Source organism: Eucalyptus grandis, chromosome 2, assembly GCF_016545825.1.
Source record: "Eucalyptus grandis isolate ANBG69807.140 chromosome 2, ASM1654582v1, whole genome shotgun sequence".
Lineage (NCBI taxonomy): Eukaryota > Viridiplantae > Streptophyta > Magnoliopsida > Myrtales > Myrtaceae > Eucalyptus > Eucalyptus grandis.
Window position 1 is genome coordinate 14152595 of NC_052613.1, and position 143138 is coordinate 14295732.

A 143138-nucleotide genomic window follows, 5' to 3' on the forward strand; every position below is an offset into this window, starting at 1 on the left:
AGAGAGCTCTCTCCTGCAAGCGCTAGACAGAGAAACACCCAATTAACCAAACTTTGCCGGATCAAAACCTTAAGCTTCAATGATCTTCACCGCCTCGAAATCGAGGCTTCGTCGGGTCAATTTCCGAGCCTCAGCAAATCCTCATCCACTCATGCGGACAGCTCCATTGATCTCCATCGACTCAAGTCTCGCAACCCTGATGAGGTTCGATCATTGAGACCGGGATTCGCCCGGATCAACTCATTAAGACCACGAGCATCTTAATTAGTCAAGTTGACGGCATCGAAAGAATACAGAATTCCGTCGGAATACAGTCGTCAAGACCTCAAAAAGCGTCGAACTTAAGCTGGATCCATGTCGCGAGATGAACTTCAAGAGCAACAAGATTTTGTCATCAAGCCCCCCCAGATGACGAGTTTTTCCTCTATCAGAGATTTTCACTTAAGGTATAATTGTTGAATTTAATGTTTGTAAATTCACATGCTTTGATATATATATATATATAAGATTGGCCACGAATAATGCCCTTTAAACTCAAAGTCAATTCGTTACCGGGGTGAGCCGAGAGACATGAAATAATAAAAAGATGGAGGAACGCAAACTCAAATACTTTAGGACCAAGCGCACCTAAACTTTTTAACCCCGACGGAACTGGACTTTTCTTTTTTACCGCAAAGAATACTCAAGTAGTACTTGTATTCATTTTCTTCACTTAAAATTTGGGTTTGAATCATAAGACTTGCGCGTTCTCTTTGGGCCATCTCAAGGAGCGCATGTGTGTTCCTCCCTTAATTAAAGATATTTTGCCATGTCTTATTATTGGATACCCAATTCGCAATACGTATCTCAATTTAACAATTACGACATTTGTTATAATTTCATCAAACTTCAAGAGGTTAGGTACGGCGAGGGTCCTTGCCAGCAGCACCCTGTTGGGTCCTTCAATGTAGTTGCCTTTTGCCGCCTCACTGTTAAAATAAATCTTATGAATCCATCCTAGCACTCTTATCCTCACCTAAAAAATAGGGATTTAACCTGATACGTCATCATTGTAATTTTAATTTATTCAATATAATCCTTGAACTATTGATAAATGTTATATATAATCCTTATGTTTGCTCCAACAACAAATCAGATGTTATTTGAGGACGTAATTTTTTATTTGTTAAGTTAGATTTTTAAAATGGTGAGTTAACATGTCAATCTTTTTATCCATCTAATTTTGAAAGATAAAAAATTAGGGCGTTAACATGTCCATCAATAATTATTTAATGACAAATATTATTATATTGTAATTTGAGAAAAATGTCATTTGGATAATTCATACGTAACTCTTTTTTTTCCACCATTCAAACTTAACGGACCATGAGTCATATTAGTAAACACTGTCAATTTGAATTAATAGAAGGACAACATTTAATGTTTTAATTTAATCTCATGACTAGCTTGAATATTTACTAATAGAATCATAATAAATAAATTAAAAATTCATAAATAACATTATATATTGAATTAAAATTAATGAATCATGTGTGTCATTTTTCTTTAAAAAAAAAGAAAAGGTATACTTTGGAAAAAATGAATTCTACGTGGAAGGAGTAACTGTTTTGAGATAGCATTGATGGCCCATCACATTATGTATTTTTGTTTATATACATATCATTGGTAAAGTTTGGGCTACATATAAGGTCTTAAAATGCACATTCATTTTCAATTCACAACACTCACTTTCTCTTCAAAGGTGGGCAAGTTAAAGAATACGCAAGAAGCACCCTCAAAACTATATTCATAAACCAAATCTCATTCAATTTGGTTATGGTCAATATTCACAAATTGAGTGATAAAGTTTGCTCTAAAGGGCTCTCCGGCGAACTCGAGTTTCGCATTTCACGCCACTCCTTCAAAATTGCGAGCGCTTGGGGGTCGACACAAGCCCGACTCGCATCGACCCAATCGAACGGTGTATGTGAATTAAGCTCTTGTGCACTTTAAACACTCGGGACTTGCAATGGGACTAACCCTACCTATCAATGTTGTTCTTTATGTTCGAAATCAATTTTTCTCGATGAGAATTTTGACCAGGTACAAGATGAGACAGATCTTGATGCATGAGCTAAAGATAAAGGCTAAATTTACGGTGTTCATAGATTTTTTGCTTTTAATGATGCCAATAGGGAAAAAAAATGGAAAGACCCCACCCTATGAGCCAAGCTCAAGTCTACTCAAAATACATCATTTACGCTCATTCTACGAGTCTTAACAGACAAAACATCTCATTTCAATAGATTAAATTAGTCAAATAATTAAAAATTAAAAATCACACGATCTCTAAATAGCCAATCAAGAAAATAACATAATTCCCTGTATGCATTTGGCAATGCAATGGGTCCTATTTATGCTTTTGTTTTCTTTTCCATTTTCTCATTTGCGCAACTTTTAAATTGTTGCAGAACCAAAAACATTAGGGTCCTTCTCCAATCTTGTAAGAGAAAAATTGGACCGGATCCTGCTTAATCGATGATAAATTTCTTTTGACATTTGTAACTTTCCTCGTTGATAGTGATTTACCTGTTCATACCATTTCCTAACTTCTCTTTAAAAGGACGTAATTTCCTTTTTGTTGTCGTGAGTTTTGTGAGTCCTATGATTCATAATATTACATAAAGAAATAATAATATGCCTAAGCTAACTTTGTTTCATGGAAAAAATTGATTTGAAAAATATTTTTCTAAAAATGATTACTTAGATCGATCACCAATATAAATGAAAGAAAAATATTTTTTTCTTCCGCAAAAATGTTTATACATAAATTGTTGTTGATAATAAGAATATTTTTCATTGACTAATTGTTTTAAGCGATTATTTTTTGGAAAACATGTTTCCAAATCATTCTTTTTCATGGTACAAACGTCCATGAATTGATAATAAGTTTGTTTTTTCTATTGTTAGTAAGTCACCATATGGATCATAACTTTCCTTTGCACAGGCACTTATCATTGCTAATAGAAGGGGTGAGTATGGTCTAAATGGGCGGTTCCCGGCTTGGAATTGGGAATTGCCCTCTGAAAATCGGTCTCGAAAAATTGGAATCGATTCTCAATCCCTACAAAATTGCATGTCAATCAATACCATGTGACCCTAGTTTTCATGTGGGTACTTCTTCGCAATATATATACTGATTCGTATCTAAAATTGGTGTAAACTGATATGTTTAGTTTTTAATTGATCATGGAAAAACAAAATTACCTATTGATGGCTATACCTTGGAACTGCTAATGCCATAATATCTTTCAATTGGTATATGTAGATCAAATCAATCACAAATCTCACACAAGCATAAACAACATATGCTCACAAAAATGGAGTTCATTTGTCTTTCAATTGAAATCCGGACGGACTAAGAAATGAAACAATACTCACTCGATAGACACATGAATGCATATTTCAATTGACATTTGATACTCTTCTAGTTTTTATCAATCCATAAATCTTGAAAGATATACCAAAGAAGGCCTTTGTATTTTAATATATATACCAATCCGATTCAAGTGTACAGTTCCATGCTTAGAATCAAATCAAAACCGATATTCACTGGTTCGATTCCAAGCGATTCCAAGCCAATCTAAGCCAATCTAGGAATCAGATCAATTCTGATGAGAACCACCAACTCTAAACCAATCTAGTTCGATTCCAAGCGATTTAGGCGGATCTTGATTCTTTCATACACCCCTAGCTAATAGTAATAAATCAATAGATTATTCTTTAGTAACTTTTCCTTAAAGGACGTAATTTACTTTTGAAGATCCTAAGACCCGTTGCAATCTTCTTGAGTTGGTGCTCACAAAATATCTAATCAATTGTAATTTTCCCTTACCCTTTAGTAGAAGTTCCCCCAGTCTATGCGCCAGTACTTCTCGTCCGTGTAACTTTCCTTCAACGCTATCGATTTACGACGCAAAATGGATTTCGCAAAATAGATTCGATAGACCAACGTTTGTCTATCCTTATCATATCCGTCGATCCATGTTGAACGCCGATATCGGTCCGCCAAAAACACTCGTTGGACTTTAGAAATTCCCATTAAATGCAAGCATTGACTGGTGTGGGTATGCGCGCGCGCGAGAGAGAGAGAGAGGGAGAGGGAGAGGGAGAGAAGACGTAGATCACGGTCATACAGTGTACCAGAAAAACCCAACGACTGCCTTCAAAAGTCAGGAAAGACGACCAGGCGAAGCCCTTTGCATATTCACAGGTCAGTTTCGCAATCACGAGGAGGTGTTAAAAGACAAGTCTTTTCGGGCTTTCGGCTTTTGGGTTCTTTCCCACCTATTCTTGTGTCCTACCAGATCCTCATAACAGCACCACCCCTCAGATTTTGATCAAATCAAACCCCCTCTCCCCGTGTCACCCCTCAGTTCTCAGTTCCCCCTAATCTTTTTCAGTCTCTCATTTAATGCTCTCGTTCAAGCCCCTCCCCTCTCTCTCTCTCTCTTCTTGTCTCTCTCTCTCTCTCTCTTTTTTTCTTTTTCTGTTTATGGAAATACTAACTCTGTACACAAAAGAAACTGGGAAGATGGCCCCTTTTTGCAGCAGCAGCATGTTGTCTCTTCACATGCTGTTCAAGATTCAACCCAAATAAGGGTCGTTCATCAGTTACTAAATGAAGAAACCCAGCCGGACCATCTCATCTCACTGGCCCTTCCTTTCTCCCTCCTCTGGTTTGATGTTTCTTAGCTTCTTTTTTTCTTCCCAGCTTTCTTTTAGTCTCTCCAGTTCAGTCGCTCTCTACCCAATGGAATACCGAGAGAGCGAGAGAGAAAGAGAGAGAGTCGCCCACCAGACTTTCAAGTAGATCCCACTCCCAGAAAATCTATGAAGCTCGGGGGGCTCATCTTGTTGCTATTGGTGGTGGGGGCGGCAACTGATTCAGGGGCTGAGACTTCTGAGTTTGAATCAGATGAACTGCCAGAGTTGTGATGTTGATGATGATAGTCCAGGCCCCCTGGGTTGATCACTCCCGGTCCAGGAAAATGGAAGCCGTTTCGAGTTAAAGAGGACTTGTCAGAGGTCACATTGTCGACCGCGGCCGTCTTGCCAGATGAACCTGAAAACCAAAATGCATTCGTTGTTAAAAAGGAAAAGATTCGGCTAGATACTACTAACTGGGAACTTTATGACCAGAGAAGAACACCACGACATTCAAAATAGTATCCAAACAAAAAATAAAAACAAGAAGGAGATGCAAAAAATGGCAAATCGTTTTGCTTCCTAATCTCACCGGAGAAGAAGGGAGGAGAAGACATGGCCGAAGAGGGAGTGAGGGAGAGATCAGTGCAGGTGGAGTCAGATTCATCCACATTGCTCGAGAGAGTCGTCGAAGAAGAAGGATCAAGTCCCTTGGGCAGGGCTTGAGCGTGCTGATCATGTTGATCAGGGCGATGACGGAGATGAGACGGTGGCTTTCTCTTCCGGTACACATTGGACTGTTCTCTCTGCCTCCTGGCCATGATCACATGCCAGTGGTTCTTTACTGCATTATCAGTGCGTCCGGGAAATAACCGGGCAATCATGGCCCATTTGTTCCCGTACGCCTTGTGAGCGGCCAGGAGCCTGTCCTCTTCTTCCTCATTGAAAGCTTTCCTGTTGATTCGCGGATCGAGCTGGTTGAACCACCTGAGCCTGCAACTTTTCCCTGTAAAACATAAAATATAAAACATAAAAAATAAAAAATAAAGCTTAATCACTGCTCGAAAAATCTTGCTCATGAAGACGAGAAAAGATGGCCTCTCAAAAGTATAAGAAAACGTGGTGAAAAGAGATTTCTTGCAAAGTAACTATACTGTTTATAGGATGTACCTGATCTTCCTTGAAGGTGTTCGGCGATCAAGTTCCAATTTTGAGGTCCGAATCTCGAAACAAGATCTTTGAGCTTGGCATCCTCAGCTGGTCTCCAGTGGCCTCTTGCGCAAAGCTTGGTGTGCCCTCCTCCACTTTTAGCGCAAAGGGACTGCGTTTTCTGTTCCTCTGCTTCCCCTGAAAAAACCAAGACCGAACCTCTTGTCTCGAGTCCTAAAATGCAGCCGTTTCTCGCATTTGGCTTTTGGATTGCTACGAGTTTTCAGCTCTCTCCCACGAAGGGCTCAGGATCTGAAGACCCATGTCTGGATTTTCAGGCTCTCGGTGGTCCAAACGGCCAAATTTGTAAGAGAGGGAAAGGCCACCCGCACTGCTCTTCAAGTGTTGAGTGCTCATTGTCGAGTGAACCCGGCAAAGGCTCAGAAGGACCACAAAGTAAAAAAATAAGAGGAAAAGGCGACTTCTTTAAGACGTTCACAGGAAAGCAACAGAGAGAAGGGTTCCCGAACAAACCACCTCTGTTTTCTCTCAAATACAAAGCAGAGGACAGAAGGGCCAAGTCAAAAAGGGAAAACGAGGGCAAAATGCAGAAACAGAGTTGCCCTTTGAGGATCAAGCATGGCAGATGAAAGGAAGGAGAGCGAGAGTGGGTTCAATTTGAACCGAAATAAGAAGGCAACGGAAGATCAGAAGAAGAGGAAGAGCACCGAGTGGGTTTGATAAGCGTGCGCAGGCGTCGTGTAAGAGAGAGGAAGGAGGAACAGAAACTGAAATGGGAGTAACAGTAAGAATGCGTGAAGAGAGAGAGAGAGGGAGAGAAGGAGTCACACGATTCTCTCGCACCCTCCCCCTCCACTTTATTTTATGGGGGGAGAAATGAGGTCAGTCATCAGTTTCTGCATTAGAGAGAGAGAGAGAGAGAGGTGGTTTCGTTTAAAAAAATGACAACTTTTCCTCTTTTTCAGAAATGCTTTTTTTTTAGCAAGAAGAAAAAGAGGAGCTCGAGCCGTTCCATGCAAAGTAGGGAAGCCGCTCGTGTGGATGGGTCAGGTTCGTGGGTGGGTGGGTGAGGTCCTCGGTCTTCGTGCTCTCTCTCTCTCTCTCTCCCTCTCCCTCTCTTTCTCTCTCTGGTTCTGAGGAAGACCAGAATCTGTTTGTCCGTTTGCGAAGATGGCGTCTTTGCCCTTTTGCTTTCCACGGAGGTTTTGCAGTAAAAGCCACAATTTACTAGTTACTTCATCCTACCTAATGTCTAATTTACCATCCAGACCCATCAAATGAGTTGTCATAATCTGGCTTTTGGGTCAGTTAATGGCTTATGGAAAAAGTTACCTGGTTGAGTTTGTATAGGCCATCATATGTATTACATGAACTCGACGCATCTGTATTTTACTTGACATAAATAAATCGATTTTGGTAGATCCCGTGTTAAATCCAGTGACGCCTATCGGTTTCATTAGCCCATATACTTGTTTATTGGATCTTCAGCTGCTATCATCGAAGTTGTTTATGTAGAAAAGCTACGTCGACATGAGAAATATGTCAGTCGCGTAAAAGAAAAGTGGAGTTTAAGCATTTTTTAGTGATGTTTAAAATGAATCCTATTATTTCTCGGAATCAAAGTATATTATGTTTGTTGTTTGTATGGCTTTATGTGGTTTGATGTTTCTCTCCACCTATTAATTGGAACTATTGTGTATATAATTCATAGTTTACCGAGAGAATATTGCTTCTCACAAAGCCGATACACTTCTCCTCATTTCTTAGAATATTGTCAAAACATCACATGATTTTGTTTGATTGTATGAATTTATAATTGATTTTCTAATTTCGGTTATATCCTAAGTTATCTAGTTTCATTGTTGAATTGCTTCCTTTCCTTAATATATTGCTCAAGTATAAATACTCCTTAAATGTGACAATTGTTTGTCCAAGTAATGTATAATTCCTTCTTCATATTCTTTCGCCATCATCATCATACCTAAATTTCGAGGTGTTGATAGGAGATTTGATAACTCTTACATGGTGTAATGCAAGGAAATACTAGCTTAAAACAACTTCAAGAACTAACATTTTAATGCCTTATCAAAACTTAACACCTAATTTTCAAGCTTTGGGCACTGTCATTGAACCAAGGGTACGAGTTCTGGCATGTTGGTTTAGTGACAGTGCCATAAGGCATGCCAGCCTCACAGTAGGGCTTTTACCTATTTTCACTCATCCCAAGCGTGAGAGATTATTATACTTGCTTACTCAATAATAGCTAAGACCGAAGCCTTGACGTGATGTCTGCCTTGACATGATGTCTACCTTCACAATTACGAGGTATTATAATTTCCTATCTATCTTTATCTTCTCGATAAAAAGAAAATACGAGAGTGACATCTTAAGATTTTCACTCCCGGTCTCTTGCCTATTTCTTCCTCTTAAATCTTTTAAGACCTGCTCAAGTCCAAGAGCTCTCATTTTGAAGCCTCATCAAAACCTAACACCTAATTTTCAGGCTCTGGTCTTGTCAATTGTTCTTCCTCTTTTTTTGGGCAAGAGCACACTTTTTAGTTGATAGGTCATGCAAGATTCCAGGTTTCTTTTTCCATGTCCTTCCAATGGCGCTGATATCAAAAGCTTCAACAGCTGAAAAATGAACAGAGATATTCTACACTTGCTCTTTGATCATGAATGCTTCTCAATGATTGCCTTCGCTTTTGTTCTGCACCTCCTTGCAAAAAAAAAAAAATTATATGTACTTAGACGGTGAATTGCATCTTATTCTCACCCGTCAATGTCAACCACACTAATCCACAAGCATATGCTTATGCGCTCGCGTCCTTCAATTATAAAGAAAGAAAAAGAAAATCTCATTGTTGAGATTTTTGTTAAAAAAAATAATTAATATTATGCAAAATTTCAAATTAATACAACAGCTTTATTGTCTATTAATTTATGTTAAATTTTATTGTTAAATTATTGAGTTAAATGACACATGATAATTAATTACATACCAGTTTAGGATTTACCTCAGTTTTGTGATTTTTCATGATACTAATTAAATTTAACAGAAATTAACACAAGGCGAATTTATAAAAGATGTACCAATTTTGAGTTTTTTTTACAGATATACCGGGATTTATTATGATATTAATCTATTAAAAAATGAACAGTACCTATAGAACTATGCTGACAAATTTATGTAAGGCACGGAGGGGATATCTACAAAAATAGGAAAAAACTGGGCGCGCAAGTTAAAATGAAAGAAAGCATGGGCCTGGAAAATATACAGGAGAATTTCGAAAAATGTGGGGAATGGGCAAAAGGCAGGACATTGACTGAGGTACTACGAGGACGAGAGGATGGAGAGCACAGAGGCCATTCAAAGGGGGTGGTGCTGTTCGGTCTTCACGCAGGAGATGAGGGTGTGATGAAATGATGGTTGCTTGTTTGACTGATGAACATTGGTTTCTGTTTTGCAGTTGCAGGTATTCTGGGAAGCAGCAAATGCATCATTTATATATAATATATATATATATATATCTATATATATATATCTATATATAAATTTGCTTTTGGTTTCTCTTCTTTGCACGCCAATGCTGTGCATTTCCCATTTTTGGCAAAAATCGTTAGTAAAGTTTACCAACTCCCATGTTCATATTTTCAGTGCCCACATGAAGGGTCGGTTGGTGCAAGCAGCTCTTATTAATCCTTTTTTCTTTTGTTCTGTCTTCTTTTTTTGCTATTATTTTTAGGTGGGCGTTTAATGAGGCTAAATATAATATATTTCAATCTACTAGACAAAGGAGCTTATATCTATTTGTTTTCAAACCAAAATTCGTAAAGGCACATGTTAAGTAAGCACAATACATTAAATTGCTAGTATGTTCTTTCCTAATGACGTAAGCAAGAGATTTTCGTGAATTTTTAGAAAGGAAAATGGTCACCATGGAGTTAAAAATAAAATTGAGTTTGATCTTTTATCTTATTGGGGGGGAAATTTGAGAGAGAGAGAGAGAGAGAGAGAGAGAGAGCTGTTTAGATATTTAAAATTGAGTTAAAGATAAAAGTTGAGGTAACTAGTTACAAGATAGGAGGTCAATCTTGTATTCCCAAGGACTCTTAAAAGTCAACATACAACTAAATTGAGCTCAAAAGCTTCATGGAAAAAAAAAAAACTTAACAACAATATTCATGGTCCCCCACCATGTTCAATTCCTCTTAATCAATGATAATAGAGATAGAAATGAGAAAACATGGCCTAGCTAGTGAGCAGCCTCTTCGCTTCATAATCTCACGCTACCTTGGGATTTTCTTGATCAAACCTAAAGTTAGGCAGGCTCAACATAAAGAACAAAAAAATGGTCAAAAACAAATCATGAAAGGCTATAAATACCATAAAAATTAAGAGAACTTCCAGTGGTGTGGTATGACATATGTAAACACTTAGCAAGAATTTGTCACAAGTAAGATTTTTTTACTTATATTTTCGGAATACATTGATATCACGGCAATGTCTCGTCAACAGATGCCTTAAAGAAAACATTCCCTTTGGAGGAGTAACCCCATATCAATTCACCTCAAGAACAATGCGAGTAGCATTAACACCTGTCTACTAAGTTAGGTAATATTTAATGTGGCAATCCATCAGCTATTTTTTAAGTTGGTAACCACCTTTGCCACCGGACGTGATTCTACCGAATCACTTATTAGTAACGCAAACTTACTAGAGAGGTCTTAACGCCCCTAGCATTATTCTTCACCTTAAGTACCAAAAATAAGTTATGTACAAGGATTCATGCATTTTGATAAATAAATAAAAAAATCAGGTGTGTAAAGTGTACATCTTTAAAAATAGTTGTTTCTCAAATTTTCGAAAAAAAAAAAGTTTTTTACCGAACAGTCACACTCTGATTATTATCCGATAAATTGCCCTAGCACCGGTTATTGTAACCATCATCCTTATCTTGGTCCCAAGAAAACGTGCAGTCCTTGACTCTTCGAAATTTGTATCCGATGCGTCCGTGAAAACCAATTTTTCTGCCTCCTCCGGTAAGACAGAGAGACGGGGAAAGAAGTGGGGATGAAAATAGGATCAAGATCAACTCTTCACGCATCCAACCAAAGCATAAAAAGCTCCATTCATGTGGGGAAGGAGTAGTAGAAAGTACAGAGAGGAAAAATAATGCTGGGGCCTCCAGAGTAAAACGAAACACCAAAGAGAGGCCGCAGACCGCAGAGGTGTCATCATCATAACCCCGAAGATACATCAAATCACCACCGATGGTGACTGCAAAGAAATCTCTCGTTTTCATTGCCTGCCCCCGAATCCCCACCGCCCCAGCATTGCTGCACAGTTAGATCTCATCTCACCCTCATAAACAAGAAACAGAAACCCTCTCTCCCTCTCCCTCTCCCTCATAAAAAACGCACCGTTTGCATGAAGCTTGCACGAAATCCACGCACACGTACGTCCACACGAACAGAAACAGGCCCTTCAATGTCTCAGAAGTACGTTACTGTACGTTACATTGTCGTCACCCACACGCGTGTGAGCCTGCCTGACCTACAGAGAGAGAGAGAGAGAGAGAGAGCTTTTCTGGGTTCGGTTTCAACAACTCACCCGATTTTGGGTGGTAACGTAACTCGGCCCCGGCGATTTGCTTCTCGCGATTCCCCTTTTTGTCAGCATTATATCGACCCCCTCTTTTTCTGCTTATTTATTATTCATCTCTGTGGAACTTCACCTACTTTTTCTTTCTGTGGAAGGGTGGGGTCGTGCGTGCGTGCCTGGGGTTTCATGCAGTGCATGGGGATGGGAGCAGAGGGGCTCCTCCTCCCTTCTGTTAAACCAAAACCCTCCCTTTTTCGATTCTCTCTCTCTCTCTCTCTCTCTCTCTACACGTGCGGGTGTGCTTTCACACGTGCGGGGATCGCAGGTGGTGGTGGTGTTGGGGGAAAAAGCAACGGTAGTAAAGACGTTCGCGCAAAAGAGGGAAGAGAAGCGCAACGATGTGTTTCCTTCCTTCTAAAAATAACCAGAGAGAGAGAGAGAGAGAAGGGGGGTTGTTCGAGGAAGGAGTTGTTTGGGATGAGGTGTTTTTTGAAACATATTGGATGCGGATGTGACAGGTGATTTCTTGGATAACGAGTCCGTAGCATAATGTATATATCATGTAGACAGTACAATTGATCGATTATATGACTTTCATCATGCAACCGACACATGAGTTGTTCTCTTGTTATCGAGGCACGAGTTAGATGGGCTCTCCATTTCTGTCAATCATTAAGTACCCACCATGGAGGTTTGGCCCATTGAAACATGTAGGATGCGCGACGTGACAGGTGACATTTTTTATAACGAGTCGGTAGCCTGATGTATATATCATATAGACAGTACAATTAGTCGATTATATGACTTTCATCATGAAACCGACACATAAGTTGCTCTCTCATTATCGAGGCACGAGTCAGATGGACTCTCCATCCCTGTCAATCATTAAGTACCCACCAAGGGTTTGGCCCATTGATAAAGAGGTTAACTATCTTTTATGAGATCATTAGTTTAGTTTATGTAAACAAATAAATTTCTAAACGATTTGTGTTGCATGACCTTGACTATGACATGCCTCGCGTGAAAAGATTTTTTTTTTTGGGTTGCTACCATTTTAGTGAGATTACGGGAATGAGTCTGTCAATCTCAAACCTCTGGATCGCATGTAGTGTAGAGTAGCTATGGCCCAATTGAAATATTTCATAGCAGGTGCTATCTTATGATAACAATTAAATTGAGTTACGCAGGTTTGTTGCCCCTCCTCGTCCTTGTATCAATTGAATAAATCGGATGCTTCTTCAACATTCCCATCATGCTCAAAGCATTTGTGCAGAACTTGTTTTGTTCTTTTCCATCATTGTCTAATGGAGGGGTGGGCATCGAGGTCACGAAAAGCTTTCACTTCACACAATTAGTCACACCTCTCTTCCGGCTCCATATAAACCACACGACACGCTAGTTTGGTCAAAGACATTGACACATTTTTGAAACTGGACACTTGATCTTTTCCGTCAAAGATTCATATTACCTTTCTCCTTTTGGTCCTACACCTTTTTGACAAATCTACATGTCTTGCTAATCACTTAGGATGTGTGTACTATATTTGTTTGCCAATAGTACTCTCGAACATCGTTATCCCGTTAAATGGCAATTTCAACAACCTTGTGATTAGATGTTGACGAGGAAAGCCATTGCATAATTTCTCTGCGGATATAAAGTTGGTAAAGTCCAATTTTGATTCCCAGACTTGCACATTTTTTTTTTTTTAAAGTAAGCTCTTAAATTTTTCATTTGTTCAATTAAGTGGTTTAACTTGCATTACTTTTATAATCGAGTTTTTTTAACACCAAACCTGATTTACTGAAACTGACATGTCCGTTGGTATCGGTGATAGTCTAACGTGGAAAGCCCGCGTTTAGCACTCCTGCTGCGAAATCATATTGCTTAAAAGGTCTTATGGTTTGAAATTTTCAGTGTCACGCATTAGATGATATCCTCCGACAACACAAAACTTTTTTATCTCAGACAAGGGCATCCCCCACCCTCACTGTCCCTTCCTGGTTTCTCCTCATTCCTTCTATTTATTTATTTATTCATATTTAGCTTATTTTTAAAGAAATTCAATTTAAAGAAATTTTGTATTGTAAATCAAATTTGCACCAAAACAATGTTGTTTTAATCACGTCATCATCACGTAGGATAAATAAAATTATTAAAAAGTTATGTCAGCATTTTTTATTAGCCAAAGTGGACGAAATTAATGAAAAAGCTTGATTGAACCAACTTAACAAATTTTAAAACTTGATTACACTTTTTGCAAATTTCAAATATCAATTGTACTTTTATGAAAAGTTTTAGGATTTTCAGAGCACTTATCATTTGAAAGTTTAAAGACTTGATACAGAGAAGGTATAAATATAAGGATGAAAAAATGAACCCTTACTAGTAAAATTTGTATAATGTTTTTGTGATATTCATAATCCAAACTCTCCGCAAGCATGCGACTTTATTCTTGCCACCAACCTAGTTAATAACATCAAATAGCGCCTTCGACCTAAAAAATGAAAAAAAATATTGAATAGTGCCAAAATTTTTGTCATGTTGTTTAAACAATATTCACTATACTTTTTTATTATTATTACCCCCCTTAAATTTGGATCCATTAAATACCTCATTAACCTCGTCCATCATTTTATTATGGAGTCTAGAAACAAGATTTGTGTTGTGCGTGGAAATTGAATATGGGCGGTGTGACATAATCACACTCATACTATGTCGAATCAGTTAAATGTTAGATCAATCCTTATGGTCAAATCAACGAAAAAAAGTTAAACAATAGGTGCCTGTACTATTCTACTATTGTACAATAGATTAACGCTAAGAGCATAGTAGATACAATAACGCATGCTTAAGTTAGGCAATTTGACCAAAACAAAAAAAGTTTGGCAATTTACCATGCATTAAAAGCTAAAATATAATATGCCCTTTATTACATAAGGACATATAGATCTGTATATATATGTCCATGTGCTGTTTGTTAATGTTCCAGCCCTCCATCAAGAAAAGGGTCGGCGCTAATTAGTCGTTGAGTCAATGCACGGATATGACTCGAAACTCTGGACCCATGCATAACCAATAATAATAATCAATCAATCTGCCTCCATAAAAGCAAGAAAAAAAAAAAACTCCCATTTTTCTAATGCTCTACAAACCCTAGAAAGAAAGAGGAGAATCTGAGGGATGTCAGGCCTGTTCTTTTTTTCTCTTTCCGTAGAATCAAAAGGGCCGAGGAAAGGACATGAAAAGCAGCCATTGTTGAAAGGGCGATGGCACGAGTGGAGCACCCCCCCGTTGCGGTGCCCGATTAACAAAAACTTTATCATTTTTTTGACCGATCGATCAATCAAGCCCCCTCCCCCTTTAGAAAAAGGGCAAATTGACGGAAAGAAAGAAAGAAAGAAACCCAACGGGTCGCTCTCGAACCCCCCCTCCCCCCTCCATAAATATGCTCCACAAAGAAAAACAAAGATCACCTCCGACATGTCAACATCAATATCCATCGTAAGTGTAGAACACAGCCTTGTCCTTTGCCTAGCAGTGAACATAGATTCAAATGGATGGGCCAGGTGAGCAATAATTCGCGACCTTTGATAGAAACCGCACGTACACGAATAAGTAGAGATCCGTGCGCTGATTAAGTGGCGTGTACAAAGACATCCGATCCTCACTCATAGTCATCACGAAACAGCCTATGGCCATAATAGCGGACTGAAAAACCTCATAGGAACCGTACCAAGTATAAATCAGGAGCGGAGACGTGGTAATTAGAACTGGGTTCCCTTCAATGATACATGTGCGTGCGCAAAATTCCATCCGATCCATTAAGCTAGTGAGACATTTCATGGGGTTGTGATTATATGTTTCCGTCTTCAAAAAATATATAAATTATGTAAGCAGTCGTGTCAAACGGTTCAAACAGGAGTTTACACCCACTGACTCGTCTAATTAATTAACTCAAAGCTGGTGTTCGGTTGTACAATATCATGCTATTCTTTTTTAAGTTTTGTCATCCGTAACGACTTCTTTTTGATAATTAATTCCCCGTGGTCATTCTAATTACTTAAAGTATTCACAAAGTGGCAGAACTGGAATCCGTGACCCAAGCGCCAGATCCATTGAATGAACCTTTGAAAGCGAAGTCTTAATCAAAGGGAAACTACAGCTTCTCCTTGTTAAATAACAAAGAAACTTTTCGCCCACTTTTTCCACTTAAAAGATGATGGGCGAAATGTTTGGGGAGGACGTCGCCATCTTTTTCAGGTCCCGACCAGTGATCCCCGCCTTGTGCCAAACGGCCCATCATCGATCACCAATGTTTGGCACTTTTGCTGACTACTATTTTGTAGCATGCGAGCTGGGGCGGGAGTTGATATTTCAACGTTCGAGAGACCACCGGAACCGCATGAAATATCAAATCTCGAATTGAGCATCATGGATCACATTTCAAATGAGACAAAGCTGGAACTGGTGGGATTGGTACGGTGATTATTAACAAACCCACCACCAGTTTGATCGAGATACTTTCACTCCATTCGCTAGGCACAAATGAAAGGTCTCTCTCTCTCTCTCTCTCTCTCTCTCTCTCTCTCTCTCTCTCTCAGGGCTGCCGACCATTGCGGTCAGCTTAGTGAAAATCCACGCACTGCTGATAAAAAGCAGTTGGAGGATTAGGAAGTAATGACATGTTGTTAGTTGAGAGTTCATGGAATACTTTGAACGGAATCACTGTCTTTTCCGTCACGAGAAGCTTCTTCTAGGAATCCTCTGGTTACCCTCAATTTGGCACTCGAGTATAATGGCGGTTGCCGATTTTTTTTTTTTTTTTGAGCAAAATAATGGTGGTTGCCGATTTATTTGACGAGTAAAGTGTAAGTTATTGTTCTTCTCCAATGGGCAGCAAGTAATTATAATGGATTGACGGTATGTATGCTTCGGCCTCCCCGTGTGTAATAATTTGAAATGGAAATCAACGAGACAACATGGCAATGTTATAGAATGAAATTCTACTTAATAGGATTCTGCCGGCAGGTATTTATTATGATTAGATCTATCACATAGAGAGGAGTGAATAGGTGATTATGCTAAGATTAAAGAGGTTAAACAAATATTACAGCTAGACCACTTCTAATAAAGTTATTAGTGCAATTCTATCATAAATAAAAAGAAAGCAATAAATGATAGAGAATTACACACAAAGGTTTAAAGTGATTTAGCTTTTACAAGTCTATGTCCACTTTCCTACACTACAGCTTATTCGCTGGAATCCATTAGGAAAATCGATCATAGATTACAAGTCCTGAACTTTGAGCACTTAAGTTTGTGTGAACAACTCCTCACTCTCCCAACCTCTAAAATGTTCACACAATATAGCTCAATGAAAGCAAATGTATATAATCACAAAACACTCTTCAACTTTGAAACGATAAGCTTCGGTTCTTATGAATGCAAATTCTTTCCCTTCAGTTTTGAGACCTCATCTTATATTTCTTTTAGTCCAAGTTGATCGTTGGACATATTCTATAAGGATCATCCAACCAATCTACATGTTGATCCTAGATCTGGTTGAGAATATCTAGGGTCGTCAAGCTTGATGCTTCCCATAACTTATGTCGCCCATATAGTAGTTCGAGTTCCCAAAAGTTGAGCGTCTACAAATAGAAATAATGTTTCGCCTCTAATAATAAATTCTGGGAAGGTTGAATCTCCAATAGATATAGGCAAATTTTCCTTTTAAAACTTCTTATGAAAATGGCAATGAATCCAACTAATTGTTACTAGTTGTTGCACGAGGATATTTGACTAGTTCTTAGCCATTTGATAGAATATATAAGGAAAGAAGAATAAACCGTGACTTTGATTCGATTGATATCGTCTATTCCTATTTCTTTGAAATTTTCACCTGAAAATATTTTTTATAAAAAACAAAGTTTCTAAGTTTTGTCAATCATCGAAAACACTTAGGGAATTTTTTCTCAACAGTATTTAGTATTCATTTATAGTACTCGTGAGCACTAAAGCTCTATTTATTTTGTAGGAAATGTATCATTTTTGGAAAATATTTTTTAAAAATTTATTTTTAAGAAAATGATAATATTTTTCGATATTTAGCCAAAATCTGTAAATGAACTACAAAATATTTTCTACTGTTTGATATGGAAAATCAAATCCTAGGAAAAATTAACAAAAACTTCAATTATTTTATTATTTTATTTTATTTTATTATTATTTTGCTTCTTCCTTAATCGCTTGCCTACCACAGGTGAGCTCGAGCTCACCATAGGCCGGCAAGCCTCGAGTTTGCTTGTGGCTGGCTACAATGGTTGGCAACCGATCAAGGAAAAGGAAAAAAGAAAAAGAAAAAAAAAGAAAAAAAAAATAATTCAAATGAGTGCATGAGAGGAGAACATGCTTATATATCGGTGAAAGAAAGAGAAGGGAGAGTGGTTTCATCTTTTTAGCAGAGGAATTCATTTTTCCTGCTTTTACAGGAATTTTTTTTTTCAGTTGATAGAAAATGTTTTCCTAAGATTAATTTATTTTCTATAGACCGAATGTCGGAAAATTTGAATTTTTTTCCTAAAAATTACTTTTTGTGAAATAAATAGATCTTAATTTATTCGATGGAGCCTCTAGAGAGGAGGCAAGTCCAGAGCAAGTTTATTTCATCCGGGCTACATCGGCAACTATCCCGTTGAAGATAGGAAGGAATGATGTGGGGATCAATTCACCTTTCATAAGACGTTTTTTTTTTTTTTTTTTTTTTGAGCAACACCTTTCATAAGACGTTGATTGAATGGAAAATGGCTCGAAACTATTCAACTTCGTAGTAGTACGCGCACGACCCCCCACCTATTTTTACACCCGTTAGCCCCAGATCTACTTTCTTCTTAACATGGGCGATGCAGCTTAGATTTGGATTAAAAACTGCAAAAATTGAATCAAGTCGAGCCTGAATTTGAAAAGGAAGAAAATAAAAAAATATCAAGCTCAATCGAGCTGCATGGTGTATGGAGCATAATTCAATCGGGTCAAGTTGCGACATCGAATGGTCATATTGTGCCAGCTCAATTCGACTAGATTACGTCCTCAATCACGCATGCAGACCATTGCGATCGGTGGATTTTTGTCTTGTTTTCCTTTTTTTCAACGAATGTCAATGTTAAATACGTAAGTTGTTAAGAAAAAAACAAGTATCGTCGGGCACGATAAGTTAGTAAAACCTCAAGCCCCCGCGTCATGTGTCTTGAATTGTCACTTTCTTGGCTTATTTATATAGTAGCAGGTGCAAAGTAGACGCCGACGCGGAAAACTGACAAAACAAATTGAAAGTTTTAAGGGAGTTTTAACTTGGAAAAGCACATGAAATGTTGGTGCATCGTTAGGACAGAGGCGTTGGAAATGGCCCTGTCTTTCCTTAAAAACAACGCCGTTGTTCTCTGTTAATTCTTCACCCCCTCAACCCCCCAAATCTCTCTTTTGTTAAAGGCAAACTTGCACGACCCACATGGCCTAGGAAAATATTAGATTAAGGTCCCTAGCATGGAAAAAGAATCTGCTGACGTGTCGGCTTTATTGACTCTAACGACCGTAGTTAGGTTTTCTAGTTTATAATATGTGACTGCATGCATTGTAACAAGATATTAGTATATCAAGTTCATTTGTTTAAGACTAAGGTAATGATCCCAGGTGTCGATTCTTGAATATGATCTCGCTGCTCTCATCAAATCCGCCCTGGCGCTTTCAGGAAACTCCAAAAAACCCTAATCGCTCGAAATCGTTGTTAAGCTGCAAGACATTCAAAATTTGGTGGGAAATCTCGACTAGCGAATGAGCATTTTTCGATGTGCCAAAATGTATGCTTTGACTCTCATTACGAGGACCATGCTTTTATATATAGCTAATTAACTACGTTGTGGTACTAAATAAAAACCTTCCCGAAATTCAAAATTACAATATTCTCTTATTCTCTCATCGAATATACAAAAACCCTTTCACGAATCCATCAGTCTCAGCAGTGTCGGCAAAATTGATTCCATCTGATGTCTTCGGACTCATCATGCGACATATCCTTTTTGTCCCACTCACAACGCGATGACTTACTATTACAAATTGAGTGGAGGCCCAAAAGGTCGCTCTCGCGGTGGTTATGTTGATTGTCAAGGCTGATCTATATTAGAAAAATCACCAACAGAGGTGGGGTGTTTAGGGGTCCCTACAAATTGGACATGTATGGAAGGATCAAGATCATTTCGAATTGGCATTTCTGACAGGAATCTGAGAAAGTTTACTAACGAACGTGGATCGATAGGTTCGGGTGGACCCTCTCGAGAAGATGTCCACAGCATTTGATGAAGACCTAGAAGAAAAAATTCGGTCGAAGTATACGAAAGTAAAGGCCACTCGATATCACGGTGGGACTTGGAAAACGTGGTTTCGCTAGGAGACATGGAAAGTCAAAGGTTCTTTGTCCTTGGAAACTTAATTACCTGCGGTTAAAGTAGACTAATGATCAACGAGATCTTCGCTAGATTCATGAACCGGGAACTTTTCCGGCTGTGTTCGTTTAACTTACTCATGGGTGCCGATTTTTCTACTCGGATGACTAAGAAGTGATTCGTTGAGAGAGAAAGAGATGGAGATAGAGAGATATATGTCGAGTAGCGACGAGGCTAGTTACGCGATGATAGCGGTTAAACACGGCGATGGTGTGCTCCAATACAGTGATGGGTCGATAGAAGTGTGTGTGAGAGAGGGAGAGAGCACATGTTGGTGCAGTGCTGCCTCATCAAGACAACTCCCTAGTGTTGATGGAAGTGACAATGAAGGCGATAATTACAATGATCAGCGATTGATCTCTCCCCCCGGGAGTTTGTTTATTTTCCTTTTAAAGTTTTCATATTTAATTTATTAATCCACACTCTAAGAAAACTTCTATCTTTTTCAATTATTAATATTAAAGTTGGCAGCTATTCCGGTCTGTTCATAATAAAAGAACTTGATCGTGCCACCATCAAGACAACTCCCTAGTGTAGTGATTGATCTCCCCCCGTGGGAGTTTGTTTATTTTTCTTTTAAAGTTTTCATATTTAATTTATTAATCTACGCTCTAAGAAAACTTATATCTTTTTCGATTATTAATATTAAAGTCGGCAGCTATACCAATCTGTTCATAATAAAAGAACTTGATTGCACTACCATCAAGACAACTCCCTAGTGTTGATGGAAGTGACAATGAAGGCGATAATTACAATGATCAACGATTGATCTCCTTCCCGAAGTTTGTTTATTTTTCTTTTAAAGTTTTCATATTTAATTAATTAATCCACACTCTAAGAAAACTTTTATCATTTTCGATTATTAATATTAAAGTCGGCAGCTATACCGGTCTATTCATAATAAAAGAACTTGATTGCACCATTGATCATACAAAATGAAGGACCCACTTAGACAAAGTGAAAATCTAAGAACTCAATTTCACAATCTAACAAGTTAAACGACAAAACGAGAATGTTTAGAATAAAATGATAACCATCGAATCATGATGGCATGGTTTAATATTTTGTTCAAGTAAAATCATCAAAATAAAATAAAATAAAATAAGGACTACATCAATCAAGTCTGGAGAAACCTTATCATCTCTAGGACAGGCTTCCCAATATTTTCCACGACATAATCAAGGATCTTGCCTCTGAAAAATTTCATTATCTAGGTGAAAACAACACTAGTTGTTGAGCTCGAGCACGTTTTCCTTTTCAACTTCCTTTCAGAAAGTCCTTGTAAAGAACTAGCGACGTTGCGGCGCTTTCTATTCCGGGCCCAGGTCGAAGCATGTCAACATAACTTGGGCCAGATCTAGAAAGAGCTTAGACCTATATTTGCACTGGACTCCCCCAAAACTTCTTGAAAATTCGACTTTCAGCCCCCACGGTTCCCAAGAGATCTTTCACTTACACCCTTGACTTTTGAGGCGCTTGAAAAAGTAGCACTCACATAGCAATCAATCCAGCACGTGACTTTAAAGTCGTAAATCATTAATGTGTTGACGAGATAGCATTAGAAAATTGCAACATCACTATATATTGACGTCGATCGGATCGTAATTAACATAAACTGCGATTTGTTTTCTTGTGAATGTTTCAAAAGTGACCTACAGCTCAGGCTTCTTTATAGCTTCGAGTTCCAAGAAATTCTTCCATTTCTTACGTCTTTCCTTTTATTCCATAGAAAAAAAAAAGTAGCAAGACTTTTTTAATATCTTTACAAAATCATGCGTACTTACGGATCGACTTTTTACCATGCCTAACTATAGAAAGCCCTCCTGGCCAGCCATACCCGACCTACATCCTAAGTAAGACTTTTTCACTATCTACACAAGATTGCCCGTGCCGATGGACTTGACTTTTTACCGTGTAAAACATTAGAGATGGGTTCCACTTAGAATTTGAAATCTAAAACCTACTTATGAGAATATGTTCATAATTTTTTGAAACTTGGAATCTATTATGCATATTTTCAAACTCAAAATTTACTTTGCCAAAGGTTTTAGAGTCTATCCAAGTTCCACATATATTATTAATTAAACGATTGTAGTGAATTGTAATCCTCAATAATTACCACTTATTATTATAATTCACCGATCATAATTTATATTCAAATGCATGAAAAATATGAAACATTAATCAAAATAAAAGTCTCGATCATAAAATGAAAGTTTAAATTACTAACGGTTCGAGATTATACTCATCATCGAACGCTATGAAATATCGTAAGATCGCACGAAAACATATATCAAGAAAAATACAATATCTTATTCTAAGTTGTAGGTTTCACTAACCTATAATTTAAAATATATCCGTCGAAACAAGTTTCCAAATTTTTGAAAACTAAAACCAGACAAATTTTCGCCGGTCCGGTTCTATCTTAAAATCATGTTGCCCCAAGTCCCTAACGATAAAAGCCCGGTCCAGCTTGCCATGTTCGACCTGCTCAGGAACGCCATTCGTGACCGAAGGGCCCGCCCCAGAGACCGTACGTGAAGAAATTCTACTTCGCCGTCGCGTCATTACGGCATACGGGTCTTTGCTAAAGAGATAAGAACGACCATTTTTAGCATCCTAGTGAACATTGAAACACCTGCTCTCAGAGTAGAATTTACCAATAATAGTAACGATCAGTCTCCACGCATTCAACACCTAATCAACCTCAGGGAAGAAAGTGGGAAGACGACGATGGCGGCGGCGACAAGAACAGCGTCGGTATGGGTACAAGTTTTTTTAGGTATTGTCTGTCCGTCGGTCGTGGCAAGGACGACATCAGGCGCAGCCTTTGTTGAAAATAATGATCGCGGGGGCAAAACTCTTTCTCATCGACACGTGATTCTATAGAATTCCTTTGCTGTTTCTCTTTCGACGTGTGCGATGAGCGGCGTGCCTTGGGGGACATACTTTTCCTTGTCTTTTGTTTTTTCTCTTTTTTCTTGCCCTTTCTTTTTAATATCAACTGGCATTGTCGAAAATCAAGAGAAATAAAATAAAGGGTGTCGGAAATGGCGGTGAAAGATTCGCGATGATTTTCATTCATCGAATAATTCGAACTGATTTAATTTTTCTGGCACGCTAACGTCGGTGCTGTAATGACTAGTAGGGCAATTTCATACCAATTTTGTGAATAAATTTTAATATTTGAGATGCAAAAGCCAATTAGAAAAATCTCATTTATAGAACGGTCGGGTTGGGTTTCATTTGATTTTGTGCGTTAAAAAGAACAAGGCATAATTAATACAATGCTTCTTCTGAAGAATAGGAGTAGAAATTTGGGCCCATAACGCTGTCATGGCTCGGACCGCTTTCGGCTCATGATGCCATCATATGGACTCGGGTCGTCTTCGGCCCATTACTATATTCTTTTAGGGGGAATAGCGCCATTGGTTCATGAAATTTGGGCCATCCAAGTTCAAAGACCCGAACTCGGAGTAACCAATCACGTCCGCTCATTGCGTGAAATTTCTACCTGAGGTCCACATGATCAATGATTCTCGCAGACCCGGTCCATGTGAATTCTGAGTCCATTCAGATCTGAATCCCCGAACTCATTGGTTTCTAATGAAACCGGGCCTAGGCCCATTCCAGCAGCGGGACCTGCCTCGCCCGATCTTGGAATGTTTGGTTTATATCTGGATATCTAAAGATTATCACATGATGCTTCCGCTCACGAGTAATTCGATGTTGAGTGGAACCACAAGTTAATATTCAATAGTGTGCAAGAATATAAACCTGAATGAGAAATTAATATTGAAGCGACGGGCATTCCCAGAGCCTTCTTTTAGAGGGATTTCTTGTCATTGCTATGCATTGAATTTGATTATTCATTGGTACTGGACCTTGTCGAGGGGTAAGCGGCCCGTGGGCCTGCCATTATTTCTTAGGCCCTTTGGGAAGGCCTCGAGAAATTTCTTGGCCTGCTCCTGGGTCGACCCGGGCCAGCAAGGGTCTTGAGGCCCAGCCTGTGCCTTATTCTTACTTTAAAATATGTGAAATTATGTTTTATTAATAATTCCTCCTCGATGCTTAGAAATTTATAACTACTGCCACGGTACAGTAAGGCTAATTTTCTAATATAGGATACAGAAATAGTATAAAAATCATAGGAGAAAGAGTAAAATAATAATTTTTTTTCATTTAGTTTTTTTTTTTCCTTTTTTGAGCTAAAATTCCAAAATAAAAAAAATTGATAGATAAAAAAGTGGGACCAGGGTCGGCCATGTTGTTCCCTTGGCCAAGTTTGGACACTTGCCAATGCCTCAATCAGGGCTGGTGCCGCCAATGAGCAGGCCTAGTTAGTGCCAAGATTTGGATGTGTCATTTATCTCATCAATACAATCATAATTAGTAAAGTAACACATCATCGAGCAATTTCTTTCATTCTCTGGACGAGGAAATTGTACTACACATGAATATCTCATCTTAAAGTATGGAAAAATCATTCTCAAATCTTCTTTGAATCATCAATGGTCGTATTAGTCAATTCTAACTCGTTGCATGCTTTTTACTCTAGTCAAAGTACACTCTTAACACTTGCGCTACGTAGAGGAGTTGATGCGGTCGGAGGAAGGGAACAAGCAACTTAAAACATTATCGATTCCTGGGGCTAAATCAAACATCACCATTCTTGGATGCTAGATGAAGAACTCTTTTGTGATCCATTGATCCACAAACACACCATGCATCATTTCTAGGTTGCTAGGTAAAACACTTTGTACATGACCAAAAAGCATACTCTACAACGAGCACGTTTGTGTTGGAATTCTCGAACGGTAGAGTTAAATAAACAAAGAGCAATCCCAGAACTAGCGAGCAACTCATATCTATTCTTGTCTATTTTTTTTATTCTAGTTGACATTGATGATACCCGTTAGTGTACTTGAAGCTAACCGGAAGCGGAAGATTGTGTGACATCCTATCTTCCACTAGGAATTTCCTAGGAAGCTTTGGATGATGGCCGTCCCAGCTTGTTGAGCCGAACCCTGGCTGATTCCCCGTACCAAATTACCCAGCAGACTACTCTGACCTCCATCATTCCTCTTTTTTGGTCTGTGTGGGACGTCATGTAGCGGATTGACGGAAATTGGTGACGGAGTAATAGCGCAGACAAGGTGAAGATCGAGCTTGCACTATTTACAGTGGTAAGAAAAGCCCGTGCCTAACCTCCCGCAGGTGTTGCACACGAAAGCGCCTCCCCGGTAGACTCGGGTTGGAGTCAAAGTAAGCATATGTTTAGGGTTGATCTAGTGTCTCAGCTTATGCGGCATCTCCAAACACCTCCGGTGGAGGCAGAAGTTGCAGGGGAGGCAACAATAAGCTCACTTGGAGATCGCCAGCTTGCAGCCTGAGCATAAGACCGTGCTCATGGTGGGGTGCTGTTGGATGTTGAGAAGCCTCAAAAGATGTTTGTGGCTGAAGTGTTGAATGCTTTGGTTAGCTCCCATTTTGCCCGTCCTAAAGTCTTTGCTCTTGCAAACGGTTACCGATGCACATGAGGAAATATTGCACCGCATATATAAGCCGATGGTCAATGATCAAACATCATATAAACACATATTCTTTTTTTCTAATCCTTCTTTGTCCTGGGGGACATGTTTTTGGGTGATTGCATGGTAGTTCGACACAGGCTTCTGTTTACAGTAAGTCAAATGCATCGATAAAAACCAATCCGCCAACATCAATTCTCGAGGACCTCAATGCGTCAACAGTCCATAAAAAAAGTATCTGTTAATGGTGAATTGTGTTTTAAATAATACAAAGAAGGTAGAGATCTTCTACTTATTTGGTTGACTTAAGGGTCAATTTTTGTCTATTGTAGTTAGCATCTACCTCAACCAAGTTTTGATAAGAGTAATTTAAGGTTGCTATCTGTCATATGCTATTGGCATGTCATTACTAGGAAAGCGACATAGATAGGAACATAATATTTGTTGAAGTTGCTGTTGTGAATGTGAGCAGAATGAAAGGAAGAGAAAGATGAAGAGTTTTGGATTCTCTCTTCTCTGTATTCAACGAGTGAAAGAAGAAAACATTCATCTGAGAGCTCACCTCTCAATTTCTCTGTTTCTCTTATGTATATTACATGATCTAAAACGAAGAAGAAAACAGAACTAATAGAAAAGAAGGTCAAACGAATTAAAGTTCTTAATATGTTACTTATTCTGTTAAATATGCAAAACAAAATAAACGGTTCCTCAGTAAGACAGCACCATTCATAATTGGACACGTGGATATGGAAGTTGTGCCACCGACTCCATTTTTCCTAGTCGAACCAGTGACATCATGTACATGTGTGCCTAAAATAACTTCTTCTGATCTTCGTTGTAGCAGCAGCATCTTCATTCCTTTTCTTTGATAAAATAACAACATCAACAGAGTGTGCTTGCGCAAACTCTGCTTCCACATGATTCTTAACAGCTGTCCCCCATAGCCTCAATTTTTTATGGAATTGCATTGTTGTGAGCATATTAATATACCAAACGATAGCACTTATGATGATCATGTACTGCCAAAAGAGGGAAACAATGGAGCAAATAGAAATTCTTTTCTGATTATTCTCAAATGTTAGACAAAATTGAGAGGATGGTTGCAAACGAAGATGCATAAAGATAGCTCTGCAATTGTTAAACATATATATTTGTTTCCCTGAAAAGTTAAGCAGAGTATTTCCATAATTTAATGTCCACCGTAGCATAGGCTTTTTCCAATTAGACTTCAAACATGCATCCTCAACCTTTAGTAGAAGTTTGAACTAGGAAATGCAGGATATATGAAGATATATAACTTTTGAACACACATGGATTGCGGAAATGTTAGTGCTGTTCATTCAGGTCCATAATGCAGCTTATTCTTGCAAAGATAAGGCAAATCTTCAACCAAGAATAGTTCAACCTGTTATCTTTTTTAGGTAACTTCCTGTCAAGTTGATTTGTCAAACTGTGTTTGGTATTGGAGAATCAAGATTATCTATAATGAGAGTGACACTAGAGGTTAATGATTATTGAAATCGCCATCCCATCATCCTCATTCTCTAACTGAATCGACTTGTCTGAGCAACTGAATATGTCAAATTATTATCATAGAAAGTCTTCATCTGTATGCGAGTAAAGAGAGAGCATGAGAAGAATACTTCCTTTTGGAGCTGCTCATCAAGTTCTCAAAAATGCAGAAAAATCTTAAGAATGCTTCAAAATCAAGATCGTACGAGACAATTTTTGAGAACACAGCAAAGGGGCGCCCGCTCGGCTTTCTCTGGAGAAGATCGGGAATTTGTCTCACTATTCAACCCCATAAACACGTGATACATCCCCAACTTTAGTTAGATTGCATGAGGACAACCCGATGCCTTAAAGATGCAAAGCAGAAAAGTTCCTTAACATTTTGTTTTGATCCTGTTGATCACTCGAGTGACGTTTACGGGGAGATTATGACTGTTCATAACATAATCATGAGTAGGACAAGAGATCTTCGTATGTAGGAGTTATGACCAATAAAAGTCCAAATGGGAAGAGCAAAGAAGTCCATAAGATAGGGTGAAGAGGTGAGCGGTTTCAAGTTCCATGCAAGTTAGGTTCATCTAAAATCTAGAACTTACCCACCAGAATAAGTTTTTATTTTTTGGAACCTGTAATCTACTATACATACCTTAAAACCCAAAATCTACCTTGTTAGAGGTCCGTTCCATGTTCTACTTAGGTTTCATCTGTATTACTAATTTAATAATTGCTATGAATCATTATCTTCAATGATCACCACTTGTTGCTATAATTCATTGACTAAAATTTATATTTAGATACACAACAAATATGAGACATTAACAAAATAAAAGTTTCAGCTATAAAATGGAAGCTCAACTAATGGTTTTAAATTATATACTCATCATTAAATGCTATGAAATATCACAGGATCGCGCAAAGACTAGATCAAGAAAAATACAAAAACTTTCTTCAAGTTCCAGGTAATTGCAACCTTCTCGTCAAACCAAGTTCCTGGATTTTTTAAACTTATGATGTACTCTACATACCTTAGAACCAGACAAGTTCCCACTGATTCGGTTCTTTGACTCTAGATTCTACCCTAAAGTCGCCAGTCTCTATCATTATATTCAAGAAAAATACCAAATCGTGTTCCTAGCTTTGCGATGCTTATCAGTTGTGAAGCATGAGCATGCTCGGATACATTGCAATGCCCTCCCTCAAGAATTGACATGATTCATACACTTTCCTCAAGAGGTGCAACGAGCACTTGCACCTGCTGCAAATCTCCTCCACAACTAGCTTTTCTTCTCATCCAATGCTTCTTTAATCTCTCTATTTGGAAATTTCCTCTTCACTTCATTCGCAAAGTCTTGTTCGCTAGCTTAAGCAACCAAATGCTACAATCAAGGAAAAAGGGTACTGTAAAATCTTGTTCTCTTGAACATATCTTGAACAGCATTCAAGGCTCAACCCTTTGTACATTACATTATAGTTTTCAAGTGATAATTGTCCAAAATGCTCTATAGGCATATGAAACAAATCAATGGAACTTCAGAGCAGGAGTTGAACTTCCTATTGTTTGCCATTCAATCTACGAACGGATATTGGATCTTATGTTAGATAAGGTGCATTTGGTTTCGCATTCCCAAAGGGCTTTTAACCCCCAAAGCCCCTTGGAGAAATGCTGGACCGTTTGAAAATAGTTTTAAATAAGCTTTTAGCCAAATGTTGACTTTGAAAATGCTAAAAGTCCAATGCTAATGATGCGTTTGGAAAATGCTTTGGGAAGGGACTTTGGGCCTCCAAGGATCTTTAGGCCAAATATCGGGTGTTTGGTTTCATTTTTGAAACCCATCTTGAGGCAAAGATTGCCGTTCAAAAGCTGAAAGCCCAAGGCAGGTCCTAGGTTGCCTTGGGATTTCAACCTTTTCGGAAGGTAGGACAAGTAAAAAATTTCTTCCGATTTTATCCTCACTTATTTTTTGGTTTTTTTATTTTCCCCTTGTTTGCAACTATTCATCTTCTTCTCCTTGCATTGGTCGGCATGGTTGATGTGATTGTGAGGGTTCGGCCATGGGAGATAAAGAGAGGCCGACTTAAGCGAACGTCATTGGCACGCCGCGTGACCATCGTTGGGAGGTCACGCAACCCTCATGAGGCCGGTTGAGGTCACCGATCTAGATGGGGAACGGCCCTTGGCTATTGCGCAACCCCAGTGAGGGGCTACCTGGTGTCGAGCGACCCAACTGGCCCTCGTCTAGGTCAATCGACCTTCATGAGGGTCATGTCGGCGAAGGCCTATTTGCGTGACCCAGCTAGCCCTTTGTCGCGACCTAACGTCGGGTGAACTACTTAGGGTTTGGTTAATGGATTATTAAGCCTAGATTTAGTTCAGGCTCTCCCAAACCCATATCAATTCGCAACTTAGGTTTAGGTTTTTAGCATGCAAATAAATTTTAATTAGGAGCCGCCACTAATCGGTTTATGATAGATCGATTAAATACCTAAGTAAAATAATGGGAGAATTATTTTACTCCTACGAACTAGAGACTTTGAGTACGGGGACTTGATTACACTAAGCCCTTTCGATACCATTTTTTTTTTCATTTTCAATAATATCTTTGCAGACAGTTTGGATTGGTTTTAACCTAAATCACTATCATGCAATGGGGTGATCACACGAATGCCCATCCATTATCAAACAATTAATGATTCAAATAAATTGCCTAAAAAGAATTAAACGCAAAAAGTAAGCAACTATTTTTTTTTGGTTTGCTCTTATCTTGAAATTAAAAATTACCTATATACATGCACCTTAACTACATGACTTAACTCTATTGACAAGCAATTTCTAATTAAATGAGCCTAATATGCAAACTATTTGACATGCACCTAATATTTTTGTATTTTTTTATTAAAATTCGGAAATAATAAAAACCCTAATTAAACTATCTAAAATGAATAGTTATGTAATCTAGTTTAGGGATTAATTTGACTTAAACCCTATCCTATCTTAGAAAAACTATTTTAAAGATGCAATATTATCTAAACATGCAAGCATTATTTATGACCCTATCTATGAAAGAAAATGCTATCTAGAATCTATTCTAGAAATGATCTAAAGATGCAATCCTATTCAAACTAGGCAATGCTATCATGAAATCCTATATATCTTAACGTGCAATCTAAAAAGATGCGATCCTAATTTAGGAAACCATCCTACACAAGTTGACTTTTTTTTTTGGTATTTTCCAAGACAAGTGATCTCCACTTTTGCCCCTACACAAGCAAACGCGCATAAATAGGAAACTATGAAACATCAAAGTAAATTCAAATTGCACATCCATTTGGTTTAGATCCAAATTTTGTCTTAGTCATCTCATTACTAGAATCTATAGTGCCCCCAATTCGTCATCTCTTTCACCAAAGATGGATTGTCCTCTTTCTTTCACCAAAGATGGATGATCCTCTTTTATTTGCCCCTCATTTTATTAACTCTTTAGAAGTGTGTTCTCAAACTTGTTGAGTAACGGTTGAGCCAATTGATCTATCATTGCAACATGATGTGTTTTTTTCAGATGCTTTCTCATTAGGCCAGGAAAGTAATGCTTTGAAACATGAAGTAAATGAGTCAGAAAATTAAACAGAGATAACATAATGCATGCTTTTGGGAATGGCTTCAAAAATGATATTTTTATTCTTTTTTTTATTTTATAGAATTTCTGGATGAGAAATCATAAATAAGCAAAATCCCGAGAATTCTCCTTGAATGATATTTTATTTTCATTATTGGATATCATCACTGGACTAGTTTGGTGTACCCCATCATGTTCTAAAAAAAAACTTGTAATTTTATTGATATTCATCAATCGATTTACATTTATTTGATGGAAAATGCAATTCACAAGCCCTAAAAAGAAATCCTTAAAAAGAGATAAAAATTCCCATGCAAGAGAATATGCAAGAACAATAAATGAGTTACTCTTGTGGGCAAGTGCCCATTTCTTCTGATGGTCCTTTGTCAATGGCACCTATAAGGAGGTCATTGAACAGACTCGTGATTCCTTCTAGTGCATTAGGGTTCTCTGTCTTTGGAGGTGTCGAATCGTCCATGCCACCCCATCCATCTGGGACAATATCCTGAGGGTCAATGTAAAAGCTGGGAGGAGCCAAATACTTTACATAGTAGTCGAATTTGCCGCTTGGCTGTCCGAGGGTGTCCATCACTTCTACTCCATCGTGCATCATTTTAGGAGGGCTAGGAAACGTCTCGCGACTGTAGGGAGGTAACGAGTTTTGCCTCCCTTGCCCTTGCTCAAGTGGCAAGTTTTGCATTTCTTGTCTCCGCCCTCTAGAATTTTCTCCACCTCTTTTATGGTGTCTTAATCCAGCAGAACGAGACCTCCGAGGGGCTTCAATAGGGTTTCGAATGCCTTGACCCCTTCTTCCAAGACCATATGGTAGCATTTGAAATCTTAGGAGTGGAAATGAACTGTATGGTGGTTTTCCCCATCGCATATAAAACGAGACTTGAATACAAAACCTTTTGTGATGGATTGACAAAATCGCAACAAAATATGTAAATTGCAAAGTGAGAGTTCAAACAACTTACTTTCACCGGGAAGGGATGACAATCACATAAACACACACATAAAGTGTGAGGCTCGATTTCTATTTAGAAGGCTTAACTAAGTGGAGCTAAGAGGATGATCTGACCGTCGCAGTCTCGTGTTCAACGTGTCAGGTCTTCTTAACTCCGATTCAGTCGAATGAAATGCCCTATAGTCACGCAGTCTTGTAGATATGGACAAACACAATCGACACCATGAAAAACTTTCAGGGAAGAGAAGGTCAATCTCTACATAGTAGTCTCGCTTTCGAGGAAGTGTCATTCTCAACACTATCCTAAAATCCTATCGCGACCTAGGTACAACAGCAGGATGTGTGTGCAATAGTGTAGTGTAAATGCATAGGCATGCACAACAGTTTATATCAAACAACACTTCGTTTATGAAAATAAACCATACATTCCTACACCTCTCTGCAAAACAAAGGTTAGCAAGCAATTTCCCTTATACCTTCCATCCTACAAAAAAATTTAACACCTTAAATGTAAGGATGTATATCCTCGTTACCAAACAAAAATATTTTTTCAAAAGAAGAGAAAATTGGCCTAAGTTCACTAAGAGTTTTAACTCAAGTCCCCAGTGAAGTCGCCAAACTGATATGACTTAATCTCGGGTGAACCACCTAGGGTTTGGCTAATGGACTATTAAGCTTAGACTTAGCTCGAGCTTTTCCAAGCCCATATCAATTCGTGAGTTAGATTCAAGTTTTTAGCATGCAAATGAATTTTAACTAGGAGTCGCCACTAATCAGTTTATGGTAGGTCGATTAGATACCTAAGTAAAATAATATGATAATTATTTCACTCTTACGAACCAGAGACTTTGAGTACGAGGACTTGATTACACTAAATTTCTTTAATGTTCTTTCGGTACCATTATTTTTCATTTTCAATAATATCTTTGTAGGCAGTTTGGATTGGTTTTAACCTAAATCACTATCATGCAATGAGGTGATCACACGGATACTCATCCATTGTCGAACAATTAATGAATCAAATAAATTGCATAAAAAGAATTAAACACAAATAGTAAGCAACTAATTTTTTGGGTTTGCTCTTATCTTGAAATTAAAACTTACCTATATAACATGCACTTTAACTACACGATTAACTCTATTGACAAGAAAAATCTAATTAAATGAGCCTAACATACAAATTATTTGACATGCACCTAATATTTTTGTATTTTTTTAATTAAAATTCGGAATTAATGAAAACCCTAATTAAACTATCTAAAATGAATAGTTATCTAATCTAGTTTAGGGATTAATTAGAAAACTATTTTAAAGATGGAATATTATCTAAACATGCAAACATTATTTAGGACCTTATATATGAAAGAAAATGCTATCTAGAATCTATTCTAATCTATTCTAGAATGATCTAAAGATGCAATCCTATTCAAACTAGGCAATGCTATCATGAAATCCTATATATCCTAACGCACAATCTAAAAAGATGCAATCCTAATTTAGGGAACTATCCTACACAAGTTGACTTTTTTTTTTTTTTTTTGTATTTTCCAAGACAAGCAATCTCCAAATAAGCATTATATCTAAGCCACTCAGAATATTCATCAAATAAAGGGCTAAAATAATTAAAAAAATAATCCATTTTCACAGATTAAATTAACAATTATTCTAATCATAAACATCACAACATGTAAGAAAGTTCAAAATAATTAAAAAAATTGATCCGAAGTCTTATGGATCAAATTAATAAGTATAATATTTGAAAATTTAAAATATCATCAATGTGCAAAAAAAAATCAATATAATTAAAAAAATGATTCAACGTCTTACCGATCAAATTAGTAATTATAGTGATTTTTGGACAATAATATCCTATCGAATAATGCCTAAGTATCCATGTAATCAACATTGGCATCAAATATTCCGATTTAGGAAATAATATCGAAACGAAATTTGATTTAAGAAAATTACCTTGATTGGATTTTTTTATTTCCAAAACGGGACCGGCGCCAAGGATTCGCGAACGGTGATTTGCATCGGGGTTGGCTCAGTGGCAACGGGCTCACAACCAATGAACCTGCGAGAATAGAAACTTCAAGGATCGGCTCGACTTAAGGACAGGCTCGGCAGCAGCTCGAGTCGGGGCTCCGCAGCACAGTTAGCTTGATGGGATAGGACACGTCGGGAACAGTAGTGGGTGACGATAAGATAAACTCGGTAGGACAACGGGCGGTGCAATGGCAGCGGGTCGTCGCGGGTGGTTGGGACACGGCGGAAGCAACATGTGAGTCTCAAGCGGAAGGCATCACTTCAGGGGGTGCGACTTCGGTTCACGACAACTGCTACTTTGCTGCTACGTAGGTTTGGCAAGGCTGGGCTCGTCAGAACAAGTGTGTAACAGCAAGGTAGCTTGCTAGTTTGCTACTGGGTTGAGTGTTCCTTCAATGGACAGCTAACACCAATGACACCAAGGCCTTGGAGGCGTGAACACGAGGGAAGTCACGGGCTGCTCTCCAAATGGTGGACTTTTCCCTTCAAGGCCTCACCTCCATTAATACCTCCAAGAAATTTGGGTACGTGTGGATCTCAAGAGAGAATGAATTCGTAAAAGTCCGCGAGCGGTGCTCCGAAGCGGGAGCTTGCCGATGTTGCGGGTGCGGCAAACTTCACGACCAGGGACGTAACGGGTTCATCAACACAGGCTAGAAATCAGCAAAACCGATCGTCACTGGAACAAGGAATGACAGCAGTGGCGTGCGGCATGTGACGAGGGATGGCAGATTGGGCTACCGCAGCGAGACCAAAGCGGCAGCATCCTTGGGAGAATGACCCACGTCGAAACTTGAGCAGTATGCGGCGTGGTCTAAGCAAAGGTTACGCCGAGATCTCCTCTTTCTCTCTATTCCTCAATTCTCACGTGTATCTCTCTATGCTTCCCCCCACGATTTCTCCTTTCAATTCTTTCTGGCAGTGTGTTTCTCTATGCTCTCCTAGAATTATGGCCGTCTTCATCTGTGCGGGTCAACCCCTTTTATATGCAACGAAATAGAGCTCCCTATATGGAAGAAGCAAAATTTCCTTCTTCTTTTCGATCGCATCTCGCATGGCCAAGGCGCAATCTCCATGATTTCATTTTATTTTCTTTCCTCTGTTCATGCCCATCGACGATTGCAAGATCTAGCGTTTCTTTTATTATGTCAAAATGCATATTGCCCAAAGATCAACACCAAACATATATCCCATCTGAAATATTCCCTTGAAATCTGCAGAAATATTCCCTTGAAATCTTCCAATTTTCTGTGAAATATATTACTCGGTGTGTATATCGCTTGAATATATGAAAGATTTATTGAATTTTTTTTTTGTGCGACCCAGGTGGCCCTCGTTGAGGTCGAGCGACCTCTGTTAGGGGTTGCGCGGGTCGCACCACTCTTGCCGGGAGTCGCCCAACCCAAGGCGACCTTCACTGGTGGTCCTAGGGGCAGATGACAGCCACTAGCGATCCACCAACGACGATCCACCGACAATAGATCTAGATCACCGGTGGCCACCTAGTTTGTTAGGGCCAACTTTTTGTTTTTTTTATAATTGAAATGCTTTGTATGAGTATAATTTTTCCAAACACAATTTTCCTCAAAGGTATTTCATAATGAACTTTTAGATTACGATTTACCAAACACAACTTACATTTTAGAAAACTCCTTTAACTTAAAGTCCATTGCATTTTTTTTAAAGATTTTCCCCAAAAGTTTTTCCAAATGCACCCTAATAGAGGGACTAGCATTGGGCTTTTCTTTCCAAAACAATCCTCATCAATTTTTCAATTTTTTGGTCTTGTCTTTAGTTAAATTTTTTTTTTAAAAGGAGACAACCCTTTGTTGGACTGGCGAAGGCCTATAGCTGTGGCTTGCGGCGAGTCAAATTTGGCATCGGCGGTTATTGGTTGAGGTCCGGTGAGGGTCTGGGTCAAGCGACCCTTGCCGAAGGTCTTGCAGCCTCAGGCGGTCCTCACTTACCGCCCTTGCTGTCACGCCACAAGATTGAGGTGGCGATTGCCTGGATCACACGCCACTTGGGTCGAGCGACCCCTGCTGAGGGCTATTGGAAGTCGCCCGAGTCGAGTGACCCTTGCTGAGGGTTGCTGGAAGTCGCTCGACCTCAGTTAACAGCCGTCGGCGAGCTAGATCTGGTTTGTCGGTGGCCGTAGCCCTTTGCCAGTCCGGCAAAGTGTTTGGTTTATTATTCAAAATAAATATACGCACGCACACACACATATACCCAAAGCTCATTGCAAAAGTTTTTTTTTGCCAAACACACATTCAATTCAAAATTTATTTGCAAAGAGGTTTTAACCAAATAAAATTTGCATTTTTTCCCAAATAGCGTTGACTTTCAGTATTTGCATTACATTCAAAGCTCATTTGTAAAGCTGAACCAAACATAGCTATAGTCAGATTAGGGGTGTTCATAACATTGAGAAACACCAAATTCTATATTGACCTGACCAATTGAAATTCATGTTAGAGCATTTGGAACTATTTGGTAGTGCAAAGCAGGTTGGTGTAGGGTACATTTGGTTTAGCATTTTGAAAACTCATTAGGAAAATGCAAAACAATTTAGCCTAAAGGGCTTTGGGCAAATGCAAAGGTTATTTGTTTTTTTTTTTTTTTTTTTTGGGTAAAAATTCAAAGGTTATTTGTTAAATTACACTTTGATAAACAATTTTGAGAAAAATATCATTTGGTAGAAAATACATTTGAAAAGTCATTTTGGTGATTAATATTAGTTTTTTTTAATATTTATTTGTTTAAAATCGAAAAATAAAAAATATATAATTAAATAAAAGAAGAAGAAGACCAAACCCTTCACCGGATTGGCAAAGAGCTACAGTAGTCGGTGAGCTAGATCTAGTATCGGCTATCGGCAATCGTCGATCGTGGTCGCCTAAGGGCAACTTCCTGGCGGGGGGGTGGCCCGAGGTTGGGCGACCCAAGCGCACAACCCAAGCAGGCAACCTTGACTGACGGTCATCGATGTTAGATTTGGCTCGCCAAGGATTGTAGCCCTTGGTTAGATCAACAAAAGGTTTGGTCGTTTTTTTAGCTAAAAAAATAATGAGGGACAAAATCAGGAATTTGAAAAATTGGTGGGGATAATTTTGGAAGGAAACAAAGAGTTTCAGCATTTAGCCAAATCCCGAATGCCCAATGTGGATTAGTATTAGATTTTTAGACTTCCCAATGTTGGCTTTCATTTGAAAATTCATTCAAAATAATTATTAGATAGTATAATATTTTTTTAAGAGGATTTAAAAATTGAAAACCCTTTAGAAATGCTGAAATAAATTCATCCATAATGATGCAAGCAAAATCCGCCCACTGATTCTCTCCCTTGTCCCCTAGTTTTCCTCGATTTCCCCGTCTCCTGTGATTGGTAGAGAGGACGAAGACTTTAAAGTATGTAATTTATGTGACTCACGAATTCTATGACAAAAAACAGTTTCTTTTTCTTAATTCTCGTGCAAATTTCTAGTTGCCAAGGAAAGGGAGGAATTTAGGTCGTTTCGTGCGGTGAATATTTTGCATTTATCCAAATAATACTATTTGGATTAAAATTGGGCCTTTGCGATAAGGAGTTGCGAACATACCATCAAATAATTCTTTGAAGCCTCTTTAATATCATGATGAACTCTGTCGTAAAAAATGATGCAAAGGAAATATGATCATTATGGTCATAAATAATTCTCGCGCTTACAAGATTTATGAATTTTATATTATTGCGTGGAGTTCACGAGGTTTTCTCGAAAGGTAATTTCCTCCATAAATCGTTTGCCGGCCACACATCCCTATGTAGAATACGATGGTTGATATTAGTCAACTTAATTGGCTCTCATGCATATTGAGATTCAAGAATTATTAGGCAGTGAAAACTATAGCATAATAATGCCAAAACGCAGGATCTCCACCAACCCATATTCCAGCATCGTGAGATTTACTAATAATCGAGCATAAGACAGGATTTGGAAAATAGTCATGCTAGCGATAGGCACTAATTCAATGGACTTAATTAAACAAACGTTGAATAAAAAACCTTATCTTTTTCGTGGCATTTACAGGAAGAAAAAAAAAAAACTGAAGATAGAGCAGATTCGAGTAGTAGTTGAGAAGTGACGCAGCAGCGTTCTACCCAGTGAAGATTTCCGCAGTAGGTGCAACCATTGCCCTTCCACTTTCACGTTCTCTGTCAGTCAAGAAAGTACAAGGACACCCCCAGCTTTAGCTTCCGCCGAAAAACGTCTCAACCTAACCTCCTCTGCCCAAAATCACGAACACCCAACAACCTTCGATCGAAAGATTCTCCAAAACAAACGTAAAAATCCCATCTTTATCTCTCGCCCACCCGTTTCTTGACTCGCCCATCTCGCCGTCGAGTTCAGCTTTTGGGACGACGGGGTCTGGTTGCCATGGAGTTCTTGCAATCCCAAGATTTCCAGATTCTCGTGGGCGTCGCCGTGGCGCTTGTCGCCGTTGCAGTCGCTGTTGCCTACCTCAAGTCCACCAAGAAACCAAAAGGTTTGATCTTTTTCCCGTTTCTCCGGGCCGGAATTTATCTTCAACAGATTTGAGCATTCGTTGAACCGTGAGTCTAATCGTTATTGCAATTCGTGGATCTGATTCGAATGCCAGTTAGTACGGATCAGGAGAGTGAGAGGTGGTGGTGTTGTTGTGGCATTTGTCAATTTCGTATGGCATGATGGCCTGATAGCTCCTCAAGTTTGACTACGAATGTCGATCTGATGCTTTCTTTCATTTGGGTTTGTGCCTCCGGTCAGAGCTGGTCATGTCGATCCAGGAAGCAATATCTTGTTGTTGGTTTTTCTGTATTTAACTTGGTCATTTAGTGGCACTCCTTGCATTTAGCTTTTCGGGTGCTTCACTCGTTTTATTCTCGCGAATTCTACTGGGAAGAAGGAATGAGAGACTACACATGGAAAGAAAATTGTATCCTGCTCGGTGAAAACATGAGACTCCTACGTGATTTCAATTTGGAGGGGCTAACCCCAACTACTAAATCCAGCAAATATTCTATCGAATGTGGTGTGTGTAATTTGTAATGTGAAAGTATTGCAGTTGTCAAGTTCCTTTACTTATCGAAACTGTACTCTAGATTTGTCTACGAAGCTGAATCTGAGTAGCCTGTGCTTAGGTTCCTGCTCTCCTTATTAATTTACTGTGCCGAGATCTAGCATTATAATGTAATGTTTCATCTCCTGGGCTGTTGTGTTTCAATTTTGTTCGTACATGCTTGCTCTGGATGAACTTGAATTACTTGCGTGTGTGTTCGTAGGATGTTTGGATCCTGAAAATTTCAAGCAATTTAAACTCGTCAAACGGACACAGCTGAGCCACAATGTGGCAAAGTTCACATTTGAACTTCCAATGCCTTCTTCTGTTTTGGGGCTCCCCATTGGACAACATATAAGTTGCAGGTTAGTTGGCTTTTGTCTTTTGTCCTCTGTTGCTTGTACAAATTTCTTTGCACTGTGTCTTGTCGGTCTTTCATGTAACTTGCTTTTGTTTCAACTCCAAATATGATGCTAGCACAATTGAATCGGCAGTTAATGACTACATAGAGGAATGATGGACGTCTGCTAGTAGTGTAGAATATCCAATATGACAAATTAGCACCATTTTAAATCTAATCAACATGATAAAAAATATATATTTGATGAATCTATTGTGGCCTTTTTAAGAAACTATTGTAGAAATTTTTAGTAGAGAATTAGTTTGCTTGAACACAATTGTATGGTGTATATGAATCATACGAACACAACCAGCTCTATCTTTCATTAGTTACCATTCTCGCTCTCTAATTAGCAATGCTATTTGCAGGGGCAAGGATAGCCAAGGTGAGGAGGTTATCAAACCCTACACCCCAACTACCTTGGACTCTGATGTTGGATACTTTGAGCTGGTCATTAAGGTAGTTATCAGTGTCAAATTGATTACATCCGCAGTTGGTTGTTCCATTCTGAATAGCATTCTTCTTTGGCTGATTCCTGTATCAGATGTACCCACAAGGAAGGATGTCACATCATTTCCGCGAGATGCGTGTGGGTGATTATCTGTCTGTAAAGGGACCAAAGGTAGTCTTTTTCTTTGCTTGTCAACATAACAAAATGCCTGTAGCACTGTTCTTGTTACTGAAGTCAAGACTTGTAAGAGGCAGCATATTCTGATTCTTCTACCACATCTTATTTAGACTTGATTATCGATCTATACTGCTGGACCTATTATGCAAAATTAGATTCTGTATCTTTAGTGATAAGAGAAACATAAATTCACAGCCTTTGTGTTTTTAATTATTGCCTCTCTCTTATTTCCGATACATATGTTGTCGTGTAGTTTCTTTTGGATGTGGGAAGCTACTTATTTGGTGCTTTACATTGTATTTTCTTATAGGTAGTCTCTTTGTACTAAAATAGGTTTGAACCTTTAAAAGATTGACATGTACTGCGGCCATATTAAATTGGTGATAGATATGTCCCTTGCCAGAACTCCTAGCTTGGATGTTTTTCTTCTGTTTTTCTTAATTAAGTTGTCATCTTACTATGTTACAGTTTAAATTAGGTAATACTGATTATTGATGTTAGAGAGTGTGTGTTCTTGAGTTTTCCTAGGCTATGGAACAATCTAGCAAGTATATAAAACATGGACTTTACATTATTCATAAAAATATGCATCTTCCAAATCAGCCTTCATTTGTCATCTTGATCCCTTGTATAATATGTTAGGCACTCTCTTGTGTGTCATCACTTTCATGCTATGCACTTGAATACGGGAAATCGCTCCATCTGATTACAAGCTGTGCAATTGCTGCAAAATCTCCTTTCTTCTTCTCTGTGGACTAAAGCCCTGGCTGAAGCTTCGGCTTTCAAGATTGTAGCTTTGTCCTTTTGTGCTTCTGCAACTTTGCAAACTCCCCACTGGTCTGGCTACAACGCTGTGATTAACTGCTTGCTTTGCTAACTTACTGTACTAAAAGCTGAACTGCTTGCCGCTTGCTCTTGCCCAATGAGCTGATATCAAATTTAGCTGCTCCTGCTAATACTTCTCATGATCAGTGGATTAATACATCCGTCACGCACTGAATACTCATTAATTCTGATGGTTTGATGTTGTCATCTGGAGAGAGTGTTATAATTGATCTTTGCTATTATTCAACGTTAACGTCTAGTTACCTCTGTAGCAGTATTCTCCTCATAAATACTGTTCGTTGTAAAATGTTGAAATTGAACTCCTATTTGTATGAGATTCTTATTTTTTAGACCATAGATGCTTCCTCCCATTCATGTCTTTAAGACTCTCAGAACAACACATGATCTCTTATATTAGCCTTTCTTGGTTTTTCCCCCCTCAATCAGGGACGTTTCAGGTACCAACCTGGCCAAGTTAGAGCTTTTGGGATGATTGCGGGAGGCTCTGGCATCACTCCAATGTTCCAGGTCATTTCTCTTGGTCACAATGTGAACTGCATCAGTAGTTTTGCGGCATTGACATATAATCTTCCTCAAGTATCAAATATTACCTTCTTATGAGGTTTCATTTCACTCTGTTCCTCATTACAGGTTGCTCGGGCAATACTAGAAAACCCAAAAGACAAGACGAAGGTGCACCTTATCTATGCCAATGTGACTTCTGAGGACATTCTTTTGAGGGTATTGACTATCCTTTCCCATAAAACTCTTTCTACTTCACTGATGTGGAAATCCCTGAGCTCTTATAAGCATGGCTATTCTGTTTCATGTCCATCTCGCTGTCTCTCAAGGGTACTTGCACAATTAAAATTATCTGTTCGAAAAAGCGAACTGGACTAAAAGCATCAGTGTAAATGTTTGTTCTGTGGAAATTTCAGAATTGATGCCAATGGAAGCAACTGAAGTACAATGTCTTGGTGGAGATGTGCCATAATTTACTTCCAATTATATCTGCCCCTAATAATGGGGGTTTTTCAATATAGGATTGTGTGCATAACTTTGAACATTCATATGTGGAATCTTTTCTGATGTCTCAATTACTCAATTACTATTTAATTGCCGATGTTATGATATGCATATCCAATTTAGCCAATGTGTAAAATTGTACCCTGGTGTCTTTAATCACTAAAAGCAGTTACTAGGATCAGTAAATTGTGTTTTAGGTGGCTGAATGAGGATAAAATAGAGACATAAGCTGTTCATATTGGTATTGAACAAGAATTGAGAATGTCTCCAAAATTAAATTCTTCGCTTGATGCAATTATCACTTTATTGCAGGAGGAGTTGGATGGCCTTGCTTCTAGCTACCCAGATGGCTTTAAAATTTACTACGTTCTGAACCAGGTAAATGTTATTTCTCCTTATATGCAATAGCAAACTTCTCAAAGCATATGTCTGTAATTACCGTTCATGCTGTTTATTAATTAGAATTCATTGACTTAAATCTTACTAAGTTCTATTCCTTCGTCCTCAGCCTCCTGAGGGTTGGGACGGCGGTGTTGGATTTGTGTCGAAGGAAATGATTCAAACCTACTGCCCTGCACCAGGGCCAGGAATTCAGGTTACCATCCGAAGCCTTTTCTCATGCTTTTGGTCTCTAATCTCATGTCTTATATTATTGAAACCTGCTTAAGATGTCGAGGCAAATAAAGGGCACTGATCTTTGTGTGTCCTTAATTACTATGTCTGTAGATCTTGAGATGCGGTCCACCACCGATGAATAAAGCCATGGGTGGGCACCTTGAGGCACTTGGTTATGCACCGGAAATGCAGTTCCAGTTCTGATCCTCATCGAGCAATAAACCTTCGATCGGCCCAGAATTTTCCTTCTCTTTTCTTTGCAGGGTCAGGAAATGTGCTTTGTGCAATTGTTCTGTGGTCTAAATATGGACTTAATCGTACGAGACTTTTTTAACGGAAACATGGGTTGCGGGCATGTACGTTGTAACTCCGGAATCTGACTTCCCTACCATTTCATAAAGCTAACTCTGCAATCTGTATCTTGCAGCAAGTGAATTCCCCCAATCTTGCTAGTCATAGTACGTTCATTACCTAGGGACATTAAGGTTGATTTAGCTACCAAGAATCACCTAGAGGGTGAATAGGTGATAGTATAAAATCTTGACAAATTAATGTGAAATAAAATCAGTCAAGATAGGTCTGCACAAGATTTAGATTCTGGAACAAGGTTTAGAATTTGTTATGCGGTAGAATAGACTTTAAGAGCAACCCGTGAGTGTGCAATGAACTTTAGCAATAAATGATAAGAGAATACATCTTAGAGAAATTGCACACGAGGTTTATAATGATTCAGCTTTGATTGAGTCTATATTCACTCTTACGTTGATAGTCTACTAATTGGATTTTACTATATGATTAATAAAAAATTACAACGTTGAATGCAAACACTCAGTGTTAAATCATATTATTTCAAAGTGTCTTTCAACTGGGGGTACAAGGTGACTTAGGAGACATTGTGCGAAGCATAGGTCGACCTTGTAGTGAGTGTTTCACCCACCCATCCACCTTCACGAGCGTGAACGACTACTATACTGGTCTATCAGTTCCTAAAATATTTCTTACGAGGTGCAGTGAAGTCTACCCTCCCCATTTAAAGGGCCCCCTAATTCCCAAGTGTAAATTTGTCTTCCCCACACACGAGGGAATACCTCAATGTTTTATGTCCTAGAGTTTAGATGATGTGATTTTAGGACATATTCGGGTCCACTCTTTCGATATTTCTTTCACGATCACAAATGTTAAAGCTCATTAAAGACAAGTGTATGATTGAAATAGGCTCGGATTTTACAATTATGTATTATAGGACTTATCTCTTATTTGCTCATCGATATCCTAGTATTCTTATATACTTCTCTACTTCCAAACTAGCTATTGGACAGTTTATAGAGAATCGTCTTCCATTTTGATCGATAGACAGAACTATATTGAGAAAATTTTGTTGTTGTCGAGTGACAAATAGTACCATTTGATACCACCGGCCGCGGTGGCTCCACTGGCTAAGACTCTACTGATCCTCAACGAAGATGTGAAGGGTTCAAAACCCAGGGGAGTCGCTAGGTGTATTTAGTGTGACTCAGGGGTGGTGGGTCCTCCTGCTTAAGTGTCATTTGGGGGTTTACGGCGCGACTGTCGGCGCAGTTTCTCTCCAACACAAAAAAAAAAAAAAAAAAAAAAGTACCATTTGATTATGATCGCTCATATAATTAGAGTCTTTGTTTATAAAAGAAGAGTTTCTTTGTTTAAAATAAAATTATTGTCAGGGTTGATTTCTCAATCAATTTGATTGAGTTAATCTTCCATAATGATGTAGACGCCAAGCTAGATTACTAGCCGTTGTAGGATCTGTAGTATTCTCGTCCTAGACTATTTCCTTCTGGGTAAGTGCTAGGATTGGAGCTTATTTTGTTCACATATTGAATCGATTTCGATCTGAGCATGTCAAGATGGGAATAAAAGATGATCTTCTTCTACTTCTGAGTGTGGATTGACAACTTGAGAATAAGTCTAAATGAGTTTAAGTTCGGCCTGAAAGCTGTACGAGGCTTTTTCAAATCTTGAACATATACCTAAAACAACATTCTTAAAGGCAAATACAGTTTATTGGAAGGTTTGTCAACTTCAAATTCTACTTGGAATTTTCTCCAAGTGTAATCATCTAGTGTTGGAGATGGAGGTGATGTATGTACGACTTCTTCACACGATTTCAAACTGTCACCTCTTGATTTTAATGGACTAAGGGAGGTGCTGTTCGTTCGTGGACAAAACCGAATGACTATGTTTCGACCTTCTTTTCTTTTATATGATGCAGACTGATATGTCATGGTTGGTGTTGCACAAACTCCGATTCGATGAACAATGAATTAAAGGTGTCCAACTGGTAGACGGCTTCGCTCGCTTGTCCGCCCACGCCCAAGAGATCCAAAAGGCAGATGGATGGGCTTGGGCAATGTCCTAACACTAGTAAGCGGGCTCGTATAACTCTGGTGCGGGCCCGACCTAAACACTTACTATATAAATTCATGGGAGAATTCCAAAAAAAGGGCATGAAATGCACTTATTTGAAAAAATAAATGCATGAGATAAACCTTGTGTCAAATAAGAGCATGAAATGCTATGGTAGTTTTGAATAAGAGTCCGACCTCGTCGGTTGCTGGCCGGCTAAACATTCTAGCCGGTCAAGCACCTTTTCATCTAAACACAATTTTAATTTTAAATTATTTTTTATTCCTTTTTTCTTCTTTTTCCCTTTTTGACCCTTGCCTAGCCCTCTTTGGGCATGCAGCCACTGGCGAAGAAGAAAGAAAAACTAGAAAAAGAAAAAAAAAAAGAACAAGTAAACAAATAAATAAATAAAGGTAAGTAATGAAAAACCTTCTTTTCTTTTTTTTTTTGAAATGAAAATACCTTTGATTAGTCAAAATGTTAAGCTTTTTTGTTTGAAACTGATAGAACTATTTCAGGCCCTTATTTAAAACAAAATTTATCCCAGATTTTATTTAAGAAAATGATGATATTTTTTTCTTTATTTGAGAAATGATGACAGTTCAAGCTGAATTTTTATAAATTTTTTGTTTTGGGTTGGGGCAGCCAAAGAACAACGGGAATGATGCGAACTACGACCGCAGAGACAAACACAAAAATGGCATTGGGATTCGCTCTCTCAAGCGAAAGCGGGCCTCGCTTCTAGCGAGGGGGTCACGGGCCGGGCTGACCTGCGGGCCCACGGAGCCCACATCGCGGCCCGAATGCTGAAGAATGCGAACGAAGAGAAACATTAAAAAAAAAAAAAAAAAAGAACAAGAAGAAAAACCCATCCATATCCATCGCCTTCTTCGGACTCTCGTGGAGCTCTGAAAATGGCGGCATCAGCATCCGCGCTTCGCCTCCTCCTCCTCCTCTCTCTCCGTTCGGCGCTTCCCCTGCGCGGCCTCAACGGCATCGTCTCGTGTCGTGCGGGGGTCCGCGCGTCTCGCCGGCGAATGCATTTTCCTGCTCCGCCTCCTCCGCTTCCTTCTACTCCTCGGGCGGAAGCAGGGTCGGCCCCGTCGCCCTTGCTAGAGCTGCTACTCCGCTTTGCACGAGGCACCGACAGGAAGAAGACGAGGAGGAGGTCGGAATCGACGGGGACGAGGAAGTGGAAGAAATCGAACGCGACGACTATGGAGGAGAAGAGGACGACGGACGGGACGCGCAGGGGGTCAACATAGCCGAAGATGTTACGCAGGTTTTAGTGTTCTCCTTCGTGGCGATGATTTTACTCCTCTCTCGTTGATTTTTCGGGATGGTCTCTATCTTGAGAATAAACCGTTGTGGGCAATGCTTGTTTCTCTTGTTTGGCCCCTGTTAGATTCCGTGGAAAGTAGAAAATGGTGCTCAAGCCACTGGAAAAATGGGCGGAACTTAGTTGGAATCATGAAAGTTTGGGTCTTTCTTTCTGGGTTCTGTTCTCAAATGTGAAAATGCTCCTAGACCAATCACCTTGACACGAATTAGGTTCTTTAGGTGGTAGTCACATAATACTAATATCAACCAGCTGCGCATTAATACGGGCCGTATTTTCGTTTGGGACACCAAACTCCTAAATGCAGTTCTTCGACAATTTAGGATTCTACACTATTTAGATCCTATTCCGTTCCTTGTTCTCGCACTGCAATGCCAGTAGAGTGCTGTTTTTGTGTGAAACAAGTTTATTTGTCCGAGCATCATATTTGCGGTGATGATGGCTTGTAAGCACTTGTGGTATGATAGAGTGAGTTTCAGATGGTTCTTATGATGTTGCACTGTGGTGTATTTGGTGATTTGTGTTTAAAACCTTTTCTTTTTGCCAAATGGATGTAGTTGATTGGGAGGACACCAATGGTATATCTCAACAAGGTCACAAAAGGCTGTGTAGCTAATATTGCTGCTAAACTTGAATCTATGGAACCGTGCCGAAGTGTTAAAGATAGGTAATTTTCCTTTTCAGCTCCGTACTCAGGTTGGTAATTTATATAAATGAATATCTATATCCTGCATAGATAATATTTTCCTTATGAAGTGACTGCGGGTTGATAATTTATTTGATATCAGTGCCATTTAGCAGAAGCTAGTTAATTAGTTCCTTGGATTTACATGTAACAAAAAATATATATAAAATTAGTTTATTTGATCGTTTAATTATGCTATATCATCAATGCTGCTGTTGCAGAATTGCTTATAGCATGATCACTGAAGCTGAAGAGAGAGGAGCAATCTCACCCGGAAAGGTTTTGCATCTGCTTTTGTTGCTTTAGGAAAAAGAGTATCTTTTGCGCATAATGCTGGCCTGTAATCTGCTTTCTGATGAAATTCTTATTTTGAGTGCTATGCATGGACATGACATGTTTTTTTCACTTTCCATTATGCAGAGCATACTGGTTGAACCGACCACTGGAAATACAGGACTTGGCATTGCTTTTGTAGCTTCAGTCAAGGGATACAAAGTAATTGTCACCATGCCTGCATCAATTAATGTTGAAAGGAGAATACTATTACGTGCTTTTGGTGCCGATATTGTTTTGACTGACCCTGAGAGAGGCCTGCAAGGTGCTGTCGAAAAAGCGGAAGAAATCACCCTTCGCATGCCAAATGCATACATGTTACGACAGTTCGATAATCAGGCAAATGCAAAGGTTATTTTGCACCTTTATCATGAAAATTTCCGAAATTCCAATTTTCCTCTCTGCCATCTTGTTTTTGTTCCTCTTGGTTATCAATTAAGGCTCCTCCATCATAAAGTGTCTTAACTTCTTCAAATTACAGATACATTTCGAAACCACAGGACCAGAAATATGGGAGGACACAATGGGTAATGTTGACATACTTATTGCTGGAATTGGAACTGGTGGTACAGTTACAGGTACTGGGCGGTACTTGAAAATGATGAACAGAGACATTAAGGTTCGTCAACTTCAAATCTGAAATTTCTGTCATTTCCTTTGGCAATAGCTTCTTCAGTCTATGTGGGAAGTATGTTCCCTGGTGAGAATGTGATGTGTCATTTATTCTGCAAATATGGGGAAAACATGGTGCCAGGTATATGGGCCAAATTGGGAGAAATAATTGGCATGGCAATTAACAAAGTTTTAAGTACCTTAGGAGGATGCAAATTGTAGGCTTCAGCGGATGGCGAATAGGTGACTCTTTGTGATACGATTTCTTTTTAGTCACTTATCCTGAGGCATGTCACTACTGCGTTGATAATTCCCCTTGCCTCATTGTCCAAGTTGTTTAGGGTGTTATAGGCTTTCTTGATGACTGACTCTTCTCTGAATGTTCCGGCCTTCTCTACCGTTCTCTCTTACATAATTATGTAAATTTCCTATCATACCCAATTCATAGGTAATTGGTGTGGAACCTGCAGAGAGGAGTATAATCTCAGGGGAAAATTCAGGTCAAACCATTGTCCATGACTTGTATTCTTCTATGTGAAATTCTGGTTTGCCTGCTTTGTTCACTTTTATAATGTTTTCTTGCAGGCTACGTCCCTAGCATCTTAAATGTTAAATTGCTTGATGAGGTTGTCAAGGTAATGACTCTGTCTTCAAAACATGAAGAATGGTAGAAAATGCTTTTGTTGTGTGACATTATCATGTGGTATTTCCAAACTGATTGAGTAATGTTGTTTGTTGCATATTGACTGACACAGGAAATGCATATGTCCATTAGACAAAAATGCTTGATTGGTTGGGTTACATGTTATACTTTCTACCACTGTCAGCCACAATTTGCCAGCAAAAAGCTGCTGAGAAACGATTTACCTTGCTTTGTGCTTTACATCCACAAATAAATTTGGAGAATTTATGATTGCTTTTGCTTGCCACAACATCAAACAGCGATCTTTGCCCTTAGGTTGGTTCATATACATGGATTTTTTAAGACCATCACATTATTGCTTTTGCTTGCTGCAACATCAAACAGCGATCTTTGCCCTTGGGTTGGTTCATATACATGGATTTTTTAAGACCATCAGTCTCTAATTTAGCACTGAATTCTCTGTCACGCTTCCCTTTATCATGGACTTTGACACCCCCACCTTGGCACGTAGCAACATTTTCGTCCATTCCTCACTGGGTGGAAACCACACAGTTGCTTTTCAGGATGCCCTTATTTATGCCATCTCATAATAACATGGACTACAGAAAAGTTCAACAAAATAGGAATACAAGCTACAGACAATGGCTTCGAGCCTCCTGTTTCATCCTGTTTGGGGACCATTTGTGGAAAATACTCTTACCTAAGTTGAAGTTTGTCATATTGGAGTCAAAACTCAACCTGTTGCTGCTCATACATTTCAGATTGGTTCTTGCTTACTTGAAGTACTCTACAATTTTTAACATCTCTTTCTTACATGTGGTAAATATTAAAAATATAAAGGGATGAGATGGGTGTGCATACATCCTATTTTGATCTAGTGACAGACAAATTCAATTGTGGTTCTAGTCCTTGGCAGCGGTTTGATAGGTTTATCATATCTAATTGCCAAGTTAAGGTCCATGGTGGATCTAATCTTCCATGTGGAGATTGACAGTTGATCAGTTCATGGCACCACATTCAGATCTCTAGCAAATGATTTTGATGACTATACCAAGACAAATCTAGTTGCCTGCAAACAAAGGACTAGCAATCAGAGCTATGGCCTGTCTTTTGTCTCTCTCTCTCTCTCTCTCTCTTCTCTTCCTTTTCCTATCAATATTGCACTTCTTTTGGTTATGTGTGCATCATGCGTCCATAGGCTTCTTCATTTGGAGAAGTCAATGCCACATTGGCGCTATATGGCAAACCACATTGGTACTTGATGGTCACTCTAATTGAGTCCTATTGGTGAATTAGGATGGAAATGCACATTAATTGTTTATGGTAAAAGTTTTGAAAGTTCTTAAAATTCAGGACTACTTTGAAAAATCTTCAACGAATACTACATCACTATTCCCTAGTTAATTCTAAGCAGTACAAAAATCTCCAAGCTCCATCTTGGGGGTTGGTTACTGCTTTTCATTGTTGTAAAGCCTCTCAGTGTGATTATTGTATCTTGCCTGTTATTTTCTTTCTACTCTCAGTTGTAAATTTAACTTTAATTTCATTACAGGTTACAAATGATGAAGCTGTCCACATGGCAAGGAGGTTAGCTTTGGAGGAAGGTTTATTGGTAATCATGAACTTCTTTCCCCATTCTTCACTGCTCTTGATTCACCATTACATGGGAGTGTAACGATAAGGGTCAACTGCTAGTCTTGACCCTTGACCTGCATAATTTGGAGAAAAGAAAGAAACCAATGACCTTATTGAATTTTGGTCCCAACTCAATAGGTTTTTGGAGTGAGGTTCAGATGTGTCTAGTCTTAGGCTTTCTTTTCGAAAGGGAGTATCTCTCCCAAAACTTAAGGCTGCAAAATCCTGTATGGTAGAAATAGAAAGAAAAAAGGATCGTTTGCTTTGACTAAGTATTAGAAATGGGTTTTGCAATCAAATCCTCCCATCTTTTTTAATTTATGTGATTGGGTTCTCTCATCACCTATTGTTTTTGCCACCTCAGTTGTGCTGACTTGGAAAAAGTACAATGGCAAATAAAATGACCTTCACCCTTTCTTTACTGGTGCCAATTCTGCTGATGTGGCATGCTACATCATCTACATAGCAATTTCACTGCTACATCAGTTGTGCAACATCTGCAAAATTAATGGAATGGAAGGAGCAGTTGCACTAATGTGGTAAGAGGACTTGATTGCAGCAAAAAGAAGGGGAAAAAAATTTGGGGACTGAATTGCAAATTTGACAAGAATTAGGAGGCCAAACCTGTACCTAACCCAAATCCATTCTAATGTACTCCATTGGTACTAAAGCTTTTCCCCCTTGGTAAACTTGAGTTCACCATAGTACAAGATAGTATCAAAACCATTCTCGTGAGAAATCTTAGCAAATATAGTGTTTTACAACTTTATCATGTATCTTTTGATTGGAGAAAAACTTCTAACACATTTAATTCTCATCTAGGTTGGCATTTCTTCTGGAGCTGCTGCAGCTGCCGCCGTTAGTGTAGCAAGCAGACCTGAAAATGCAGGAAAACTTATGACGGTAACTCTTCAATTAGCTTGGTTCTGAATGAGCTGAACTTTGTCAAGAAACATTTTAAAATTAATCAACTTCATATTTTTTTGTAAAGAATGTATGGACAGAAGGAACGGTGCCTTCGTTTTATTCTTTCAAAAGAAGTTATCTTCTGTGGCATAAAAGAGAAGTGGAAATCTTCTCCTTTTAAGGTTGGGATAGTGTGTGAGCTATTGAAGTTTGTGTGGTCCCACAATGCAGGTAATTTTTCCCAGTTTTGGAGAGAGGTACATCCCTACAGTTCTGTTCAGTTCTATCCATGAGGAAGTTCGAAAATTGTGACAGTGTAAGAATTTGAGATGGATGACCTTCTGCGTCCAAGCCAAGGGGGCGAGCTTGTCTATACTGTCTTTTGCGAATGACAAGGCCTTGTCTACATTCTGATGGAGTGAACTAAAATGGGCTGACTTTTGGTATTAAAGCTTCTTTTTCTCCTACTCTGCATTTGAAATTCATGTCATTTAATGGACTGATACACATTTTCAGGAGCAATTTTCTCATGGAAGCACCGAAAGTATGCATAGAATGTTGTGGACATCCTTGGACTTGCTCGTCCGAGAAAATAGATGATAAAGACGGGTGGATTTTCCTCGAATTGTTCCATTGTTCCGTCCCTCACGAACTGATCAATTTCCCATAATCAGACTGGTTGTTCGTCCTAGTTTGTCTGTACACAAAGATCAAAGAAAACTTGTAGGGCAAGGTCGATCTGCTTCCTGACGAGTCCATTGTTTCATCCTTTTGCGGTTTGTGCCCCAGTTACCATAGATGTTTCATTTATTACTGGAGAAAGAGGATGTCTACACAAATGTGTAAAATGGTCAACAAGGCGTATCCTTTTTGGCTTTTCTTGCAACTGTAAATATGCATCAACATCAATTGATGACTAGGTTATCTTTAAAATCTCTTTGCAACATGACATGTTGCCTATATTCAACAATGCATTCATGCTTGAATGGTCTTTATGGAGATCTGAGACTGAAACCCGCTATTTATGCCAAGTCCTTTCAAGCAAGTGTACAGTAGATTCTCACCTAACCAGCTGATTTCTCATAATTTCTGCTTAGTTCTACTATAGAGGGATTCTACTTACAATGGTTGCGAATCAAAGCACCCGGCAATCCCGTCGATCTTGGTGGGAGTGGGATGAGGTAGACATGAACAAGCTCTAGAAGACTGTCAATGTCCAAAACTTTCCAGAATCACACGCCCTGTGTGAACGCAACATGGGGTGCTCTCATGGTAGGCCTCTTCGAGGACTCAAATATGGACGGAAAGGTCATGTCTTCAAGATAATCAAATCACCACTTCTCTCTTACCAGTAAATTTCTCGTCACTGGACTCCATCTTAGCATTTAACTAAGTAGCATCAACAAGCGACATGTGATATGACATGACACGATACATAATTTTTAAAAAAAATAGAGAATTCTGATATGTTGTGACACGTTATATATTAAATATATATTTTATACATACATAATAAATTATTATTTTTATGATTATTTCAATCAAATTAATTTGATTCAAATTCACAAATAAATAAATAATAATAAAAATTTAGAATGAATTTATACTAAAAACATCAATCCACCATTTATTGATATCCTTTATTGTTCAAGTTGATAAATTTAACTCAATTTCAATAAATCCATAAAATTTGGAGAGAAAAAAATAAGCAATTTATATTTTAAATTTGCGTGTGAGACATGTCGAAAGAGAAAAGAAAATAATTGAGAGTAAATTGTGTATTACGAGAAATGATAGTTAGAAAAAAATAGAAGAAAATATTATATTTTTCTTATTTCTTAATTTATTATTTTTTCACACACACACACACACACACACACACACACACACACACACACACACATATATATATATATATATATATATATTTTGTGATCCAAGCTGGCGAGTAAATCTGAGGGAACATATAAGAGGAAGGACCCATCACTCCCTGCATAGGGGGTTCGAACTTCTCCCTTTCGTGAGAGGAAGAGAGCCCAAACCATTGCGGCCACCAAGGCGGTGGTTCACATATATAGATTTTGATCATTCATTTATTGAATTTTTTTGAAATTGACCTCGTGAGTCAGAATTGTGTGTCAGAAACTCACATGTTGAAATTTTGACTCGAATGTTAAAGAGTGTCAGATTTTTTGACACGTGTTAATAGAGTGTCGGAGAGTATTAGACACATGTCGAAGTATCCGATACGACATGAAGGCTCCTAAGGAGTGTCAATGTTTTTTAGGCATTCAATGAGATACCCTTATTGTATAATATCCCAGAACCCTAGCCTAAACAAGCCCTGCAATTTCAATTAAATTATCACACAATAATGGAAATTAAATTCAATTTAAGACCCCGGTTCCTGCTTTTTGAAGGGGCTCCTGATTTGTGACAGTGCATATGCACTTGGCATTTGGCATTAATGATTTCATTAATTGACTGACACTGATATATGGGTCGATCTAAGTGTGGTCTCCCAGTGAATAATGACGCCAATCCCACATTTAGCAATTATGAAAAGTCTTTTTCTTTTCTTTTACTGAATCTCTCTCTCTTTTTTCTTTTTTTTTTCCCCAAAAATATAAGAAAAAATTGTCATGAAATGGGCCATGTACTCCCCTAATTTTGAAGGCCATAAAGCAAAGCCACTTAATGTGGCGTGATTGGATGTGGACGAGTGATGGGAAGGGCGACACTAATCGCGACGCTCGGTGCCAGGACGAAATTGAAAAATCGCATTGATAGCAGTGGGATCAGACAGTAATTAGACGAAAATAATGCGCCTCCATTACTCACGGGGTTCGATCTTGAAGAAACACACCGACCAAAAAAAAAAAAAAAAAAAAATCTTGAAAAAACACTCCCTCCGAAGTTTGAATACCAAGCTAGATTAATGGAATTCTCATCTTGCCCCCCTAAAGTTTGTTTTGGCCTACCCCGATTCGCATTTTTTGTAGCTCGATCTTAGTTTTCGTAGATATATCTAATTTGAAAAAACTATATGTCAATTTACAAAGTGCGAATTTTTTGTTATCTTTTGCCCCCAAAATAAGTAATGTAAATATTATACTACAAAAGGGAATGTTATGAAGAGCTTTATCTTATAATCGTGTTTATTTTGATTACATTAATATTTGGGAAAATTTAAGACACAAAGTTTTTTTTTTGGGGGGTTGTTGTCATAGTTCATTTTTAAGGAACTTCTCATTGGAGGAGAGTTCGGCTCCTTTTAGGTCAAATACTTGAGCTTGTAATTTTTGGAGCTTCTAAATCATCTAAGTCACTTATAATTATGTTCAATTTGAATCTATAAGTATTTCAGAAAATTTGGAGCATAAGTTGAGGGCCATAATTCATTCTAAAGGAAGAAAGTTTTGCTCATTTTAAGTCAAACATTCGATCTTTTGGTTTTGAATTTTACAATTTGTCTTATTCACTTATAAAGGCACTAATTGGACATATTTGATATGGGATACTTCCTTTTTCAAAATATGAATTATTTACGTGAAAAGTCAAGTACGTTAAAATGAAACTATGAGGTTTTCTTAATTGATTGTTTAATAAATGCTTCGCGGCACTCGTCAAGAAAAGTTCTACATAAAAACGGCGCAAATGAGTTTCCTTCTATTAAATTAATTTTTCACTCTTTTCGAATCATAGGCTTCGATTTGATTCAATTTAGTACACTCATTGATTTTCAAATTTTCTCAAATCCTATAAAAATATTTAATCGAATGCTTTATGTGGATGCAAATATATATATGTTGCTTTATATTTCTCTGGCTGGAATTTTAGTACTTTGGACGTTGACTTACACGGCCCTCTTAGAATCTCCACGTGTCACGCATTGAAGATTTAATTCGGGAACAAGAAATAGGACATAGCAGGTCCCATTAAAAAGTTAACGTTTAATGCGTGCACACATAGATCTATCCATCTAATAGTCCATTTTATTATTATTTTATTATCATTTTCTGGACGAATTATATTTGGCTCCCCAGGTTTTCCGGATTCTTGCAAAAAGCCCCTCATGCATCGATTGTTGCAATGTCCCCCCGCCCTGATATTTTTTAGGCCCGTTTCGATTTCAAATTTTTCATAGAAAAGTCCCGACGCATGCTGTCGAACGACCTATCCGTGATGATCCTACTAGCCAATCCGCAAATCGTGGACATAATGGGGATGGACATGGGCAAGGCATTGCGAGTCCACCCTTGTTAATCCGAACATGTCAAGAAGAACTTTACAACGATCGAGAAAACTCAAGGATGAAAATGTGACTCCGCTTAATTTATTTATCTAATTTTGGAATGAGGACACTTAATCTGTACGCGTGAAATTATGTCGATACGTCAAATAATAGAAGAATCGTGTGATGGGATCTCACTCTTGGTCCCACACCCATGACAATGTTTTGCTTCCGCTTGGACAAGGCCCATTTATGAGGGTCATAACCAGAGGGGGTGGCTGAATTGTCTCACATGCCAGCCATGCAATGTTAGGTAGAAAAAGATGATCGCCATTTAGAAGAGCGATGTTCATCTTTCGCTCAAATGGTCCCCTACCAAGTGAAATTATTAGGTTTCTCAACATATTATGTGGATCCACCTCTCCCTCCCTCCCTCCCTCCCCTCCCTCTCTCATCATTAAATCCGGAAATGGAGCCCATCGCATTTGCCGAAAAGAAAAATCGAGGCACGTGACTTGAAAAACTAAAAATAAATCGAGGATCGAGATGCATTTTACCAGTAATATCATTGAATTAACGTAGGTCTGCGTAAGGTCATAGGAAAGTCCATGAATCTTTCGAGCCGAGCTGAGTAAACCCTCTAGCTGAAGGTTTGATATTTACTTCAATTGTGCAGTCACAATCATCGCCATGTGAACCGCAAGCACGGAACATATCTCTAAAATCATCAAATTCTGATGAGAATTTCTAATCATAGACCGATAGCATGTGTTATTCAGACCGTTCTCGGCCTAAGCCCACGGTTCTAAGAAATAAAACCCTAACAGCACTCGTTCAAAAGTCGTTATCTTACTCAACCTATGCATGCCTGCATGTCGGCAAGCAAAGAAACTCTCAAGAACAACCTGCCAAAGATTAACATTCTGCAATAACATCGCAACACAACCCATGCAACTTACAGTGATGGTTTACGAATTATGACGTAGGACATATGTGAGAGAGAGAAAGAGAGAGAGAGAGAGAGAGAGAGGCCATGGAAACAGGTTTTACGAACTTTGACGAAGGACATATGTAGGAGACATCAAAGTACTTGAGTGATGTATTAAGTTGCGATTCCTCCATATCCACGAAAGCGTGTTAGTACTCGATTTTTCTTCACATTCGAGTGCTCCGGCTAAGGTACTGTACCACATGATCTATGAAATTTAATTCAATATTAAATGTTATTCTTGAACTTTTAATTTATTCAATAAGTTCTCTAATCTTTACTTAATTTATAATATCATATCTGATTTTTTTTTTTAATTTGTTCAATTTGATTCCTTAACTTTTTGTAAATGTTCAGTCTAGTCCTTAAGTTATATGAAAATACCCGATTTTAATCTTGCATTCATTCAAGTTCAAAGAAAACATTGAACGTTTTCATATGGTTCAAAAATTAAATTGAATAAATTCAAAAATTACATTGAATAAACTAAAAGTTTATAGAGAGCATTATATATTGAGCCAATATTCAGGGATAATATTAAATAAATTAATAATTTAGGATTGACTTTGAAATCCCGTCGCTTCCGTGGCAAAGTTGGCATCGCCAGAGCGTTTGGGGGGATTTGCAGAGGCTAAAAATATTACGTTTGTCCCCACGAGAAACTGAGCAATCGCACGTCATTAAATTACGAGGTTTCTCTCGTTCATCGTCATCCCAAGGTGAAGTACGCGCCACGCGCGCGACAATAAAAATATATAATCGTCTATTTAATATGTACCAGAAATGCATGCCATGAAAAAAACTAAGGGGGACAAACAAAAAGAAAATCTAGCAATTGCCTCTTATCTTCCCCGCATAGTACGTGAAGATGTTCGGCACCACTAAAGGAATCTCGAACTGGTGCTTCTACAAAACATTTGTTCCAGTCTAAACCGGCGCTCCGCAACACAATTACCTTAAACTGATTTTTGTCTCACGAAGAATTCCAAATTGATATCTCTAATCCCAAATCTACCTCAAATCAATTTCCTATGAACAGTTTGAAATTTGACTTGAAGGTAGATTCGGTTTATTAGTACTCGTTTGGGAATTTTTGTGAGACAAGGATTTGCTTGGGTAAATGCATTGTGAGGTATTGATTCGTGATTTTTTTGTGAAGTGAAAATCAGTTCGTGATAAATGTACCATGAAATGTTGTTTTCTTCTACGCGGAATTCTGAAAATTTTATTTTTCTTAGCATCACGCTATTTGAACTATATAGGGGGAAGTTACCCGAAGTTCTTCAGTTTTCAACTTTTTTACCATTTATCGGACTTGTCGCATGTTGTTTTCTTTCCACTTATTTTCTTTCTCGTGGCATGGTTTTTTTCTCTTGGAATCTGACAAAACCACGTTTCACGGAAGCATTTCGCGAATGGCGACAAACCAAATCGTCGTCGAGCCGATCGATCGACCAATTGCTGTCGTGGATATACTAATTATAGAGCGTGCCAAGGCCGACTGATATTGCATGCATATAAGCTATGAAGCATGTGCGACTCACCCTCCAATACGATTCCTTCCCCATCATCCTCCACCATACATGCATTCTGCAAAGGAACACATGCTCGTGAGCATAAGTTGCCGCCCTTTGTACGCTGCAATGACCACATTTGATGATCAAAACCATGTCAAGATCTATCTATTCCGATCTAAAGTCGAACCTCCATTCGAATCGGATAATATGTTCGATATGTGCTGCGAATGTCGTTGCTACGGGCCTGGATGTTTTTTGTGGGGAAAAGGCTGATTGAGACATGAAGCAGTCCGCACCAACTAGTCACGATAGTCATCGCAACCATAGCAGCCGCGCACGGCCCTGATTTTGGCCAGATCTGGCAAATATTTACATTAGACCGTGCTTTGACATGCTCGGATCATCGGCTTTAGGATCATAGAGGCGCAAAGTCACGAGGTCGAACGTTTGACATCGTGTCAAGACTCCGATCAGTGGACAAAGTAATTGACCTAAAGTTGTTGGGATGTGATAGTTGGCTTATGCACAATAAACTTGTAAGGGACTAGTTTTAGTCATAATCCCGCGTGAGACTTCCTCTACACTCCATCGGTCGTCTACTAGCATTACTCTGGTTCATTCTAACTATTATGTCATTGAGTTTATTACATGGAAGGTCCAATGATAAAGACGGCGTCAAAATGCACCATGCTGATGTCATATCAATCGATCAACCACATCTGCTTGGATTTCAACGTTCAAAAACTCGATGGGTATCAAGGGAAGTTACATGTCTATCAAAAGCGTAGGTGCAATTGACTTGAAGATGCCACCGAATCACGATCCGTTACGACCGATGCATGAAATATCTCCTCGATGGGAAGGGTATCACAAAGTTGTGGGAACAAGAGGGCAAAATAAAGGAGGAAAAAAAAAATGGTCCCTTGGATGCAACCTGTGAACATAAGTTGCATGGTAGGCATGGCATCATAAGCATTAGTTTGCCAGCTTCTCACACCGAAAGGTCAATTTGAATCACATGTTTCACCATCTCTCGCTCCTCCATGAAATCAAAAGGCCTCTCTTTCCTTTTCTTTTTAGCTTCTAGTAGACCCACCCCCCGTTTACCCCATTTGGGTGTGCAAGAATTTCGTGACACAATGGCGATTTTACTTTTATGGGCTGTTATTCCCACACCCTTGTGTCATAAGTCTCTCTCCTCTCCTCCTCCTTCTTTTGCTTTGTTGAAACCCTCAAATGAACAGCTGCGTACCCTCTTGGGAGGAAAAGAAGGTTGAGTGAGAATCTCAACCTTCGTTTCCAGCTCTAATCAGAGGTTACCGGGACCATTATCTCGTCATAATCAAGCGCTTAGGTCGCCATTAGTCCGCCTGGCTAGAAAGGTTTATTATCTAGTGATATTAAAGATTGTTGCCTAGGCCCGCTTCGTCAATCCTGGCCATGTTTACAAAATCGAGCATTCAATTTAGGTTTCATCCTTCATCTACTTCGCAGCAAGAGTGTAAAATGTGTATATTTGCAAGGAGTGTTCTTAGCTACAGCCATGTATGTCCCGATGCTCCGCCGGTATAAATTTTGGACCAACCGTTTGTGCTTAATAACATAAACAAATTGCGCATCTCATGTTACGACGGATGATGAAGAAGTTGATTAGAGAGCAAAGCATCAGATGACCCAAGTGAGACTATTGAAATGATGCTAAGCGAGGTTTGGCAATTCATTCACAAAGGAACCAAATTAGATTTAAAAAAGCTGCAAAGTAGAGATCCTAAGCCTTCTTTTAGAACCTCCCCACATGACCAAGTACCACATACATCAAAAAGCCTCTTAAAACTATATGTATACTTTTTTCTCTTTTGTCCTTTCAATCCAAACCTAAACAAGAAAAGAACAACAACATGGAATAAAGGGTTGTCATCAGAACATTGAAGGTAAATCCATCATGTCCTCTACTTGACCGGAAGCCGTCTCGTCGAGGAGCCACTTCTCTAGAAAGGTTAGCGGCGGCGCGTGCTCGGACGGCTTTGCCTTATTGTAATTCCTCTCCAGCATCATCATCCCGTGAACCTTCTCATCCTCGTTCGCATCGCTAGGTCGATCATCGCTGCAGTCACCCTTGTGATGATGAGGATGATGAGTTGAATTGCCATTGGACTTGTCCCATGAGACGTTGCACTTGTTGTTCATGTTTTCGAATGACAAGATAGACTCAAACTCGTCGTGGGAGATCAAGGGATCGCCAGGTTCTTGATGCTCGGCCTTGGGGCGATAGCAGATGCCACCGCCGCCGCCGCCACCACCGTTGTTCTCGTGGCCAGCAAAACCCTTCCCATCGAGGAACTTGGGGCGGTCGTTTTCGGTGTTGCCGTTAGTTTTCGGGGAAGATCTCATCCAGCCCTCGAGGAGCCTCGAAATGTTCTCGGTGCTCGAGGCGTATGTGGAGGTGTGGCTGAGCTTGTTGAGAGTGGAAGATGAGGAGGAAGGGCTGCTGGTTGCGATGAGGTCCAAGCAGCTTGATGCCCTTCTCTGATGATGGGATTCATCAATGCTTCTCGAGGGGGTGGTTGTGTCTGAGGAGGCCATGTTGTGGGGGTCCATCGCGGAGGATGATGATGGCGATTGCAACTTCTTGAGCTTCTTCTTCAAGTGGGTGTTCCAGTAGTTCTTTATGTCATTGTCTGTCCTCTGTGGGAGGTATGAAGCTATGGCCGCCCATCTGAAACGGGAAAGGAAAAATCCCAGATAATCAACTAGAAAAAATAGCGAAAAAAAAGGTCAGATACACACAATTATCATCGAAAAATCGGATTAATCGAGAACGTTTCGTGGCGATTCGAGGGTAAAAGTTATTACTTGTTACCCAACAAGGCCTGGAGATGAATGATCATGCCTTCTTCATGGGGTGTGAAATTGCCCCTCTTGATTCCTGGTCTGAGGTAGTTTGTCCACCTGAGCCTGCAACTCTTGCTGCACCTCAGCAGCCCTTTTGCCCCCACCCAAGAAAGGGAAAGAAAACAAAACAGACAATCAACAAATTCATGAACAATCAATACTTCATAAGAGATTACCGTAACTCGTGTAAAGATCGATCGAGGTCGAGCTCAGATCTGGGCAAATAGGGTACGCCTGCCGTTACCTGTATTGGTCGGGACGGATCGCCAGTTCCCAGGGCCATGTTCTTGAATGTAAGACACCAAGATGATGTCCTCTTCAGGAGTCCATGGCCCTTTCTTGATGCCCACTTGGTCACAGCATGGAGGTCTCCCCATAGCCACAATATCTGCTCTCTCTCTCTCTCTCTCTCTCTCTCTCTCTCTCTAAGGTGTCTCTTGTTCTTTTTTGCTTTGAAGGTGAGACTGAGTGTGTGTGTGTGTGTGTGTGTGTATGGTCCCGTATGAATAGTTCCATGAGACCATGAGAGTGCATATATATACACGGGGTGATTTGAATTGAGGGGAAGGGGCAATTTCAATTTTATTATTTTATTTATTTATTGTAATTTTGATAATATCAATTCCAAACTTCGATCTACCATGCTGAGTCATTGAGCTAGAAGCTTAAATAAATGGAAGTCAATGTCGAAGCAAAAGTCAGAAGAGGAGGTTGAATGCGGGTCTCCCTAGCTGCTGTGCCGCTTATAACTTCTCATAAAGTTATGGAACTTCGCCACCAAAAAAAAAAAAAAAAAACAAATAACAAATAAAGACAAAGTTTGTTAAGTCTTTTTTTTTTTTTTTGTTTAATTACAGGGGCTATTCTTAATTTTCTACTTTTTTTACCCTTTATGTATATGCTTCTTGATATTTAATATAAACAATTAAAAGTACCCCACATCATTTATTATCCAAATCAATACGCTTTGTATATACATATGTTTTTAGAGCACCTATAAATTTAAGATTTTGGGTCCAACATGTTAACGTGTAGTTAAGTTTCATCCCAATTTATTATACGCATGAGATTTCTTCACACTTTAAATTCGGGGTGTATAGGGCCATTAATCTTCCCACCAAAAAGGTGCTTTAATCTTCTTCTTCTTTTTTAATAAAGATATAAGAACAAATTCAAGAATTTAAAACTAGGAGGTTTTCAAATGTAGATTTTGAAATTGAAGGATACTTCAGAAAAATAAAAGAAAACGAGGGCGCAAAATATAATATGTGGTAAGTCAAGGGTGGCTTTTGCAATTTTCTCCTATTCTTTTGAGAATTTCCGTCTTCTTTCTCATGGATCTCTTCCTTGTGCTATAAAGAGTTTAGATTGGCTAATAAATTCTTGGTTAATACTCACACCGATCACAACATCGAAGGGTTTTCAATTTGAATTGAGGGGAAGGGGCAATTTCAATTTTATTATTTTATTTGTTTATTGTAATTTTGATAATATCAAATCCAAACTTTGATCTACCATGCTTAGTCATTGAGTTAGAAGCTTAAATAAATGGAAGTCAATGTGGAATCAAAAGTCAGAAGAGGAGGTTGAATGTTGTGTCTCCCTGGCTGCTGTGCCGCTTATAACTTCTCATAAAGTTGTGGAACTTCGGCACCCAAAATAAAATACAAATAAAGACAAAGTTTATTAAGTCTTTTTAAAAAAAAAAAAATTACAGTGGCTATTCTTAATTTTCTATTTTTTTTCACCCTTTTTGTATATGCATCTTGATATTTAATATAAACGATTAAAAGTACCCCACATCACTTATTATCCGAATCAATATGCTTTGTATATACATGTTTTTAGAGCAGCTATAAATTTAAGGTTTTGGGTCTAGCATGTTAACGTGTAGCTAAGTTTCATCCCAATTTATTATACACGTGAGATATTTTCACACTTTAAATTCGGGGTGTATAGGGTCATTAATCTTCCCACCAAAAAGGTGCTTTAATCTCTTTTTATTTTTTTTATAAAGTTATAACAACAAATGCAAGAATTTAAAACCAAGGGGTTTTTAAATGTAGATTTTGAAATCGAAGGATGCTTCAGAAAAATAAAAGAAAACGAAAGGATACTTCAAAAAAATAAGAGTTAATATCCTGAAAAACCCCAAACTGGTACACTTATAACAAATTTACCAAAACTATTTTTTTACCACAAAAAACCCCAAATTGGTATACATTTGACAAATTTACCCCAAACTGGTATACTTGTGACAAATTTACCCTCTATTAGTTTTCGTTAAATTTTATTATCAAATTATTAAGTTAAATGACCCGTGACAATTGACTAATATATCAATTTGGGATTTTATGATCCATTTGTCAGAGTTTACAATTTTTATGATTTTTTTGTGGTATTAATCCAATTTAGCGAATGGTATATTTGTCACAAATTTATCAATTTGGGGTTTTTTGCGGTCGAATAAATTAGTTTGGGGTAAATTTGTCATAAATGTACCAATTTAAGGTTTTTTTTTTATGGTCGGTTGGGGTAAATTTGTCACGGTGTATCGGTTTAGGGTTTTCATGGTCAAAAAAATAGTTTGGGGTAAATTTGTCACAAAGTGTACCAGTTTGGGGTTTTTCAGTATTGATTAACCCAAAAAATAAAAGAAAACGAGGGCGCAAAATTTAATATGTGGTAAGTCGAGGGTGCCTTTTGCAATTTTCTCCTATTCTTTCGAGAATTTTCCAGTCTTCTTTCTCATGGATCTCTTCCTTGCGGTATAAAGAGTTTAGATTGGCTAATAAATTCTCGGTTAAAACCCACACCGATCACAGCATCGAAGGGTTTTCAATTTGAATTACGGGGAAGGGGCAATTTCAATTTTATTAATTTATCTATTTATTGTAGTTTTGAGTTTGATTTACCATGCTGAGTCACCAGGGTCGTTTCATTGAGCTAGAAGCTTAAATAAATGGGAGTAAATGTGGAAGCAAAAGTCAAAAGAGAAGGTTGAATTGTCTCCCTGACTCTCTTGCCGCTTATAACTTCTCATAAAGCTGTGGAAATTCGCCACCCAAAAAAAATAAACAGATAAAGACAAAGTTTATTAAGTCTTTTTTTTTTTTTTTTTTTTTTTAATTACAGGGGTTGTTCTTAATTTTCTATTTTTCTCACCCTTTATGTATATGCTTCTTGATATTTAATATAAACGATTAAAAGTACCCCACATCATTTATTATCTGAATCAATATACTTTGTATATACATATATATATATATATACATATGCTTTTAGAGCATCCATAAATTTAAGGTTTTGGGTTCAGCATGTTAACGTGTAGCTAAGTTTCATCCCAATTTATTATATGTGTGAGATTTCTTCACACTTTAAATTCGGGGTGTATAGGGTCATTAATCTTCCCACCAAAAAGGTGCTTTTCTCTATTTTTTTTTTATAAAGTTATAACAACAAATGCAAGAATTTAAAACTATGGGGTTTTCAAATATAGATTTTGAAATCGAAGGATGCTTCAGAAAAATAAAAGAAAATGAGGTCGCAAAATATAATATGTGGTAAGTCGAGGGTGGCTTTTGCAATTTTCTCCTATTCTTTTGAGAATTTTCTGTCTTCTTTATCATGGATCTCTTCCTTGCGGTATAAATAGTTTAGATTGGCTAATAAGTCTTGGTTAAAACCCACACCAATCGCAACATCGAAGGGTTTTCAATTATTTGTCCTTTCGTTTCACCAAGAAAGTTATGCTATTGTCTATTTAAGCTTCTTCTTCTTCTTTTTTCGTGTTTTGTTTTCACAAGAATTTCGTATGCGAAGCCCTTAGTCTTGTTGAGTCATTGTGACGTTACAACCTAAACATATCCCTCTTTAGTATACAAAATTGAGGCTTCAATTTCCCCATGCATACAAGTTACAACCAAGAACCCTAACTTTTGAAGTCGATTCTTGAGGTCACTCTACAATTCTCTCCTCCTTTTCAATTGTCCATTTTGTTGTTGTTGTTGATAGGTATAGAATCTGACCTATTTGAGTGCAAGTCAAGAATGGATGTTTAAAGAGCTTTCTTGTTACTTGGAAGATTTTTCGAGGGAAACAAGGGGCCGCCAGCATTGAATTCGGTGGCTTGATAGGGTGGGGAATTAGTGACCGAGATTAATGATATGAGTAATGTTAGATATACTAAGATTAAGTTAAGGAATCTATACATTAAACAATTCGATAGATGGTAAATGGATTTTTAAATAAGTGGGTCATAATCAATGCTATAAAAGTTTCTCGCATTGCATATTCCCATCAATTATGTCAATCAATCTTACCATATACATAATGTTTTCTAACATAGGCAGATGCTGACAATAGCCTAGTCCATGGAGCAACATTTAATCCGAAGTTTCGCATCGCCTTCGACCTTTGATCTTTGCTACAAGAAAACTGCAATTAATAGCAGGCACCCTTGTTATCACTTAATATAGGGAAATCATTTTTATGGAAAAATTTCAAATACACGGCCTATATGCCCCTTTCTTTTTTATGAAACTAATATCTATTACTATTAATAGGGTCAAATTTTTTTAAATATAACTACCTAATCAATGACAATGAAAGTGGGTCACGTAGAAATAAGAGTACGCGGACCGTGTGTTTGCCATTTAAAAATCTTTATTTTTAATGGAACATCTCTACAATAGACTCTACTATCTTGCATTAACCTTTACAGCCTCATTTCATCATCACATACGTTGACGCAAAACACAGCATTGATATAGTCAATTCTATGTACTAATTCTTGGTAGCTACATAATTGCAAACTTCCAAGGTATGATCACGCACGCATACGGGCCTTTGTAAATACATTTGAGATAAATTAAACTTCGATGGCACTTATATTTATTAATAATAAATTCTGCACCAATTAAACTATGCATTGGCAGTAATCAACTCGATCACACGACTCTAAGATCATGAAGACCTCAGTAACATTTGTCTAGGGTCTTGCATCAACTAAGTTGAAAACGTCACTCAATATAGGCATAAAAATTAGCAAGATTACTACGAAACGAAATCGAAGACAGAGCAAGAGGAATGTCACTATCTTCGGAAATTTCATAGATTTTGTTTTTTTTGTTTTTGAGGTTTCCACAGGGTTTGGACAGTAATTTGGAAGCGACCGTCCCAACAACTAAAGCGGTTTGACATGCCCAGCCTCTGCATGTCCCCGTCTTTGACCTCCACAACATCATCGCATTGAATCACCTCACTATATACGTATACGCCAAAGGCTAGACTTTAACTGACTCCAGATATGCCATTTATGCTAATGAATATAAAATACTTGATCTTGGTCGCAAAAATCACTTTCTAATTACCCATAAAATACGTGCAAGACAACTTATGCGAATAAAACGCTGCGCAAGCTGTGTACAAATCCTCTTATATTGCACTTCGTTTGACAATTTAAGCTGTGAGTAAAATGAAAAGAAATGAGAGGAAGGACATATAAAAAAGTTGTACAGAAAGGAAAATTTAGTTTCTTTCTAGATCCGTTTGTTTCACTGAAAATCTATTATTCTTTGTGGAAAATGTTTTGGAAGAAAGCAATTTTGAGGAAAAGTGAATTATTCTTTCGGTACCTAGTTACATTGAAAACGATTTAAAAAGTAATTTCCAAGACAATAGTGCATCCACACCGATGACTCAGCGTGGTTTCGAAACAAACCACAAGCTTCATGCTGAAATTAGTAATCTTATCTCCATTGTACTACGAATGGATGAAAACGGAAAACTCACCAGAAAAGAAAGAGGAGGGTTTTTTCTTCTTCTTTTTTTGGGGGAGGGAGGGAATCAGTCCGGTTTTAGCTATATTATTTCACAAAAAAAAAAGTAATTAGGAAAATATTTTCCCTGAAAATAATCATTGTATCACTTATAAAATCGAATGAATGAAAAATATTTTCATCATGCACATAAAGAAAATATATTCTATTAATTAATTATTTAAAGTGAAACAAGCTTTTCAGAAAAAAATTTCAAATCAAATCGGGCATCACTGTCTTTGATTTTCCTCGAACCAAACTTTAAAGGGGATTAAGATGAAATGCAGATGGCTGGAGGTACAAAAACTTGCTGGTTGGGAATTGAACTTTGGGCGCATATCCGGTCAGGACTTCAGTGGGTCACGGCAATGGGCAAGAAGACATCTTCTTCGGTCAACCTAGACCTGGCAAAAAGAAAAAATACCGGATATCATAACCCTAACCTTGACCCGTAAAATTTGCCATTGGCTCAGGTCAACCTGGTTTAACCGATTTGACTAAGCATAAGAAAATTATCAAGAAAGCCCTAAACTTATTATGTTTGTCCAATTCGATCATAAATCTTCTAATTTGATCAATTAACTCATAAACCTTTTGATGATTTACTAATGTAGTTTATCCAGCAAATTTTGATCACTCGTTTTATATAGTACAACTAGTGTTAACATGGATAATTTTTAGAATTTTTAAATTTTTTTAAATTTTTTTCTTTTTTTTCCCTATTTTTTCCTTTCCCTTTTCTTTTTGCTAGTGGCCGATCGCCTCGTAGAGCCTCACTTGGGTGATGGCAAGGACCAATGAGGGCAACCCTTACTAGATCTGGCAAGGTTGATCTAGCCTAGGTGAAGGCAAGGGCAAGGGCAAGGGCAAGGGCTAGCAAGATTAACCCTCCTCGACCTACAACGCTCGGCAAGGCTAACCTAGCCTATGGTAAGCAAGGGTAAAGAAATTCAATAGATAAAGGAAAAAATTCAAAAAATCTATTAAAAATTTGCCAGGTAAGATGGTCGGTATTCACATCTATGATTTCTGGTCGTATGAACTACAATAGTAACTTGTCAAAAGATTTAGACATCAATTGACACAAATTCAATATGTTTAAAATTCAATTGGCACGTTTAGCATATATGTATAGTAGCAAGGTCTTTTCAATTGAATGTTTAGAATTGAATTCACTTTAATTTAATAGATTTAGGATTTTCTTGGTAATTTCCTCCTAAGCATGAGAATGGACATCTTTATATTTTCTTTTTGTGCTCGAATCATAATTGAAAATTTGAAATAGTTGAAATTAGACACTCGGCCCAGTCTTGTTAGTTTGAATGGGTTGGATCAAAATAACTTGAACATACTAAAATTAAGTTGGACATCAAGTCAACGTTCCCAAGAGCTTCAGTTATATAAAAAGGAAGGTTTGATACAATCAATGATTAAAATCAAAACCTTTTAGCTTTACTTTGATTAGGGCTCCATTTGTTTCATAACAAGTGAATAATTTGAAAAATAATTTCTCAAAAATATCTAGTAAACAATAAAGCGATTATTTTTATGAAAATATTTCTCAAATCATCTATTCTCCAAGAAATAAACATATTTATGTTAAATTATATGATCACAATCAAATAAAGAACATGCAATGGTTATTCCCATTACTACCATTTGGCCATTTTATTTCTGGAGTAATACAATAAAAATTCCAAACCGATTCCATAATAATGTACTCCAAATTCATCTTCATCTAAAAAACTCACAAATAATACCAATACATCTACCCTTAACCTATATCTACCATCCTTTAGTGGTCCATTAAGTATCACGTTAAAATGCATACCTATTAACATATATACAAACTGCGAGATGATTCTTAGGTAAAGAATGACGAATCTCACGTGAAAATTGATACGCGTGGTAGATTTCAATTAAATTATCAGTTTGAGAATTTTTGTATTAAGGCTATTCGCATTACTCCCACTTGACCATTTTCTATTGGGAGTAATACAATAAAAAAAAAAAATCAAAATTGGTGCTTCTAAGGGTGAGCATAGTTCCATGATAGAATTTGGAACTAAAGAACTGGACTGATGGATATTGTCTAATTTTAGGTTCCAAGGTATGTAAGATAGGTCCCAGATAGGTGGAACCTAGAACCTCAACTTAGAACAAATTTTGTGTTTTTCTTGATCTATATCTTAATGCAATTATGCAATGTTCCATGAGGTCTGCTAGTAAATATATAATATGAAATTACTAGTCTGAGCTTCATTTATGATTGAGACTTTTACTTTACTAATATTTCTTATTTTTGTGTATCTAGATATAAGTTGTGGTCAGCGGATTAACAATAAGTGATAGTCATTAAAAGTAATAATTTACCGCAATCATTCGATTAAAAATATAAACTTAATCTAGGTAGACCTTGGAATCTATGAAAGGGTAGATTCTAGATTTAAAAAAAATGATGAATATGTTCTAACGAGTGGGTTCTAGGTTTTGGGTGGAACTTGTGCAAAACTCGGAACCTAAACCTAGAAGAAATTATTGTATTTTTCTTGGTCTATGTCTTAATGAGATCCTACCATGTTCTATGTCATATGATAATAAGTGTAGAATCACTAGTTTGGGCTTCCATTTTATAATTGAGACTTTTACTTTATTAATGTTTCATATTTTTCATGTATCCAAATACAAGTTATGGTTGATGAATTAGCAATAAATGGTGGTCATTAAAAGTTATAATTCACCACAATTGTTTGATTAATAATACAGGTGGAATCTAGGTAAACCCTAAAATCTAAGAAAGGTAAGCTACAGGTTATGATGGGTAGGTTCCAAATTCTATAAAATGAGAAACTTGTTATAACAATTAGGCTATAGGTTTTTGGTGGAACTTGTACAAAATCTGAAACCTAAACCTAAAAGAAATTGTTGTGTTTTTCTCGGTCTATGTCTTAATGCAATCCTATGATATTCCATGACGTCTGATAATGATTGCATAATATAGAACCACTAGTATGAGTTTTTATTTTATGATTAGGGCTTTTATTTTGTTAATATTTCATGTTTTTCATGTATCTAAATATGAGTTGTGTTTAATGGATTAGCAATAAGTGGTGGTCATTAAAAGTTATGATTCACTACAATCATTTGATCAATCATATAGATGAAATTGGGGTATATCTTGGAACATGTGAAAGGATAAATTCTAACTTCCAAAAAATGATGAGCATGTTCTAATGAGTAGGTTCTGGGTTTTGGGTGGACCTTGTGCAAAATCTGGAACCTAAACCTAGAAGAAAATTTTCTATTATTCTTGATCTATGTCTTAGTGTGATCGCAAATGAGTGTATAATGTGGAACCAGAAGTCTGAGCTTCTATTTTAAAACTGAAACTTTTACTTTATTAATGTTTCATATTTTTCGTATATGTGAATTGGCTAGAAGTGGTGATCATTAAAAGTTATGATTCACTATAATCATTTGATTAATAATATACATGGAATCTAGGTAGGCCTTGGAACCTGTGCAAAGGGTAGGTTCTAGATTATGCTAAGTGGGTTTTAGGTTTCAAAAAATTAGAAACATGTTCGAACCAGTAGGTTTTAGCTTTCGAACGGAACTTGTACTTGAACCTAGAAGAAATTTTTGTACTTTTCTTGGTCTACGTCTTAATAAGACACTACAATATTCTATGACATTCAGTAATGAGTGTATAATAAAAAACTATTTGTTTGAGCTTCCATTTTATAATTGTGACTTTTACTTTATTAATATTTCATATCTTTTGTGCATCCAAGTATAAGTTGCGATTAGTCGATTAGCAGTAAGCAATGGTCATCAAAAGTTATGTTAGGTAGGTTCTAGGTTTTAAAATATTTTTTTGTATTTTTCTTGGTCTATTAATACGATCTTACGATGCTCAATGGTGTCCGATAATGAGTGTATACTATGAAACCACTAGTCTGAGCTTCCATTTTAACTAATACTTTTACTTTGCTTATGTTTCATATTTTTCGTGTATCTAAATATAAATTATGGTTAGTAAATTAGCAATAAGTGGTTGTCACTACAATAGTTTGATTAATAATATAAATTGAATCTGGGTAGATCCTGGAACTTGTGAAAGGGTAGGCTTTAGGTTATGCGGGGTAGATTCCAAATTTCAAAAAATGATAAACATATTATAATGGGTAGGTTATTGGTTTCAGTTAGAACTCATACAGAACCCGAAACCTAAAGCTAGAAGAAATTTGTGTTTTTCTTTGTCTATGTCTCAATGCAATCATGTAATATTCCATGACGTCTAATAATGACTATATAATATAGAATCATTAGTCCGAGCTTCTATTTTATAACTAAAACTTTTATTTTGTTAATATTTCATATTTTTCATGTATCTAAATATAAGTTACGATCAGTGGATTAGAGTAAGTGATGGCATTAAAATTGATGACTCATTGCAATTGTTCGATCAATAATATAGATGGAACCTATAACAGGCTATGTTATAAAGGTTGTTTTCAAGTTCCAAAAAATGAGGTTTCTGTTCCAATGGATAATTTCCAGGTGAAATCTATACAAATCCTAAAACCGCTCATCCCTAAGCACTTCTATGACAATTTACTTCAAATTTATCTTCATCTCAAAAGAATCACAAATAATAACCAACACATCTACCTCTTACCTACATCTATCGTCATTTAGCGGTCCATAAAGTATCGCATTAAAATGCATACCTATGAATACACACGAACATATGGTAGATTTCGATTAGAATTACTGATTTGGGATTCTTTGTGGCAAGAAAGTTTTTTTTTTTTTTTTGGTCAGAGGCACGAAAGTTAATTTGGAAGCAAAAACGTCGAAAAGTCATCAAATCGATATTTTCGACAGGATTAAACCCCCTTTGCATTCCCATCACCCCAAAGGCGCAAAAAGGAAAAGATTCTTTGCTTTCGGATAAAAAAAAAATGGACAGCAAGATGCGCATAACCGACACGGCTCTATGACGACGCGACGGAGAGCAAAGTAAAAAGCTTTCGCTTCCACCTCCGCCGCCTCTCCCTCTCCCCGCCGCCGTCAGATCCCCAAACCCTCCACCGCGTCCCCCGATGCGATAGCCGCCGGCCCGCCCGCCCGCCGCCTGCTCGACGGAATCCCGCCGCCCGGATATGGAGCCGAGCGTCCTCGACTCGATCGGCGTCGAGATCATCGGCGTCATGTCGCCGGTCTCCGTCTGCATGTTCCTCGTCGTCCTCCTCGTCTACGCCCTCTCCCCCTCCAACCCCTTCTCCGCCCCGGCGCCCTCCGCCGCCCCGATCCGCACCGCCGCCAACCTCGTCTACGTCGAGAGCCCCTCCGACTCCGTCGGCCAGAAGCTCGAGGGGGCGCTCCTCAACGCGCTGGTGTTCGTCGTCCTCATCGCGCTGGTGACTTTCCTCCTCGTGGCGCTCTACTACTACAAGTTCACCAGGTTCCTCAAGTACTACATGAACTTCTCCGCCTTCTTCGTGCTCGCCACGATGGGGGGCTCGATCTTCCTGTCGATCGTCCAGCATTTCTCGATCCCCGTCGATTCGGTCACCTGCTTCTTGCTGCTGTTCAATTTCACGGTCGTGGGTGTGTTGTCTGTGTTCGGCGGGGGGATTCCCATAATCTTGAGGCAGTGTTACATGGTTTGTTTGGGGATTATCGTGGCTGCTTGGTTTACGAAATTGCCCGAATGGACGACCTGGGTCTTGCTTGTGGCGTTGGCTGTGTATGATTTGGTGGCTGTTTTGGCGCCGGGTGGGCCGCTTAAGATACTTGTGGAATTGGCCTCCACCAGGGATGAAGAACTCCCTGCTCTGGTTTATGAGGCTCGTCCGATTGCCCCTCAGAGCGGTGGTAACCGGGGCTCGAGTTTGGGTCTTTTGGTTGCTGGTGTGTCGGATTCGGGGTCGGTTGAGCTGCAATCTGTTTCTAGAGACAACGTGAGGAGGAATGAGACTGCCAACAATCGTGGTGACGATGGCGTTCATAGTTTGAGGAGTGATGGAGGTGAGCATAGTCGAGATGAAGGGGAAACCTCCCCGTTGGTGCGTAATTTCCGGGATCGGGACTCGTCGAGCAGTGAATCGTCGGAGTTCTCAGTGGTGAATGTCACGCCTAACAGAGGGGGACAGTTTGGAAATAGGGAGTTGGAGATTGAGGAAGAAATGTCCCCGCTGGTTGAAATGCTGGGTTTAGGGAGTGGGGGAGAACAGGAAAGGAGAGATGATGGGGAGAATGATCGCAATTCCGGTAGAGGAGTTAGACTTGGTCTTGGAGATTTCGTGTTTTACAGTGTTCTGGTGGGTAGAGCTGCAATGTATGATTTGATGACAGTCTATGCTTGTTACCTTGCAATTGTTTCGGGACTTGGGTGCACCCTTATATTGTTGTCTGTATGCCGCCGAGCTCTGCCTGCCCTTCCCATATCCATCACATTAGGTGTCATGTTTTACTTCTTGACTCGATTATTAATGGAACCCTTCGTTGTTGGTGTAGCAACGAATCTAATGTTGTTTTAATTGTCAATTTTTCATGAGAGAAAAGACGGGGAGATACTTACATTGTTTTAGGACATCACTGATTTTTGTGGTCTTGGCATCCATGTACACAGCAATGGAATCCCCCATAGAAAGATTAGTCTTGCTCATGTAATTTTCTGGATGTCCAGACCCAGTAATGAGAATATCTCAGGAACACATGGTAATGAATCTTTTTGCAATATCGTACTTCCTGCTTTTTGGTCCATAGCTTGTCGAGTATGTTCTAGATTTCATGAAGTTTGAGCAAATTCATAATGTCATCTTGCAGTTTAATTCTTTTAAGTGTACGAATAATGAAATACAACCCTGCAGTAAATCTAGTGTGATTGAAAAGATGGCCATATGATCCTTTCCGTTCACTTTTGATTTCTTGTGCCATGGAACAAGCATTAATCCTTGAATTAGTGGAAAGAAGAGAATATGAAAAATGAATTGCTAGGTTAAAAACAATTCTAAGGTAAGAGCTACATTATCAATTCGGAAAGTAGGCAGAATAGATTATGGTCGCATATATACATATTCTATTTCACTACTTCCTCTGTGTTCTTGTGCTCATTTTAAATGAACGAGACAATTTTGCTTGCTCTTAATCCATAATGCTTAGGGTGATATCAAGCATAATCCCTTGTACTGTTTGCTAATTTGTTTTTTTTTTTTTGCGGCATGTTCTACAATGTCATGAGTTGATTTTTTAGCAGAAGATTGATAATAATCTTCCTAAACACATTTAATATGCATTAGTACTCTTATCAGTGCTTTCTTGGTAAAATTGCCTTCATTATGTCTTCTAGCGTTTCGATAACCCAATAGATTCATAGCAATCCAAGTGCTCCTTTGATCATAGTTGTCATCCTTTCATGCAACTGAAAGTATGGATTGGTTTGCCATATAAGATGAATGAGATATTGACAGTCTGTACTCATGAAGCGAACAAGGGACGACCCTGTCGGTAAAAGGAGATTCATGTGATAGGTTCTTGGATGAAACCAATCTTTCAGGTCAGTGTACGCACTTAGCGTGTGCTTTGTGTGAATGGAACCGGGTCAATGTCTTTACTTTTGTAGTAGGTCCCTCTGTGTTGATATCAACAACCGCATCAGGCAGTAGCAGCTGCTCCACAGCTTCGGTTTTCTTGTGTCCGACGCCACTCATTAATTATTTTGTTGTCTAATCCAGACGAGAGTTATGAGCAAACGAGAAAGCAGGACACTGTAGATGTTGAAGGATGAGATCGCTGTGCCTCAGTACTGTGCTGTTGTTTTCGCCATGAATGCACTCTGTTCTAGTTGGAAAGTTGCAGAAAGCTCTAGTATCATCCACTCAAGTGTCGGTGTTCTATTCATAACACAGCCTTTTTGAATCTTTTCCGGTGCCTTGAACCGTGTTCTTATTGAACTCGTTCGATGTGATGGTGGATAGAGTGAGACCTCTGAGGATATTGTTTATTCCGCCGTGAGGATGACAGTTTTTGAGTCTGTTCTACTGAGTGGGGACACCTACAGCTTCTTTTGCTTGCCTGCAGGTAAAAGCCTTCGGCGTCTGCTGATGTCCGAGTGTCTAGACCGGGTAATGCTATCGGAATGTTGATCCTGCGGTACTGCATTCACTTCCACGATGCCAAAGCCAATACCTTTGAGCTTCTCGTTCGATGATTGCGAGAGCAGATTCATCGTCACGGTCCGACGGTCCGAGAGAGCTCTTGCGGCGATTAGTCCTCTCGTTCCTGTAACGAGATATCGTGGGTCATACTTGCTGTAGCTCGTCCTGAACGTTCGCTCGCCGGAACCTTTTCTCCTTTCGCGAGCCAAATGCTGTCGGCCTATGACAGTAACTTCACAAACGCAAATGATCATCGCGGCCACTGTCATTTCCACGTTTTGGGTCAACGACACGAGTCAACTGACATTCGGTTAAGGTTGCGGTCGATGAAAATGCGATGGGAGTACAGTACCGATTGCTCCTGTTCCAGAAGCCCACTACGTATAATGGACTCGGCCCAAAGCCCAAGCTCAAAGCCCAAAAGCTTTTCTTCTTCTTCTTCTCTTCCTTCTTCTTCCTCCTCCTCCGGCCGACGACCGAGGCTTCCAGAGGGAAAAATGGCTGCTTTTCTACCGGACGAGCTGTGGAGGCACGTCCTCGCGATCGGCGTGAAAAGCCCGGCGAAATCGCTGAGCTACAAGGAGCTGTGCTGCGTCTCGATCGCCTGCAGACGCCTCCGCCGGCTCTCCGGCGAGGACTCTCTCTGGTCCCACCTCCTCTCCTCCGATTTCCCTCCCCCGACCTCTCAATCGTCTGCTTCGTCCTCGTCGCCTTCGTCTTCCTGTAAGGCCTTGTACCGGATCAGGTAGTATTCGCGTTTCTCGACACGGAGGTTGCGATTCCGTTTTTTGGTGCTCCGGTTCCTCCGGTTTTATCCTTTTTCGTGTTTCTTTGGCCGGGGGAAAAGGTTCGAGAGGGACAAAGAGAAGAAGAGGTTGGCTCACCGGAGGGCCGTGATGAGGAAGGAGAGCCAAATCGCCGAGCACCTCCGGAGGATTCGAGACATCGAGGCTTCGCTGGCGCGGGAGTCCGACAAGCTCAAGGCCTCCGCTTCTGAGCTGTCGAATCTGCATAAGGTCAGGTGAGGGACTCTTCTTCTTCTTCTTCTTCTTCTTCTGCTGCTGCTGCTTCTGCATGTGGTGATGCGATTACTTGATTTGTACTTGTGGGTGATCATCGGTGGTGTGATTGATCAGGCAAGCGTCGGTGGCTTTGAAGGTGTGGCAGCCTGAGGTCGTTAGGGGGAAGCAAAAGCAGATGGTGTCTCAATGCGCCGTGCCTGTCGAGTCTCGAATCAGTGCGGTCGACATGGAGTTTCGGCTCTGCAAGCAGCAAATTGCCATTTTGCGCAAATCCTATGTGAGTTTTTGAGTACCCATAAAATGTAATTTGATGGGTTATTTGGGGGGAGGCGGGATGAAATGGTCCTCCTAACTGGTCTTTTGATAGGAAGAGGAGAGGAGAAGGCTCGATGCGGCAAAGCGGGAATTGGAGTCGATTGAGTATCATCCTTTGCGGCGTTGTGAACGAACAGGTTCCAATTTAGGCGGCTCTAGTAGTAGGAGGAAGGAGATTAAGAGACCCATAGATGTGGAAGGTTCTGTCTTCCTTCATGTCCTTTACTACTCATTTGATCATCAGCTACCTTTTACTAATTTACTGTGCATAGCAGCATCACGAATTTCCCGTTTACGTTCATCTATGTGCTTATATCTTGCTTTCGAACTACTTGCCTTATGACACTAGAGTTGGCAACAGAGGGAGCAGTACATACAGGATATCTACAGGTCGGGGTGTTTTCGGTGGCTGTGATATTTAGGCTTAAGCTATAACTTGTGTTCAACATTGAAGCCAAAAATTTTTTCCTCCCAGACACACTTGGCCATTCACTTTTGGTGCTTGCACTGAGCCTTGCCACTTCCCTAGGCCAACTTGGATGTTTTTAGATTCGGTGAGATGTGAAATCTGATTAGTGGCCAAATAAATCACCCGCTGGTTGGGTATTAGTTTTTCTGCATTTGAATAACAGTATGCAGCCATGGGATGCGACTTTAACCAGCCAAGCTGCTTTTGGTCATGACTACATAACTTCATAGCAATGTAGGTTATCATCCCTTTGATCTGAAGCCAATATAATTATAGTGTTTATTGGGAGTCTAGCTTGTTGAAATGGGTTCATGATAATTGCTGTTGGTGCAATAGAGAAGTTAACCTCCATGATCCTCACACTGCTCAGACTTGAATGGACATCTAGCCTAATAAACTCAATGCTAACTTGTTTGGTAGCATGTGGACTAGTGGACATAATGTCAATCCACTGGTTTTATTTGAGTGCTGGAATGTTGGTATATTGCAGACTTAGATGACGGTCTTGATGGATGACATTTGTGACTTGTGATGGCTCTGATTCAGTGGTCTCCTAACATTGCCTATTAGAAGGGGCCATCTGTAAAACGGTTGATATATATATATATATATTTTTAATCCAAAGACAGCTCACTCGGCAAGTAGAGAAGCAGCTAGCCCAGTGGTGTAGTAGTCTTGTTTTATTGTTGTCTCGTCTTTCCTGAACAGTGGATCGTAAGGTGGCTTAAATGAACTGGGTCAACTGGTCAATCAATCTGCTATACAGTTCCTTTTCAGTTATTGCATAGTATATAGATGGGTATGTCAGCAAGTTAAGCTGGATCTCAATTGTAAACCTGATTATTTTTTTTAACATAATTATGCACGAACCTCTTATTCATGCTTGAGGTGTTATTTAATTGGTATCTCTTCTATGTTAGCTCTTTTTACTTCTATATGTTTCCACTTTCAGTGTTGAAGCTGGTTATGTCGTTCAAATCCAATTTTTTGGGTCTCTTATCCTCACGCATGCCACTGCATTGGACATAATTCTCTCGTCATTTGGCCTAGCATGACTTTTAAATGTGTTACTTATTGTTCAGGCTATGGGAAACTGGCTAAAACATCCTAAGATGATAGGGTGCCTTTCATCTACATGCTGAGGCTGTGCAAGGTGAATTTCAATGCACTTTGGTTGTGGCAATTACGAGTATGGCTGCCATGATGCATTTATCCAAACTGGTGAACTTGAATGTAGGAGATGTAACCGGTCATGTTTGCATTAAGGTATTCGCCAGTTGAAAGAACCAATTGGGTTTGTGAAGCCGGTGAACCGCAGCTAATAAGGCAGAGGAAGCCGCGGCGGTTTCTTTAAAGCCAGGATTGCTGTAAGAATGTCGTTTGGCTCACAATAGTGACAGCCACCCAGATGAACTTTTCTCCAGGAGAAGCAAATCGAGGAAATGACCAGCTACCGTAGCAAGTGTAGGCATTCTCTTTCTAAGGTCGAGACCTGTTGCGGGTTGGTACTGATACTGCGGTTCGTATGTTTGGCAAGAGGCGCCATGTATCTTGAAGGTGAGAAGGTCATAACAAGTCAGATGCAGATAGTCGGCAAAAACTCCAGCGCAACACGTGGTTGAATCGGTGGCGCGAGATAATCTCTACTATAAAAATGGAGACTAGCTCGTTGGTATCACATCTTCTTTCATTTTTGTCGTGGACCATCTTTTTATGTTTGATGATCCAAAATATATTCACATTCTCCGTAGGCAAAATCCCTGTGTCTTTAATGTTTGTTCCTCATGATTTTTCTTTATGCTTTTCTATAATAAAAAAAAGAAGACTACTCAAAATGTGTCAGATTCATATTTGACCCATTTAAATCATAAATGAATCATATATGGATCACTTACATTTTGAAATTGATCATATATATGGATCATTTACATTTTAAAGATTTACATTTTAAAGAGATTAGTTAAATAGGTCTTAAATGAGTTATATTTAAAAACTTGTCTCGAACCCAATTTTTCCTTTATATTTTTTTTTTTTTTTTATAAAAATCGAGATTAGAATTATTTTTTATATTTCTTTTTTCTTTCCTTTTTTTCTTTGTTTTTCCTTTCTTCTTCCTCCTTCCTTAGTTGGTGGCATTATAATGTAATTTCTAATTTGATAAATCACAATTAAGAAGTTATACATTCTAGCATCCTAGAAGACTTATTATAGAAAATATTATTTTCATGTCAATCATTAACTAATCAAACGTTTTCTTATCAAGATTTTTTATAAAGTATTTCGATTTAAGATTTTTCACTTTTTTTTTTAATTTTACTTACTAATTTTTATTGTTTAATTTGATGTGAAATTTTTTTTTAAGTAATATATATTATGTATGTATAAAGCTTAAAGTGGCTTAAATGGATGGAAGTGAATTTTCCTAAATTAAGCTAAATATTAATATGTTTTGATAATATGAGTCGGATTAGATATAGATATCGGATATAGATAGAGTATGGATAGAATATGAATTGAGTTAGGTATGAATCGTCAAATTTATATTACATGAAAATAGATCAAAACAGATTAATCGACCCAAACCCAACCCATCCATTTGATGGCCCTATTACTAAGCCTAACTTGATTCATGGGTTCTTTAAATTAAATATTTAGCTCCCCACCATCCCTAGACTGTCATTTTCCTACATAATCTACTCGTGAAGTATGTCAAGATCATCGACGAGGATTTTAAAGGATGGAAGGAACCTGCAGTCCATTCATGATACTTTGCCATCGTTTGATGTCATTTATCCATCCAATATCAATCTATGTTAATTTAGGGTCGATTTAGAATGCGTTTGATAACGTTTCTATTCATAAATTATTCTAGAAAAAAAAAAAAGAAAAAACTATTTCTGTTCCGGATAACAATTTTTTATCAGAAAACGCATTTAGTAAACTTGTTCTGATAATAAAAAAATAACAAAAACAAGTTTAGTAAATTTATATTCTTTTTTAATTTTTTTTAATATTTTTTTTAATTTTTTTTTTTTCTTTTTTTCATTTTCTTTTGGCCGGTCAACCATGGTCGACGATCGGCCGATAAGGGCCAACGGCCTCACCCAACCACGAAAAGACTCACCGGGGGCCGGTAACGCTCCAACGAGGTCGTCGACCCTCAATGGCATCGCTAACCCTCACAGCCGATCACCGGTCATGGCCAAGGCCGACGACCAGACTCAAGAAAAAAAAAAAAAAAAAGAAAGAAGAGAGAATTTGTTTCTCCCAATTGTTCTAGAAACAAGAAATAATTTTTTTTTGTTTCTTGTTTCTATTTCAAATTTGTTCCAAGAAACAAAAAAAAAAAAATTAGAATAAAAACACAAACAAATGTTTCTATTTTTTTAAAACAAGAATTTTGTTCTTGAACAAAAAACACGAACACAAACAAACACTGCCTTAATTGCTGCCCTGCACCCATCACGGCACACCCCAGGAATAACAAAATAATGTTTGGCTATTGACGGGTCGCAAGACTCCGAACCACCACTGATGGTACTAACTACATTTTGGGCGTGACTAGCATGAGTGCATCGAACACTTATTACAAGAGTCTTTAACCAAAAAGATAAATACAAGTCCAATCAAGAGCAAGGTATACAATCGCTAGATTACCGTAACCACACTCGACAGCATAGCGAATATGACAATAGCACTGGACTAATTTCTCGCACAAAGGATCTCTTTAACCAGCAAATGGGATTGGCAGGAATCAGCACCCGACTGTTCTAAAATCTAAGGAAAAGAAGACACTAATTCACATTCCTGCCTACTGCAAAAACAGCTAGCTACAAATACAAAGGCTCGTGAAAATGCTATAACTAGGTGTTGATTTGGTTCCACGGCATGGATGCTCACGCAAAGGGATTTCCTCCAATAGAAGCAACAGGCCCCTGTGTCGGGACATTCCTGAAAGACAATAATACGAGACTATTGAGTTGATGATAAGAGTATTGAGAGAGATTTCCGTCTCTGCAGTTACAATCATGACTATCAAGAGTCAAATCTCTAGGCTAAATTTATCACTCTAACCATTTCATCTTTTTCGGTTGATAGATGTCTCTATTCACATAATGGAAATTTGAACAATTTCAGTACTTATCTATAATGATGAAAAACTTCGATAGCATAAATTTTCAATGTGGTCCCATGATTAGATCCTCTCATGAGATATCAAATATCAACAAGACCACTTACGGTATCTGAGAGCTTGGTGCTTGCCCCACCATGAATGCTAGGCCACCTACAAAATTTTAGGCCACGGCATCAGAATTCAGATACAGGAACCAATCAACCAGATATATGTTACTCAATTTGGACGTGGATCCTTTTCTCTCACATGTCACTCCTTTGGATAAATAAATCTCAATTACTGACTAATAAAGATGGAGCTTTAGTCAGATGCTAAGATTTTTTAAGGCAACACGAGAAGCACAGCTACAGGGTAGCTTCACCCACTCAACCCGGTACTGATGTGAATGAGTAGGCAGAAGGGCCAAGGTGTTCAAACAGCTATGCAGGTTAAGCCTTCTGCTTGAGGTTCCCGCAAGCTGGTATGATGGAATGAGGTTTTGACCATGATCCAATCTCACCAAAGTGCAGAACTCTTGAGGATCAGAAAGAAAGCATGCACACACTTTTATGTGTAATAGAAAGAGATACTAAGGTTTAAATTTTATTGGATTCAAAACAAGATGAAGTTCCACTTGTACTAATGCATCTTCGGTTGGATCATCATGTAAATGCTGTCATGCAGTAAAATTATTTTGGGATATAATGCAAAAACCATCCTTAAATTTGCTCTCTATATAAAACACCCTACTCACATTTTAAAACTTACTCCAACCTTAAAAGACTTATTTGCCCTCATGCACACCAAAAATTTACACCAAACCCCTCCCTCACTCTTCTCCTGTCCTTTCTCTCTCCTCACACACACAGGAGCACTGCATAGCAAACTGAGCAAGCCTCCCACGTTGGTTTTTAGTGGGTTTTTTTTTCTTTTTTTTTTTTTTGGTAATTTAGTAAATTATATATGGTTGAAAAGATGCAACTTGAAATCCATTGTAAAAACTGCATATAAGGTGAGGATGGTAATTATATGGGAAGCGAAGTTGAAGTTGGTCTTGACAATTTAGGATTAAAAATGGTTTATCACAATTATTCTATAAATGATCCAAAAAAGTACTACAAAATGTTAAGACGCTGCAGCTTGACGGGATACAATAAAAGAATACAATAAAATTGCAGAACCATGATTTTTCACCAAAAAAAAAAAAAAAAAAAAAAAACAGTATCACAAAGTCACCTGCGCACTATTAAATAGTCCAAATGTAAGAGCATCTACAATTTAAGGACCACAAATAAAAAATAAGTTGATTTCCCATCATTGTGTATGACATATAGGCCACAAACTGCTTAATCCAAGGAGAAGTTAAAGAGTAAAACAAGGACTGCAATGTGGAAAGTCACTACCATGAACAAGTATCCACCGTGGGCGTGTGCAGCCCAGTGGTAAGTGCAGGAAGATGTTGAGAACAATTCAAAATCCCAAACCTGGAGGCTTATACACTATGAAGCCACAAAAGAATATTGTAGCATACCACTTTACAGGACTAGCCTTTTGGCCCACCTAAGTCAGGCTGGGCAGGCCAAAAAGTCCAATTGAAAGGTAAATACAGCTTGACAAAGTTTCATTGACAAAGTTTCATTGAATTCACCTTGTGGAGCAGCTGGAACATAAGGTGTCCCTGGATTCTGGGGAAACCAAGATTCATTTACACCATTAAGTAAGGTGGATGGCAAATGGGCACTAGGCAGTGCAGCTTGCAATGAGCTCATGTCCAAGAACTGCATTGCACAGAGCATGCGCAAAATTAGACAACCTTTTCTTTGAATTTATTTAAACTAGAATGACATAAGATGCTAGGCCGAAGCAAAGTTGGAAATGAGGAAACATCCATTATAAACAAATCGATGACAGTGAAACTGTTATGTCCTCTACCTTTTATTTGTTGTATTTATTCTTTTCAGTTTTTTCAACGTTTGCAATAGCCAGTTGACAAAATGGTTTCCCAGTTTCATCTCTTCGAAGAGATTGCACTAGTTATTTGATGCAACAATACATGAGAACCATCAGTGAGGTTCTGTTCTTACGGTGATAAACATGCTCTATTAAATTTATGAACTGCTCTTTCAAGCATTGTATTGTGTAATTTGAAAAGGATATGCTTTGCTTTCAAGTTCCCAGAGATTCAGAAAACACAACACCAAGCTATAGCGCACCACTAACCTTAGATAGCATTAAGAAAGTTCACACTCCACAAGGAATGAAAAAGGGTCACACCCACCGAAGTGACAAAAAATAAGGGCATCTCACACCAGAACTCTAAAGCTAATGATGTTAAAAATAAAAAAGAGTGAATGAGAATTGAAACCAGAAATATGCCGCATCGTGTCCAGAACTTGCATGACTCACCACATTGTTTTGTTCCAGCTCAGAATCATATGGAAGATCAAACGGGTTTGTTGATTTATAACCTGCTGCATATCCATGTGATGAGGTCTCCACCTGAGGAAGTCCATAATGTATAACCTAAATTCTAAAGGCAATCATAATGCAAAATGGAGCCTGCAACAGGAAATTGATATTCGATGAAGATTACAAGAGAGAGCACCGATTGGTTGCATGACGTCCCCATAACTAAATTTGACTGCACACTTTGACCTGGACATCCAGCAATAGATGTGGACAGCGGTAGCCCATAATCTTTCAAGTCCTGCAGAAAAAATAATTTCAGAATTTACTGAGACTGAGGACATTAGGTTTGACATAGGTACAGGAGATGGGAAACCTGAGAAGCTTCAAAGCCCAAGTACTGATGATCAACACTTGATGGAAGAGGGTGGGTGGCTACTTGTGTCTCACTATTTTGCTTAACACTTTCAGAAGGAAGGTGTTCAGCAGATTCTCCAAATGCATTCCATGGCTAGTTTGAAAAGGAAAGCAAGGGTGGATCATTATGTCACTATAAATCATTGAGCGCAGTGTAAAATTAAACAAACAACAAAATCACAGCAATTTAATAAGATACAAGAAAACAACCATGAATCACCTACCCCAAAAAAATCAACTTATGGAATTATCACATAAGAAAAAATCTCACCTGAGTGCCCGATGTGGTGGTGGCCACTTGACTATTCTCAAGACCTCCATGCCACAGATCTGGTATCGATGAAGGAAGATTCTGGGAACTAGTTTTTTGAGAGATATCCCAATCCATATTTGGATCAAAAGATGAAAAGGGAACAAATTTCTTAGAATCCGTGTCGCCGGAAATTAAGTCGCAAGTTGAATTGTTAGTCCCTAGTGCAGATAGAGTGGAATTAGGAGAATCAAATGTCGCCCATCCTTCATTTTTGTGCTTTGACAGCTCAGGTTCCCTGCTATCCAAGGTCGCATCTGATCGATGCTGTGGAAAATCAGCAAACAAATCCAAAGATGTAGATGGAGGTGCTTGGGGAGTCTGATGTTGTAACGTAGATGGAACTACATTTGTTGGAGTTAACTGAAAAAGATCTAGAGATGGAGCTGTTGATGTGGCGGCTCCCTTGAACAAATCAACAGTTGAGGCTTCAGAACGAACTGGTTCTGGTGCCAGTTGTGACTTGAATAGGTCTACGTTACTTGAACTTGCAGAAACAGTTGACGCAGGAAAACTAGGCATTTTGTCTGGGTGATTTCCAGAAATCTCAGGCTCAGAAATCAAATCTGCTAAACTACCTGAATTAAATGACTGAAGAGACACAGAGTTGCTATCAAATGAACCAAAGCTTCCTAATGATGCAGTTCTCTGTTTAAAAAAAAAAAAAGAGAATTTCCAATCAGATGATTGAAAAAAACAGCTCAAGAATTTTAAACAAGCAGCAAATATTGAGCATCATATGAAATATCACTTAAAATGGTGGAGGACATATTCCACGACCCACAGTCAGAGCAATAAGCAACAAACGAAATATGACTTAAAATGCTGGACATATTCCATGCCAACATTCAAAGCAAAGACAATATGGAAACAATGATCTGCATTCCTACAGAAATCTATAGATAGCAACAGCTGCAGTTCCATATCAAGATTAAGAGTAATAGATTCCATTATAGGAAAGAGAAAGCTTATTTCACCCATTTCAGTTCACAGGATGCATTCTAGTTATAGCTATTTCGTCTATCTGGCAAGCAATATCCTTGCAGATATTCACTCATAGATTTCTAGATGGCTAAATCAGAAAACAACAATAAATAATGCAAATTAGTCACATGAATGATAGTATATGGAAACGGTTCAGATCCAATGCTACAACTGTTGAGGGGGGGAAAAAGAGCAAAATCCTTACAAGTTCTACCAGAGACAGAAATAATAAAAGTTAAAAAAGAGTACTGGAAAGCCTCATGCAGAATGAAACGCCTAATTTATGGGCTGGCACAGTCTAGAAGCCTTCAATATTGTAAGAAATTGTTAGATGCATCTTTTAAGTAATAAGCGTATCAGTATGTTAAAAGTTACACCTAATATATGCACAATCATAATGTTTACAGGACTCTCTGCACATGAATAGAAACTTTAAGAACCCTTAAAGAAGCACAGAAAAATCAACAAACATCAGAAGCAAGAAGTCAGCCACCTATGCCATTACAAACGTTGATTTGCCATCATGCAAGAAATTTTCTAGTAGTTATTTCACCAGATTCTAGATTTTTAGTAGGGTAGGAATCATCTGACTAACAATGGCACAACAAGAAAGCAGTTGAAAACATGTCATGTCAAGCAATAGAAAGTTGACACTCAGCAAATTGCAATTTGCTACAAATGCAACAGATTTATTTAACTACAACCTGAGGATGGGGTATCCCGTTGGCATCTCTTCGAATCGTGCCTCTCGAGATGTATTTGATGTTTGACGACTCAGATTATTCCCTGAAAAATCTCTCGAAAGGTGTCTCTGTGGGCTACCAAATTCACTGTCCTTCTGAAAATTTGGGGACTGAGCATCAGATCTGAATGGATCACCTCCACTAGAAACAGAATAATCTGAGACCCTGGGAACAGAACCTTCATTTGCAAATCTATCCTCATAAGCACGCTCACTTAAACGTCCTGGACTGTAGATCAGACTGGAGATTTTCCCTTCATATAGGCCTCTATCTGAACCAGGTTTTCTTGTAAGAGTAGCACCTTGCCTGCCATACCGCCGTTCTTCATATTGGTTGTCATAAGGTGGACTCTGAGAGTAAGAATGATAAGAGCTGGCACGCCTCATCTCTTCTTCCTGGCTTCTCATGCTCTGTCAAAATTCAGTCAGGGACCTTGTAAGATTATCTGCTATCCAGAAAATGAAGTAATATAAACTAAAAGCAGTGGACTAAATCTCCAGAAATACAGCTTTGAGTGATTTATTTCACTGAAGCCAAGGGAAGAAAAGAGAAAATCCTCAGCATCCTTCAATTGAATTATTCTTCCCTTTTTTTCTGACATACATGGTGATGGTAGTAACATTCTCATTCACCCTTATGAAGGTCATACCAAGAAAATTTTCAGGAGTGAATTTCCAATTCTTTCATTTCAGGAAGATGAAAGGGTTTTCCAATGGCGGCGAGGCCCCACCGGTGCTACCAAGCACCGGAGGGTCGTGTGATCCCCGAAGGGTGATCTCCCTCGGTCATAAAAAAAAAAAGAGAAGGGTTTTCCAACGGACAAATTCAGCTTATCAGAGGCTTAAGTGAGTTTGGGCATATAGAAACATCAACCACTCTAAACAACCACGACAAGCCAAAAACATCACTCGACAAGGCGACCTGCATATCTCTTGGAGGCTTGTCAGAGTTTTTTCCTCCAGCATATCTTCGATCCACATATACAGCCTTTATGAACTCCCGAACCTTATCAACATTGCTGCAATATATGAATGAAAATGTAAAGATGCATGTCATCCATGATGTCGCAATCAGTGACTTGCAGACATAAGGTCAACCTGCTATCAGGCAATCTCTGTCTTTGTGAATCCCAATCCTTCAAATACATTTCCCTTGCACGCTGCAAACACATTAATATCATATCAAATACCATTACTCCAATAGTGGACAATAGTGCACATAAGAGTGAGTCTTTTTACCTGATTACCACCATTTTGAAGCGCTTCAACCTCTTGGGAAGTGAACTTCGCCATGGAGACAGATTTTACGCGATGAGTAAACTCACGGCTGTTTGACATAACAAAACTTAAGTCAGACTACACATGCGAAAGCCACAGACTCAAAATTACACAATGCTGGACGTACAAGATAAAGATGCTAAAATACAAGAAAAAAATGCCAAGATCCATGCCAGAAGAAGCAGTTAACACACTCCAAGAAGCACTATCACATTGTAAAGTATCTTGATCCTCAAGTTGCTAATGGCATAAAAATATAATCACCACCAGAAGCATAAGTGAAGGGATCACTGAACAGTCAACATAGTTCAAGACCTCCCCGTAAAACAGTAATGCGAAAATACTTAAAACAGAAACAAGGACCCAACAGAGCTGAAGTTCTTTTCCAGCCAAGACTCCCACAGAAAAGGCTAACTACCACCCAACGACGCAGAAAATGCAGGGCTGGGCTTCCGGCTTCTTTTCTCCTCAAGTTCACCACCACCACCACGAAAGCCAACTCATTTCACCTAATTACTCACTTCCCAAAACTGGGTAACTGACTGATACACAGCCAACCACCAGAAAACGCCGGGCGCGTAAACACAATAGGGACGGGAGCGATAGAACCACTCACTGTATTCCGCTGCAAGTCGTGCAGATGAAAGTCCAAAAGGTCGTACAAACATACTGAGGACCCTGCACGGTGAGAATTCACAGATCAGGATCAGCAGAAAGCGCTACCCAGCACCCCTTTTTTTTTTCCCTACCAATAGCAAACCCGGCGATTGCACTGAAAACGCCGAGCAGAGAACTAGAAAAATTCTCACCAAGCTGTTGCAGTTGATGCATCTCCGGTTCGGGGGCAGCTTCATGAGACCCCGGATGATCTTCTCGTTCCGCTCCTCCTCTCTCCTGCTCCCCATTTCTCGAGCGAATCCCACTCCCGACAAGACCACCAAATAAAAGAAGAAATTCGAAACCCTAGACCCTCCCCAAAATTCGAATCGAATCCCCCCTCGGAAATCCCGATAAAATCTAGTAAAAAATCAACCGAGAACAAGCTTAAATCTCCGAGGACGAAGTGCGAATATCGCACGCCGAAAATCCCCAAAAAAAATGAAAAATCGGAGATGAACAGCCGTCGATCCGAGGGCGGAGCAGGCCTAGGGCTCGAAGGCGAAGGGGATTTCTCGAGAGCTGGAGTGGAGGAACAGGAAGGAACTCGGAAATCAGCTGGAAGCTCGATAATGATGAGATTCCAGAGAGAGAGAGAGAGAGAGAAAGCCCGTACGTTTTTGGGTTTCAAAAGTTCGTTCCTTTAATTTAATTTCATGCAGCACACACACGATAATTTCTGGTCGTTTTTAAACTCGATCGTTGCAAATTTTTTTTTTTTTTTTTTGAAGTCCCTATGTCACGGAAAGGCGCTGTAGATTGATAGTGTCGCTTGGATTAAACTAATGGCCTTTCCATCCAAGTCAATTTTGACGGACCATCATCGGGTAGGAGTTACGATCATTGGTGGTAACGATTTGGATTTCGTTGCTTTCGTTGACCTACCAGCATCTGATAGGGCGCACAATCTTCTTTTCGCGTGACCATTATTAACCTTTTTGACGGTTGAAAGATGCAGTGTTTGGTTCGACTTTCGCAAGCAACTTTGGATGTCGAAAGATTCTTAGTAAAATTTAGTTCAACCGCATTTGATAAGCTATTTTGAATAGTTTTTTGAAATGAACTAGTTAATATTGAGAAGGCTTAAAGTTCACTGCTAATATGAATTGAGTTTTCGAGTAAAAGGCAGATTGGAAATGCTAACTAACATTGAATTTTCAACATTTGGCCAAATGCTAAAACTTATTTTTATTTTTCAAAATTACTCTCACCATTTCTTTAAATTTCCGATTCTGTCCCTCCTTACTTTTTTTTTTTTTATTAAAAAAGGTCCAGAAGGTCTAGCGAAAAGCTATGGTTGTCGACAAGCCAAATCTAGCATCGACGATCGTTGATCAAAGTCGCTGAGGTCGTGCAACCTCTGATGAGGTCACAACTTCAAGCAACCTAGGCAATGTGTAACGAGGTGACCGCCGCTTGAGTCTCACGGCCTTAAGTGGCCCTCACTGAGTCGCGCAACCCTCGTCGAGGGTTGCTTGAGGTCCGGTGACCTCGATTGAGCACTAACAACCGAAGCCCTTTGTCAGACCAACAAAGGCTTTGGTCTTTTTTTTTTAAATATATATATTATTTTTTTAACATTATTGTCAAAATTTATATTTAAAAAGTTGTATACATTATTTTTTCAATTTTAAACAAATAAAAATTAAAAAAATTAATATTAATCATCTAAGGGCTTTTTGAATGTGTTTTTTTACTCAACGGCAGTTTTCTCAAAATGTTAATTATCGAATGGCCTTTAAATTTCTCCAATAGGCTTTCAAAATAAAGAACCAAACACATCCTTAGAGGCTGGAGTTATGGTATTTGCTAACACAATCTCAAAAGTTTTACGTGTAAACTTTTGCTTGGCAGATGCTTAAAAACTTGGGTAACTTCCACTCGACTTTGAGCCTCGTCAAGTATTTTCGGAATGTTACTTCAAGGGCGAATGGACTTCTCTTTTTCCATAACTTTGCCATTGGTATACTGTCAAAATCCTAGTTTTAGCCTCGTCCTCGCTTCTCTACGTAGATCTGACTAGCGATGTGAGGACTTGGGATGAAATAAGATCTGACCGACGTCCCGCGACAATGGTGGCCCGTCATCTAGGGTTGCACATCACCGGTATTGTCTCGCCTGGGTTCGCACGATCCTGCTAAGAATCGCATGATAGGAGGGTCGAGGAGGTGCCGGGGGGGTGGCGGCAGACGAGCTTTGGCAAATGTTTGAAGCTTTGGGAAACGTCGACACTTGCGAGGCCAAGCTTTCTTCTCCGCCCAAAGGAAAAGTTGAAGCTGAGCAATATAATATTAAGTGAAACATATGTGGAATTAAAGGTCCTTTGCGTTTAAGAATCATTTTCCCAAAGCTCACTGGCCAAACGTAACTATAGTTTGACAAAGCTTTAAGAGAGTTTTTGAGAGATTCAATTCTATTTCCAAAGGCCTTTAACGTAGGACAAATTTGGAAGTGCTTCGAGTTTTGAGCATTTCTAAAATGTATATACATTTTTTCTTCCAACTTTACCCTCACTAACCTTTCATAATTCTATGATTGTCCTCACCTTATGCTATGTCACCACTGAGGGTTTGGGCCGTTGGTGAGGTCAGATTTGGCTCCTGACGAACCACTCCAGCGCTGGCCAACTCCTCTGAGGTAGGACGACCTTAGGCGAGGCAACGTGGCTGCTAGATTTGATTGGCAATTGAGTTCCACAAGCAAAAGTTTTAAGAATTATTTTTATATAAAAAACAACTAGCAAAAGTTCTTTATAATTTATGATTTTTTTTAAATGGCACTCAAATCAAAGTTGCTTCCCAATTTATTTTTAAATATACTTCACCAAAAGCCATTTGCATTTAAAAAGAAAAAAAACCTTTCATGATTTTACATTTTTCCCAAATGCTTTCCTCTATAGTGAATGCATCCAATCCCGCCATCCCCTTTAAAGTGTCTTGAAAGGTGAACATTTACTAATACTCAGAAAGATTCCTTGGGGTGAAATTCACTTCCCAAGTTTCGAATTACCCTTGAATAGGGGTTCGGTGCTTTCGATAGCGTATCAAACAAATGCCATGGTACACCTTGGTTTCCCGACTTCAAGCCATCACCTAGAGCAAAATATATCTCATGAATGGCATAACTCCATCAGTGTTTCCTAAAGTACTTTTCTATCTTTGATGTTATTCACGTGTTCTTTATTACAAGCAAAAATGACACAAATAATTAATGGATTTTGATTGAATGTGCAATGTAATTATTGAACTCTTACTTTGTTTAATGAGGTCCATGAACTTTAACTCAATATTTAATGTGATCTCTAAAATTTTAAATTATTTAATGTGATCTTTGAATATTTGGTATATATTTAATTTAATCTCTAGACTACATAAAAATATTCGATATAGCCCCTAAACTTGAATTAATAGATAGACAACACTACAAATTAAATTTTTAGAGACGCACTATACATTGGCCAAAATTCAAAACCATTTGTATCATCATTCCTTGTTTCAATTATTTTTAATAAGCTTTTGCAAAGTTCTCTACCAAGGATCTTCTTCCCTATTTATTAATTCAAATTGTAGAATTGGGAATATGACATTAATTACCAGTACACTATCGATCCAATGGACTACTCTTACTGATGAGCTAGAAGTTCAATCCCCAATCCAGTGGTGAATGAGTGATTGAAGGTCTGTCGAGGTGGCCATGGAGGTCCAATGAGTGGTGCATGACAGTTTTAAGTATTAATGTTGCTGTAGTCGGGTCGTCGCTGGTTTTATTGTATTCAAATCTGAACTGCTTGAACTAAACATAGAAATTGTTAGAGGCAACAATGGCTTTGAAAGCGAGGATCATAAATGGGTTGAGAATGAATTTACAAAAAAAACCCGATAAAACCCATTTTGTTTGGACTTTTTGTTTTTAAATTCATTTATGACTCATATCTTAATTTTTAAGGCGACTCATATATCACCCATTTTCGTAAATGTGATTTAAAATATTAGTCTCTAACCCAATTTGTCAGCTCTATAACACACTCAAGCTTCGGCACTATCTCCAATGTTGTTTTTTAATAGAAACTTTAAACAATTCAATTGAACAACAACAAAAATTTAGCGATAACAGTGGGTACTAGACAAAAGTTCATTGATGCCATCACACTAATCATAAAAATTATAGGGATGTCAATGGGTCCAATCGAGTTTTCATGATACCCGATCCGATTCCACGTGAAAACACTGCCCATGTGTTCTTGGCCCACCCAACCCAGATGGTATATACCCACATGATCGGGACGGGTTGATACAATTCGAATCAAGTCGTGTTTAGCCGGTTTCTTTTGACAACCCTTGTAAACCAAAGACATTTTATAGCATTTGATCTCGGCATTTGGGGCGTGTTGGATAACGTTTTTGTCTCGGGGAACAATTTTTGAACATAAATAATTTTTTTGTTTTTGTTTTTGAACAATTTCGAGTATAAGAATGCAATTTCTAAAAAGAACGAAAATACGTTTGGTAAATTTATATAATTTTTTTTTGTTTCTTTTTAATTTTTAAATATTTTAAATATTTTTTTCTTTTTTTTTTTGATCGGTGCCGCCTCGGCCATGGCTAGTGATCGGCTAACAAGGGCCAGCGGCCTCGCCCAACCACGGCGAGGCTCGCCGACCCTTGGTGAGGCCAAGCATCGTCGTGGCTAGGCAAGCTTGAGCTCACTCAGATCTGGAGAGGCTGAGCTCACAAGGGGCCGTGTGACGCTTAAGATCGCCGCCCCTTAACGGCCGGTCACCTGCCATGGTTAAGGTTGGCGACTGGCTAAAGAAAAAAGAATAAGAAAAAGAAGTATTTCTCGAAATTGTTTCTAGGAATAAGGAACAAGTTTTTTCTACTTCTTTATATCTGTTCCGAAAAAAAATATATTTTTTTTTATTTTCAGAAACAAAAGTGTAGATAAATGCGTTTCTCTTCTTTTTTTTATTCCTCGAGACAAAAGAACAGATAATTTTGTGCCAGAGAACAGAAAGACAAATAAACAAGCAGGGCTTTGCTTGCCCTCCACTTAGCAAAGTCTTAGGAGTGCCGCTGTCCGAAAGCTAGAAGCTTCTTGCTGTTTCCACCAAAATCAAATCCCACCTCGGACCCAGTGGGCCGTCCGATTTGAAGACCGGGACGGAATCCAACGGCCGCCAGTAGATCGCTCGCGCTACCAAAAACTGTAACCCGAACCCTCTCTCTCTCTCTCTCATCGTTAGTTCCACCCACCAAATTTTCACTTCGGTCGCTCCCCCTTATCTCCTCCGCCACATGGCCACCGTCGCGACAGCTCCGGCCACCGTCGCCAGAGCCCCCCCGCGGGCGGCCGCCGTCTCGTTGGCGCCGGCGACGAGGGCGCGCGTCTCGTTCAGAAGACGGAGCCTCTTCGCGCCGGCCCGCGTCGCCTCCGTTGCTCTCTCCGGCATTTCTCCTCTCCGGTTCGCCGGTTTCGTGCCCTTCGCCGCCGCCGACGACGTGGGAGCCACCGAAACCGAGGAGGAGGTCGTGGAGCCACAGGTCGAGGTACGTCCTCTCCATTGAAGAGATCGGTTTCCTTTCGTTTTTCTTATCTGAACATGTCAAGCTGCGAGGGGGGCAATTGGGCGACATCCTTAAGGTTGATACTTGTTCTTGGGCTGAAATGAGATTGCAGAGAAGTTTTTAGTGGAGGAGCGAGTGATTCCAGTTGACCGTGTCTTTGATATAATTCATGAATGTTATCTGTTCTTCAGTCAGCTGAATATTTTGATGCATTGTTTGGAATTCAGTTCTTTTGATTGAGAAGCTGAATTTAAAAACTATCTGGGTACGGTAAATTATGGGAGTTTGAACATTGAGGCTTTCTTTAGTTTGATATTGAAGATGACGAGCTGCCTTTTGCTTTCGAAAGAATTGTGATGAGTATCTTTAAGGATTGAACTGGAATATAATCAACGAGGAGGATCATCATATATGGTCTAGCCAAAGTTGACTTAATGGTATCTGAATACGGAGTTCTCAGTCTGAGATATGTCAGTATAAACTAGATAGAGTTTAGATGGAAATGAGCCATTGGAGATTGGGTATCTCATGTACTTTGCTGTTCTTTTTGCATTACATTGAAGAAAGTCATAGCATTTCTAGTAACTAGATTAGCCATTTGTTATAGCAGAAAAGGTAAGGGCTGATTTAGTTAACTATCATTCTGAAAAACTCTGGAATGACTCTATGTACATTTTCTTATCATTGACACATTAAGGGCATTGAGCACCAGTCTGAGAAAGTATAGCACAATAAATCTCGAAATACAAGATTGAATGTATGGCAATGCCAGTGGCGTTTAACAATGTCTAGGTGAAATTATAGAATAGCTGGAGAATTATAATGATTTACCCAATCCTCTAGGAATGGAAACTGGGACTAATCATCGTTCAGTGTGACAGGAAGGAGATGATGGATTGTTTATTCATCAATGAATTATCTAATTCTTGAATGCTTTGTAACATCATATACTTTTCAGTTTCAAAAGGTCAACATTTTGAAGTCTGCGTGAACTTTCTCAGATAATAGACTGATGTATGTTTGGCGTGGTTTGAGAGTTCAATCAATCTGATGAAGTTCCTGCAGTTATCTGGCTTTCTTTACTTTTGTATTTCCTTCTCAACACCGGTTCTCCTTCTATTGAGAGAGGGGACTTAATGATCATTTTGAAGAAGGAACTAAGTTAAAAGAAGAGAAAGTGGAAAATTGCTTGTCAATGTGGATGCATTGATAGACATTGTAGGTGCTTTGTCTTGTAATTGAGTTCTTTTTTGTTTATTGAGCTTGATTTGTGTATGGGTTCTACCTCATCCTATATTGAGTTTCTCTTTACCTATGAAAAAAGAAAAAAAGAAAAAGGAACTGGATGATCACATCATAATTTGTATCATTTAAGATTTGTTGGGTTTATCAGAAATTGCTCTTTGGGAATTTCGCCAGTAGTGTAATAATGATGTGAATGGGGCTCTTAAGGACAGATGCTCAGTCATGTCCTTCTGATTTTTATCAAGCAAAGAATCGTTTGTGTAGCCGGTCACTGTTGCTCTTTGAAGTTGATGTTGGTTGAAAACTTGAGACATTGCATCTTCCAAATTTTATAAACCAACAAGGTTTCCAAAAGTTGGTTTAATAAGTGTTGTGGCTTAGTTCTAAAGAACATTTGACCAAGCCAAACCCTCTGTGTTTAACTACTTCTCTAGAAACCCACCCATCTCTGTTATAGCCCATCATATGGTAAACAGCTTTTATATACCTTCTCACATTCCTAGCATTACTCTTGGGAAGCATCTTGTCTATGACAGTATTCTAACAGGTTAGTTAACAGGGTGATGCTGATGGTGCTGTTGTCTCAGAAGATGGTGCTGCAGCTGATGAAATTACTGATACTGAAGAAAAAGCTGCTTCAGCTGTTTTAATATCACTTCAATCCTATAAAGAAGCTTTAGCAAGTAACGATGAATCAAAGGTTGCTGAAATTGAAGCTTTCTTAAAATCCATTGAGGATGAGAAAAGCGCTCTTGAAAGTAAGGTGTCACGTTTGTCAGCTGAATTGTCTGTGGAGCGGGATCGCATTCTCAGGATTAGTGCAGACTTTGAAAATTTTAGAAGGAGGACTGAGCGAGAACGTCTTTCCCTGGTAACAAATGCCCAAGGAGAGGTAGTAGAGAATCTGTTGCCAGTCTTGGATAATTTTGAGAGAGCTAAAGCACAGATTAAAGTGGAGACCGAGGGAGAAGAAAAGATAAACAATAGCTATCAGAACATATCTAAGCAGTTTATAGAAATTCTTGGCTCACTTGGTGTTGTTCCTGTGGAGACAGTGGGGACTCCTTTTGATCCACTAGTAAGTTATCTAGCTTGCTTCTCACATGAAAGGCTTGCTTTCTTTTCAGCTTTTTAGTTGCTTATCCTGGTAAAAATATACTGCTGGCTAATTGAACTTACCTCAATGATGAACAAAATTCTGTTGCCCTAAATGATAGCCACATTTTCATTTAGACATTTAAGATATAACTTGTTTCTCCATTCAGCATCTAAGTTTGCATGAGGTCCCCTAGGAGAATTGTATGTCGAGGTAGAATCCTTGAACTGAAGTATTTTGGTTATTTGAAAAATAAAAGGATATTACACCACTCCTTGCTCAAAGGCTGCTTCAGCATCTGCAACAGTAGTAGCATCTTCTAACTATTAACACCTAAAATAGCCAAGGGAGAGGGATTCCAATCATCAAAATATGCTTGATTGAAACGGTTGCCTACTCCAATTTCTTCAAATGGTGTAAAGACCAAACTTTGAGTAATTGGCATTATGCAGGTGAACTACCGAGTTGGCTCGAAATTCAGTCGAGTACTTGATGAACTCTTTCGAGCGATTGGTGAAGTTACTTCAGGTTTCTTGAAGACCTGGATTCGCTTTTAAGTTCAACAAATCTCGATTGGTTTGGGCCAACTTGGTGAGTTCACACATGCTGTAGACATTAATGACCCTATACTTAGAAGAGGTATGAGGGGTATGGGATTCCAAGAAAGTTTTATTACATCCCACTCATCAACAAGGTTTCTGCCAAGACTTCCAATTAGAATTCACTCTTTGATTCTTTTATCTGATATTCTCATTTTCTTGCTCCTCCTTTAAAAAAGCTGCATGAGGCTATTATGCGGGAGGAGTCTACAGAATATGAAGAAGGCATCATCCTTCAAGAATTTCGCAAGGGGTTTAAACTTGGTGAAAGACTCTTGCGTCCATCAATGGTGAAGGTATCAGCTGGTCCAGGGCCTGCAAAGCCAGAAGCAGCACCAGCTACTGAAGAAGAATCAAATGATGCGGAAGAAGTCCCTGTGGAAGGCAGTGCAGAAACAGAGTCTGGCTAAGTGTTGACAGATATATTTTGTCTTCAATTTTGACATGGAGCAGCAATTGCGATAATTTTCTCAGCTTCAACTATAGGGGTAGCTTTTTGGGATGCCAACGTCTGAGTATAAATGCTGTTGTTGTTCCTTGGTTGTATTTTTAATGGAGGAGCTATACTGGTTTCAAGTAACGGAAGTCACTCAGAAGTCGCCCGAGCAGCAGTTTTCTTATGCATGCAATTATGAAATTTTTTGGGTCAGATCTTCTGTAATACGACCAGGTATAAGTTGTTTAGAGAAGGCAAACTCCTTTACTACAATTTCCCATTGTCGGGCTGATAAGGGACGACTGATCTCTGTTATAGCTCTTTTTTGGCCAAGTTTTTGAGAGTGCATCTTTAAACTTGCTCATTCTTTTTCGCCTTTTATTTGTTTTCTTTCCTTTCTCAGGTCTTTTATGTCTATTAAATTTGCTGAATCCAGTCTGGCTGTTTTAGGATCTATAATGTCGTCACTCAAGGCTGGTGGCTCTTAGGGGATGCTCTTGTTGGTCACTTGATTATCTGATAAAGATTATTTACTCTTTTCTTTGAAAAAGCTGCTCCTCTCTCTTATGTGGCACGGACACCTTCGGAAGCCTTCGTGTCGTGTCCGACACTCCGACACGCTCCGACGCATCCTGACACGCCCTGACACGCGGTCAACGAGTGTCGAAAAATCCGACACGTGGTCAACTCTTTCCGACACACAAGTCCAGAATTTCGACACACAATTCCGACACATATGGGTCAATTTTAAAAATTTCTAATACTTGAGGGGTCAAAATATAAATATACACAAAAGAAGTAATAAAAGAAGTAATAAAATTTCTATAAATATATACGCATGGGGTCAATTTTTTTTTTTTTTTCAGTTTTGTTTTTTTAGAATTGTTTTATTTTTTTAAAAAGTCTTTTACTATAAAAGAAGTAATAAAAAATGCTATATATGATAAATAAATAAATTTAAAAATATCATTTCAGCATTTTTCTTTAAACAATGTTTTTTCCTCTAAGTTTTGTGTATTATTGTAACAAATTAAAATAATGAATGATATTATTTAATATTTTTCGTGTAAATTAATTCTAGGCTATTTTTATTATTATTTATTTATGTATTTATATATAAAAATATATTTAATATATAAAATATCGGAACGTGTCGAAATTCTCTGTTTGGCGTGTCATGTCGTGTCATGTCGCGTGTCACGTGTCCGTGTCGGTGCTACATAGCTCAGCAGACCCCCACACCACCGAGCCTCCGTCTCGATCATCGAGCCAGGCCAACCTTGCCATCAAGGCCTTCACCACTTGCCGCTATACGTGTTTTGTAACAAGCTTGCTTTCGGCGGCATGGGCACATGAGCTGTGCTAGGTCTGCCTCATGCCCAAAAGGGCCACAACACGCCTCGCGAGCTCTGCAGCATGGCTTGGCCATGGTCGTGGGAGTTTTGTAGCAGAGCTCGGCGTTTAGCAGCCGTGGCCGTGCGAGCTCTACTAAAAAAGCTCACTCATGGCCGCTTTTGAGAAGAAGAAATAGAAAAAGGATGGAGAAACGTTGAAGTTTGAAGAGAGGAAAGTTGATTCTTGCCCTATTGATTCTTAAACCTGGCCTCTACGCCATGACATTACTGGAGTCTGAAGTAAAAGATGAATATCACTTTGAATGAACATTGCCAGCCACTCCTTGAATACGTTTGTCAAAAATCCCACAATCATCTATAAGAATTGTTAGGTTTATTTTATATTACTCCATAGCGTTAGCAAGTTAACCTTATTTATGTTTTTGGCCCATGTAGTTGAACAAGACTTAACCTAAGACTATAAATACTTGTTTTGATCTCAATAATAATGTATTCTCTTTTTTAACCAATAACATGGTTCGTGAGAGAGAACGTATGATCACGCCACCATCGCAAGGGTTCCTAGCCTTGTTGTAATCACGGACAAGAATGTCTTGCCCTCTCGTCTCTCTTGCCTCGCGCTGCCCTATTGACAAGTTGTACACTCCCTGTTGCAATTATCACTAGCATCTCTATTCTAGAAATAGTTTGGGATCAATCTATAGTTAAGATGTTCATCTTTTTTTTCCCTTAGAGTTTGTTTCTTTGAGGTGTGTTTTGATTAGTGTTGGGTTGTTTGTGGTGATGTGGTGATTGAATCTCAAAGCTGTGATGGTTTGGGTGAGATTCATGTCTGTTCGTGGTGTTTTTTTTATCATTGTGGTTACCGACTAGTCAACTAGGTCCCGGTGAACTACCCGTATGCAAGGGTTGCTCACTTATAGTTGACTAATAGTAATTTCAGGTGCTTTCAGTGGTGTTGGGGTAGTAGCTTGCAGTGTTTTATTCTTGGTTTGTGAATATGTCTACTAATCCAACAAGCTCTTTGTCTATTGGTTTGGGGTGATTTCCACTGTTGTTACTCGTGATTCAGGATCATTTGATGCTTATCATAGCGGTACTCGTGATATGATACACTTACATACTACTTGGTCAAGTTGGATGGTATTAGTTATCCTACTTGGTCAATGGCTCTTTCTACTTCTATTTATGCTAATCATCAGTCTAGATTGCTTGAAGCAAAACCGCCTGCACATCTGACCACTCTAGAAGAATGAAAGGTCACTAATGCTGTGTTGTATACTCTTTTATGGGGAAGTATGGCTGAATCTGTCCGCCATCTTTTCATGGATTGTGCAATAGCCCATGAGGTGAGAATAAAATGTGCTTTACTCTATTTTGGACATAATAATTTGAGTCGAGTTTGTGATATGTGGGAGGCTTTATCTGAAACTAAAATTGGTGATGTTGGGTTGGTAGAGTGTTGTGCTCGTTTTTCGCCTTTGTATAAGTGTACTCTCAGATTGCTCTTTACACTCCTATTCCCAAACCTTCGGCCATATCAGGCAGTAGTGCGATGGTGGCTCCTAGTGGTCATGTTAATAGTCGTGGAAATTGAAACTCTGATAATTATAATAGTGGTTGTGGCCGTGGTGTTCAGGGCCGAGGTGCCCCTCGTGGTGGTGGTAATAGTGGTTTTAGAGGAATTCGTGGGGGTTGCTTTTGTACTCATTGCCAATTTGTTGGATATACTGTTTATTATTACTATGACCATCATTCTAAGTTTAGGGTTTACATGCTTCTGTAAATACTGAGCCTTGGTAATTTCGTCTTGACCTCCATTCGGATAGAGTATGGTGAATTTGACTCGTGCAAAATATGACGAGTTGATTAGAGCATGGTAGCTTGGTGTTCTTTACTTTGGCACAACACAATGATCCTATGTGTCTCATGTTCACTATACCTACTCCTCGTCCTTGGGCTATTAATTCGGCTGCCACTCATCATATGACTGGTGGTCCATGTCTTCTTACCTCCCCCTCGTCCGTTCTGTCCACTTTAATCACCTTGGTAGATGGTTTTCAGTCCAAGGTGACCGGTATAGATTGTGTATCATTGAGTTCCCACGTGTCCTTACCTTCTATTTACCATGTTCCATGTTTCCCTTATAATCTATTATCTGTCAATTCTATTACCCGTGATCTTGACTTTGATATAATCTTTTCTTCCTCTTCGGGTGTTTTTCAAGACTAAAAGACTAAATGTTGAATAGGTGGTAGGTGTGAGGCTGGTGGATTGTACCTTTTAGACCCAAAGACTATTGCTGATATTGTTTTTATCGTTCAAAATATGGTTGTGGATGACTCTTATTGATTACATTGTCACCTTAGTCACCCCTCAGCTAACATGCTCCAACACTTTTCATTTATATCTAGTTCTGTTCTTCACTTTGATTGTGAAATGTGTCGGTTGGGCAAGCACCATCATATGTTTTTCCCCCATCATGTTTTGAGTCATGTGTTTCGGCCATTCAAGTTAGTCCACTTCGATGTCTGGGGTCCTTGTAGGGAGTGTTCATTTGGTTTCCGTTATTTTGTCATTTTTATTGATAATTGTTGCCGTATAACTTGGTTATATTTAATAAACACCGTACTGAAGTGTTTTATTCTTTCCGCCATTATTATAATAAAGTTCATACTCAGTATGATTATCCTATTAAGTGCTTGTGTACAAACAATGCTCTTGTATTTCTTATTCTTCTACCTTTATTCCATTTCTTGGGTTTCATGGTATTTTATATCAGAATTTTTGCACTCACACTCCGCAACAAAATGGGGTCGTTGAACGTGAGAACCATTATATTTTTAATGTTGCTCGTTATCTACTTCTCCACACCTATATGCCTAAGTCATTTTGGAGTTATGCTCTTGTTACAGCAAGTTATCTTATTAATCTTCTTTCGTCCTCCATGTTGGAGGAGTTGCTCCTTATGCTTGTCTTCATCCCGATCGTCTTTTGTATTCTATTTGTCTTTGTATTTTTGGGTGTGTCTATTTTGTCCATTCTTTTTTTCTTGGGCTAAACAAATTACCAGCTTGTGCCGCAAAATGTGTATTCGTTGGTTACTCCTGTACTCAAAAGGGATGTGTTTGTTATAGTCTTATGCGTCATCGAGAGTATATTTCTGCTGATGCGACTTTTTTGAGGATCGGACATATTTTGGAAATGTTTCTCCTCTACCATCATCAACATTGGACATTCTACCACCTTTTGCTCCTTATCAATTATTGGGTAGAAATACACCCCAAGTGTCAAAACTTGGCATGGAATGACAAAGGACGTGCGGACCCCTCAAGTGCCTTAACTTTGCCCAAAGGGACACTTAAGTGCCATAACTTACGAAAGGTACACTTAAGTGCCAAAATCGGAGCTAAAGGGATCACTTGAGTGCCAATTCGGCCAAAATCCGGCCAAATTGCATACGTGGCATTTTCCGGCGATTTTCGGCGACTTCTTTTACTTGATGTGGCAAATGTTTTTTTTTTTTTTAAAGGCGACGTGGACGACAAAACGACGTCGTCCATCCACATTGAGTGCGTTGAACTAAACGACATCGTTTAGGTCATTGTGCAATGACCTAAACGTCGTTCCTCCCCGTTCGCATTGACAGTCAATCGAAGGCCTTTCTCTCCGTCGCCGTTCACGTCCAGAGCTGGTCATCGGTCGCCGTCTTCAGTCGCCGCTGTTTGTTGCCGTCGCCACTCACCGCTCACCATCGTTGGTCGTCGTCTGCCACCGACCATCGTCGCTCATCTAGGTTCGATCCCTTCTCCCCCTCCCCTGTGATGAAATTAGGGCTTGATTATTTAATTAGGGCTCGATCGATTATTTAATTAGGGTTGGCTGACCTAACGCCGTTCCTCGCCGTCTGCGTTCACGGTAGATCACAGCCCTTCTCTCCGTCGCCGTTCACGCCTAGAGCTAGTCATCGGTCACCGTCGTCGCCGCCATTGTTGGTCGCCGTCGCCGCTCATCGCTCACCATCATCGGTTGCCGTCGTCAGTCGCCATTGTCAGTCGTCCAGGTTTGGCTCATTCTCCCCCTCCCCTATGATGAAATTAGGGCTCGATTATTTAATTAGGGTTCGCTCGATTATTTAATTAGGGCTCAATTATTTTATTACAGCTCCGATGGAATTTGTGTTAATACACTTCAACTAAAACTTGCTGACATTACACAAAGAAACCAGATTTCTCATTATTTTGGTGAATTTGTCTTTCAAGCTAATGTCGAGTATGTGATTGTTAGACAGTGATCTATGCATCTCCTTAAGAGCATCTTAGTAAAGCAGGTGACTAATGCCATTTTGAGAAAAAACTAAGTTCTTGAACCACCCCTTTGTGAGAGTATAGGGTTCGCCTTGAACCACCCCGTTTGTGACGCCGTATAAGGTATGTCTTTAAACCACCCCCGCTTTGTGATTGCTGTATAGGGTATGTTTATCAATTGAAAACCCTGCTGTGATTGTTGTATAGGGCATGTTTATCAATCCAAAATCTTGAATAAGAACATAATCCTGCTGTGATTTGATTAAGTTGATGTTATAGTATGATATGCTTTGATTTGCTTAAGTTAATGTACATTCTCTCACATCGCACGTTTAGTGCAGTAGACATGCTTGGGCTGTGATTGCTTTGTGGGGACCTCTGTTTTGTTTAATATTTTAAGGAAAAGGAAGGCAAATAATTAAAGTGCCAACCTCTTTTTGGCTTTTTTGGCTGTCATGTAGAAAAGCATATTTTCGGTGTGGGGACCTCTATTTACTAAAGTCCATGAGAGTGGAGGGACTCGCATGTGCAATTGTCTAGTGGTCCCAAAAACTAATGATTCTTTTTCTTGTTCTTAGTGCAGTAATGGCGCATGACAAGGATTATGTCGCTGTTATAGTTTGCTACAATGGGGAATTTGTGATTGGGGAGGATGAGTGGGAGTATGAGGGTGGAAATGAGGGCACCATCTTTGTGGATATAAAGAAAGCATCTTATATAGGATTTCTTAGGGATATAAACACTTATTTGCCTTGTAAAGTTCGGAAAGTTTCTGTATTGTATTCTGGGAAAGACTTGGCCGAAGGTTTGAGATGCTTAGAAGATGATAATGGTCTTAGGGATGTTCTATACCATTATCTTCATGGTGAAGAGGTAAAAATATTTGTTGAGTACAATAGTGAAAGTGAGGATGAAGATGATGATGGAGAGAGTGCCGAAGTAGGACAAGAAGGAGATGGTATTCAAGGTAGTACTGACGTTAGGGACGAAGGAGGGCAGGAAAGATATGATGAACATGAGAGAAGTGCGGATGCAGTTCACCAAAGTGATGATGACATAGGTGATGTCACAATCTCGGATTAGATTGGGAAGTAAATGAATCAACTGATGATGATGGAAGGTTGCCTGCTGAAAATTTTATAAGTGATGACGACGACGAGGAGCTTGTACAGTCAAGAATACAGCGAAGGGATTTTTTGACAGCTAAGTTTGCAGCTTTGCAAGTAGCCGAGGACGTTCCAAACAGACCCGAAGGCCATACAGATGCTGGTGCTGGCGAGAGGACTGACTATGAAGAAAGCGTCGAGAATGCTACTTCCCGGGATGAGCTTGAAGAAGATGAAGGACCTATGCATAGAAGGAAAAGGAAAAGTAAGTTTCCTTTTTATGATCCATCTGTTGCCTCTCCCACTTTGTCGGTAGGCATGAAATTTCATGATGCTAAACAATTTAGGGAAGCTATACTGAAGATCTCCATTGCTGCACAAAGGAACATTGACTTCATTAGAAACACTAAGACCTTTGTAAGAGCTAGGTGTTCGCAGCAAAATTGTCCATGGAAGATCTATGGCGCATTTGTTAGGAAAACCTGGATCTTTCCGATTAGAGCCTACGAAGAGGAACATACTTGTTCCATTAATTTTGAGAATAAAAGAGTAACAAGTGCATGGTTATCGAAGCACTTCTTTGAATTGATTAAGCTGATGCCTCGGATGAATAGTACTCGGTTCGGGATCTTTGGTGAAGGAGCGAGTAGGCATCAATATATCTAGGAATCAATGTAAAAGATCGAAGCAAAAGGTGATGAAGATACTCATTGGTCGATCTGACAGTGAATATGGACAGTTGTGGGACTATGCTTGGGAGTGTAGGCTGCAAAATCCACGGAAGTAGAGTGTATCTCGAGGTCGTGGAGAGACCACTTCTACGATGTTGGGACGAAGTTTGATAAACTCTATGTTTGTTTCGATGCATGCAAACGAGGTTTTTATCTGGTTGTAGACGGATTATAGGATTGGATGGGTGTTTTTGAAGGGCTTATGCAAGGGAGAATTACTGGCTGCAATTGGAAGAGATGCAAACAACCAAATGTTTCCCCGGCTTGGGCATTGTGAAGGTAGAGAACAAGGACAATTGGTCCTGGTTCCTAAAAAATTTGATGACTGATTTGGAGATAACAAATGGGGCAGGGTGGGCGTTCATGAGCGACCAACAAAAGGTAATGTTTGCTTTTTATAAACTTTTAAGGTAATGTTTGCTTTTTGATATCAACATGTCATTTGTTTACTTTTTTTTATATTTTCAATTATTGCGGGGACTTGTTCCCACAATAGCTTTTTGTTGCCTTATGCTGAACATCGAATGTGTGCGCGACACATATACGCAAATTGGGCAAAGATCTATAAAGGGGACAAGTTGCGGTCGCAATTTTGGCAGCTAGCAAAGAGCACGAATATGGCTGACTTTAGGGTGGCCAAAGAAAATATGCTTCAATTAACAAAGGATGGTTATGATGCACTTTGTTCCAAACAGACCCGAAGCATTGGTGTAGGGCGTTCTTCAGCGAGGAATTCAAGTGTGATAACATTGATAACAACATCTCGCGAAGCATTCAATGGGAGGATAATACATGCTAGATGTAAACCAATTATCTCGATGCTTGAAGACATACACGTTTTGGTCATGACTCGCTGCACGTACAAAGAGATGACACGCAAAGTGGACTAAGCAATATGGTCCTAGGATTGCTAAGAAATTGGATGACAACTTAGCGCAAGTAGGTATTGTCATCCCATTTGGAATGGGGATGAAGGATATGAGATAATGAAGGGTTCCGATAAGTATGTTGTCCATTTAGGTACGATGAAGTGTTCATGTAGAGCATGGCAACTCAGTGGAATTCCTTGTGCACATGCCATATGTGCAATTCAATTGAAGGGCCACAACACGAAGACTACCTTGATGATTGGTACAAGAAACAAATATCTTGCTTCGTATCAATTTATGTTGCGGCCAATTAGAAGTAGCAAGTTCTGGGAGCCAACGGCGAAGCACCTCAACCTTTGCCACTAAAGAAGAGAATGGGAAGACCAAAGAAAAAAAGGAAAATGACGGAGGGAGAGGACTCATGTCACCATAGGATGAATAGGACGGGTGTACCGGTAAAGTGCTCTTTTACGCCACATAGCAGGGCATAATATTAAGGGTTGTCAATTAAAGAAGCAGCAGGAACAATTGAGGCCAACCGAAGGGCCTAGTGAAGGGACAGTTGGAGAAGGAGAAACGAGAAGGCGAAGTGACTCATTTGTTCTTCCAATCGACGACAATAAACCCGATTAGTCATGACAATTGTGTTTATGTTGGTTTTATGGTTTGTTATGAATATGTACATAGATATAAGTGACATATATGTAATGTTTTTGTCTTTGTCAGGTCACGGTGACACGTGAAGAATTGGCCGAAGCCCCTATTATACCTGAAAATGAATGGCATGTTCAAAGAACCGAAGGTGAAAGACAGCCAAAAGCGGATTGGCTAAAACAACTAGAGGGCCGATTAAGTCAGTTGTTCTTCAGCGAAAACGGAGAAAAATACCCGGTCGGTTAAATGATTTGAGTTTACTTTTCATTTACGTTCTAATATTTATGATGTCCTTTGCCTTTTCTCGGGTTCGAAGAAAACAAGCTAGAGCTCGGCCGCTAATAGGGCCCAGGCGAAGGGCCACCACAAGATCCATCACCAAGATCATCACAAAGGCCGCTAGAAGGGTCATCACAAGGGCCACCACCAAAGCCTACCGAAGGTGTAACTAGAAAAACAACCAGAAGAAAGCCAAAGCCAAATCAAGAGCCACACAGTAAGAAGGCCATCTACAAGACGCCTAGCTGAAGAATTGGCCGAAGAAGCCCCCTTCTGTAGGCGAACAGCCACAAGAGCCGAAAAAAAATCACATGCGAGAAGAAGAGGCAACCAATCACAAGTACCTCAAAGTGATGCTCCCCTTCGAACAAGAGGGCTCTTGGGAAGAGGCTTAAACAATATGGTTATGGCCTTTATATAGATGACCGTTAAGGAACTGTTATTCTTAATGTAAGTTTTATAGGCTGCATTTAATTTAATTTATAGTGCAAACTTTTGTTGATAATTGAGTTTTCTTTTGAAGCATGGGAGAAGTTCGAGGAGATTCTTATCTCTCAGGCCGAACTCAGAATCAACGGCTGCACCAACAAAGAAGAAGACATTGCTTGCGCCAACAAGAAAGAAGAGTAAGAAGAACCCGTTGCGGGTCCATCCGAATCGGTTCGGCCTACAACGGTTGCAGCTCCTTCGAATCAGTTCGGCCTAGGACAATTGCAGCTCCATCGGACTCAACGCATCCCAAGACAGCTGAAGAAGAAGTCTCACGTCCAGTTAGAAAAAGTGCAAGGATTATGAATCAAGTGCGAAGTCCATCAAAACGAGCATGAACAGGAGGCATTGTGCATATTGATGATTGATGAAATGGGATGTGATATGGTTTGTGGGGGCTGATGAGTCGATTGTAAACATCTTAGGGATGTTTTTTTTTTTTTTTTTTATAATACTTTGTCATTGAGTTAGTTGAGTTTGTGAGTACTCATTTGTCATTGACTTTGTGAGACAGATGTTCAAAATCAATGGAACAACCGTTGTTGCTTATCATTTTGGCATGCTGTTTCTTTTTTCTTTTTCTTTTTTTGTTTTTCTTTTACTTATTGCTACTTCTGGTGGTGGATATATGACGGTGGCCCAGGTGCTCGTGTGGTGGTGGTGGTTCTTTGGTGAAAAGCTTTGTGGTAGTGGGTTGGGTTGGAGGTTTTTGCTGCACCTGGTGCAAGATGTATGTGCAATATGCACAGCTTGCACCAGGTAGTGCTGATGCAAGCTAGTGTAAGAACAACTTATGCAGCAACATACCATTAGCATAGTGGTGGCTGGTGGTGGCTCAAGTGGATGCTTGGGATGCCTGGTGGTGATGATGGCTGGAGATGGTGGCCAGTGGTGGGCGGTGGTGGTGGCTGGTAGTAGCCGATGTGTACAAAAAAAAATGCCACTTAACTGTCACATTCTAAAAAACCTAGCACTTAAGTGTTCACTTTTAATAACAAGTGGCACTTAAGTGATCCTTTTAATAATAACTTGACACTTAAATGACTCTTTGTCTATCACGGCGGCACTTAAGTGATCACTAGATACAACTTATAGTACTCGAATAATCACTCGTGTTTATTCTATGTATATAATTAGTTTGCAGCAAAATAGAGAAGCTTGGTTTACACATTCTGCTGGTTTACATTCAATTCAAGTAAAATAGTCACCACAACACATCAACATAATATACATTCCATCATCATTGATTTATATTTGAGAATAAGCAAAAACTCTCGAAATCATTCATTCATTCATTCAAAACAAGTACATTTCCCCACACATTTACAACTATGGCGGAGTTGGAGAAACTTGTTCATCTTCCGAGTCCATTACATTTCATCATAAAGTAGGATAGCCAAAGAAACAATAACACAATAAACGCTTGGTAACACTTCCGTTCAATTTTCATTTTGCAACTTCGTTCTTCAAATGGTTAACGAAGATGCTTGAGCTTGAGCTTGCATTGAGTCAACATCGTCCAAGTCGTCCACAAGCGTAGATGGAGGTTGATGACATCCATCAAGTAGGTCCAATATCACCTCGTGGCTCGGTGAGAGAATTTCGCATCGACCCATTTGAAGTATTTGCACTTGAGCCTTCTCGCCATCGGGCACATCCATAGAATCTTCTCCGGGATTCGTTCGAGTCCACGATGTTCTTCTTGGACTTGGAAACCCACGAAACATAAATGCTCGCCTTCTCCTTCGCTTCGACGAGAGAAATTTGAGCCGCTGCTGAAAGTCTTGCTCTCCATTTCCAATATTCGGTGGTAGAATTTGGGGCAAATCAGAATTAGGATGCGGGATTAGGGCTCAGTAGCTTCAATAGCATTTTACCCGATTTAGGGTTTTAGATTTAAGGGCAAATGGGGAAGACGGCGGCGTTTTCGGCTGATTTAAGGGGTCTATTTTGGGCGAACACCCGAACGACGTCGTTTGGGGTTAATTTGAGCTGACTCGGCTCTCCGGCGAGACACATCGGCGAGAGATATTAATATTTTAATGCCACGTATGATTTCCGGCCAGCCTTCGCCGGAGATGGCACTCAGTGTCCCACTTTTCTTAAAATGTGGCACTTAAGTGTACCTTTCGTAAGTTATGGCACTTAAGTGTCCTTTGGGCAAAGTTATGGCACTTGAAGCGTTCTTTTGCCAATGACAAAGTGTCAAAACTTTGAAAATGTACACTTAAGTGCTAAAATCAAAGTAAAATTGATCACTTAAGTGCCACTTCGTAAACTCCGGCCAAATTCTTTGACGTGGCAATTTTCCAGCGATGTGAGTGCAAAATGGTGTCGTTTTGCATGCTAACGTGGCGAAAAAATGACGTTGTTTTATCTTTGATGTGTAAATAATTAATATAAAATTAATTAAATTAAATTTAAAACTAAAATTTTTAAAAATATTCTTAAAAAAACTTAAAATTAAAAAAAGGGGGAGGGGGAGGGGGCGAAGGGAGGTGATTGAGGGGGAGCCCTCGCCACGCCACCTTCCCGCCGTCGCCGGGAAGGGTCGGCGATGGAGGGGGGTTGGTCGGGGTTGTCGGCAGCCCTCACCGGATTTGGGCGAGGGCTTGCGGGCCCTCGCCACCTCCCGCCGTCCTTTGGAAGGGCCGACAACCTTAGCCGATGCTCCCCCCACCGTCGTCGGCCCTTCTCAGACGGCGGGGGAGGTGATCGGGCCCACGAGCCCTCGCCTAGATCAGGCGAGGGCTCACGGCCCTCGCCGCCGGTCGGCCGAGGGGCGGTGACCCGGGACCCTCCCCCTTCGTCATTGACCATTCCCAGCGGTGACGGGGCGGTGACGAGCTTAGCCCTTAGCCGCCTCCGTTCACACCCCCCTTTAAATAAATTTTAAGTTTTTAATTTTTAATTTTTTAAGAATATTTTAAATAAATTTAGTTTAAATTTTAATTTAATTAATTTTTATATTAATTATTTACACATCAGAGATAAAACGACGTCATTTTTGCATTTTATTGCCACGTTAACGTGCAAAACGATACAATTTTGTATTTATCTTGCCGGAAAATTGCCACGTCAATAATTTAGCCGGATCTTGGCCGGAGAGTAGCATTTAGGTGATCCATTTTACTTGATTTTGCACTTAAGTATACATTTTCAAAGTTTTGGCACTCTAGGTATCCATACCTCTCAATTATTGCCATTGACTCCGACCATACCTCTCGCTGCCTCTTAGTTGGAGCCTCTTGTTCCTTCTATTGAAACACTGCCCATTCTAATATCAACTAAATCGACTCATCTTCAGATTTATACACATGGTCCTTGCCTTGTTTAGGTTGTGCCTCTTCGCTAGTGGATGTCCCCCCATCTCCTCCAGCCTCGACTTTTGATCCTCTTCCATAAGCTCTTGTTGATTCTCCTATTGCTCACCATGCTCGGTCCTGATATCCTCTTTCTTATTTTGTGTCTTGCCATAACTTAGCCCTTTAGATGTTTACCTTTGTGTCCTCCCTTGCATCCGTCTTTGTGCCTACAAAAAGCTTTTTATGGATTTAAGCCATCTCCTTGTGCTTCGTTTGGCTACTTTAGTGATGCAGTTATTACTTTTGGCATGCATCAACACAGTGTGAATCACTCCGTGTTTAGTATGTCTTCTTCTATGAGGTTTGTTATTCTCGTTGTCTATGTTAATGATATTATTGTTACTAGAAGTGATGTTGAAGGTATGCAATGGTTCAAGCAATTTCTATAGAAGGAGTTTAACACTAAAGACTGGGTCATCTTCGATATTTTCTTGGCATAGAAGTAGTTAGTATCGCTCTCTCTTAGCAAAAGTATACTCTTGACATTCTTAGGTAGATAGACTCGAATGAGGCTAGGCCTGGTGACACATAAATGGACCCTGGGGTAAGTCTTAATAATGAACATGGAGAGCTTTTTCATGATCCAGAGAAGTATCGTCGCTTAGTAGGCAAATAAAATTATCTCACTATTACTTGTCCAAATATTTCCTTTGTTGTTAGTGCAGTGATGTCAATTCATGAGCTCTCCCCATACTACTCACTCGCAAGCCATCCTAGAGATTATTTGCTATTTGAAGGGAGCTCCAGGTCAAGAGCTTGTGGTTCCATAATCAAGGTCATCTTCATATAGTTGGTTATTATGATCCTGAGTCTTTGGAGGTGACAGGATATTTGGATGCAGTTGGGTCGGTTGCCTTGTGGATCACTTATCAACTTCGGGATATTGTATCTTCCTTGGTAGTAATCTTATGGAAAAATAAGAAAAAAATGTTGTTTCTTGATCTAGTGTAGAGGCCGGTGAATTTCAATGTGTTTGTATGTTGTTGGCTAAGAGCGAACGAAACATATTGAGGTAGATTATCATTTCGTTTGGGGAAAATGTGAATTGTGGTGATATGTGGGTTGGTGGACACGCATTCCAAGAAGAAGCTAGCAGACATTTTCACAACAACAAACATATTGTTCCTTGTAGTTGCACAAGATTTAACCTAAGTCTATAAATACTTCTTTTGATCTCAATAATAATATATACCGACAACAAGCATATTACTCCCACGGCTATATCCAATTTGATCGAATGTCTCCGCAAAGATGTTCACATGGCTATTTGAGGCTATTGGAGATGTGAAAAGTTAGGTACCGACGAACGTCATCGGAAAAAAACAGACGCAGGGAAGGTGTCGCCCGTGGAGACGACCAGGCATTGGGCGATGCAAGTGCACGTTTTGCGTGCATCTTGCGACGCGTACGAAGTTGCACCTGGGGAGTGGTGCCGTTCGCCTAATGAGTTGGGATTCGTCATATCAGACGACAAAATTAAAATTACTCGAAAATGGGTCGACTAGACAAACCAGCATTCAAGTCAAGATTCAGCTGCTTTAAGATGAATAATTATGCGTCCAAGGGACATAAAGCGTGGTGGTCGGCCCCATGCATTCTGCTTCTGCGGCTTTCATCGGTAGATGATGCTGCGAGTTGTTCCGCAGCTGTGAGCGTCTGGTCTGACCGGTGGTTGCAGCGTGATCTTTCACGAGAGGGAAGACGAGCCTCCGTGGCCCCCAAAGTTGCCGCAAACCCCAACTACTTCAACCTCGGCTCTGCAATCTTTCCGGTCTTAGAATGGAAAGTGCCCAACAAAAAAATAATACCCTTCTAGTAAAGTGCATGCATAAACCATTGGCCGTTTCTACAATGACCTAGGACTTTTGCTTCTGCTCTCTACATGCTCGCACGTCTGGTCAAGATGTGCTTGTATGCTTCCTAGGCCAATTGCTGGCCACGTCCGTAGGCGAAGCTAGTCCTACGCATGAGGACGCGATGACCTGGAAGTGTTTGCGGAGATGAATTGATAGATGAAAATGAAGCTCGATTAAGTAGGTAAAATAAATGGACTGCATACTCAGTAGCAACTTATCGCATCACCCTGTAGTTCAACTTCATATTTTTAGTATTATGTAATCGGTGCGTATCAGCTTAGAACTGAAAAACAAAAGAACGAATGAGTCCTTTCCCACGAAATATTGGAGAGAGAACGATGACATGGAGTTGTTTCTCACCAAGTAATTTATGAGACAAGAAAGTATTTATTGGTACACTGCTCGCTTTTGGCGACCATTTTCAGGCTAGCCAGAGGACTAGGAGCTGACTATTATGACGATTTTTGCTAGCTGGAAGGGGCTTGGCTTACCCTATCACTTCCTTGCTTGCTCTCATATTCATCGGTTACTGATGGGAGAGTCTCTTTCAAGCAGAATTGTCTTCTTCAATCAAAAAGAAAAAGCGCAGCAAGCGTATCATTTATTGGGCTTTTTCAGCTCCCCTTAAGTGGCCACAACTTGTGGACTAATTCGTTGACGCCAAAGTCTTTGAGTAAGCTTCTGTGTGCTTTTCTTAGCCTCCTCTTGCTCTTGACTTTGTAGTTCCTTGAGTTGTTTTACTTCGTCTGATTCAGTTTAAGATTCGTGTACTCCTTGCCTTTGATGAGTGTGTAGAGAAGCTTCAGCTCCTTACACAGACGATGATTTTGCCCTTCTAAACTATTTGGCTCTTCATTTTTGGTGTACAACTTCAACAATCCCACTTCTTTTCCTGGTCTGGAGGTTAGTAGGTGCTACTGCATAGTCAATTAATCGGAGTACCTTGCTCTCTTTAATTTAGTTTCTATAGCAAGGATGCCTAACGTTCAATGCCCTAACGTTCAATTTCACTCTCTCTTAATGACAACAAAATCCCATGAAATACGCGGCTAACCTCATGGATTAGGTGCTAGCAAAACTTGGGTTCTTGAGACTTGGATGGTTGGCACACGCATCCTATTGTTTATACTTAATGTTGGTGGGAATAAAATCTGTGCTGAACGCATTCACGGGGCAAGTTCTTTCTTTAGCCACTAAGCCAAATCTGTCAGCTTAGTTTATTTATATTCGCTGCACTCTGCAAACTTCACAAGCAATCAGTGCAGAGCATTAATCTTTTTGTGGTTGATTCTGGTCAAAGTAACGAGTTAGCAGATTCATCAATCTATCGCCACCTCATTGGGCCTTCTCTCTCAAACAGAAAGTCTGTAGTTAAGTGTGGTAAAGGGCAGTGAGTCTTGTTGCTCATTTGAGAGATTATAGCAAGCATTTTCAGCATTAACTATTTCATATAGGAAGTCAGAGGTTGCAACCAGGACTGGCATTAGTAGTTTACTTTGTTTTCTGAGTCTATGTGCAGGGAGTTTTACTCATTTCAATTCTAATCTTCGATTCCTTTTTCTCCCTAGAGCATCATGGATAATGTTATGGAGCAGAAACTTTCGGAAACAAGCAATCTGAAGTGGAGAATTTGGAATGAGACCAGGCTTGTGTGGAAAATCATTCTTCCGTCTATCTTGGCTAGAGTATCCATGGAATTCCAGTGGTGACTCAGATATACATTGGACACATTGTGAACTAGATCTTGCTGTATGGATTGATACAGAGTGTTCTCTTGTTGTTTGTGAATGGAGTTCATGGTAAGCTCATCTCACTTTATTCGTGTGCTAGTTTAGCATTTGGCCATGAATGAAGCCTGAACAGAATTAGTCATCAGGAAATGGCACCCCCATCACTTTAAGGAAGAAAAATCTGAATACACACTCAGCTTTGCATAAGTATTTTGTAACCAGTTTATCACTGGGAAGTGAGGCCAATAAACAGTATCATTTACTATTTAGATGTCTGGTTTCTTAGCGTGACAATGCTCAACAAGCATTGATAGAACATTCCTGTCTTAGACTTCAGCTGAAATTGCCTTCCCACGGCTGGATATGGCTCAAAAGCTTCTGTTATATCGAGGACAAATCAGTTAGCTGTGCTAGTATACAGGGTTTAAAATTGCACAGTGGTTAGGTGTGCGTGCTAGTGAGTTCTCATGCCTGAAATTTCATGTCCAAATCATTAATGAGATGAGATGCTGCAAACATTTTATCCAAGTTTAGATTCCTCTATCTATATAATACACTTCGACATTGATCCAAGGACCAAGTCAAAGGATAGGCTTTTTCCCCTTCCAAAGTATTTCAGACGGTTTTGCCAAATGAACTGAATCATCTTACTTGTCTTATCGGTTTTGTCTTGAACTCATTCTAGCACAGACTTACTTACAAATCCGTTTTTGCTGTTTCGAAGCTGGGAATGTCAAGTGCCACTGAAACATTATGTGAGGCAAGCATTTTGGAGCTGGCCAATACCACATGATGGTATTTATTTGCAAAGATCGTGGATCATCGATTTTGTGACAGCAACAATATTCCTTCCTTTGTTTATATTTGTAACTCCGCTCTTCCAGTTGCTTGGTGAGGACGAAGATGTGGCAGTTGCAGCCGGAGAAGATCTCTCTTTGGTTCATCCCTTACATCTACTCCACTGTTTTCTCGCTGACCATCAAATGTATTTACAAGCACAAATGAAAAACTTGATAATTGGATGGCTGTGTTGTGGCTCTTTTGTCCTTCATTTGTTACTTTCCTGGATCATGGTTAGCGTACTCTCGAGTTGGGGTTCCTGGTGCCATGATTGCATTGAACATATCTATTTGGTCTATAGTAATTGGAGGATTCATCTACGTTTTTTTTTTTCGGAGGGTGGTGTCCTCAGACATGGACAGGATTCACCAAAGCTGCCTTTGTTGACCTCATTCCCGTTATAAAGCTGTCAATTTCTTCTGGCGTGATGCTCTGGTAATTCTAAATCTTCTAAACTTGCTTATGTTAAGTAAATTGGAGATAAATGGAAATTGAGGACATCAACAAATAAAGATCCAAAGAAAGCCAGATATAGCACAATATGCAGCTAAATCCATGGTGTCCTTTGGAATGCCGATTGATCCAGAGCTCCAAACTCTTTTGGCATTCTACTTTCTGAGTCATTTCTGGAAATAAGACTCTCTATGGGTTGCTCAATCTGCTTGAACATTCTCATGCATCCATTTCAAAATATAGTTTAAAATGCAAGACATGCTCATTTGTATGTTTCTTCTTTGATAGCTTGGAGCTGTGGTACAGTGCCATCCTCGTCTTATTAGCAGGATATATGCAAAAATGCCACCGTGGCAATATGCATTCTCGCTCTGGTAAGGAACTCCTCAGGTTTTGTGACCTCATTTTCCCAGGCCGCGCGTGACATTAATTATTTTTTATCCTGCAGCGTCAGCATCAATAGCAGGAGTTCATGATAAGCCTCAGCTTTCTTACAGGGAGCATGGTATGATTCTCTGACCTCAATGGATGTATTTTTTAAATGCTTGCAATCTCTCTCTCTCTCTCTCCCTCACTCTCAGACACTAGTAATGTTTATCGATCATGATTATAGTAGGTTTATCAATTCTTCTCATCTTTGCTGTGCGTACAGCGTGCGTGTATCAATGAACTAGGGAGAGGAAATGCCAAAGCAGCAATTTTCTCTTTCAAGGTCATCGTCTCCAATTCTTTAGCTATTGGAATATTGTTCTGGGCACTCTTTTTAGCTTTCGGAGACAAGATTTCACGGCTTTTACAAGTAATGAAAGAAGTTGCAGAAGCTGTGTCCGGTCTCTCCATTTTTCCTTGCGTTCTCCCTTCTTGCTCAACAGCATACAGCCAGTACTGATAGGTAGCTGCTAATTGTCTTGCTCATATACTAGTGCATATTGTACAGTCGGTTAGACATTGCATCGACCATTTTGGGATATCTCTGACTGTCTTTTATATATTAAAGAACACGCATATTATTCCATCGCTAGGTGCCAACCTACAGAATTTTTGGTTTCAGGTGTTGCCATCGGTGCTGGTTTTACAGGGTGTGGTTGCGATTGTAAACGTCTGCTGCTATTATATAATTGGCATACCCATCGGAGTACTACTTGGATATGTGGCTGATCTGGGAATTAAGGTGACTTTGAACATGGCCAATTTTACAGATGCATATTCAAAAGTTCCAACGTATAGTTCTTTCTAGAAAATCCTGTGACCAAAAATATGGTCAAAGTGCTCTTTAATGGACCTATCGATTTCTAATGTATGCCCGCAACCAGTATGTGGTTGAGGCAAATTAAAACCTAGTAGATTGGTTCTGATCAAATCTTTGTAGAGATGAACTTTGACATATACGTGGTGATGATGATCGATATGAACATTCATCTACTTATTTCTTTCTTTCTCTTTGGATAGGGCCTGTGGGTTGGATTGCTGTGTGGAATACTAGCGCAGACATTAGTGCTTTCTTTCCTCACTTGGCGAACAAATTGGGAAGAACAGGTACTGCTAGAAAGAGCGTAAACATCTGAAGTGCTCAAATTTTCATGAAAACATCTATGATCAGTGGCTGATTTGTATTTCATGCAAATGATTATAGCTGAAATACTCAATATCATTTCATTTAAATCTCCAATTTCTAAAGGCTGAAGAGCATGTCCGTTTCCATTATGTAGGTCAATCGGGCATCTAAACATCTTGATCAGTGGCTTTTGGAACCAGAGGAACCTACTGAGAGTACTGGTCTTGCTTGAAATCTCCGTGACATGATGCAGAGGGGCAGACGACTACTTTAGAAGCATCTTCTTTCCTTTTCCTTTTCCTTTTCCTTTATTCCGATTTTGGGTAGATTCACTGTTGAAAGACAAAAATTAAACTGAATCCTCAGTTAGGCCGATTTGGCCCCATGTCATCTATTTATAATTAAGCCAAAGGCCAAAAGTACAATATCATCCTCATTGCCCCCATATATAAAATAATAAAGTAAATGGATAAATATATCCCTATCGACAAAAATACTCTCAACACTCTCCCTCAAATTGGAGCATAAATATCACACATGCCCAACTTGACTAAAATAGGATGAAAGCGATTTAACCCTTTGTCCTTTTTGTGTTGATAACTAGATTGAACAAAGGGCATAGAAATTAAACCACTCTCTAACTTCTCCTTGATAAAGTGCTGTCAATCTCCACATATTTCATATGATCATGCCGCATTGGATTGTGAGCAAATACTAATAGCAGCCTTATTATCACAATATAGAATCATAGGAACATGAACACATACACAGATCTTTAGAAGTAATCCTTTAAGCCATATCAACTCACAAGCTCCTTGTGCTTTCGCACAAAACCCCATGCTTCAGTACCAGATCGAGCAATTACATTATGCTTTTTACTGCATCAAGTCTCTAGATTCCCACCTAAGAAAGTACAATACCCGGAAATAGACTTTCGATCAAAGAGATCTAGCCTAATCAACATCTGTATATGCTTCAACTTTCAATCCATCATGAAGAGACAAAAGAACCACTTTCCCAAGAAGCGGGCTTCAAATGCGAAGGATCGAGAATGGCATCCATATCGGTAGAGTATGGATTACGCATAAGTTGACTCACTAAGCTCATGACAAAAGCAATATCCAAGTCGGGTATGAGATTAATAAATCAACTTGCCCACTAACAGTCAATCCACCGGATCACCATCCCTTTCTCGAAGACAAGTATTGACCTCAACGGGTATATCCAGAAGGACAACATCCGAATAACCCAACTTCTGTCAAAAGATCAAGGACATACTTCCTTTGGGATAGAAAGATACCTTTTGAAAGATTTGCAACTTCAATCCCAAGAAAGTCTTGAAGCTTTCCGAAATCTTTTATCTCAAACTCTTGTCAGAAACTTTTTCAACCGATTAATCTCATCATTATCATTCCTTATGACAACAATATCATCTACATAGACAATGAGGATAGTGACTTTTTAGCATCCGATCTCTTCACAAACAAGTATGATTAACATAGCTTTGTTTATACCCAACCAACCATAGCTTTTTGAAACCTACCTAACCATACTCGAGGTGATTGCTTTAAATCATAAAGTGCACATTTCAACATACACTTTACCTTGAGTTTTGTCACAAGAAAAACCTAGAAATTTTCATATACATTTCTTCTTTTAACTCTGTAAAAATGCATTCTTTACATCTAATTGCTGAAGATTCCATCCCTAGTTAACAACAAAGGAAAGTAGAACTCGAACAGTATTCAACAGCGATAGAGCAAGAGGTTTCTTGATAATCAATCCATAAGTAAATCCATTTTGCCATCAACTGTACTTTATATATGTCACAATACCATCCATCTTCTGTTTGACTACGAACACCCATTTAGATCCCACCGGTTGTTTCCCAAGAGGAAGAAAAAACAAAGATTCCACATGCCATTTTCTTCCAAAGCATACATCTCCTTCACCATTGTCGCCTTCCACTTTTCATTTTACAAAAGCTTCTTGCCAATTCCGTGGAAAGAGATAGAAAGAAAGAGAAGACGCAAAAGTACAATAAAATTAGACAAAGAGTCATATAAGACGACATGAGATATAGGGTGTTAAGCACAAGTCATAGTAACCTTTGAAATACAATAGGAAGATTAGAAGAAAGCCTCACCAGAAGAAGTAACAGAATTTGATTCCGAAGGGTTGGTCAATGGGTTGGACTCAGGTTGGGTTGTGGTCAACGGGTTGGTCAACGATCAATAAGGTCGAGTCAACATTTCAGGTCGGGTCAATTGAAGAACTGCATCCATTCGTTGACATTAGCCTCACGTGCGTTGCACGCGTTAGCGCCCCGTGTGTGGGGCACGTGCTTGACGCATGCCAATGCCCAGTAGTGCGTGGTAGCCCGTTGGGGTGCATGCAACCTCCCCCGATGACACACCAGCCATGGTTTTACTCATCTTGAACTGAACTTGTTCCATTCATGTGATCAACATTTATTTTTTTGCTACACAAAAAATCACAAAAAAAAGAGTAACATCTACACATTCGAGTTTGAGACTATGGAAAGCTCTAATACCACATGTAAGACATGAAAGCACAATCCAAGATCTCCATAACTAAAATCAAAGAACACATATGTAATCAAGTAAAAGATATTTACACACCTAATTTGGACCATCGTTCTTGATACAGAATAGTGATGATCCAATCTCAAAAATTTCTCCTCTATTGCCTCATGTATCACTAGTTCAATTAGATTGCCTATCGCCTTTATCGTTTTAATAAATGCTCCTTACACAAGGATAATTATGTGCGTTAGGATTAGAGGAAGACTAGGCTCTCTCATTATGAATAGGGCTCAATTAGGCCCACTAACCAATCTCATATTATATTAATTAAGAAACATTCATCTCATCTTATCAAATCAATACCGTGAAGAGGTAAATTATAATATCAATTATGGCAATAGCCTAGTGTACTCCTTGCGCTGCGTAACTCATATTCACATATTGCTTGTTATGTGCACGTGTGAAAGGAGTATCCACAATGAGTTGGAGTGAAAAGGAGGGACCAATATATTCACTTGACCCGAAAAGTCAGTAGAACTCAAACTTTGGGTTTCCTCTTGGATCTCCTGACCATGAACAGATTAGATTTCTACAGTGCTCCTTGACTCGCCATTTGGGTGCAACACGTGAGCTAGTGTACTATGCTGAATGCTGGTGGTAATTAAGTTATTCACATGAATAATTTGTGATCCTCGGATGTTATAATTTGCCCCCTGTACGATGGTATAAGCATCATTTGACTTTAATAGTGGTATTGTCCCATAGAAATTCGTTTTGAGCATATGGTAACACGGTCATTTTTAATTGAAAGCCTGTTCATATAACCCACAGCTGCTGTTGGAAACAAATGCTGTGTCATTACCTAGGCCTTTTGCTCTCAATTCATCGTTTCTTAGCTTTGACCAGTTGTTGGAGGCTTGAAGTTATAAATATCAGCAGAACCGGAGAAAAGAACTTAAAAGAAGCGGGATCAAGTCCATCACTCTTTCCGTGGCCAGTATTGCTGCCAAGATACTTCGATAAGCCAATGTAGGGTGTGAAAATCCCGGTTCACGAAGTACTTAAAGTCTATTTACAAAGTGATGCGAAATCAATTGATGTAGGGTGGTAGTTACATTTATCATAGGTAGACAGCTCAAAACTACTTTTCTCCAGGCACATTACTCCTCTAAAGAATATAATATCTCTAAAGTTGGTCTGACACAGAAATGAACGAGATTTGGCATCATGAGTTATGGACACTTACTACTTAGCCAACCACTCTACGGAAGATTTGACCCAAAAAAAAAAAACTACTCATATCAAAGGGGAAAACATGTAAATTCATGTTGTATACCTTTACCTTTTTCTCTGGAGCACCAACTCGTTCCATTTAGTCGACCTCCAGTAGAAGTAGAAGTTAGTTTTGATGTAGGACTGATTCGTAGCCCGGAAGTTTAATTCCCACCTTTATCATAGTCTTTAAATTGATTTTTGATGAAACGTCTAGAGAACTTGCACTTTAGGAGCTCGACTTCTTCAAATTCAGAAAGAGTGTATCTCGGCCACGCTACTCCTGCATAGGCCTTTTCTTCTAGTTCCCATCGCTTTTTGCTGCTACCTAACTACCATATATATAATTCCTATTTTTTCCAACACCCTCTTGTACTAGCTTGTATTAGTCTAAAGGAAGATTGTTAGCTTGTATAAATAGATGCAAATGACTCTTTGCTTGCAGACCCACCACTTTCTTGCTTTCTTTCTGGGGACCTTTGCGTCAAAAGGTCAGGCAGGTTTCGAATATATCCTTCTTTGCCCGAACAATTTTTGTTTCAATGCAGGAGAAAGGGGATAGGAAAAAAATACATGCTTTTTAGCTCCTCTAAGTGGCCATTGTTGTGAACTGTGAAGTTTTGTGGATTTCAATATCTTGAGTAAGATCTGGTCCTTCTTGTCCTCTTCTTGCCTTGTAGTTTCTTCAATGTACTTGCGTACTTTATCCGTTCAGTTTAAGATTGACATGCCCCTTGGTTTGTGCTTGTCCAAATGTTCCTGCTCCTTGCCTAGATTTAGCTGCTTTGTAAGAATAATAAGCAAGATTTCATTAGTGGGTCACGTGTACACCAATTGTTAGGCAACTATTAGCTTATGTTGTGTGGAAATATGTCCAAGATCTATATCAGGTATCTTAACACTCCTGTGTAAAATGGACATTCTCAGCGACATTCAGGATGTTGCTGTTATCATATCAAACCATAACCGGAAGACAATAGACACAATGACAATTGCTAAGTGTAAAGATTTGAACCTTTCACCTGCATCCATCAAATACCACGATCATTCTTTATAAACCTTATTTCTTCCAATGGCTTAAGTTGTTGTTGGAAACGTGCTTACAATGTGTATCGAGCCTGTATGTCAAAGCAACCTAAAAAGCAAAAATGATGTATGTAGAGCAAGTCCGCTTATGATCGTCAAATTTCTACCTTTCTAGATGATTTTTCCTTTCTCAAAGTCATTATGTGCAAATTCACAATTTTTTTTTTCTCAGAGTAGAAGGTGCTAATTTAGAGTCATGTAATTGAATGGCCTGGCTCAATTTTGGTTCAGTATAAGTAATGAGGTGCCTACAGTTTAACTCACTCCCACTCTGCATAATTTTGAAGTAATCAGCGAAAAGCACATCTTTCTGAAGTAAGCCAGACTAACCTACATTCATTTTAAGTGAAACTCACTATTCTTTCACTTCGTGATGTTCATCCCCTTCGACAGAGTTTCAGAGGCCACAAAGCGAGCCTGCATAAGAAATTTACTCTTGCTTCAGAATTCCAGATACTGCTTTTATTTACTTATGACTCATTTCATTCTGTAATCCTCTGGATAGAGATTATGGATGAAAATATGGAGCAAAAGCTTTTTGGAGACAGGTGACCTGAAAGGGAGAATCTGGAAGGAGTCTACTTTCATGGAAGATCATTCTTCCATCAGTACTGGCTGTAGCCCCATGTAACGCAAAATTTTCTTGCCACAGCATCAGCATCAATACAGGAATCTATGATGTGCCTTGGCTTTTTACTGCAACATGGTATGAGTTTCTGATCTTAGTCGATGTACTGCACTTGCAATTGCCAAAGCTCTCTCTCTCTCTCTCTCTGTGACAATGGTACAGCTCATTTCTATAATGATAATTAAAGGTTCATCTATTATGTTCATTTTTGCTGTGTGTTCAGTGTGCGTGTATCAAATGAACTAGGGAGGAAATGCCAGAGCTGCAGTGTTCTCTGTTAAAGTCATCGTCTCCTATTCGTTGTCAATAGGAGTGCTGTTTCTGGGTACTATTTCTAGCCTTTGGACATGAGATTGCGCATCTGGTTTCTAGTGGCCAAGCAGTTGCGGAAGCCATGTCTGTACTCCGTTCTACTTGCGTTCTCATTCTTGCTCAATGGTGTACAACCAGTACTTATAGGTGATACAGACATCATTTGTTTGTTCTGCTCCAAAGCCGGTTTCAACCTACAAGTTTCGGTTCAGGTGTCGCCATCGGTGCCGGTTTACAACGTGTGGCTGCTATCATAAACATCTGCTGCTATTATTTGGTTGGGTACCAATAGGAGCTACTCGGATATGTGGCTCATCTGGAAATTAAGGTAACAGTGAACATAGCAAAATTTATTGAATGTTCAAATGACTGGATTTTTGTCCGAGAATTTGGTGAGAGCACTGAGCAGCAGCATGGATACAGTTCATTTTGCTGACTTGCCAATTCTGATGTATGCTCAGATCACCATCATCTTTTCTTGCTTCTCGTGAACAATGAGATGAGTTGAAAAATTAGTAGTACGTCCATCCATGATCAACCTTTTGAAGGAACAAACAAAAGTATGCTCGTTCGCTAGAACTTTGTTCTGTTTACAGGGCCTGTGGGTCGGATTGCAATTTGGAATACTAGTGCAGACATTGGCGCTTTTGTTCCTCATGTGGAGAACCAACTGGGAAGAACAGGTAATGTGTTAAAAAGGAAGGGAAGACCTGAAGTTACCCAAAAGACAAAAATAACTATTTCACCCTCATTCCTTTGCTTCATTTAGCCTTCTGATGTCACTCAAAGCTTCTTAGCACTTAAAGGCTAACCAACCTGCATAAGCCATTGTGTAGGTCAATGAAGCATCTAAACGTCTCGATCAGTGGCTTTTGGAATTACAGATGGACCTGCCGATGAGGTTCGAGTCATGCTTGAATTCATCCTCCTGACATAATGAAGAGAAAGCGGCCGTCTGGGATTCAGAAGATTTTCTTTTTCTTTCTGGAGTTTCGCATCCGCATTGGAGCAATCCGATTGCTGCAATTTTTGTCAGTTATTTTGCCACTAGTATGGATCCAAATCATGTTTCTTTTTGTTGAAAACGAATGAAATTGACCTCGTGCCAATATAAATCCTTTCGGAGATTCAAAATGCCATGGAAGTTTTTAACTGTTGATTATGTTAAAGCCACGGATCCTTATAAGTTATCCTGGGGTATACTATGGACTAAGGAGACCTTTAAAACATTACAGTACTCTTAACGTAGAAACTTAATTTGGATGGGTCACCTGCTTTCTAACCAAGTGGGGGGAGGGATGAATTTCCTTACGGTGCAAAGTTGGCTCACCATATTAGATGACTTGCACAATAAAAAGAGAGAGAAACGTGCAAAATCGACTCTAGCGAGAAGGTAGACGAAACCTTTCTGAGATTCTTTTCAAGGCTCAACTAGGAATCATAACAAAACAAGTGCAGCAAATCAATCAATTTTTTTGGTGAAGACCACTTGATAATCTTTCCACATTCCTCAGTTTTCATCCAAAGAGATGTAGAGATGAGGGAAACAGAATACTCCATGCTTCTTACATCCTCCACTGTTGATACTCTTTCCACATTCCTTGTATTTCTCACCCAAAAATCTGAAAGAGGACCATCAATTAGTTCTGAATAAAAATTACCTTCATGCTTAGAGTGATCAGAACAAGATTATAGGCATACTCAATTGACAGCAACAAAAAATGAACAGGGATACCCTCTTGATGATTTTCTTTCTTTTTTTTTTTTTTTTTTGCTGAAAAATTCTTGCGATTATGTTAACTCACAAGTATGGGAGACCACCAATCACCGATGATGGTGACTTATTTGTATGCTGTGATAACTCCTAAGAATGATTGCCTACACCTGTTGGCAAATCTGGAAAGCTCAAAATGCAATCACTTTTACCCATAAATCACTAGATGTTGAAACTGTCACTTGTACAGGTTAGAAAAGCTGTTTTGCAGTGTGTTTCCAGTAAAAATGTAAGCTAGGTCATGATTGGGTTGATGCAAGGCACGGTGCATGGAGTAAACCTGAGCTGGGTTTTGTTAAGATTAACTAAGACGGGTCTTACGTAACATGCCGTCGTTGGGATTGAGGCCAGAAATGAAACAGAGGAGATGGTTGCCAGCAGAGGAGGCTGAATTACTTGCTGGTCGAAAGAGCATTGCGGTGGCTAAAGAAAAAACTAGGCCAAGGCAGTAGAAGAGATGGATGCAGCAGTGGCATACGAGGATATCATCAACTTCCTCAAGCGGCGCAATTGGAGACTAAAGGAAGCTCTTGCTGGGATTCAGGCAACTAAATATCATTCTTTCACCCCTGAATTTTACTTGTATTTCACGATACGGCGGTTTCTGGAAATCCTATGCGACACTTCTCCATGGGAAAAATTAATTCGCACAAAGCATCGAATTGAAGAACAAAAGCGAAATTGATGCATTCAAGACCAAAAGGCTTACCTAGGACCCTAGAAAACTGATTGCACATCGAAGGATGAATCGTGGCAATTAGCAAATGAAAGCGAAAGTGGATCAATTTCACTTCACCAGATTTGAAACTAATCAATGCGCATGCCAGGGATTTCTTGGATTTTCCCGGAAATTTATGTGAGACATCTACATGAAGGGAAAATCAGTTTGCATCGAATTGAGGAAGCAGAATGGGAAATCGATGCCTTCAAAACCATAAACTTACCCGAACCCTAAAAAACCTTACCGTACCAGGACGAATCAATTCATTGAATCTGAACCCAATCAATCTCGATGTCAGGGATCTCTTGGATGAGGGGCCAATAGTCGCCAGTGTGTTTTGAGCATTGATCTTTCAGAATCTCGCATCCTTCTATCCATAATTCTTGGAGGGAGGGAGGGAGGCCATCCTTTGGCAAGTCCCTTAACTTCGGGCAATTTGAAATCCCTAAACACTGGAGAGAGGAGAGATGCTTGCGAAGGCCATCCGATAGTCTTTCCACGTTCCTCATATGGCCAATCCAAAGAGAGGTAAGAGAGGAAGGAAAGAGAAGACTCCAGGCATCCTCCTCATCCTCCTCCTCCTCAGGAAACCGCACCTTCTCTCCCTCCCCTCCCATGTTTTTTCCAATAATATCTAGAAACATGAGGGATGTGAGCAGGGGTAAGCCCCATTCTCTCACTGGCTGTTTCATATTCTCGCACTCACAATGAAACGCTTGCAAATTGGGAGGCAAACCTCCTTCGGGCAAGCATTGGATATTTTGGCAATGCCTAATGGATATGTTCCGGAGGGATGTAAGATGACGCCACTTTGGTAGAGACTTTATCTTCGGGCAGTTAGAGAGAGAGACATGTGACAGGGTGATGAGAAGGGGAAGGGAATCTATTATTTTCAATGCCCCGCACCCAGTTATATCAAAGAAGTGAGATTGTTACAACTCGTGATACTGGTGATAGACTTTATCTTCAGACATCTCTCAAATGTAAGGCTTGATAGAGTGAGGGGAAGGGGAGGAAAGTCCTCTATCTGACAACAGTCACTTATACTCAATCCAGTGAGATGGGAGAGCGTGTGAAGGAATTGTGGTAGGCTTCTTAGATTCCAACAATTGCAAATTCCCATAAATTCGAGTGATTCTATGGTGATTTCTTCCAGTGATTCCACTCCCTCGCAGTATTTAATATAAAATGTCTTTAGAGTAGCAAGTTTATCTTTGGTAGAGGGACAACATGTCAGAGAGTCACATTTACTTGTACATGAAGATTGAAGTTGAGATATTGGGTTGTTGCTATTGGGGTCATATGAAGAAATGGTTGGCATTATGAGTTTTGGACACCGTTCAATAGACAAATAACTGAGTGTGTACATCTTGCTCGGAAGCTTTTCTAAACTGGTGCAATTACTCAATTTCATCTTTTCAAGGTTGCATGGCAGCTCTATTTCTATTTCTCCTGCCACGAATGATGTGAACTGAGGACAACTTACGATGGTTAATTCCTGGAGGCAAGTAAGATTTAGCATTTCATTTCCATCTTGCCACAAATATTTTAACTGGTTGCACCCTCCTATATGAAGCTCCTTTAGCTTGATCAAGTGGCTCATAAACCCAAGATCAAAGCAAACAAACTCTGTAAGATTCTTAATTGTAAGAATGGTCAAAGAAGTTAGGTTTATCAAGCTCTTCAAGATCTCTTTGTTACAATCCTTGAGGAACAACTCATGGAGAGATGGAAGACAAACATCATTGGTTGAGTTTTTCAAATGCGGACATGAATGAATTTCAAGCTTTGTGAGACGATCAAGTTGACAAGGCAATGTCCTGTCCAATGAAGGACAACCCCGAACAACAAGATGCTTAAGACAGAGAATGAGACTTCTTCTTTTGGGTGCCCAGCATAAGGAGACCAATCCTTCCATGCCAACATCTCTTCGAACTTCAAAGTGGTTAAGGATGAAAAGGTCTTGTACCTCCGTAAAATTCAAAGCCTATCATTCTTATTGCATGTAGACCTTTAAGAGATAATTCCTTAAGTGAAGGTAGTTGTCCAATCATAGACAGCGACATAACATTAGGACAATCCCACAAGCATAAAGACACTATTTTATATTAGGATGTACAATCTAACCATGATGGGAATACTACACCACGATAGTTCAAAATAGCGAGATTTTCAAGATTAATGTGAGGTCGCAAAGAGTCAAGCACTTGTGCTTCGCGCTCATGATTTTGGAGATCTCCCAAATGTTCACCCCAATGCAAGGATAAGTTGGTAAGGCCTAGCTTTCGAAGCAAATTAGCATCAATTGCATCTGTAACTTTTTCCACCTTTTGCAATTCTGATATGAATAATTCTCCTTCAAGATGTGGCAAGTTCTTTAACTCTTTCAACTGCGACCCTTTCTCAAGTCCTACCACAAATTTGGACAACATAATAAGATTCTTTAAATTATTGATACTCAACGGCATCTCTTTTAGACTCTTTGTATCTCTAATATCAAGAAACTGTAAGTTGACTAACTTTGTGATACCTTGAGGCAACTTTGAAAGCTTTTGACAACCTCTTAAAATCAAAGCTTGTAATTTGCACAAGGCACCGATTGACTCAGGTAGCCTCTCAATATGAGTGTACGAGAAATTGAGGTATCGAAGATGTTTTAAATCAACAATACAATTCGGTACCTCTACGATGTTACAACGACATAACAAGAATACTCTCAAGTACTTCAAGTTTATTAGCAAGTCATGTAGCACCTTGTTGGAAATAAAGAAAGAGCCCCCACAAGATCCATCACGCACCAGAATTAAACTTCTTAGTGCCTTCATTCCTTGATATGGTTTCAAGCATTTTGATGTAACATACCACGATGGGATGAATGATGCATAACGAGTTTTTTCAAGAGATGATACATCATGTTCATTACTTACTACCCGAGACCCCCCTGAGCTAAAGCAAGTCCCACCCAAAATTGACTTTGCTAGATCATTCAAAAGATCATGCATTGAAAACTTAGATGCATCGATACTTGATTGTTGAAGAAATGACTTGGATACTAACTCGTCAAAGTGCTTCCATCCCAATTTCAAGATATTCTCATTTTCTTTTTGCCCATCTAAAAGTCCCTCTGCTATCCATAAGAGTATCAACTCACCCCTCTCAATTTCATAATCCTTGGGAAATACCGCACAATAAGCAAAACATCTCTTTAAATAGGAAGGAAGATGGACATAGCTCAATTTTAAAATTGGGACAACCTCATCATTCTCTGCCATCAGAAGATCCCATATTTTGTTATTTAAGGTATCTTCCCACTCATTAGGATCACTTTTAGTACGTAGGACACCGCCCAACATCTTTGCCGCCAAAGGTAAACCTTTACATCTTTAAGCTATTTTCTTGCCTAGTATTTTAAAAGCCGGGTGGCTCTCAAAATTTGTTGCTCCAAGAGCATGAAATGCCAATAAGCTTATACAATTATCAAAGGAAAATTCCCTCAAATGATATGGTGAAGCTCTTGTTATGGAAGCAACATTAAGGTTGCGAGTCGTGATGATGATCTTGCTTCCGCTAGCCCCCGCTTCAAATGGCTTTAAGAGGGCGGTCCATTTTCATACTTCTCATTCCATATATCATCTAAAACCACAAGAAACTTCTTCCTATAGATTATCCTTTCAACTTAACTTGAAGCTTGTTAAGATCTTTGTCATCATCGGACGACCTAGTGATCGACTGCAAAATAGTTTTTGTTATGTCAAGGACATCGAAAACATCTGACACACAAACCCATGCTTTCTTCTCGAAACAACTATTCACTTTGGCATCATTATATAGCCGCTGAGCCAAGGCCGTCTTTCCAACACCGCCCATCCCAACTATGGGGACTATGCTTAGTGTGGCATCAGAATTTTTGACCTCACGGATCAATAGTTGGAGTATCTCCATTTCTTCCTTCTCCCTGCCAACAAACCGAGGCTCCGGCAGAGAACTAGTGGGATCCCTTTTGTTGCCGTAGTTGGATCTATCCACAACATTGTCTCTCAAACTTAGATAATCCCTCCTTTTGACAATCACTTCAAACCTACCATTGATATCTTGGACCTTAGTGTTAGACACGAGTGAGCCCGGTCGTGTAAAAGAAAAGAACTTCCTTTTCCATTGACCTCTACTTGTTCTGGATTCTACCTCCAACTTAACTTGAGTGGCTTTGATGTCGAACTCATCGAGCAAGTCTTCTATGTCAAAGGCCAAGTCCCTAACATCATCGAGCCACAGCTTCACTAGACAATTACCGCTAAGTTGCTTTTCCTTTGCATCATCCACCACTGCATTGATTGTGACTAGTATCCTCTTCCAATCATCAAGGATGGTGGTGCCAATTCCTTCCCGTTGCACATAGTCTGATGCCAAAGAACTCAACTTGTCAAACAAGGTCTGAAAGAAGGAACCCAAAATGATCTCCCCAATGGCCATGGGTGAATCAATCACTGTCAAGAACAACAAAGTGTTTTGGTGAAGTAAAGTAAAATGAGCTAATGGAAAGAGAAACTATGAATTCCAGGAAGACCAAGACGTCCACTTACCAAAAAGAATAAAAAAAGGACCAAGACTTTCAAGGGATGCACACCAAAGTTTAGACAAATCAAACTAAATAGTTTTTTTGTCCAAGAGTGCATGTTTTGTCAATTGTTCTCCCTTTTCTTCGGATCTAGACTTTTCTTGTGGGCATCCAAAACAGAGGATAAATGTGATTTTTCTTCATATGACCAACTTAGAGCTCACACGTATTTCCATCAAAAACTTCATTACTTACTAGTGTTGTGTTGGCTTTTCACGCATTCATATATTATTAGAATCTCTATGATTTCATTGTCCTTGTTTTTTTGCTTTATTGTTGAATATGCGATCAATGTAGGCTTTTACATGGCGATTACAATGCTGAAAATTTGCATATGTTTATGATATGAGAAGATTATCGGTTCCTCCTTCAATATGAATGACCATGTAAAGACATCAAAGGTGACTAATTTTGTCCGTTCAATGAGGAAAACAAAGCACATGCTTTGGGCTAAACAAGAAAAAAGGTCAGGTGCACCAACTAATCCATTAACCAAATTGCTTTAGTTTACTTTGCAAATAGTGAAGGAGTCAATAATCATTAACTAACATTAAATAATCTAGTGAAAAATATACTTTATGCATCAAACCATCGTTCTCTTATCAAGCGATTCCGATGATCAACTATTACCTTAGCACCCTTTGGCAGATCATCGTTGTCATCTTGCTATGAAGTTTTACCATTGTAACTGCCACTTAAAGCCTATATTGATCGCATATCCACAGTATGCGATCAATGAGCGGAATCGTTCGAAAAGCACGCGCTTTGTTGATGTTGTCTTGAATTCCATAAAATTCAATCAGGAAATCTAGGAAGGCTTGAAGATTGCAGGTTATTTGTTTCCAAATATATTTCCTAGATTTGGACCTATCTATAAGAGACTTTCATGGGAAATAGTCTTGATTCAATGTAACTGAGATGTATCATGATACCTTTAATATATAGGGGATAATCACTGAAGATTTATCAGTTAGTTTAGGAAAGTGGGGATATGAAGATATATTTATTTCAGCATTGTATCCTGTACTCTTGTGATATGCTCAAATAAGAAATCATCTCTCTCTCCCGTGGACGTAGGTGGATTTTTTCACCGACCCACGTAAATCTCCGTGTTCTTGATTATTCATGTTTACTTTTCTCATTTAGTTAGGGTGTTCTTCCACACAACATGCTTTCCATCTAGCCTTGCGTCTGTTTATCTACATCTTTTTGTGCAACAAGAAGGCATCCCCTCTAGAAGCGTTCTTTAAACATTTTGTATTCTGAATCGTGTGAAGTTCACCCAGACATTACGTGCTCTCCATCAACAATGTATTTACTATTTACCTTGAATTGAAGCAAATGTCCCTATTTTCTTTTTGTCTTCTATTGGTCTACGATTAAGGAAAAAAAATGACGAGTCTTCCATAATTTGGTAACATCATAATGAAAATTCACAAGGAGATTAGAACCATATTAATCTGTTTAACAATATGATTTTTCTTTTTTGGTATGAGCATTTCACTTCTTTCAGGTGGTGACTTTGTATTTTTTTTTCCCTCTCCCTTTTCTCTATCATATCTTTTATTTTCTGGTAGCGGGAATGCACGATTATAAACATTTACTTTTCATTTACACTTTTTTTCAATGAATTATATCTAAAACATGTACTAAACCCTTAATGTGACATCCGGATTTTCGCTGGACCTCGAATATGTAACTGTCCATGTCGACGAATTTGTCGTCAGACTGCATCGTTGGCGCCACTTTCGGTCGCTGTTTCATCACCACTCTCACCATATCGCAACGTTATGTTTCGTCACATTCTCACGGTAGCATCTCACCTAGGAATCTTTTCACGTAGGGCCACCCGTGAGACCCATCTCTTCCGCATTTGCACCTTATTAAAGCGAGTTTTCAAGCACACGGAGACGTCGACTCCCGAAGTTGTGGCCCCATCAAGGTACCCCTCCTTCACGCGATCGTGGAACTCGCCCATGCATAGCCATACATATGTCCATTTGGGGTTCAACAAAGGAGGATATTTGACCACCTAATAGCCCTAAATAAATTGCCTTTCCCCCATGCACGTACAGAACCATGCAGCCCCTTCTCTCTCGCAGTTCAACCGGTCAACAAAAAGGGAAGATTTTGACCGAAGGAGCAGCCACGTCCAGCATGCATGCAAGGTTCACCATGCAGCCACGATTTCTTCAACTGGACATCTATTTGAAGACTTTGACTCCTTGAAGCCCACGTCCTGCACTCGAGCTGCTGCCACGCCCCTCTCCTTCTTCGACCAGCGTACCGAGTGCAGGAGCAAGGAGTCGGACACGTCTCTTGCATGGACATGCAAGATGTCCTTCGACCGGCACCGGATTTCCTCTCCTGTTGACTGCCACGAAGGCCCGCTTAGTTGACCCATGCAGTCAACAAAAGGGAAGACGCGTCTACGCATGGGAAGGGACAGATGGCGACTAAAATTCTTCAAGGACAGCCACGCTCTGCTCGAGCTGTCCTCGCCTCTTCGCTGTCACCGCACGCGTGACTCAAGGAGTCAACGGCCAAGAGGGATTGATTTCCTCTTGCATCCGGTGAAGCCGAGTTTCTTTCCCCCCATTTTCTCGAGTTCTCCGCCCCTTTGACGACGGCAGCGAGCTCTCAGTCGAAGGTCTTCCATAGCTCAGGCATCGTCACCAGCTATGTAGCACCGATACGGACATGTGACATATAACACGACACGACATAACACGTCGACACGATATTTCTCAAAAAATAGAGATTTCCGACGCATTTTGACACGTTATATATTAAATATATATTTTTATATATAAATACAAAAATAGATAATAAAAAGAGCATAGAATTAATTTATACTAAAAATATTAATTCAACATTTGTTAATATTATTCATTATTTTAATTTGACAGAGATTGAATAAGAAATTTAAAAATTGCAAACACAAAAGAGTAAATTTGAAGGAACATGTCATGTTTTCTTACAATCGTCGGAAATTAGTGAGATTTCTTATAAATCCAGACAGAGTTCGGAGTTCATGATATAGACTGGCTTGGAGCTCCTCTGCAAAACAAGGTTCGAGAAAAATGAAAATCTAGGACAAGAACTCTCAAAGTACGACCAAAAGAAAAGGAAATAACTAAATTCGCCATGGAAAATGTAAGAGATAACTCACAAGCTAATGACATAGAACAAAAGAGATAACTCATAGGCAACGCTTGCAATAGGCAAAAAGAAGCAAAAAAGAAAAAAAAATCACAACTTTAAGTCTGCGGGGGCGGCGGAGCAACGCCGGTGAGATGAGGGGCGTTTCATCATCACTCATGGGAATGTCAAAACTTATAAGTAAGAACTTGAGAGTGAGAATTTTCTTTGGTCTCTTTTATTTTTGTTATTTTCATTATTTTTATATATTTATATTTTAACCCCTCAAGTATTGAAATTTTTTAAAATTGACCCCGTGCGTGTCAGAATTGCGTGTTGAAATTTTGGACTCGCGTGTCGGAGCGTGTTGAGAAGAGTTGACCAAGTGTTGGATTTCTCAACATTCGTTGATCGCGTGTTGGAAACATGTTAAGAGTGTCGGACACGACACGAAGGCTTCCGGAGAGTGTCTGTGCTTCTTAGGCCACCGGTAGGCAACCACCCACACCACATTGCTGTATCCCACGCCATCGGCCTCCTCACCATCCCGTACCTAGCTACTAGCCGCACCACCACACCACTCTGTCACCGACCCCCTCACCGTTGTTGAGTTGCCCACAGACAGCCAAGCCGACCACCTCAGGAAGTCTCATCGCTTCACCTTCGGTTTGTTGCCGAAGACCACTGCCTGCCACCAGCGTCGCAGCTCAAAATCTGTTGCCGCCCCTCTGCCGCAGCAAGACTCAAGAGGCCTTGGCTCACGCCTCACCGTACGCTGTTGTTGCTTCTCTTCACCTCAACCGTAGCTGGTAGCTTGCGGTCTGCTCACCATCAACACCACTGACCTAAGGCAAGTTGGAGTCTACTAACCTATATAGTGTAGTGCTGTTGTTGACTGAGGAAGTGCATTGTTAGGTTGGATTGTTTGAATTTGGTGTTGAATGGTGATATATAGGATGACCGAAATTGTTTGGGGCTAGATGATTGAGGAAGCTTTATAGTTTTTATGAATACGTGTGATTTCGGACTTCAAATATGCATCAATTTTAGCGTTTGTAAAGCTTTGAGAATTCCGCTTATAAACTGTTTTGGAAAACCTCCCAATTTGTGTTGAAATTTTTTTTTATGTACCGAGGTGCTGCTCACAAATGTTTTAAAAAGAAAAGAAAAATGTTTGGTGTCCTTGAAATCTCAAACTTTTACATTAACCGTTTTTAAAACCTTGAAGTCGGGAGTGAGGTTTGGAATTGCCGATATGCTGATTTCAAATTACTTACAGTTTTGATAAACCTTTTCAATTCGGGCCGTGAGGCGTAAGTGTGGCTTGAGGATTTATAAGTGAATTTCGAAACCTATTAGAGGGTTAACTGTGGAAGTGAATCTTATGGATTTTGTATCGTGCTTTTGATTTCATTGATATAGGATTGACATATGTTTTAAAGACTATTGTTGTGGTATTGATGTGCCTTTGAAAATGTTTTGGCATTGATTTGATTTAAATGACTACACCATGGTTGATATATTACTGCTACCGTCTGACCCTTGGGACGACGAAGTCTCGGGAGACGGGATGCCTAGAGGTGAGACATGACACGCTATGGATGCCTGTTGGACACCATTGTTGTGGTGAGCCCCAAAGGTTCCCTAGGTGTCGGGATGCCCAGACATATGACGATACACATTTTGGAGGGTAGGGGACACTAGTAACATAGTGAGCTCTGGCGATTCCTCATGATGCTAGGTTAGGTGCGAGATGCCTAGAAGTGAGACATGACACGCTTCGGATGCCTGGTGATTGAAATATGGAACTGAAGGCTTTCGTGATGCTAAGTTGGGTGCAAATGCCTGGAGGGATGCAAACACTGGTCCTCTGGGAGTAGGTGATAGTGAATCACGAATCTGTTGAGTTTTAAAGTTGATTGTGTTGCTAAGTTACGCCATTTTGATAGTTGCGCCTAATTATGGAACAAAATTGTGTGACATGATATAGGACGTATCATAACGATTTGGCCTTATAATCGAGACCCACGTGATTGAAATGATGTGTTCTGGTTATTAAATTGCACTTGCCATTTCGTTGAAAAGCTTTATTGACTTAATGCGCATATATTCTTTTATTGATGTGTTTTGTGGATTTTGCATGAAATCATATGACAATGATTCTACATAATATAGTTTAGTAGATCTTTAGCTGCTGAGTGGTTGTACTCACTTCTCGTGGGGACTAACATATTTCAGAGTAAGGAAGATGTTTCTGCTGCTCGCACCTCTTGGTACTTTCTATGGGATCCCTATCGATTTAAGATGGGAACAAATAGAGCATCAGGATCCTGACTTTCATTTGAGTGAGGGTGATAGTGATGTTCGACACTGGCCTACCCTTGGGTTTCGTGCATCAGGAGTTCGTCATCTTGTATGTCCGAAGGAACAAACGTACTCTATGGCCGCTGCCACCGCCGCTAGAGGACAATGATGGGGGATAGTAGAGTGATCGAGGACATGAGGTCAACAACGAAATTTTGGACACCGACACTTGTCGATAGACGACTTGTGAATAGCTAATGGAAAATGTTGGTCTAGTTTTTCATATAGCCAAGTATAGGAAACTTTGGCTTTTGTTGTACCAACAAAAGACGTCTATCAAGTTTACGTTAATAAAAAAAAAGTGCTTGGTCGATATCTGTGTGTATCTAGTGTACATCATTTCAGTGTTTAGGAAGGGAGTTGTTGGATCCACTTCCGTCATATACATTGCGTAGGGACCGAAGAATGTGTAATAAGACCCCCATATGGATTCTCCGAAGTCCATTGATATAAGAAAGAAGGATATCTAGGATGAGGAAAGAAGTGTGGCGACCCTAACAGATTGGGGGATGTCGGGGGTGTCATAACATTATTGGTCCCCCCTCTCTCTCTAGAGAGAGAGAGAGAGAGAGAGAGAGCAAAAATCCATGGAGTGATGTGTTCTTGGCTTCGCAGCCCCACCAACTGATTAAATATCATAAGTTTTTTTGACGCCTTCAAAAATTAAAATTAAAATTAAAATTGACCGACTAAAGATTCTTTAGTATAAATTAGAACTCAAAAGGGGGAGTCAACAAATATGAGAAAGTTACTCACTTTTAGGAGCGTACAATATAAAATGACAAGTTGGGCTTTTTAGGGTTGAATAATATGCGAAGTTTGTTTAATACCAGATTAATGCGCATTATAAAAGATGAACAATCTCTAAAAAATTTCCTACATAGAATACCTTTTTCTCTAACAAAACACTGAGTCATCGTGTGGTCTTTTTTTAACGAAGCACAATTTTAATTTCCATAATTCAAAATTTAATTTTTTTTATCACAACCACCTTCACATTTTTCTCTATCTTGAAAGAAAATACATGGATAAGTTTTCCAGCACTAAACTATCATTGGTTTTCACACGATGAAAACAAGTCGTCCACATGCAACACCCTTGGGGCTTCCGTAGAAACTGCTTCATGTGAAGTTTAATTTGCGAATTGACTTAACTCGATTGATTACACTGGTGCACCTTAAAAGAATACTAAATCACAAGCACCTTATTAATTCACCTTACCCCTTTCGGTTGATGGTAAATCTACCATATCTATATAACAAGGACTTCTTATTATAACAATAAATATTTGAAAAGACACAACAAAAGTTATTTATTTTGTTTGGCACCGCGAAATTATAGTAAACGTGAATGAATCTCTTCTAAGAGGAAAGAAGCTATCCTCTTACGATATTTATTGTTGTTTACCCAATTTAATGGACTAAAATTCCAAATAGATATGTGATTATTTCATGTAAAATCCCAAACTTGTACTAAGTAGAATCATTCCATGTCAGTGTGTGTTTAGTAAGGGGGTGCATGACAACCAGTAATTTATATTCCAGAAACAATTTTTTTATTTATTTCAAACTTGTTTCTGGAATAGAAATCCATTTTTTTAATAAACTTATTCCGTTTTTTTATTTCTAGAATATATTTCTATTCCAGAAATAGGTTTGTAATAGAAATCGAAGTAAAATTTTTTACTTCTCTATTTTTGGAATAGAAATGAGAAATAAAAAAATTTCTCATCGTTCGTCAACCAGTCCTTCATCTGTTGCCACCAACCACCGTCCATCGATCGCCCGCCGGCCGCTGAACCCCGCCGCCATTCGCCGGTCCGCCGTCGTCCAAAAAGAAGAAATTTTGTGTCGTTATCAAACGGATTTGTATTTTTAGAGTAGAATTTTTGTGTCGTTATCAAACGGTTATTTTTGCTTAGAAAATTTTCTAAAAATAGAAATAGAAAAATCTATTTATGTTCCAGAAATTATTTCTGGAACATAATGGTTGTCATGCGTGCCCTAAAGAAATCAATTATAAGGAGATTAAAAATTAATCTTAATGTCCTAATATTACTATCTAACAAAAATTGAAGCAACAATTCTTTGTTATTAAACTCAACATCAACTTTAATTAGGATCATAGATAGGCATGAAATCGGTTTAAGAACCCAACTTCTGTTGCTCCGTTGCCCCTTCTTTGCCTCCGTAATAGAAAGATTTCAGAAAGAATAGGTAGTTGCTCTCGGGTAATAAATGCTCACTAGATGCTTTAGATAGCAAAGTTGCGGCTGCATCAGTTTGAGGGAAAAATAGAGCAAGAAGATAGATGTCTCTTACCTTTTCTGAGTAGACTTTTTGGAGCACGAGTGCTAGGTTCAGACGAGCAGGAGGAGAACACTATTGAGCAGGAGGATGGGCATGGGTGTGGTGAATCTAAGTGATAAAGAGATAAGGGAGAGAGAAAACTATTGAGTAGGAGGATGGGCATGGGTGTGGTGAATCTAAGTGATAAAGAGATAAGGGAGAGAGAAAACCATAAAAGCTAGGAAGACCAAGACTTTCACCTACCAAAAACAATAAACAAAGACCAAGACTTTCAAGAATGCACATTAGTGGTTAGAGGAATGGATAGGAAGTACTTTGCGTCCACAAGTGCTTGTCTTGTAATGGTTGGACAATATCCTCAGATATTTGTAGTTTCCACAATCATATATTTGTTCATGTACATAAATCATAAACTTAAGAAGACCCAAGACTTTTTGTAGACAACTACAAGTCATCAGAGATGGCTAACTTTCTCTATTCAAAACGGAAAACAAAAGCATGTGCTTTGAGCTAAACAAGAAAAAGAGTCAGGCACAACAACCACACCAAATAATCCATTAAGCAAGTTGCTTTGTTTCACTCTAGCAATGGTAAAGGAGTCGCAAATAACCATCTAACAGTATGATCTACTGAAATTATGGTCTATGCATAAAACTCATGAAAAGGAAAATCGTGTTCAAAAAGACTAGCATTCTCCTATTAAGCGGCTCCCTACCATTGACTACTATCTCAGCACCCTTTAGCAGATCATTGCCACCCTCTTGCTGCGAATTTTTAGCGCTGTCATTGCTGCATATAACAAAAACTCAAGAAGTCCAAGACTTTCCAAGACGCAAATTGGCTTTGTTACTTCACTTTTCACATGGTTTTTTTTTCCTTGTCTGAATAAAATATTATTTAATAATCGGCATTGATTGTTGTTCTCTTGCTCAAAATCAACAATAATGTTCGTCTAACTTTTTTCATGTTTAATCATATTTTAATTATTCATTCATTTATCTCTATGGTACTTGTCTATTAGAATTATTTCTAGATTTTTATGTATCTTATCAAATATAAGCTTAATAAAAGCAAAAAGAAAAGCTAAAAAGAAAAAAACAGCAAAAAAATGAAAAAGAAAAAGAAAAGAAAAGAAAAGAAGGAATGGGGCAAGGGAGAGCACCGCCATTCTCACAGCCACTGCCATGCCGTTTGCATCAGCACCACTGCCAAGGCAAATCATTCCAATGCTGTTGCCACCATTGCAGCCGGCGAAACTAGCCAGATCAACCATCACATCCAATTACCTTTAATTACCTAATGACTGGTGTAACTTGATCTAGAGGGGAATTCACAACATAAAGAATGAATTCTAGGATTCACGATTTCTCACTTGCGTCGTCAAAAGTTGGGTTCCATGTGAAGTCCACCTCATCCAACAGTGAATAAACATATTCTTAAAGGCTTGACTACCTAATTGAAACTAGTAAGTTCTTAGCATTTATTTTTAATTTTTTAATCTTTAAAGGATGAACAACCAACTACACCACCAATAAAACGAGGGCTGATATTTTACAATCTCAAAGCATGATGGGCAAGCTGAGAAGAAGTCAACATATTGCAGTGAAGATTTAGCTCAATATACTCAACTTCTTTACCTCAAAGAAAGCAACTTTCATCCATGCACTATTGTCCTATATGAGAAAAACGGCACCCACATTGGCCCAACAGAAAGCGCCAATAACCACTTCAACCGAACGAAGACCCCACCAGCCACAAATGCAAGTTTATCATTCACTGCACAAATACATACGGACAGCAAGCTACTAGGACAACTTAAGCACGCTTCAAGCATAACAATGAGACAATTCAATATGAAATCATAATGAATCCAAAACGTCACTTTCTTACATGGATACACATACTGAGGAGGTCCAATTATGCACAAGTAACACCAGACAACTAATGGCTTTACTTGACTCGAATCAGGGCAACATGTAATATCATCACTTTGTATATGTTTCGAGCCTTGAATTGCCCCAATTTGATGGAAAACAAATGTAACATCAATGCGGCATCTCTCTATATGTTCACACAACTAGAACACTACCGAAATGATATTGAAATCCTCACAATCCCCATGTGAACAAAAGCAGCCAGCAAACGCCCTTATTATATTTAAGGCTGGAAACGATGACAATTTGATGAGCCATCAATATCCACACATGCCCATCTCACTATGCATATTTATGCACCTCAAGGACTATGTATATAAAGTCATACGTAGGTCATCCGTACCAGAACTTCTCACGTCCAGCAGCATAGAGGAGTAATACCATGTACATCTTCAACGTCAGTTAACACAGCAAATGCACACATGAACAGCGAACATCAAACGCACGTGACCCGCATTTGACATTCTAAAAGCACACATAATCGCATTTCTATCAACTTTATACGGGAAATGCAGTAAGAGACGAGCAGTGCAACTTCAATGGGACATCAAAACGTTGGTAAGCAGAATGCAATAGGAATTAACTATCTATGACTGAGTCAGGCATTCTGTCGAACAGTTAAAACGCCTCCCCGTTAAAGAACAAATATACGCCATCTTCAAGCAGCGATTCACATCAGTTATTACCATCAGCAACAACCAAGGTCCAGGGCATCAACAGAAACCGAGAAGGAGGAAAGTCGATGAAGAAGCCTCTCCTCTGGAAATTCAAGAAAAAACAGAGATTTCAGCTCGATTCATTGAACCGAAAGCCGAAAACCATAGAAAGAGAGAGAGAGAGAGGACTAAGCTTTAGCGATCGAACGGCGAGGAGCCGAGTAGAAGGAGCCGTCGTCGTCGGAGCAAAGGCCGAGAGACGTCAGAAACTGAGCTGGAGCTCTGCCGAACTCAGTGCTCTCCCTCGCTAAAAATTCTTCTTCCACCATCTTCTGGCGGCTTTTGTTTTGCACTGAATCCTTTGACAGAAGTTGTCCTTTGGTCGACTCACCATGTGGTCCCATAAATTGTTGTTAGGTGATGATGATGACTCATCGTTATCACGCTAGAATTTGGAAGGAGAGGGAATTATAAAGATTACGTAGCCTGTCATTAACTAAATCTAAAGAGAGCCATTGTAATAACTCATCGTTCTCCATACCTGATTGTGTGTTTTCGCACATAATTAGGCCATAAGTTTAGAGCTCATGTGAGTCCACGTTGATATCAAGTATATTATCTATCATTTTTTTTTTCTCAAGATGAAACGAGATATTTCGAGTAGCCCTCACTGTATTCGAATGCAAAACATACTTGTTCATTTGAGCAGGCTTGAGAGCAAAAAAAGAATTGCCCATCCGGCTTAGCTCAACCTAGCCCAAAAAAGGAAAAATAATTGAGCAAGCTTGGGGCCATGACTCTTCTCTTAGAGCTTGGAGCTACCAAGACTTGCCCGACATGGTTTTATTGTAACTTTCTTTATGGGCACTGGCTTGCCCCAATGCTGTTATTTATAAGAAGAAAGTATAATAATTTCGAAAATCTTAGGGCGGAATGGGTAAGAATTTTGATGGTTGATGTCTGACTTGGTCCGTCTAGGCTCGCCCATTCAATAGTTCTACAATTAGTGAGTGTTGTCCTAGCCGAACAAACTTCTTTACCTTGTTATCCAAATTGTACATCAAGTCCCAGTAAAATTGGATCCATTTTTGGATCAAGGCCCAAGAGTTGGGGCTATCTATCTTTCTAGGCCCAACATACCAACGACAACCCATTCAATGCCTTTGCAGCATGGTGTTAGGGCTTAATACTATTGCAATTGTTAAATTCAAGTTGATCCGCATGTAGCACTTGAGCATCGGAAACATTTCAAAAATATATGTATAAAATCTTCCTTTTTTCTATTAAATTTTAACTTTTATTTCACACTGCAGAATTTGAAGAAAGGGCTTGTTTCGGGGAACTAACTAGGAATTCTTTTTTTTTTTTTTTTTTTTTTTTTTTTTTTGCTTCTCTTTGGTATTAAACTAGGCATTCTATAAAGGGAAATATATAAACTCTGAGGTGTCAATATCACGCTTTACGTGCGAAATGTCATATTACTAGCTTTTTCTTATTTGGAGTCGACTTTAAATATTAAGAACAATCGACTATGATGGATCCCTCTTATGCTACATCGATAATGTCATATTATCGATAATGAAAAGTTGACTTGACATTATTTTTTGGCATCCACAACAATGTCATACTATGGATAATGAAAAGTTGACTTGACATTATTTTTTGGCATCCACAAATTTTGAAGTTTCGAAAAAGCCTTTTATTTTATTTTCTTTTTTGACAAGGGGAAATTTTTCAAAAGTTATTTTAACCTTAACAAATGATATTACCGACTTATATACATGCTTATATCATTGATTTACATCTACAAATTAGTATATCACACAGTGTTGTTCAAAAAATCAATAAATCTAATTCATCAGAGACAAATATTTAGGTATTCTTGACAGATTCCCTATTCAACTCAATCATGTGAACTATTAACATATGTCGTAAACAAAAAACAAGATTTGTAACACTTCGTATAAAGGCATCTAACTCGGGTTGACCAGATGAAGATAAGTGTTTTGAAGACGTCTTAAATTCTTATAAATAGTTGAGAAAAAATTGCTTTTTAATTGCATAAAAAGTTAAACGGATAAAAAAACAAAAGGAACAATTTTTTTTTTACGTTAATCGGAGTTCACCTCACTAAGGCCCTTGACATTTCTTTAATGCCCTAACTTTCGTTGATTGCAATCGTCAATATAATTATCTCGATTGAATCATAATCACTGTATTGTACTCTTCAAGTTCGACTAAAAGATTAATATATGGCGTGTGAGATGAAAATGGGAACAAAAAAGAAAATCATGGGATGAGAAAATCAAGTAGCCCACAGTAAAAATTACTTTGTCGTGTGAAATAAACAATTACAAGAGTAATCAGACATACACATTATACACATACTCACCCAACTTCAACCAAAAATCTACAAGACATACCAGGGTACTTCCCATTGCAAGCCTAAAAAATGTGATTGTTTTGATGATTTTGTTTTTCCTGAATGACCCTAATGATAATGCTAATGCAAAACTATGGGGGATCGCTGATCACCAGTGATTGTGGCCTATTGGCACAAGCTGATATTTCACGAACGCGATGACACAAGGATAACCCCCTAGCGATGATGGCGCATGAATCTTGTCTTATCCGTGACGGGAGCTCTGGCAACTTGGTAGGGTCATAGTAACGAAACTTGCCTACCATATATAAATGGTTGAGTAGTATTGGATGACGGCCCTCTCACAATCTTCTACCAAAATACATCGTGGCAAACGTGAGACTTTCATGATGACGTAACAAAGTGACAAAGCATAATCTCCCTGATTGCTCTTCTTTCCCTTTCCTTGAAAACAAAGAAAAAAGAAAATGTGCTCTGAGCTGGTGCGGGAATTTGAATAGAAGAAAGATGAAATTTGAACGTTGACAAGGAAGTCAGATTTATATGGATTATAATCTGCAGGATTCATTCAAATTTAATTGTCATATTCACCAACTTGAAAACACCTGTTTTAAATCCTATTTTTGCATCTTTACAATAGCTGCTGCTGCTGTTGGAAGTAAGAAAGCTTCTTCATTTGACTTTGAATGTAGACCTCGATAATTGACATCATGATACAGATTAATCTTTTTAAGCATGTCACAAAAAAAAAAAAAAACAGTTTAAAGCATATCATTACACCTACCAAAATAAATGGCCTTTTATTTTTCTTTTGTCAAGTTGCAAAAGATGAACATAAGCACATCATTTGCCTACCTCAACAGTGTTTGCATTTGATCCTTCTAGAGAGTTTGCCAAATAAAGAAGACGGCGAGATATTCTGCAAAACAAGCACAGTTGAGAGGATTTAGGCCACTGAGTTAGGGCATAAAAAAAGAAGAAGATATTTGGAAGAGAAAACACAACAAATGCTGAAATGGCAGAAAAATATTGGTATAAGAGCAACAATTCTTCGTGATTCTCACACAAAGCATAGTGCATTTCCATAAGTGGAAAGATGAGCCATATTTGGGCACCAAACAAAGTTCAAGAAATATCATCAATCTAGATAGGCACATCCACGCATCACAATTCCAGCACTGTGAGCAAGTCCATATGAGTATTATTTGTTCTGAGGAATAGTCACTGTAACCATTCCATTGTGCGCTTCCTAATCAAACAAAACAAAGCAACCCAAATGTCTAGCTGCTTTGTGGCAAATTATGTGAAGCTTGTGCATGGAAAAACGTGAACATTTTAGCATCAAGTTGAGGATTTGTAATAGAAGTGGTTCCTGGAACAGAAGCAGTAGCTAAATGACGAGTGCGGAAAAAGAAAGAAGTCCGAAGCATCAACTGAAGAATAAAAAATAGACATTGCAGAGAAATCTTCTTATTGAATCCAAACTCAATCAACTACAACGAGTGGGATTTCTTGGATGGGGTGCCAACAATCACCACTATTGAGTTTTGAGCATCGATCTTTCATAATTTCACATCACATTATGCCAAATACTTGGAGTAGGGAGTGAAGCCATCCTCTGGCAAGTACCAATAAAACCTACAAAAGATAGCTGTTTGAGAGAGGAGAGGTAGACCACTTGATAATCTTTCCATGTTCCTCATGTTTCTCATCCAAGGAGAAATTAAAGATGATGCAAGCCTAGGTAGGCTTTCTCAAACAATAGGATCGGGAGAGTGACTCGCGCACAAGAAACGGGACGAACA

General features: G+C 39.1%; 8 protein-coding genes, 4 long non-coding RNA genes and 1 pseudogene across 16 annotated transcripts in view; 7 read left to right on the forward strand and 6 right to left on the reverse strand.

Moving 5' to 3' along the window:
* Positions 1-4179: 4179 nt before the first annotated feature.
* Positions 4180-6731, reverse strand: LOC104425308 (transcription factor CSA). The gene is made up of 3 exons (XM_010037966.3): positions 5857-6731; positions 5279-5692; positions 4180-5104 (listed from the first exon to the last, which is right to left on the reverse strand). Exons 2-3 carry the CDS (start codon positions 5568-5570, stop codon positions 4845-4847), a joined length of 552 nt encoding a protein of 183 aa, XP_010036268.2. The 5' UTR covers positions 5571-5692; positions 5857-6731; the 3' UTR covers positions 4180-4844.
* Positions 6732-37762: 31031 nt separating this feature from the next.
* On the forward strand, positions 37763-42640 carry LOC104425309 (NADH--cytochrome b5 reductase 1). The gene is made up of 9 exons (XM_010037967.3): positions 37763-38150; positions 38926-39067; positions 39471-39561; positions 39647-39724; positions 41003-41083; positions 41207-41296; positions 41894-41959; positions 42090-42176; positions 42308-42640. The coding sequence occupies exons 1-9, from the start codon at positions 38042-38044 to the stop codon at positions 42398-42400; spliced, it is 837 nt and encodes a 278-aa protein (XP_010036269.2). The 5' UTR covers positions 37763-38041; the 3' UTR covers positions 42401-42640.
* Positions 42641-45454: 2814 nt separating this feature from the next.
* Positions 45455-51680, forward strand: LOC104425310 (S-sulfo-L-cysteine synthase (O-acetyl-L-serine-dependent), chloroplastic). 2 transcript variants are annotated; one of them, XM_010037968.3, is made up of 11 exons: positions 45455-45860; positions 46475-46584; positions 46824-46881; positions 47023-47286; positions 47417-47554; positions 47996-48047; positions 48133-48182; positions 49743-49802; positions 50648-50728; positions 50963-51174; positions 51248-51680. In XM_010037968.3, exons 2-10 carry the CDS (start codon positions 46493-46495, stop codon positions 51041-51043), a joined length of 876 nt encoding a protein of 291 aa, XP_010036270.2. In that variant the 5' UTR covers positions 45455-45860; positions 46475-46492; the 3' UTR covers positions 51044-51174; positions 51248-51680. The 2 variants fall into 2 exon arrangements, with proteins under 2 accessions (XP_010036270.2, XP_039162462.1); XM_039306528.1 differs by lacking the exon at positions 51248-51680 and adding an exon at positions 50190-50364 and having other exon boundaries at positions 45728-45860; positions 50963-50998.
* A 7498-nt stretch (positions 51681-59178) lies between these two features.
* On the reverse strand, positions 59179-60852 carry LOC104425311 (transcription factor MYB60). Its single transcript, XM_010037969.3, has 3 exons — positions 60607-60852; positions 60324-60453; positions 59179-60186 (listed from the first exon to the last, which is right to left on the reverse strand). The coding sequence occupies exons 1-3, from the start codon at positions 60737-60739 to the stop codon at positions 59388-59390; spliced, it is 1062 nt and encodes a 353-aa protein (XP_010036271.1). The 5' UTR covers positions 60740-60852; the 3' UTR covers positions 59179-59387.
* A 10283-nt stretch (positions 60853-71135) lies between these two features.
* Positions 71136-72953, forward strand: LOC104425312 (presenilin-like protein At1g08700). Its single transcript, XM_010037970.3, has one exon. It carries the CDS (start codon positions 71350-71352, stop codon positions 72727-72729), a length of 1380 nt encoding a protein of 459 aa, XP_010036272.1. The 5' UTR covers positions 71136-71349; the 3' UTR covers positions 72730-72953.
* Positions 72954-74792: 1839 nt separating this feature from the next.
* Positions 74793-77938, forward strand: LOC104425313 (F-box protein SKIP24). 3 transcript variants are annotated; one of them, XM_010037974.3, is made up of 6 exons: positions 74793-75094; positions 75197-75370; positions 75486-75648; positions 75739-75886; positions 77238-77308; positions 77422-77938. In XM_010037974.3, exons 1-5 carry the CDS (start codon positions 74847-74849, stop codon positions 77264-77266), a joined length of 762 nt encoding a protein of 253 aa, XP_010036276.2. In that variant the 5' UTR covers positions 74793-74846; the 3' UTR covers positions 77267-77308; positions 77422-77938. The 3 variants fall into 3 exon arrangements, with proteins under 3 accessions (XP_010036276.2, XP_039162811.1, XP_010036275.2); XM_039306877.1 differs by having other exon boundaries at positions 77433-77938; XM_010037973.3 differs by having other exon boundaries at positions 74794-75094; positions 77393-77938.
* Positions 77939-79722: 1784 nt separating this feature from the next.
* On the reverse strand, positions 79723-87715 carry LOC104425315 (probable ADP-ribosylation factor GTPase-activating protein AGD14). Its single transcript, XM_010037976.3, is given in 14 exon segments — positions 79723-80106; positions 80395-80440; positions 81918-82047; positions 82676-82768; positions 82875-82976; positions 83052-83186; positions 83364-84050; positions 85091-85204; positions 85207-85539; positions 86051-86147; positions 86227-86288; positions 86368-86455; positions 87023-87084; positions 87216-87715. Coding segments are annotated over 14 exon segments (2100 nt in total). The 5' UTR covers positions 87312-87715; the 3' UTR covers positions 79723-80051.
* A 4569-nt stretch (positions 87716-92284) lies between these two features.
* Positions 92285-96367, forward strand: LOC104425316 (protein GrpE). 2 transcript variants are annotated; one of them, XM_010037980.3, is made up of 4 exons: positions 92285-92609; positions 94432-94950; positions 95421-95559; positions 95747-95888. In XM_010037980.3, the coding sequence occupies exons 1-3, from the start codon at positions 92358-92360 to the stop codon at positions 95523-95525; spliced, it is 876 nt and encodes a 291-aa protein (XP_010036282.1). In that variant the 5' UTR covers positions 92285-92357; the 3' UTR covers positions 95526-95559; positions 95747-95888. The 2 variants fall into 2 exon arrangements, with proteins under 2 accessions (XP_010036282.1, XP_010036281.1); XM_010037979.3 differs by lacking the exon at positions 95421-95559 and having other exon boundaries at positions 92287-92609; positions 95747-96367.
* A 15248-nt stretch (positions 96368-111615) lies between these two features.
* On the forward strand, positions 111616-112702 carry LOC120290203. The gene is made up of 3 exons (XR_005548050.1): positions 111616-111687; positions 111810-111917; positions 112583-112702. It is a non-coding gene; the product is annotated as an uncharacterized LOC120290203 (long non-coding RNA).
* Positions 112703-114899: 2197 nt separating this feature from the next.
* Positions 114900-115828, forward strand: LOC120290026. The gene is made up of 4 exons (XR_005547902.1): positions 114900-114929; positions 115089-115208; positions 115487-115573; positions 115747-115828. It is a non-coding gene; the product is annotated as an uncharacterized LOC120290026 (long non-coding RNA).
* An 11486-nt stretch (positions 115829-127314) lies between these two features.
* Positions 127315-128401, reverse strand: LOC120290521 (annotated as a pseudogene).
* Positions 128402-141247: 12846 nt separating this feature from the next.
* On the reverse strand, positions 141248-142255 carry LOC120286411. The gene is made up of 2 exons (XR_005548704.1): positions 142189-142255; positions 141248-141888 (listed from the first exon to the last, which is right to left on the reverse strand). It is a non-coding gene; the product is annotated as an uncharacterized LOC120286411 (long non-coding RNA).
* Positions 142256-142781: 526 nt separating this feature from the next.
* The window catches only part of LOC120290923, a 1984-nt gene continuing 1627 nt past the window's right edge, over positions 142782-143138 (reverse strand). The window contains exon 2 of the long non-coding RNA XR_005548710.1: positions 142782-142971. This is a non-coding gene — a long non-coding RNA (uncharacterized LOC120290923). The remainder of the gene's footprint in view (positions 142972-143138) is intronic.

Bases quoted from the DNA above. Each gene is read 5' to 3' on its own strand.
- LOC104425308 (XM_010037966.3), bottom strand. From the start codon at position 5,570: ATGATTGCCCGGTTATTTCCCGGACGCACTGATAATGCAGTAAAGAAC. The intron at 5,105-5,278 runs GTGAGATTAGGA...TTTGGTTTTCAG, and splicing joins TTCTCCTCCCTTCTTCTCCG to GTTCATCTGGCAAGACGGCC.
- LOC104425309 (XM_010037967.3), top strand. From the start codon at position 38,042: ATGGAGTTCTTGCAATCCCAAGATTTCCAGATTCTCGTGGGCGTCGCC. The intron at 38,151-38,925 runs GTTTGATCTTTT...GTGTGTTCGTAG, and splicing joins GTCCACCAAGAAACCAAAAG to GATGTTTGGATCCTGAAAAT. The intron at 41,960-42,089 runs GTAAATGTTATT...CTTCGTCCTCAG, and splicing joins TTTACTACGTTCTGAACCAG to CCTCCTGAGGGTTGGGACGG.
- LOC104425310 (XM_010037968.3), top strand. From the start codon at position 46,493: ATGGTATATCTCAACAAGGTCACAAAAGGCTGTGTAGCTAATATTGCT. The intron at 48,048-48,132 runs GTCAAACCATTG...GTTTTCTTGCAG, and splicing joins AATCTCAGGGGAAAATTCAG to GCTACGTCCCTAGCATCTTA. The intron at 50,729-50,962 runs GTAACTCTTCAA...CCCACAATGCAG, and splicing joins ATGCAGGAAAACTTATGACG to GTAATTTTTCCCAGTTTTGG.
- LOC104425311 (XM_010037969.3), bottom strand. From the start codon at position 60,739: ATGGGGAGACCTCCATGCTGTGACCAAGTGGGCATCAAGAAAGGGCCA. The intron at 60,454-60,606 runs GTAACGGCAGGC...TGGGGGCAAAAG, and splicing joins ATCCGTCCCGACCAATACAG to GGCTGCTGAGGTGCAGCAAG. The intron at 60,187-60,323 runs GTAATAACTTTT...TTCCCGTTTCAG, and splicing joins CAGGCCTTGTTGGGTAACAA to ATGGGCGGCCATAGCTTCAT.
- LOC104425312 (XM_010037970.3), top strand. From the start codon at position 71,350: ATGGAGCCGAGCGTCCTCGACTCGATCGGCGTCGAGATCATCGGCGTC.
- LOC104425313 (XM_010037974.3), top strand. From the start codon at position 74,847: ATGGCTGCTTTTCTACCGGACGAGCTGTGGAGGCACGTCCTCGCGATC. The intron at 75,095-75,196 runs GTAGTATTCGCG...CCGGGGGAAAAG, and splicing joins AAGGCCTTGTACCGGATCAG to GTTCGAGAGGGACAAAGAGA. The intron at 75,649-75,738 runs GTGAGTTTTTGA...GTCTTTTGATAG, and splicing joins CCATTTTGCGCAAATCCTAT to GAAGAGGAGAGGAGAAGGCT.
- LOC104425316 (XM_010037979.3), top strand. From the start codon at position 92,358: ATGGCCACCGTCGCGACAGCTCCGGCCACCGTCGCCAGAGCCCCCCCG. The intron at 92,610-94,431 runs GTACGTCCTCTC...GTTAGTTAACAG, and splicing joins TCGTGGAGCCACAGGTCGAG to GGTGATGCTGATGGTGCTGT. The intron at 94,951-95,746 runs GTAAGTTATCTA...CCTTTAAAAAAG, and splicing joins GGACTCCTTTTGATCCACTA to CTGCATGAGGCTATTATGCG.